Genomic DNA, 114,205 nt, shown 5'->3' on the forward strand with positions numbered 1-114,205 from the left:
ATATATTATAGATTTATAAATATAAATAATATATATATATATATATATATATATATTATTTATTTATAAATATATTTTTTATATTATAATTTTATAAATTTGTTATGTTATTTATTTTTTATAAAAACATGTATATATGATAAAATAATTAAAAAAATATTTGTATTTGATTTTATTTAAATTAGTATACTTTATTTTTTTAATAATTTATTAATTAAAAAAACAAGTTAGATCGGATAAGATCCCAATATCTGACTTATTAATAGGATTTGAATTCAAATTGAGTCTTATCAGATCTGGTCCGATCATATCCAACATGAACAATGTTGGATCGGATTCAAATACACCTGATTCGAATTCAATCCAATTTGATCTTTTTGCATCGCTAATGCTCTATGAGAAGAAATTCTGAATTCACATAAAAGACCCAAATTCGGTTTATAATATTATAATTATGATCTATTTCCTATATATATATATAATGTTAAAATGTGGGGAAAAAAATGCTGTTTGATAAAGCCAAAACCATACAGTGTGATGTGAATTTGAATTTGGCAAATCACTGGCTTGATGTTAACTGCTAAAGATGATTCGCTCAATTTTGGTTTATGGTGTGACAAATTTCTTTTACACCTTAATAAATTCATACATAGATGCATCTTTAGAAAAATAATATAATTCTCATGTTATCGCTTTTTCATAAAATTAAACCTCTTTAGAATGATTGGATTTTAACCATATAAGTGAGACATCTCCTGTAGTATGATATAACATACACAAGTTTATAGTACTTGTAAAATAGCCTCGATCTATCCATCCATGCAAAGCACCTTCTTCACGGTATTTAGGACAAAACAGCTTATTCAAATTCATTATTTGCATTCCAATTTCATTTCTAAAATGGGGCAGGTTTATTATGAAAATGCAAATGCTTTAATTCAAGGTTTAAAGTATTGATATGATACATCTGATATTTGATTAAAAAGCAAACTCAGATAAAACAGAAGAAAATTAAATTTAACAATTAAGAGATTAAATTTAGCAGTTAAGAGCTAACCAAATCTTGGTTAGTTAAGAGTTGGACCCATTCAGGTAGATCCTTTAGAAACAATCCAGAATCCTTTAGCCCTCTTCTAACTAACTTATGGGCTACTATATTTCCACACCTACCAACATGCAAAAAAAATGAGTAGAAAATTCAAGTAGATCCTTTAGAAACAATCCAGAATCCTTTAGCCCTCTTCAAACCAACTTATGGGCTACCATATTTCCACACTTACCAACATGCACAAAATGAGTAGAAAATCCAGCTGTACACATGAGAATGTCCATGCACAAAAAAATTGCATCCAGCGCCAGGTCAGCCTTCCTTGCATTCAAAGCTTGGACTAAAGATAAACTGTCCAGTTCCACCAGAATAGACTTGTCCTTAAAGCTGTTCAGAATTTCCCGGCTTCCTAAAACTGCTAGAGCTTCTACTTGTATAGGCAATGCAGCTTTAGATTTCCCAAAAACAACAGCTAGCACAGCCCCAGAAGAATCCCTCAGAATAGCCCCAAAACCTGAGTTCCCTAGGCACAAAAAGCTACCATCCACATTTAATTTAAGAAAATCTGGCTCTGGCGCTTATCAAAAAACACCAACCCTTGCTTCACTGCCTTGGTGTTGATGAGAAGAATCTAGCAATCCGGCTTGGGAAATCTTCAACCTCTCTCTCTACATCCTATACAAAACAGATAAATTAGAACTTGGGGTTTGGGTCAGTGTTTTCAAAGACCTTCAAGTTCCTGTTTTTTCAAATAATCCACAGAGACAAGAAAGAGAAAGCAATCATATATTTTTTAACATTTTTATTAGATGAACATCTGTTAAGCTAGGCAGAAAGCCACTTTATAAAGGAGTTCAAAATGACTCCCCTTCAGCATTCTAAATCCCAAATGACTAGCAAACCACAAAGCTTTTTCATGATTACATTCAAAGAGACAGTGCATAATTGATTCAGAGCCGCTGGAGCAGACATGACAAGTAGCATCAGCGACCAAATTTCTTTAAAAAAAAATCTCCTTTACTGCAATTGCATTTACATAACATTTCCAGATAAAGTTTTTAAATTTTGGATCAATTTTTAATTTCCATAACTCTAACCACTGGCTTTTGTTTTAACTCCCCATCATTACCCCTTTCTTCCCTGAGAGGAAAATTTCCACTATTCAAAGCTTTAAGGAGAAAGTAACCAGATTTGACCATGTAGTGTCCATTCGGATTGAGAGACTATCTGAGCTTATCTTCCCACTAACCCTCTGACAAGTTTATACTGAGGATATTTCTTGCAATTGGGTCACAAAAATTGGCTCGAATTAAACCTTTATTCCATCTTCTTTCATTTCCTTCCATCAAATCCTTCACATAGGCTATGTTAGGATTGTTTGGTCTAGGGCCTGTAATTCTGAAGGATTCAATGTTTTGTAACCAAGGATCCTTCCAAACCCTGACCTTTGTGCCCGAACTTATTGCCCAACAAGCTCCTTTTTGGATGACCTCTCTAACTGTTAACAGACTCTGCCACCCCCAAGACCGATGTTTTGAAAAATTTTCAGTTAGGAAAATTTTCTTCTTTATGTATTTAGCTATGATCACTTTAACCCACAGGTTGTCTTCCTCCTTGCACACTCTCCACACTTGCTTGGCTAGTAGGGCCAAGTTAAAGAGATAAGGGTCTCTGAATCCCAAACCACTAGCTAATTTATTCCTACTCAGTCTTTCCCAACAAACCTAATGGGTTTTCCTAGTTCCTTGGGATACTCCCCACCAAAATTTTGTTTGGATGCTTTTCAACTCATTACTCTGCGGAGTAAGAAACAAGACATGGTATAATTTGGGATAGCACTGGCTATAGCCTTGATCAACACTTCTTTCCCTGCTTGTGAGAGCATAGCTTCATGCCAAGTTGACAATAGTTTTTCCACTCTTTCAATTAAGAAGTTAAACAAGGCCCTTTTGGACTTCCCCACTTGGGTAGGCAATCCCAGGTAGATAGAGGGAGTCTGCACTCTCCTTATTTTTAGAAACTTGGCCAGGATTTTTTGAATTTTGGTGTGCAAGTTCCTACTGAAAAAAAGTTCAAACTTTGAGAAGTTTTCCTGTTGACCAGAGCTTTCCTCATACACCTTGATAGTGTCCAGAAGAGCCTCACTGTCATCTACAAAAAACAAATGAGAGACAATTGGGCAGTTCTTGGTGATGAAAATACTTGAAATTTTCTTTTGGTTTACAAGCTTTATCAACTTAGACGACAGGACTTCTGAACAGAACAAAAATAGATAAGGTGAGAAAGGATCCCCTTGCCTTAGCCCTCTTTCAGGGAAAATTTTGGATCTTGGCCTTCCATTGACTATCACTCTATAGGAGACTGTTGAAACACATTTCATTTTCCAGTTCATCCATTTGGCCCCAAAACCTAGTTTGAGAAGCACTTTTTCTAGAAAAGGCCACTCAATTCTATCATAAGCCGTGCTGTGTTTTGAGCTTGGACCATGCCGGGCGAGCCTTGGGCCAAGGCCGAACCGGGCTGCACTATTTTTTTATTTTTATTTTTTATTGAAAATTTTGATTTCTTTTCTAATTAAAATTGTAAAACTAAAATATTTAACTTTCCTATGAACTTTGGGAATTAGGAACTATTTAAAAATTTAAGAAATGAGAAATCTAAGTTATTTAATACATAAATGAAAAAAAATACTTAACCAAATTGAAATAAGAATGATGGAATAACAAATTGGAAGAAAAATAGGAATTTCATTTCATTTAAATTTGAATGGTACAAATTTTTGAATTACAAATACAATGATTGGATCATTGCATACTTTGATGAATGAAATATAAAAATGGAATAAATTAATAAAATATAAAAAATACAATATGATTACAAATTGAAAATACAAAATTACATTGTTAAAAAATTAAAAAAATATATATCAAATAAATTAAATAAAATTTAAAACTTTTACAATAATTTGAAAAAATGAAAAATTCTACAAGTAGTCAAATTCATGAATCATCATTCATGACTTTCATCATCTGCTTCGGGTGAAATGTTTGGTGTTGTATCATGCCCTCCCTTGTCTTGTAATCTATCTTCTGCATCTAGTCAATCCTTGAAACAGATGCATATCCCTATACTCTCATCATTCATGCAACTTCTTTTGTCATCCAGCACCCTAGTACCTGCACTAAAACAGGACTCCAATAGAACTGTAGACACAGGAGGGGTTAATAGATCATGTGCCATGGCAGTGAGAACCAAATAATTTTTCGAGTGTTCATTCCACTAGGCTAAAATATCAAAGTTATTTGATACTTCACCTAAACTAGAAAAACTTGATTGCAAATAAATATTAAGTTCAGTAAGTGAACTTGTTGTAGAACTAGCAGATTTCTGCCCTCTACTTATTAAATAAAAAAGCTTTCCTCTTCTACTACTGGGCTCAAAGTCAAAAGGAGAATAAGAAGAAGATGAACAAGTTGTAAGAATATTTCCTACGACTTCATATTCATACAAATTGTACATTTCAAATAATAAATTATTGATTTCTTCTTTCTTATTTCCTATATCAACATTCATATTTTCATAATATGTTTCAAGTAAAATATCTAAACCATCTTTCCTAATCCTAGGGTCTAATATTGTAGCTAAACAATAAAGGGGAGAAATGTTCTCCCAATATTTTTTAAATTTATTTCCCATAATTTCAATAATACATTGAAATTGTGAATTATTTCTATATTTGGAAAAGCAATCACTAATTACCATTAATTGATACGGTAAATTACAACTAGTTGGATAATAAATTCTAGATAATTCATTTGTTGCATCATAAAAATGTTTTAAAAAATCTCTTATACAGATTGTCATTTCCCAGTCTTCCTCAAATATCATATCATTAGGCATTTTTAAATTATAAAAATTAGAAAGAATTTGTTTATGAGATATACAACTTTCTAACGTAGCATAGGTAGTATTCCGCCTATGCTTTACATCTAATATAAAACATTTATATTTTAAACCATAATTTTGGCATAAATATTTAAATTCTTGTTTTCTTGCCCCTGAGCTTTTTATATATATAATACAATTTCTAATTTTTGAAATGTGATTTAAAATAATATTCAAGGCATCTTGAATACATAAATTTAAGATGTGACATGCACATCTAATATCAAATAATTTATCATTTAAGCATGGTTTTAATTGAGATTTTAAAATATTTACTACAGAATTATTATTGCTAGCATTATCAAAACTATTCTTAAGCATGCAAAGTATTTAAAATACTTGTAGCAATAGATGGGCCACTATGTGGCCATTCAAGCCTAGTAAAACTTAAAATTCTTTTATTCAAAAGCTAATTTTCATCAATGAAATGGTCGGTAACACAAATATAACTAATATTAAATTTGGACGTCCAAACATCCAAAGTAATTGCAACTTTAGAATTAAGATTTGCTAACAAAGAAATTAAATTTTGTTTATATGAATAAAAAAAATTTAAAGCATCAGTTCTTATAATATACCTAGAAACTTTTTTTATATTGTGGGTTTACAGAACTACACAACAATTTTTCTATCTTTGGATCTTCAGATAACATAAATGGTTGTTTTGCATGTACAATATATTTAGCAAGTTCTTGCTTCATTTTTTCTTGTGAATATCTAGAAGTACCAAAACTAGTCCCCCTCCCAATTTGTGTTTGGGTTGTTTCTCTCCCTTCATCTTCCTCTCGCTCATGTGTGAGTAAATGTCCTGTCAAATGACCCGTACCACCCTGCTACAATAACTAAAGTCTTTCATACATTTTTGGCAAACGGCCCTTTTCCCTTCCCCTCAATATCCTCTACTTTGAAAACTTTCTAAACCGGGCTACTCAACTTTAAAGCCCTCCTTTTTCCCCTAGTATCACTACTACTGGGGGTGAAAGTTCCACTTCCATTGACATCAATCGCATCGGCATCAGTGTTAACACTAATACTATCGTGATGCGATTCAATGTCATCCATGGTGAACATGTTGGGAAATCAGTTTTGAGAAGGGCCTGCCACTTTTTTTTTAATTCTAAAAAGATAAAAATTAATTTAATTCACTTATTAGGATTGTCAGTTCAAAATCCCAACTTGATTTCAACAATTGAAGCCTTTCAACGTCCAAGCCTCCCGAATTGAGATACTTGAACTGGTTGTGAGCAAGCCTTCTTCTTGTTGAAAGTTGAAACTTCGATAAAGTTGAGATTGAGAATTGGAGAAGTTAGAATCAGACAATCAGCTAATTAGAATTTCTCAAAACACAGATAATTGGGAATGTATGAGCATGAGAGAGAGAGAGAGAGAGAGAGAGAGAGAGAGAGAGAATTAAGAGAATTGTTGAATTGGTGTGATGAGAATGGTGGAGGATAGGGCTATTTATAGGAATTGAACATAAATCAATTGCCCAAAATACCCAAAAACTATTTGTTATTTAGTTGTTGGGAGGGGTATTTTTGTCATTGTAAAGTTACTTATAACTTTTTCCAAAATGTCCCCCTAAGATAGTTGTTATATAGTTGTTGGGGGGGCATTTATGTCATTTTTTCAACCCCCATAAGCAAAATATAGAAATACCCCCCTAATATGGCTGTTTATAGCTGTTGGGGGGGGGGGGGGGGTCCCCCCCCAAAAAAAAAGTCGAAACTAGCCGTTGGGCCCCTTTGAGAGGGGGCCCAATGACCATATTCCCGAGCGGGCCATGCCACGTCGGCCCATGGTGGGCTGTGCTTCGTGTCGTGCCTGGCACGACCCGTTACACCTCTACATCCAGGGAGTGTTACCCCTTGTTTTTCTCATGAAGTCAATTATTTCATGGGCCACAAGGATGTTATCTTGAATACGTCTACCAAGGGTGAAAGCACTCTAGTTTTCACTAATCAAATTCCCCAAGAAAGGTTTGACTCAGTTGACTAAGACTTTAGTTGTTATCTTATAAACTGTATTACACAAGCTAATAGGTCTGAATTGGGCAGGAGTTTCAAGGTTCTTAACCTTTGAGATTAGAGCAATGTGGGTTTCATTAAACTCTCTTAGAATTTTACCCATAGCAAAGGAATTCGTAACTGCCTTTACAATATCTTCCCCAACAACTCCCCAGTACTTTTGGAAGAACAAGTTTGGAAGTCCATCAAGCCCAGGAGCCTTCCTTGGAGCCATTTGGAAAAGTGCACTCTTAATCTCATCTCTAGTTACATCTGAGTCCAAAAGTTCTCTGTCCACCTCATTTAACTTTGGCAGAACACAGTTTAGTAAACTATCCTAGATTCTTAGGTGTGAGGTCTTGAAAATTTGGTGGAAATGGTTCTCCAATTCCTTAACTATCCTTTCTTCTGAAGATTCCAATTCTCCATTGTCATTTATGATAAAAAAGATTATATTCTTACTACCTCTTCCTTTTGCAAATGAGTGGAAAAATCTTGTGTTTTTGTCACCACAACTTAGCCAGTTCACTCTTGATTTTTGATGCCACATAATTTCTTCTCTTTAGCTAGGTAGCCAGATCAGTTTCCAGGTTTGCATTGAAATTTTGGTCACTCTTGCTAGCTTCATTATCCAGTTGGTTTTTGTCTCCATGATTTTTTGTTGAACATTTCCAAAATTTTCCTTGTTCCATACTTTTAGACTCTCCTTTAGTTTTCTGCATCTGTTCCCCAAATTGATCTGACTAGAGTCAGAACTCACACTAGTCCAAGAATTTTCCAAAATCTTGTGGAAATCCTCATGGTCTATCCACATTTCTTCAAACCTGAACATTTTCCTTCTCCCACTCCTAGAGTCAGTATTCAACGAGATTGGAAAATGGTCAGACCCTAAGGACATAAGGGCCCTGGCTAGGTAATTGTTGAAATAGGTAAGCCATTGGTCATTACAAACCACCTTGTCTTGTCTTGCTCTAATTAGCTCATTCTGCTCTCTCCTATTTGACCAAGTGAAGAAAGGCCCTTCACTACTACTCTCTTTCAATCCACACCCATTTGAGCAGCCTTTACAACCTTACATTGAGAATATCTTTTTATTCATGTGTTTTATTTCATGAAGAGATATTCCCAATGCAAGATTGTAGGAGGCTGTTGGGACGGTGTGAGCTCGGGCTTGCCTTGACAGAAGTCGATCTCTGCATCATCAAGGGCCAGGGCCACTTATAAGTTGATACACCTCTAATATGTGATATGGCAAGTTATTGTCAAATTGTTAGACATGGAACTTTGAAGTTTGAAGTGAACCATGATTTAGATGCAAATTCCATTATTGCCAATTGAGGGGTGGCTTAGTTGGCATATTAGTTAGTTTGTTCCAATAGAGACATGGATTCTATTACTGCAACTCAACTTTGGAGAGATGATTATTAGAGTGGTTCTATATATGCTGTTCAAACGGTCCTTAATTATGGGGGATTCAGGCATATCACTAAAATACCAACAAGAAAATACGAATTCTGATATATTTTTATTTTAACTTGTCATAGGTCTCCTGTCAATTTTCCAAAGAATGATTAACTCTTGTTTGTTAACAACTTCCAATTGGCCATTTGATTAAAAACTAAAACAATTGGTTTAAAATATATTATTAATGTGGAACTTTTAGTCATGGTTTAACTCTCTGTTTCCAGAGAGGTTTTACTCTCGAGATCTCTCGAGGTTGTGCTTTCATTTCAGTTCTTTGTTTGTTTTTCTCCCATGTTCTATCTTTTTCCCCTCTTCTGTGTTTTTTCCTCTCTCTCTCTCTCTCTTGAGATCTCTATTTCTCCCCTCTTTTGTGTTTTTCCCTTCTCTCTCTCTCTCTCAAGATCTCTGTTTTTCTTGAGATCTCTCGAGGATCACCCCCCTTCTCTCTGTTCCATCTTCTGTGTTTTTTTTTTTTTGTTTGTTTGCTTTCTTTCTGCATGCATTACGACGTCCCAGAGAACCGAGATAGTGTTAGATGGCTGAGATAGTGCTCCAAGTAGTTTTCTCTTTGTTCCTGTGTTTTCTCAAGTGTCCTAGATGGCTGTGATAGTGCTCCGACGTCCTAGATGGTAGTTTCAGTTCTCCAGCTTTTCAGATGGCAGTTATAGTTTATGGCATTGTGGATGGACATTACAGTTCTCCAGCATTCTTTGGAAGATAGCTCGTAGTCGGCAGTTCTTCGATGTACTAGATGGCAGTTACAGATGATGCCATCTTTTGCAACTTTTTTTGGGCATGGTTGGAAGTTATAGTTCATGGCTTGTGGCTATGTAACCTCCTTTGTCAGTTTTTGGTTTGGTTGGTAACTCTTCTTGTCAATTTGCTCGCCGGTTATGGTGGTTTGGAGATGTATTTATCCACTTCTGTTGGTGAGAGTAAGTCACTTTGCTTTGGTTGCAGAAGTTCTTCCGGTTCTCCTAAATCCATCTCTTTGTTTTATTCTTCTTGAGAATGTATCTTTGCTCTTTATTTGGCCTGCTTAACATCTCTTTGTACCAATCTCTTGAATGAATGAAACATGATTGAAACCTTCAAAAAAAACCAATCTAATTAGACAGTGAATGCACAATATGTGATATTCTTTTTTTTTTAAAAAAAAGAAAACCAATCAAATAAACAAACAAATTAAAATTAGTTTTATTTTTAATAAACTTAATAACGAATCAGGTATTATCTATCAAAACTCTTTCCATACCATATCTTTTTCATATCATAAATTTTCCCTTTTAATTAATTGCCAACAATCAACGTATGGACTGGTCTCTAAGAGACATTTGAGGCAGAAGGAAATCGTTTCTTTCGCTTTCAGTTCCATTCACAATTTGTTGGTTACGCGCCCAGTCCTTCCAAATGAATGAAATGGAATAAACCAAGTTGTAATCTGTGCGAGTCTTATCGTGTTCAGTCATTGGCCCAAAACTTTTAAGCATTTAAAAATTTTTTAGCCAACGACTGGTGGATTGTTGTTGCCTCACCTTGAATTAGATGAAGTTACGTAAGGTGCAGCCACAACAATATGCATCCAACGACATGATTTCATGTTATTTTTGAAATCGAACTGGGTTATCGGATCGTTTAACCGATTGATCGATTTGGTTATTCATTGGTTCGGTTTATTGGATTTTTATTATTTATAATATATATTATAAAAAAGATATAAATATATAATAAAATATTATATTTTAAATAATAAATAGTATATTATATATATAACGTATATTCATTAATTTATAATGTATAAAAAATATGAAATATATATAAAATATATATATAAATATATGTATATCGATCAGTTTGATTAATTATCAGTTTTTTATATATTCTGTTAATTAAAATCGAACCGATACCTTCAATTTTTTTTAAATACTGAACTGAATAATTCGGTTTCGATCGATTCAGTTTTTCAGTTTTTCTTACTCATCTCTATAACGTAGGGCGTGCTGCTGGCATTTATTTATTTTTTATTTTTTCTCCCAATTCTGTACATCGATTAATACTTTTATTATGGAACCGGTCACCCAGATTGGGCGGATTCAGTCCATCCAAAAAGTCAAAAATAGGTTTACATAAGCCCAAAAATCGACTTTCAAAAAGCTATGGTAGTAATTTTTCTCAGAACCAGTTTAGTCAACACTTCTCAATTACCATATACGCTGGATTATATGAGCCCAAAAAAATCTAAAACATCTCAATTGCCATATAAACAGGATTACATGAGCCCAAAAAATCAACACATCTCAATCACAGCATAAGCCCTCCCAAATGGGCACTGATGTTGTAAGGTAGGTATGCGAATGGATTCATTTGAATTCAAGTAAAGGTATATCCTAATTCGATTTGATAATGTATATCATATCGGATTCAATGATTCGATGACCTGATTTGAGATTTGATCCGATTTAATTATGCATAAATGTATAAATTTTAATAAATTATTAATAAGAAAAAGAAGCAAAAATCAAAAGGATTTATATGAAGAAAAAGTTAAGTATACAATCATTTTTAAATTTTATAATATATATATATATATATATATATATATATATATATATATATATAATTTTATAAAAGAACATAAATAATAACCAAAGAACCATTGGATGGCGACCATGTAAAAGCCTCTCCATACTGCCTTATCCAGATAATGATGGCATTGACAATTTTATACAAGACCTATAATTTTGTGTCAGGTGGAGTTGGAGGAGACGCCTTTTTTGATTGAAGCAAAATCACAGAAAATACAATCCCACGATAGAAGGAATCTTTCATCCACTACACGTGGGAAAAGAAAATAATTGGGATAAATAGATTGCACTCTATCTCAATTTTGTTATTCCATATATATATATATATATATATATATATATATATATATATAAATTGAACACATCTGTAGTTCTTTGTTTGCACTACTATTAAAAATATGAATAATATTGTGGAACTTGCTTTTGACTAAAATACTCAATTTTGAATTTATTCATTATTTACTTTGTAATGTTTAAATTGTAAATTGAACTACTATTGTTCCCCTTTATTTAAATCTTACATTTTTTTATAAATAAATAAAAAAGATACACAAAAACAATAAAACATTACAAAAAGAATAGGCAGATCTATCAATGATACTTGAAAACTTCACAACTCGATCCAATTATGACATATTTGGATGAAGTTTTTATGTAATCAAATTTCAATTTTACAATTTGCATCCGAATAATAATAAAAAATAAAATAAAATAATATATATTTATAAAAATTATGAATACATTATTACTATCATTATCATCATGTAGAATTGACACGTGCAAAACCATCTCTATGTATGGCTGTGAAATTATGTGAGTAGACGTTGACAAAATTCTTGTAGACAAGATGCCATCTTAACCAATATTATCAGATTTGGACTGGATACAAAACTGGAATCCTTGTCAGGTTGTGAATCAAAAGATTTGGGAAGAAATAAAATATGATGCATTCGATTTAATCCAACCCATTTAAATTGATACCTAATTAAATTAAACATCAATCTGAAAAAAAACTATGCATTTAATACAATATTAATAATTGTCCATTAATAACGTATTTTAAAGGACTCTTGAATTCATAATTCAACGAGCAAAACAAAATCCCAATATAAAATGGGTGTTCTGGGTAGAACAAATGGGTTGATTAAAAACTGCATCTAGAGTCTTGGGAGGGGAAGACTGGATAACTACCCCTAACCTTTAGAATTTCTTTTCACACAAAAAAATGGCCGCCTCAATCATGAACCCACATGCTTGGCAGCCCTCAGAAGAGTAGGATAAGACATTGCTAACCCTCAATCATGAACCCACTTCTCTTTTGGTGATTTAAAAGACAAAACAAAGAAATTTCCTTCTTTTTATTTATAAAACATAGTAGTATTTATTATATGATGGTAACGTCTTATCCTACTCTTCTGTGCATTATTTTCTTCCTTTTGTTTTTGACAATCAACTCTATCATGTTAGTCAATCAACTTGGCTTATTTATGATGCAGTAAGACTTCAATTTGAAAGATCAAAGTGGTGTTACTGTGGCAGCCATAGAGTTGAATCCATTAATCACTTATTTCTAGAGTAATGGCGGGTAAAGTTTGTTTCGGCAGCCATTATAACTCTCTTGCCCTCCAAATTCTCAATCTTCCAATAAAGACTCCTAAAAGGAGAAGGGTTATGTGGGTTTCTTCGAAATTTCCTCTTAGCCATCAACTGAAGTTAAATGTCAATGGTGCTATTCATGGCAACCGAGGAGCTGGTGTCATTAGAAATGATATTGGTTCTTTTTATTTGGCTTTCTATAACTACTAGGACTCTACTTCTTCAATTCAAGCCGAATATATGGATCTTCAATTTGAGATTATCATGGCCACCTTAATGATTAGAACTTAAGTTCAAAGCATCAATCAAACAAAATCAGCAACACACTAGGTGAAGTATTCTTACAAATCATAAGTGGTGTGGCCATAACAACCTTACGCTCAGCCAGTCAGCCACAATAAATCAGAAGCCTTTTGCATGAGAGATTGCTGCATGTTCAAAATAGATGCTCTTTTCTGGACAAACTGTATCAGAAATTGAGAACTCCAACACAAAGTTAGGCGTGGTGTTGATATGAACTGTTGGCTTGATTATGGGCTCAATCCAGTGCAACCCTTTGTGACTGGCCTTTGAATCAGCTACAAGTAGACCTGACAAAAAGTAGACCCTATCACCCTACCCAAAAGAAAGTGCCTATCTAGGAATCCGAACTAGAGGATGACCTGACCTGACCTGACCTGACCCGACCCTAAAAGAAATGGGGTTGGGCCGCAGGGCACTGCCAAGCCATGTCTTTTCAAATCAGCATTGACTCAAATGGTTCAACTATTCAATTCATTTGAACCAAACAATCAAATCCATATTTTTAGTAAAAAAACATTGACGTAGCCAAAGACCAGCTGACCCAAAAGGTTGAACTGCTGACCCATCTGACCCATGGGTCAAGTTTAACCTGAATATTTTGGGTTAGGGTCTAGCCTTTGCTGGCTCACTTGAAGTGCAACCCAACCCAAAATGTCCCAAGGTTAGTCTTGACCCAACCCGGACCTGACCCAAGCCAATCTGATTGCCAAGTCTAGCTAAAAGATAATAGGGGACTCATGTAGGGAAGCTATCTTCTTGACCTGTTAAGTAGGGGACGTTCCTAATTGGGTCAAAGGTGCTAATTGCAATGTGAATGGATATTTTGGCCCGGCCACGTTAGTTTTTTTTTTTTCCTTTGTATTGTGAATGAGAAAGAAAAACAAAGGAAATACGTTATTAGTTTAATATAATGATGGTTATATGTCCAGTAACCAATATTATAAGCCTATTTTAAACAAATAGCAATAACAAATTTTACACGTATGTGTTAAAATGATCCTACCTAAACCCTGATCAGTTCCATCTGCAATTTTACCTTTGATATGCTACTACTCGTTAATCGTCCTCTTAATATGCAGAAAAGTCAGGCTCATCTGGCTTGAAAAGATTTGGCATCTCTAAGCTAGTGGAAGAAGTGTCAATTAACTTGACCTTGTGATGAACTCCTCTTCTTGTATTTTTAGCGAACCTGGAAGCTAGTATCGTGACCCCAAGATGCTGAAAGTTGTTTGCATTCTCCGCTGATGAACTTTCTGCACCACCATCCTCATACCCATCCGGGGACCCATCATTGTAGCTGTCGTCTTGGTCTGTAAGTGGCATATAGTAGTAGCTCTCATGTTTTATCAGCTCCTTCGCCAATTTTCTTTTCTTGAACCGCCTCCATGCAGCTTGTATAAAACAAGAACTCCATGTTCTCCATTGGTGGGAGTAATACCTGAAAGCATGTTGAAGCTTCTTGCTGTGAAGACGCTTGAACTGATTGGCCACAAACTTAAGGTCTTCAGCACGAAGTGCAAATGCTTCAACTTCCCCAAGTGCTCGGACCGTGCGAGTTGAGGATGGTAGATTCAGGGTTGAGCTGGGCACTAAAGCCCATGTAAGCAATTCTTCACCGCAGAAGTCACCTGGTCTGAGGGTGATAGAATTGAAAAATCCTGATCTTCCTCCATTGGTCGTGGAGCTCTCTAGCTGTCCTCTGATGATGAAGAGCATTTCATTCACTGGATCGCCCTCACGAACAATATGTGTATCCTTTGTACTTAAGGATGAGACAAGGCGTTCACATATGGCAACCAAGAGCTGATCATCCATTTGTGAGAAGAAAGGAACCTGTTAAATGGAAAAAGGTATTCAACCTGTAAACTTGGATTTAATAATGCAAAAGACATTACAATACAACTACTTTGGATCAATTATTTATTCCAGCATCCATGTTCAATATATTGTGGTCTGTGTGCACTTCAATGAACAAGGCAACTCTAAGCTTGTGCAAAGATATCCTTGGCTAGATAGGTTATATTAGTGACCAATGTTTTAAAAACCAACCCAGAGAGGCTAAAGCGTTTTTGGCTTCAGGTCACAGGTCACCAGTTCAACCGGTCGGGTCAAACAGTTCAGACCATGCCATAAATATGTTTTAGATATGTTATATCTTTATTTTATATTTAATTTATATTCTTTAATTCAGCTTTTATTCTTTTATTTATAGAAATATTAAAATTTGCAATTTGAGACTAAAAAGGGGTATTTTCACGAAAATAGCGGAGCAAGACACCTACAACTCCTTGACGCATAGATCTCAAAAAGTTACCCAAAATCTAAAAAAAAATCACAATTGGACATCAGAGTGCAAAGTTATGGCTTCCAAAAGTTTTGTATGCACTCAATGTGAAACCCATGACCCGGTGAACGGATCAACAATCAGATTGGCCAGATCAAATGGTTCTTGACCAAATCAATGGTTTTTTTACCATCTGACAGGTCTTGACTGAACCACACCCAGAATCCTGACCCAGTGATAGTTCAAACGGTTCAAACGGCTGGGTAACAGCAGATTGAAAACATTGCTAATGACAGCTAAAGAATAGTTACAGTCATCAAGATCTGGTTGGCAGAATTAAATTATCAAGTAGATGGAAAAGCTCACTGCTCACATACAAAATATGTTGCATATGTATGTGAACCCACTCTATATTACTTTGTCATTTTTAAGTTAAAAACCATGAAAAGACTTACACGACGAACAAGAGCAAGACACAGATGTCTTTTAATTTCACGACGAAGGTCTAAAGGTAAGGACCGCAAAATAGACTCTTCATCTACTCCTCTTGTGGCAAGCCACTTATACTGAACAAACCGGCGAACACGTTCTTGCAAATCTAGTGGCAGTTGGCGGTGCCTCATCCATTCTTCCGTATCTCTCCGTTTAACTCTCCATTCTTCAAGTCTCACCGTCATAGATGCAAGATAATTCTTCGGGGAAAAAAAAAAAAAAAAAACTTTAAAACAATTCTATATGCCAAAGTACCTCAGCTATGGGGCACCATACAGAGCAATAATAGAAAAAAAATTGGCATTTATCAGACTAAGTGATTAAGTAACTTTTTTTGCTAAAAGATGATACATCTCTGAAATTTAATGAGAATGACTAATCACTAATACGGTGAAAGTTTGCTAGTGAAGTTTTCTTAAACATAATAGGACCAATGAATGAATAAATTGAACTTAAGTAGTAGAAGCAGCTTCTGGAGGCTTAAGCAATGCAATGGATGCACCTACAAAAAATCTAGAAGGTACTCGTAAAATATTGGTGGGTATTACATCATTCATAAGTCAAAATAAGAGATTCAGGGTATGCTCATATGCTATAAGAACCAAAAGTAGAAACAAGGGAAAAGAAAAAAATATGGAGAAAGGAGAGACCATTACAAACTTCTTTGACAAAAAAAGAAGCAGCAAAATTATAAACAACAGTCAATCATGGTTGTAAATTTATCAAGGGCATGAATCACAAGAAGACAACTCAACTAGAAATAGCTATATTACTATTTGAATTTGCCTTTGAATAAAAACAGGGATACAAATATTGAGGTGCCCAATACCCAAAGTTGGGTATGGTGCACAATTGATATGACCGATACTCCCCTTTTTTTTCATTTTTTTACTTTTTTACTTTATAACCATTAGGGGGTTGGAAAAGAGACCTCCAAACTTTTAAATATTTTAAAACACTTTTGTATTGGTGTATCTGTGTGTATTTGGATGCATCAATATGGATACAATACATATATACAAAACCCTTGAATAAAAACCCACAAACATGGCAATTTATAAATCAATTTGCCCTGCAAAAGTTCACAATATTACAATGTGAAGAGAATTCTGTTTTAAAAAAATGCTAAGAAAGACTTACCAAATGAAGGCTGTACAACCCAACAGTCCATATGAAAATACATATTCATATTTGTATGTTTACTAAAAAAGGCACATTTGTTTGTGTTTATGACTGTGTATATGTATATGCATACATAATCAGGAAATACACCAGATGTTACCTGCATGTTTCCAATCAGGTGTGAGAAAAGAACTAGTCCCATAATGCATATAAGAATGCAAAGTGATGTCTCACCAACAAAAGTGTTGTTTTCCAAGCTCTGCCCATATGAGCTACATAGCAACAAGGAAAAGATGCATTGGTACAAACACCCACAGAAAATTCCCAACGAAGAGACTAAGTAAAAAAGAAGAAAGCAATTCACTTTAGGTAATTTTGTTACAGCAAAGTGCAAAGATGTTTAACCAAATGAGTGAATGACAATAGCAAAGAAGGATGCAAAACCAAGTACTGGCAACTAAAATAAGCGAATGCAACATTACTAGACAGGAAGTACGATATACAAAAAACCACAATGGGAAAAAGTTGGTGCTATACCATCTCATCACCTTATTGTATCCCATACTATTGCCTGTCAGAAGAACATTAAAATCTTAGATTGGAACTAGTTTGTAGGGTTAATCGCCGAGAGGAATTAAAGTCCACACATATGCAAGATTTAAGTAATTTTATTCTAGTCAGTTCCAAATTGAATACTGAATACTATAAGGTTAAAGGAGAACTTTTATTTAAAAACGAAGAATAGGAGTTTAATAAAGTTTTTAGTTTTGAAGTGATTGGCATACATCATAGTTCTAGTCCAAGTAGAACATGCTAAGGTTACCCATAACATATATATAGAAACATGTATTATTCATTTCATGAAATGAAAGGAAATCTTGTATCCTGCCTTGCTGCCACACAATAAGTGAACAATGTCGAATCAATGATTTGACTCAGTCAAAATTCAACCATGATGATGGTGCTGGATTGGTGCAATTCATTACATGATCTGTTTATTTCTTGTCTATCAATATTATTCACTTGGATATATCTGTTCAATATGCTGATCCTTTGTTTTTAACTACTATTTCATTATCCTATTGCCGACTTATCTCAACCAACATAATTTTGCCCACTTATCTCAACAAACATAATTGTTCCTACTGTTTTGAAACCCTAAGCACAGATGGAACCAAAAAGTAGGCCTTGTTGAACCTGGTCATCTTCAATCCCCCTTTCAAGTCAAAAAAGTGCATCATATGAAAACATGTAGAAATTTGCATCAAAAAACCATCTCATATGTCATAAGTACAGCATCATATTAAAACATCAATTTATTTGCCTCCTCAATGATAATACCTGTATGAAAAAAGTTATACCATAATCTTGCTGCAAGAAATAAACAGCTATCAACATATAGGTTAAAACCATAAAGAAAATGCTATGTGGTTTGACAAACAAACCACTAACCATAAAAAGAAAAAAGGCATGCAACATGAGTACCAGAGCATTTTAAATTCTGATTGGTAGTGAAAAAGCATTCATTTTATCAACTGCATTTTAGAAATTAAACAGGTTAAACAAAAGAAGTATACCTTAAACTTTTCAAACCCCACCAAAGGCAATAAAGATACTTCTCCATAAACTTTGATGAACCAACATCATTAGAAAGAGCATCTGCAAACATTCCATACTTGAAACGGAGAACACTATCATTGGGGTCACAGTTAGTTAGCACACGAGTGGCATTGAACCATGATTTCCGGTCAGAATGATCTAAACTGCTACAATCCAAAAAACCAATATTACAAGATGGAAAAATAGTAGTAGACTCCTTCTCACACTCCATCCTCCAGCAGGAATGCAACTGCTCAATAGACAACAGATACCAGGAAGCTCCTAAAACCTGCATTAAAAGCAAAATAATAATAAGTAATGGCAATCACTTAAAAAGATCCTAACATGAAACCTTATCTTTCATAGGATGAAACTATAAATAACAAACTGAAATAAAAGGGACATTCAAACCCGAAAACTTCAGTGTTAGATAATGTAAAGTATGGCTAAAATTAATGGTACACGGACACCTTGAAACTAAAGGGACTAATCATGCCAACACCTGGCACTTGGCAATGAGGCTTCTTATCTTGATGATGCTTCAAGATGATATAAGCCAAAACCATTCATCATTGTTTTGCAAGGTAACACTGGTTAAAATACAAATTGCTAATTTCACCTTCCTTTTTTCCTTTTCCTTTTTGGGGTTGAAACAGCCCCTTTAAGTTTTTGCATTTATATATAAGAGAAATGAATAGATAAAGGTTTTTGGATACTAATTCAGCATCACATATAGATTATGTGAAACCCTAGACTTCTTATCATCTACTGATATTTCTAGAAAACTAATGCAGGTAAAATTGAGGGAATTAAAACATACATGACTGGCAAGCATATATAAGAGGAGATTATAAGCAGCTCCTGTCCAAGCAGTTCTTGCAACAACTCCAGTAGTTTTAACAATCCGACGATTCAAGGGGAAAATAAGAAACAACCTAGGAACATACTGTATGAGAACAATCAGAGAAAGAGTATTGTTTGCGTGATCAGCAGTAGAATTTTGCACAGCTGGGATTACAAACCAGATGACAATCTGCAACACATTACAAAAATTTCAATATGGGAGAGTAGAGCATAAAATCCAGAAATTGCAATTCAAATTCTCCAGAACTTTCAAAGCACAATAATATAACACCTTCAGTAATAGATTATCTGCATTCAAATCCACATGACAATGTTTTGGATTGTAGAACCTACCAAATTGAAACCAAATGTAAAGCCCATTCAGTAAAGCTAGCATCAGGTCCAGAGGCAATTTCAAACTCAACACTGCTAATTTCTATATTCTCCTTAGTTTGTTAAGCCACGGTACCATGTGAGAAGACTAACCAAGTTATAAATCTTCTCTTTTATATTCAATTTTCTATTTCGACCAGGATGTGTCAAGGGTGTCAAGGCATCAATGCAAGAGGAAGAACTAACTCATTGTTGCATAGGTGCTTATGCAACACCTTAAGACACCAATAGATGTCAATTGGTCGGGTTTGGCACAGGTTTGCCTCAACCCTAACCCAACCCTCCAGTGTCCCGACCTTATCCTATAGGGTCTAACCAGATACCGACCCGATCTGACCCATAGCATTTCAATTGTATTTTTTAACAAGTTGTGAAAACCTAAAAGCCATTAATTTAAGTTAAGAATTTGTTCTATAGATTCTAAAGTGTCACTTTTTCCATTAAAAAACAAAGAAGAAAACCAAAAACCAAAATCAACATATAAAGAAATCCTAAACTTTAAGGCCATGGAATTAGAAGTCAAGATGCAGGGGTATCATGACTTGGCGGAGTGGGTCAACCAAAACCCGAACCCAACTTGGGTCAAAGAATCAAAACCCTAACCCAACACTAAAACTGAATATGCCTGACCCTATAGGGTCGGATCAAGCTGGGTTTACCATTTAACCTGACCCATTGACAACCCTAGCACACAAATGGGTTCCATTCTGATTTCCAAGTTTCTAACTAAAATAGCATGCAAAATACAAGAATGAAAAAAAAAAGGAGCAAAAGACTAATAGTCAAACATAACTTATACATGCATAAAAAAGGGAAAAACATCCAAGTAAGCTACTTATCATAAATGATTACGAAAAAAAGAAAGATTAGCAAAAGATAAGCAACATGAGACATGATAAGACGAGCACTAAGAAAGAAGGAAAAAGATTTGTTAATTGGGTCAACAAAAGAAGCTTGATACTTTTTCTAACTTAGAAGAGAAGATGAAAGCTTTCTAGATGACCCAACCTATTTCTACCAGGTGGATGAACCATGGTGCCCCATCCCAGCCATCTGTCAGACAAGGGACCTTCTGGGACCACATAATCACTTCCACATCCACATCAACCTTGTAACCTACCTTCTATTAGAATTTTGTAAAAGTGGTAACTCCACCCAAAATAATTTCTGAAAACAAAGACGCACACAAAGAAAGTTTTGTTTTAAACACTTGGACAGTTTTTCTTTAAGGCTGAAATCTATTCCATGGACAAAAAGTGAAAAGAGGAACAAGGGATGTCTATTGTGCCCTAAAACAAGTTTCCACAAGAACATACTTGAAAAATATAAATAAATAAAAGAGCAATCAGTGATTTGGAGGAAAATTTTTAGGAAAAAAAAGAATCTTTTCCCTTGAAGGGAATGGGGGAGGGGGGAAGATGGGAATACAAGTACACCATTAATTTTAAAACTCTCACCAACCGATAACCATATTCATACCTTAATATTTCTATGGAATAGGTCCTAAGCGTTAGCTATCTAGAAACTTTGTGTGTGTAGGTGGGTAGGTGCCTTGTGTCTTACGTTCTAATCACCTAGGCAGTGTTGGGCACCTTGTTAGCTAGGCAAGACCTAAGTATTGTTTTTTCATTCACTATCTCCCTAATGTTCAGAAAATTGCAATTGTATCACAAATCGTAGAGAAAGTTAAATCAAATCAAATCGGAAATCATATCATAAATTGTAAGATTATTTCTGTTTTTTACAACCTTGTCAGAAAAACTAAATATAGATATACTAAGACATAAAAACTAAATAGGGAAAGTAATTTTACCCTATCTTTAAACCATATCTACCATATATGTACCTAAATCAATAAAATTTTATTACTTGTACAATAGAAGCCTAAAGTGATATAATCAAGTTTTAACTTGCAAGTCAAATAATCCACATACAATTGCTCTAAACTTACATATGATGGAAAATAATGTCAATTATTTTCTAGTAAGGGATTTAAAACAAGTCTCCCTTGACAAAACTAAATATAAACAAAAGTTGACAAAGTAGAGAACTAATTCTCAATTGAATTTATTTGAATCATAGTGAATTGTAGGAATCATAAGATTTATGAATAAGACTTTTGTAAAAAAATGGTTCAGACATAAAATTCAAATCGAAACCCATGGATTCATGATTCAAATCATGAGATTTTAACTACATCATACTAAAAATATATTATGCAGCACTTCCATTTAACAGACTTGACAATTATTAAGAATGTCCAAGTTTGCATGTTGTTGATCTGTCAAGCATCAAATCAGGACTGCACCAAATCTCTCATTCTTCCGAATATGAAAATATTTCTGTTTTGAGGGTATTATAGGCATTCATTTTTTGGTAGTAAACTAATGCCCTGGGCCTATTTTCACTCAACCTTTTTTCAGCAAAAAAAAGAAAGGATGTATCAGATATCACTTGATTTGAGTTAAATTTTAAGTCATCCAGATACTGTCCCATTGACATTAGTTAATAATACAGCCTACCGAAGCACAAAGAATCTATCAATTACTCTCCTAGAATACTCAACTATACATCTTCAGAATTCAGTGTCCACCAACTTCCGTTCTTAACTTCGAAGTTAGTAAAAACATGCAAGTCCAATAGTCCCAAACTGTTTAACTCAAAACTACATTCCCTACCACGAATCTCAGTTCACGTGTATATAAGCAATGTTAATAATATATTTAGCTTTACAAATGAAAAACAGCATTTGTCATATTTACCCAAGCTGAACAACAATAGGTAGTGAAATAAACGTCAACGAAAAAGAAGAATCATTAAATTAACTCAGAAGTTCCAGAAAAGTATGTTAAGCAAGACTGTGTTTCCAAAAAAAAAAATCTGAATGCTACTGTTTTTTAAATAAGACTGTAGTTTGTGTATTCAAGAGATATGTTAAAGCAATAGCAATCGTTAAGCTGAAGCAGACAGGTGATGATCGATTTTGGTCCATAAGAATTTTCCAAATTTCCAAAATTGAATAAGAATAAGTTGAGAATACCGTCTGATTTGGGGGAGGGAAACGGAAAACCTCAAAAGAGAAAAGGCCTGGGTGGAAAGTGTGGCTTACCTGAGGAAGTGGTAGAGTTGCTGCGAGATCAATCACGAAATCCTTTTTCAAGTACCGTATTGCAATCTGCCGCTCATCCATGACAAGGTCGCCCCTTCCAAAAACCCTAGAACTTGGTGCCACGAACGCTGTCCGAAACTTCATGATCATATGCACCAAATAGAAAAGATCGGCTACCGTACGGAAGAACGTAACAACTACCCCAAGACCGAAGTCCATCTTCAAGCAGGCTGGGCCTCCAATAGAAGGAAGATAGAAATACAGGGGATCGAGGAAGAGCGCGATCATACAAGAAACGAGAAATACATGATTCCATCGTGTAACAAGCTCGCCACCTGGATCGAGAATTTGATATTGCCATGGCTTCTGTTCGTCGGGGATGGGCGGAGAAGACCGCCGGAAAGGGAGGAACCTCAAAGCGGGAGATGGATCACTAGTATTCATCTTCCATGGCGTAGAGAGCGAGTTTTTGAATCCTGCGAAAACCTTGGAGAGCGAATGACACCATGCAGTAAAGAACAGAAAGAAAACAGAACAACATGGAAAAAGAGAACTGTGGTTGGGGGGCAGAAAGAAAACAGAACAACATGGAAGAAGAGAACTGTGGTTGGGGGGTTCATTCGTTGCGAGATTCGCGGGAAACCAGAGAAGATGCCGACCTGTCGGAGAGTCGCCATATCCATTAGCCACCACCCACCATGCCCTTGCGCCTGCGGGAAGAGCGCGGGAAACTTATAGCCTACACGCATGTCAGGCCCGATCGTGGGCCGGGTCTGGCCGGGCTTAGCGCCCATGATAAGGGTTATAGCCCAGGCCCGGGTCTGTACGGTCCAGACTTTGGGACATTGTTGATAAATTTTTTATTATTTAGAAATTATTTTAAATATATGATAAATAAAAAATAGAGTAAATTACATATTACCACCACCCTGTACTTAGGAATAGTGGCAATTGCCCCCAAAAATTTTAGATTTTATTAATTTTCCCCTTTCGTTAATATTCGTCAGTTAACATCAAAAAAGATTATTATTTGACTATGATGTGCTTGTTAAATATTTCAAAATATCCAAATTACCTTCATAGATCATTTTGCATAAATTTGTTAAAATACATAAAAAGGAAAATAAAGGAATTTATGACAAAGAGAAAATTATAAAAAACAAGATAAAACAAAAAAATGTAAAAATGAAAATACAGCAAAATACAAAACAAAAACAAAAGAAATATAGAAAATAGAACAAAGAAAAGATGAAAACAAAAAAATAGAAAATATAGAAAAAAACTAAATTTGAAAAAGAGAGAGAGAGAGAGAGAATACAAAAAGTATAGAAAATGCAGACAATGAATAAAATGAAAATATAAAAAAACAAAAAATATAGGAAAATAGAACAAAAAGATAGAAAATGCATAAAGAAAGATACAAGAAAAAACTGAAAATTATAGTTAACTCAACAAAATACAGAAAAAAAAAAACAAAAAAAAAAACTTAAGCTAAAAATATTTCAAAGAAATGTTTTTTGGAGAATTTATGCACCAGGCCCTTAGGCCCTTGTAGAAATATTTATCGTTGAAATTGATGTACGAGAATTGAAATATTCTCATTCCACGAATGGGGGATATTAAAACTCAATTTCACTCCACTGGCCCACTTATAGAAATTTCATGTCATACATTTTTTCCAAAATACCTAAAATGCCCATTGAAAAATGCCACCTCACCCCATACTCTGAAATACCCAAAATGCCCATTTCACACTAGAGCAGTAATTTCCCTTTCCTCTTCCATCGCTCACTCCCATCTTCGTTTTCACCTCCTTCAAACAACTTGAACACATTTGCCAAAAAATCTACACTGCAGTGTCTTCGATCCTCCTCACTGGCATACTCCGACAGAAGTGGAGATATCTCCCTCTTCCTCTTGTTGACTCACATTTTCGTTTTCACCTCCATTGAATAGCCTGAAAATATAGCGCATTTGATCTTATTCACGAATGCACACCGACAGAAGTGGAGATATATCCCTTCCTTCCTTTGTTGTGTCTTCTTTGCTGCATAGGGTTTATGTCGAATTCATTTAAAATATCAGTTGGATTCGAATATATATTTTATGTTCGATTTTTTGTGTGGATTGTGCATCTAGGCATCAATAAAATGAATTGATTATTCAACCAAGTGGTTTTCACCCAATGTATATTATTCATCTATGTTTCTTCTATTGAATTCTTGTCTAGGGAAGCTAATCCCGAGTAGGCAAAAATGTCTATAGTAGTTTCAATGACTAATTTAGGTAGCCCTAGGCACATGAATTCTGAAATTTTCATTAACCATGTGACCCTAAGCACATGGAATCTGAAATTTAAGCCAAGTTATACATTGAAGTTAATGGCAGCCAATATCACTGAACTATTTGAAACTTCTATGTGCCTTATACACGATATGAATTTGTCCAACAATAAAAACCATTTTTATAATTGAATTTATATTCTTTTTATTCCAAGCTATAATAGATGACAATATAGGAATATTTATATGAATTTACATTATTTCACTCTAACCAGTCATAGAGTAAAATGTGTGCATATGTCTTGTGTAATGGTATTGGAATTTATTTGTCTCTTGCATGGCAGTGCTTGTTATGTATGCATTAGCATAGTTCGGTTACTATGGTTAATGGTTCTGCTAATTAGTGTGAATTTATTTTGTATATTCATATTTATAATATCTAACTCATAGTTGGTTGATTAACATGTGGGTATTTTGTGAGAAGTTCATAGTGTGCAAATGTTATGTGGCTTAAGTTATACGGAAGAATGTGACTCGTGCATTTTAAGTCTTTGTTTCAAGTATGCAATTTGCATGATACCGGTCCAAATCCAAATTGGGTTGTGCATTGAAATATTCTTAATAGTATGTAAATTATAACCAAAAGCATGTTGTTTGTGTTATAGCTATGAGTTCCCAGTCAATAGGAGGTTGCTACCCCAACAACTAGTTGAAGTACGAGGTGAATTATTCGTTTGTCCAAAATACTGTGGAATCCCAATAGGATCTCTTACACCTGCCTCGATAACATTGATGTAACTAATATTGCCATCTAATGTAGCTCATCATTTAGATATTTAAAGCTTCAATATTCATATTGACATTTGTTTTCTTTAAATGTGAATTTGTCAATTCCTAGGCAATCAAACCCAAGTTACATAGAAACACGCATCAATGGTCGTTGCAACTTTTTTTGTTGGGAAATTCCCATTGACTCTATTGATGAAGTTATTTCTCTATGAACATTGGCAGGAATATTGGCAAACGTGTTCTTGAGCTAGAAAGAGTGGTGTGTGAGTGCCACAAATATATGGGGTCCATGATTGTGAACATCACAATTGGGTTTGGGGTTCATTCCATGGCTGAAATTAGTATGGAGCCGCCACCTATCAATGCAAGGAACATGAGAGTGATGGGCTTCATAAGTTCAAGAAACAAAACAACACTCTCATGAAAGCTATTCTATCTATGTACTTTTTAGAGAAGAGAGGGAAAGTGTTAGGCACCCCTCTCTCATATTCAACATGTTGTACCATTTCCCTAATTTAGTGAAAAGAATGAAAAAAAAGTAAAGAAAAAAAACTAAAAAGAATTAAGTCTAGAAGAATGCTAGTAATTTTGTGCGTCAAATGTCTAAACAATAAACATATAAAAAATTACTATTAAACTTACACAAAACTGATTAAATCCTCAACACTCATCCTCAAATTGGAAGTAAATGTCACACATTCCCAACTTGTGTAGATCATATTCAAGTTTGTTCTTTGCAACTCCTTTAATGAGGATAGCAGCCAACTGCAATTTTAAAGACATAAGGCAAGCAAATTTCTCCGGCTGTCACCCTCTCTCTTATGAAATGCCTATCAATTTCAATGTGTTTTGTCCTATCATGCTGAATTGGGTTGTGGGAAATATTGGTTGCAGCTTGGTTGTCATAGTATAACATCACAGAAACACCATGAGCCATGGATATATATTCAACATCTGCACTTGACCTATCCACAACTACGTGTTTTTTACTCTTCCATGAAGTCAAGTTTCCACCCACAAAGGTACATACCCCTGATGTAGATCTCCTGTCATCTAAACAATTTGGCCAATTTGCATCTGTATAGGACTCTAGTTTCAACTTTTCATGGCTTGAGAAAAGAATACCTCTGTCGGGGTACTTCTTCAGGTATGCAAATATTCTTTCAATGGCTTTCCAGTGTTGAACCCGAGGTGCATGCATGCACTGACTCACAACAATATAGGAGATATATGGACGTGCCATATACAAATATAATAGTTGGCCTACAATTCTCTAATATCTCCCACATCCTTAACCAACTCACCATCCACAGCATTAATTCTATGATTTGGGCCAATAGGAATATCAGCTAGTTCGGTTCCTAACTTTCCAGTCTCCTATAGTAGGTCCAGTACATACTTCCTCTGAGAGATGAAAATCCCATGTTTGAATCTTGCAACCTTAATCCCCATGAAGTATTTTAACTCACTAAGATTTTTTTATCTCAAACTCTTGTTGTAACGATTTCTTAAGAGCATCAATATCCTTTAGATCATTTCCTATAACTATTATATCATCCACATACACAATCGGAATTAACACAAGTGCATATCTTTTTTTCACAAAAAGGGTGTGATCAGACTGAGTTTGTGTGTTCCAAAACAGATAAGTGCCCCTCTGAACCTGTCAAACCATGCCCCAGGTGACTATTTCAGATCATACAATGCTTTTTTAACTTACAAACCCTTCCTTTACCAATATTTTCATAAAAAACTAGCTAGGATGTCCAAATATACCTACTCCTGCAAATCACCATTAAGGAATGAATTTTTAACATCAATCAGCAATAGGGGCCATGAATTAATGGAAGGGGTTTAGTTTAGTTTGGTTTGAAAAAGAATGAGAAAGATTAGGTTTTCTAGGGCTTTGGATGTTCTCTCAAAAGGATGGATGGGTTGGATCAATTGATCCTAATCCAAAGGGTAGGGGCTTCTTAGATAAGGCTCCTTAAATCACTCATTTTTGTCCCCCATCCCCATTTAATGTCTAGAATGAGGGGGATTTGAAATTTAAATTTCAAATTTTGAATTTAGGAGGCAAAACTAGAGGGGTAGATAAGGTTTTAGAATTTAGGGTTTTTGGGTGCTAAAGTGAGGGTTAGGCCAATCCTAGGGTAGAGAAGCAAAGGGGGTTTAGATCAAGGGCAAAGGCTGTATCTAGGGTTGATGGGGGTCCTAGGTAATTTCCAAAAGTGTGAGAGGACTTAAATGAAAATATGTATGGGGTTTTAGAACGAAATTCAAGGCTTTAGGGGGTGTGGTGTGTAGGATTGAAGAGTTGGAATTAAACCTCCAAATTTTAGGGTTCATCTCGACCGACGAGATAGCACGAATTGGAATCCTTGTAGATGGAGGGGTAAAATGGGGAATTTTGCAATGAAATTTTCCAAGGGGGTTCTAAGGTATCCAAAAAGGGTAATGATGGGGTTTGATGACCTCGAGGGATATGTCAAAGTGAAAAACCATAATTTATAATATATTAAGCAACGAGGGCCGCTGAATTAGGATTTTTCTTGATGAAAGGGTAAAATGGTCATTTTGGGTATAAAAAATGGAGGGTGGTTTACCCGAGTTTCTAGGAAGGTAATGGCATGGCCTAGGTGTATCAGAGGGTGTATCGCAATGCAAATCTTGAAATAGGAAAGTAGTGGGCAATAAAAGCCTTCGATTTGGAATTTCATATATGAGGAGTAAAATGGTCATTTCAATGTCTGAAGTTTAATGGATAGACGATTGGGAGGTTTTGATGGGGTTTGGAGGTGTAGATGATGTGTAATAGTGGATATCTTGAATTCAGAGAGTATCATGCGACGATAATGGTCAATTTAGAATCTTTTTAAATGAAGGGTAAAATGGTCATTTTAGGGTTTGAGATGTGATGGATCATTATCAGGAGGTTTTGATGGAATTTTGATGTGGTTTAAAGGTCTCAAAAAATGCATGATGATGGATATCTTGAATTTGGAGTATCGGGTGACGAGGATCGTCTATTTAGAATCTTCTTAGATAAAGGGTAAATTGGTAAACTTAGGGTCTGGAATTGGATGGGTGATTGATCAGGAAGTTGATGAAGGTTTTGGTAAAGTTTGGGTGTCATTGAAAGGTTTGCCGCAATGAAGATCTTAAAATAGGAGAGTAACAACCAATGAGGATGGTTGATTTGGAACCTTTGCACATGAGGGGAAAAATGGGTATTTTCAAATCAAAAATTTGCTGGATGGTCAATCAAATGGTTGATGAAGGTTTTGGTAGGGTTTCAAGGTCCTAGATTGTGTGTATCAATGAAGGGAAAATGGGTATTTTGATATCTAAAGTTTTGGTAGGTTTTGAAGGTCCTAGGTGATGTGTCTTGATGAAGATCTTGTATTTGGAAAATGACGGCCGATGAGGATCATCTATTTGGGATCTTCTTTGATAAGGACAAAATGCGTGTTTTGAGGTCTAAAATTGAATGGGTGGTCAATCAGAAAGTTGATGGAGGTTTGGATAGGGTTTGGGGTCTTGGATAGAGTATTTCTATGAAGATCTTAGATTTGGAGAGTGGCGGTTAATGAAGATAGTCAGTTCGGAATCTTTTTGGATAAGGGGTAAATAGTCATTTTAAGCTCTAAAATTTGGTGGATGGATGGTTGGGATTTTGATGAAGGTTATGGTAGGATTTGATGTACCAAAAGAGGTGTCGTGATTGAGATTTAAGATTTTGAGTGTGGCGAACAATGAAAGTGGTCGATTCATAATCCTTTTGTAAGGAGGGCAAAATGAACATTTTTAGATTTGAAATTTGTTGGATGGTCAATTAGGATGTCAATGAAGGTTTTTGTATGATTTAAGTGTATTAGGAGTGGTATTGTAATTGAGATTTTTTATTTTTTAGAGTAGCAAATGACTAGAGTAGTCGCTTTGGATCCTGTGTACGAAGGGTAAAAGGGGCATCTTTAGGTATGAAATTTTCTAGGTGGACAATCAAGTGGTTGATGAAAGTTTTGATGAGGTTTATGTGTCTTATGATAGGTTTTGTGATAGAGATCTAAGATTTTAAGAGTAGCGAGCAACGATTTGGAATCTGTGTATGAAGGGCAAAATGGGAATTTTTGGATATGAAATTTGGGCAATGGATATCTTGGGATATTTGGGATCTAATGATAGTGGTTGATGGTTTTAGAGGTGTTAGAATTTACGGAATTTACGTCATGGGTGTTTCGGCCAATAAGGGGCTCAAAATGGAATCTTATCTTGATGAATGGGTAAATAAGGGGATTTTAGGTTTAAGCCTAGTAGAGTGGCACGGATTTAGAGGGTGTTTGAAACCATGGGCATTTATTCAATAAACGTTGCCACATAGGTGCCATTTCAGTAGTTTCCTTCTCATGCTCTTCCGTACATATTGAGAATAGCAAAAGGTGACTTCGGTTTCAATGTACATCTATCTTTTAGGGAAGTTATTTTTCAAAGCTTTCTCAAATGGTTAGGCAATTTTTCACTGTTATGTTGATGTTGTGCCTAGTTGTCATAAACGGATGTAATTATTACCTTTCTCGGTTTTGTAAGCAAATAAAGTACAAACATTGAATGAAAAAACGAAAACGAAACCAAGCACATACTTAAATTACAAGGCTATGGAGAGGGTTTGGTCATGTCAAGGACATATGGGTCATAGGTTTTTTATTTAAGAAGTGTCATAGTGTCAAATGCATCAAAATAAAATCTCTGATGATGAATGGAAAAATTAAGGAATTTAGGGCTGAAATTTGGTGTGATTAGTTGTTCAAGGGTTTTATTTCATATGATGAAGTCTAATCGTGTGGCAGGTTTGGTGATATGGCACAATCATAACCATTGTAAGGGAATCTTATAGTTTTAATGGTGTATTTGAGAGTATTTGGAATGAAATTTGGTTTCTTAGGGTTTTGATACATTCTAAAGAAGTTGGTGAGGTCTGGTCGGGCATATGGGATGTAATAAGTGGTTTAGAGAGGAGACCGAGTAAAAATTGGGTGCCAACAATAATGCCACCTTAGAACCTAATGTTGGAAGGAATGAAGACAATTAGGTTTATAATTATTTTCTTACACCATTGTATTTCTATTTTCTTATATATTTAAGAGCCAACAGTAAATGATCATTTTTAGAAGGTGCACCGTAATGCATATATGATTCATGAAGAACTAAATGTTCATGTAGTGTTTATGCATTTTTTTGTTGAACTTAAATTTTGAACATGTAGTAAGCTTTTAAAAGATATTCAAGTAGTTTATTTTGTTTTATTCCTTTTACATATGGGAAATAGATATATGATTAATAATCCATTCTCTAACTTTTAGTGTGAGGGGATGTAGCAAGTTCAACTTGGTGGGTATTTGGTGGTGGGTTAACAATTTAAGTTGAACATAAAATCTAATTGTTATACAATGATGCTATAATTGTAACATTTCAGTGGGTGATGGGTAACTATTGTACACCTATTTTGCTTCGTATTTACCTTTATAGATGTTTCTATTAACAATCTCACATTTATGAGTGCCTCTAATTCATATCTTCTATTTAGCACCCTGTGAGTAAGAGAAGAGGATTAATTGATGCCATAGTTAGAAGTGGAAGTCAGCTTTGCATATAAAGATGAGATTGGGGAAGTGCCAATTTTGTAAAACTGAAGCACACATTGCACAGACTTCTATGAATGAATACCCTTTGAATGTTGGGATAGTGGAGGAGGGCACCCTTTTAGTAAATAACGCGAATAACCAATGAGCATTGATCCTGCCCCCAGAACATAGCGATATGTTATATATGTTTCCCACTGTCCTTGATGCTATGGATGATAACAAGGTTAATCAATGTCATTGTCTTTGAGTCGGTGCACCACAAAGTACCTCCAATAATGCTCACACGACAGATGAGAAGAAGTTGAATCGATGTGATTGGGTATATACCTGAACCTGGGTTTAATAAAGTTGTTAGGGTGGAACTATAAATTTTTGTGCGTCCATTTGCGGTGACCCCAACTTTTGCCTTACTCTCATTAGTGGGGTTAAAGTTGGAAATGCAGGAATTAATCCAGCTCGTAGGTAGAAGCCCAAGTCAACTAAAGCACAGATGGTAGTGAGTACCGGTCATGAAATCAGATTCCTAGTTAGAATTACGTAAATCCAATTCCCCTTCCACTTAATAATTTCCTCATACATGGATTCACCTCCATTGCTTTCAAGGGGGAAATGGAATGGTGGGTAGGGTTTAACTGACCCAGTTGCCGCAATCCCATGGTAATGGAAGTAATGACGATGACAGAATATGCGCAGAATGAATGGTAAGGGGTGTTTATGTAACCCATTCGTCACAACCTCGCAGCAAGATACATGTAGACAATGGTGGACGATGCTTATGAAATCATATTAGCGGTGCAAAATTTAACGTACATCCAATTCTCCTTTCTACTTAATCTGATTCCTCTATTATAGATTCGCCTTCAATGCTTCTAAGAAGATATCGTGATGGTAAGTGGTTTACATGAGCAATTCGTCACAATCCCATGATTGGATACATGCGAACGACACTCACAAAATCAAATTAACAGTGCAACGTTTGACATACATCTAGTTCCCTTTCCACTTAATCGAATTTTTTTGACATGCATTCACCTTTAATGCTTCCGAGAATATATCGGGATTGTAAGTAGGTTTACGTGACCGGTTCATCCCAATCTCACAGCGGGATACATACAAATAATGATAAAAGGCACTCACAAAATCATATCAATTGTGCATGCAACATTTGACATACATCTAGTTCCCCTTTCCACTTAATCTGAATCATCTGGCATGGATTCTTCTCAAATGCTTCCAAGAGGATATCGGGATGGTAAGTAGGGTTTACATAACCCATTCATCACAACCCCATGGTGAGATATGCATAGATGGCGATGAGTGATGCTTACAAAATCAGACTAATGGTGCAAAATTCGACATACATCTAGTTCCCCTTTCCACTTAATCTGATTCCTTTGACATGGATTCACCTCCAATGTTTCCAAGAAGATATCGGGATGGTAAGTGAGGTTTATGTTACAAATTCATCACAAATCCATGGCAGGATACATGTGGACGGTGCTTACAAAATCATATCAGTGGTGCAAATTTTGATGTACATCTAGTTCCCTTTTCCACTTAATCTTCTCCTCTAGCATGGATTCACTTCCATTGCTTCTAAGGGTAAAGCAGAATTGTAAGTAGGTTGTAGTTAACCCAGTTGTCGCAATTCCGCGGCAACAGAAGTAATGACAGCAGTGGTCGGCATTCGCATAGTCGGATTCACTTGTGTTAGCCCGGTGTTTAGAAAATTGGAGTGGACTGGCCGATTGAATCGTAACTCGGGGCTCTGACCGATTCAGTCATACCCTAATAACCAGACTTGATTAAAACCCATTGAAAACCGGTTGACCAGATGGTTGAACCAAAAAATTGGTGAATCGGTCCTGATTTCATGAAACCACTCAGGTCCATACATAAGTGAAATTTTAAAATGTTGTTAACAAGATTTAAACCCAAGACATCTTATTTTCATAGATTACTTAATTACCACTAGTCCACCTCTTTTCTAGTGCTAATTAATGGCTATTTATTATACATATTACATTATTATGCATGTATTTTAAAGAAAATATAAATTAAAAGGCTTGACCTTAGTAATTTATTTTAAAAATTAAGAAGTTTACTATCCATTCACCACATTTAAGTTTATTAAAAATTATAAAATATATTATATATAGTATTTATATGGCTCATAGCATATATATATATATATATGCCACATCATCACAGTTCAACCTCCAGTTTAACCCTAATCGAACCTCTGACTCGTGAACCTCTCCCTTACCCGATTCTATACCCGGTCCAATTCTCTGAACATTAATTAGCCCAACAGGCACATTTGGATCGGATCCATTACATTGGGCAATATATGATGGGAATTGGAAATTACTTTTACCATTCGAGTCAATTAATACCTAAACGTAATTAATTGTATAACATTTTGATCCTTTGTTTTATTTATACTATTCGTAATGCCATTTCTTTGTGACAAATCCTATTGATAAGATGTGATTCGAATTTAAGGCCCTCCCCCGTCCCAGCTTATTTGCTATCTAGCGAACCTCCGAATGGGTTAAGAAAGTTATTATGTACTTATGCTGACTTCTAAAATGTCCCTTTGACAATGGTTGAAAGGCTCAATTAAATAATTTAACTAAAGCTAAATTAATGACATAACTGCTAAGTCGCTACCGAGCATTAGAATATATTTTGAATGAATAAACTGACTAATTCATTTAATTGTTAAAAAAAAACAAAATCCAAGCTTACAAAACCAAAAGGTTGGATAGTTTTAACAGACTTTAGGAGAAGAAAAACATTTGTCTCATTGGACTATAGTATGAGCCAAAACATTAACAGTTTTAGAAATATACAAAAAGTCAATCTTATCAAACATAATAATAATAATAATAATAATAATAATAATAATAATAATAAATAGTTCAAAGTACTGCTCAGCCAATTAGGGGTGTAAACAGATCGGAATCAAATGGAATCAGGCAATATCCGAATTTGAATTCGAGTAGAAAATCTGATATTTGAATTTGATTCAATATCCAACAAGTATTGAAAATTAATATTTGAATTTGATTAAATATTTGAATATTTAATTCGATGTGAATTCGACCAATTAATTATTTTAGGTAATGAATAAATATATAAAATAAATATTTTATTTATATAAAGTATATAAATATATAAATTATTTGTATGATTTAATTATTTTACATATAACTTATATAAAATATTTAAATATTTTATATATTATATATAAGAATTAAATAATCAGTCAAATTCGAATATTTATCGAATTAGATCATATCCGAATTCGAATCCAATTAACTATTCAATATGAATAAGATATCTGAATTTGACCGATTAGATATTCGTATTATCCGAATTCGATTCGATTATTTCGAATCTCAAATTCAAAATTGGATTTCCAAATACCGTTGACACCCCTACAGCCAATACCAAGTAGACCATGGAATCCCATTATCCTATCCTTTTAGATAAGCAACAACAATCAAATAGTCCAACTCAATGCCAAGGATTTCCAACCTAATAATTAGCAAACAAAAGGGCACCATCATCCATAGCTCCCTAACTCTAACATCAATACTCATATTAGCAAGATCAATATTACAACTTGAAGCCACCAAAAAAATTACTCCTATTAGTAATACATAGAAACCATAAGAGCAAATTTTATCTTTCCTTGATCAACCATCACATGGAATTCTAAAACAAAATATTGAACTAATCACCTGATCATCTATGAGATACTATAGTCATAATTGGGGAAATACCTAGATGAAAATCAAGGCATTACAAATGATAATATGAAGAGAATATACAAGGCTTCATATATATACAAGGCTTCATATATGACACTTACCATTCCAGTGGTTACTTTTGTTGTACTGTTGTTGCTCCAATAATACATCGTATTGCCCCTTTTGAATAATCGTGGCATGATAGTGGGGTTTGTGGGCTTGAACGTTGTACTATGCTCATACAAGCATGCTTGCAAGTGAAGAGTACCAAAGATTTTACTCTTTTAATAATAAACTAACAACAAAAAGAAAATTGCTCCACACCATATAACATGAGAAAATGAACTGAAAATATATATATATATATATATATATATATATATATATATATATATATATGAGAGAGACTAACACCCACCGTTAAAGCAATAACACAACAAAGCACATTGCCCGAATACAGTCTTCATCCATTGATACTAGACCGATGAGCACCACTAGCAACTCTATCAAGGGCATGTACTAGGAATTGATGCACATATCATGTCCATGAATAATCCCATATGTGTGCTAGGTCATTAACATATTCCTATGACTCCTATGACTCCTTATGACTCCTTATGCACTATATCCAAAACCTTCTCCTCCACTAAAGTCAATAATAGTTGTGTTGAAGCATTAGCACTACCGTCAAACAAGGTCTGAGTTCGGAATATTCATTTTTGTATCCACAAGTCGTTCATGTAGTCTCAAACCCAATATGAGTGCAATGTCGCATTCTGTGAAAGGTATGGAGTCACCACCTAGATTGAACGAGCAATTGTCTAACTCACAACATTGAACCAACTCAAGAACAAGTGTCTAATCAAATGCGATATGTGAGATGCGCAGGAAGTGTCTAAACAAAGTGGCTTCCATTGCTTTGATATGCTCTGCTCTCAAGGGCAACGTTGCAATAAGTTTCCTAAACCATTTTGGGGAAGACCTTATGCCAATTCCCCTAGATGCCATTATTTCAAAGTATTTCCCTAATGCACATAGATAATTGTAAATCCATACAACAATTTATAATCAAATAATATAATGTATAGTATATTTCTTTGATTAAAACAATATTCATATATTGTTTTCAACCCATCGTAGACCTGACTCGTTGAACCATTCGAACCACCACCCGACCAAGATTCTAGGTCGGGTTATGTTAAAACTCGTCAATCAATCAAAAACCATTTCACCTAACTGGTTCAACTATTAACTCGTTCAACTAGTCATCGGGCTGTAGGTTGCACACTCAATGCATGCAAACTTTCGAAAACTATAACTTTGCACTCTGATGTTCGATTAGGGTCTTTTTTTATTTTGGGTAACTTTTTGAGACCTATACGTCCTACTGTCATAGGCACCTGCCCTGCTATTTTTGTGAAAAAAACACCTTTTTTGGCTTCAAATCACAAATTTTAATATTTTTTATAAATAAAAAATTAAAAACATAAGTTAAATATAAAATAATATATAACATATCTAAAACATGATTATACATTATTTATTGATAAAATATGTATTTACACACACACACACATACATATATATATATATATACACATGTGGTATACACACACACATATATATACATGTGGTACACACACACACACACACACACACACACACACACACACACACACACACATATATATATATATACATGTGGTATACACACACACACACACACACACACACACACATATATATATATATACATGTGGTATACACACACACACACACCTTAAATACATAGATGTTGTGGTACGGTCTAACCCGGACGATCCAACCGGTGACCTATAACCTGGAGGCAAAAATGGTTCAACCTAGGGGTGAGCATTATTCGGTTAAAACCGAATTACCAAACCGAAAATTTCCATTTCAGTTTTTGTTTTGTTCATTTTTTTCAATTTTTGGTTAATTCGGTTTTTAGCAATTTCAATTTTCAAATTTGGAATTTTGGTTAACCGAAAAAACCGAATTAACTAAAATTCATTATATAATATATAATATACAAAATATAATATTTAATATATAATATGCTATATATTTATATATTAATATATTATATATATTGTATTATAATGAAATTAAATTTCATAATATATATTATAATATATGTATATATATACATATATTAATTAAATTCAGTTTTTAACCAAAAACCGAACCAACAATTTTGGTTCAGTTATTTCGATTTTATTGTAATTCAGTTTTGGTTCGATTTTCATTTTTTATTTCGGTTTATTCAGTTCAATTTTTAACCAAATTAATTGAATGCTCACCCCTAGTTCAGCATCTGAGTTGGTTTTTAAAACATTGGATTCATAAATATTTAAAAAAAAAAATTCAAAAACATTCAACAACCTACTAGGCATTAGATTCGATGAACAAGAATTGAATTGGGAAAGGAAATGTGTCCTGAATGCTTGATATCAAAGATATGAACAATATACATTGGAATCCACCACAAAGGAAATGTAGTGTAATGACCAATTCATTACACTACATTGATGACTAGATGATGCACAATCCACCACAAAAATCCAACGTAGAACATATATTCGAATCCAACTGATATCTAAAATGAATTTGAAAAAAAAAATACCTATGCAGCAAGCATTTGAAATACCTCTTTTTCGAGTTACAGCAGCTCATGCTTCTATGCCTGTTGTCCGACTGTGGTCCAGCGAAGAAGACACAATAAAGAAACAAAGGAATATATATTTGCTTACTTTGGTGTGCACCAGTGAAGAGAATCAAAGGCATTGTTGATTTTCCCATGAAGGCGCTATATTTCAGGCTATTTTAATGGAGGTGAAAACGAAGATAGGAGTCAATGGGGGGAAGAGGAGATATCTCCGCTTCCGTCACTGTGCGCCAGTGAAGAGGATTGAAGGTGATACGTTGTAGATTTTCCGGCAAAGACATTCAAACTATTAGACGGAGGTGAAAACAAAGGTGAGAGTGAACTGTGGGGGAGGAAAGGGAATTTACCACTCACGTGTGAAATGAGCATTTTGGGTATTACAGAATATGGGGTGAATTGAAGTGGCATTTCTCGATGGGCATTTTAGGTATTTTCGAAAATATAAATGACATGGCATTTCTGTAGGTGGGCCAGTCGAGTGAATTGAGTTTTAATATCCCCATTCGTTCAATTCTTGTACACCGCTGTCCATGATAAATATTTCTACGGGTGCCTGGTGCGTAAATTCTCCTTTATGAGTTTGTCTTGATCCGCTAAATAGTAAATAATGTCATATATAGTCCAGTCCTCTTTCATCTACATGTAATTTACACTTGGTACGTCATTGCTTCAAACAAGCTCCTTGGATAACACATTCATTAGAATGCTCACTAGAATATGCTCACACTGTTCTTACAATCTTTCATAGTTATGCATTGAAATCTCTCTCTATTTATATGTTTTTTCTTTCATGGGGATATATTCCCAATGCAAAGCTGTAAAGACTGTGCAAATGATGTGAACACGATTGAAGCTGATTTTCATTTATCACATTCATTCTAACTTAACTTCCTTGTACATACCTTCACAAGCACGATGATGTCATTGGCGTTTGATTATGAAGACGACAAATAGACAACAAGATGAATGGTGAGTGATGAATCTGAATCTACTAACCACAACACATTACTGGTCAAGTTCATGCAATCGCACATTTAAAAATATTGGTGATATAAAATAAAATATATGTTCTTATTTCTTAATGTGCGGCTGGGTGAACGTGGTCAACAGATATGAACTCACGAGTGACAATAACAAACTTCCACCAAAGCCCCAATGTGAACCAATTTATTAATTCTAATAAATCTCGGAATCTATTTATAATTTTATATATGCTTCAGAATACAATTACAAAACAGTCCTGTAAATTCAAATTATCTTGGGAATTCTCTATTATACATGAAGAATGAATCTTACTAAAAAAATAGTGTTTCTTTCCCAAGCCTACCAAATCCAGCTTTCCCGTAATTGCATTACCAGAAAATAAATACATACAAGCATACCAAGAACAAAGCTAATCCTGCAATCGAGAAAACTAAAAGCAGGGTGCTTCGTTAAATTTAAATTTGCAAAGCACCGATTCAAATTCAAATCTCCCCTGAACTCTCGAAGCTGAAAGTAAAAAATGAATAAAATAACTCAACTCTTACATATCAAGCAAGCCAACAAAACATCAGTATTACTCTGAAAACAAGGGAGAAAAAAAAAATAAAGATTCCGCCAACAAGATGCACCAACAACGGAAATTAAGATGAACCGTTTTTACCTCTCAATCTTCGATTACAATCCCAGATCAAATTCTAGGGCCTCTATTGAATCAAGGGCTCTTGAAGGAAAACTTAGGCTTGATTAGTTGCGTTGCTCTCAGCAGTGTTGTGTTTCGCCAAATCTGAGAGCATGGAGAGCTCTTCGCTCCTTGGATGGCAAACGGTTGCCTTCATTAATTCATTTTTCTCACATATTGCACAATGCACACTGATTCTTTGTGACATTTTGAACTTGGGTTTAACGCTTATGCTGTGTTTAGTTGCAGTGCAATTTCATTTGCACTAGTACAAATGTATGGGAGTGCAATTAAAAAAAATGCAAATTTTGGTTTAATTTTGTTTTAGGTTTTACTTTTTTCTGCTTTAGGTCTTATTTTACTTTATTTTTAATGCAAGTAAACAAAGGTAAAATTTGAAGCAAAACAAATCAAAACTTGCAGCTAAATCTTTTGCACTATTATAATTTTGCATCAGTGCACATTCTTTGCACTGCAACCAAACACAGCCTTTAAGTACACTTTGTATTCGTTTCTCAAATGTACATAGAGACTTTCGAGGGAAACCGAACAATAAAAACCCCAAAAATAACAAGCACCCTTAAACTTGCCCTCTAAAAATGATTCAAATTGTTCACCGGTTGATTTTGCTGATGTAGCTGCTTTTTTTTTTTTTGGTTATGTAAAACAAAACAAAACATGATGCCGAGCGCCCCCTAAATGAACCCGTCTCAACAGTTGTTGATGGTTCAAAGTCCAATTAGTAATCATTTTTATAGGCCTTATAGAAATTTTCCATCCTCCAAGATCAATCAATCAAATGAATACAGCCAAAAGGAACTACGAGGATTCTTTTTAATTTTCATGGTTGAGGATGCTTACGAAGATAATTCCGTAACCGTATCTCAAGAGTCGAGAAAAGGTTACACGATAGGGACCAGGCGATATGCAATATAAGGATGTTTGGAACGTTTTTTGTTTCGTTTTCAGGCTGGTTCCAAAACCAGAAACACGTTTTATCTGTTCATGGAGTGCCGTTCACGGTTGTAGCCTTGTAGGACTACAAATGGATCAAAGTCACAACCGGCATCTTCGTTTGACCTTGAGCTTTCCTCATGCTAAATTGCTAACTTGACAAATTTAAAAGAAAAAAAAAACAATTTACAAGCACAAGGTGTTCATCAATGACCATATGCACAGACGTAGCTGTATTTTACTTTTTTTGGGGGGGTAAAAGATGTATCAGTATTGAATCCATTGATAACATATATAAGAAATCGATGGTTTCAGGCTACCTTCAAATGAATATTCAACGAAGTGTCATTTTTTTGCTGATAACAGATCTGCATAGCCAAGTCCTGCAGTCGTAACTTCCATTGAAGAGGAAGCTGATATACAAAAAATAAGTCAGAAGAATCGGTTTAACAAGGTTCATTTGGTAATTTACTTTGTTCCCTCAAATTTCACTTACTTCAAGTAAAAAGAGTCACAAGACTGGGTTTACTTTAATTAGGAGTGACATAAGCACTGCCTCATGATGATTCAAGTGCGCTTGATCTTTGAGAATGTTCCTATTTCAGAGAAGTAGGTACTTTGAGTTCCACTTCCCAGTTGATTTGCATGAGCCTGTGGATTTGTAAGTTCAATTCCCTGAAATGCAGAACAGAACCGACTCATTACTGGCAAAAAAAATTATATGATAGCAGAAAAAAAGACCAACTTAATCAACAGCATCTGTTTCAGTAGTTCACGAAGTAATACTACTATGAGAGAGAATTTAGCAGGTAAACAGACAAGGAAAACAATTATAATATCATTTAACAAAGGCAATGATGCATCTTTCATAATCACATCAAGACTTCATAAACCTTAAAGATCATATTTACCCTTTTACATCACAAATGATAATGACTTCACTCATAATTTACAGAAAAAAGAAACAAAAGCATAATCAGTAGTTCTCTCAAGAAAAATCCCCTACTATTGGATCATCAACCAAAGAGCTGCCTAAGTTCAAGAATATTCTCTTATGTGCTCAGTCATGGTCAATATGTCTTTCCAGATACAATATGTCAATTTAACATCACCCTCATCTCTAAGGCTCCGTTTGGTTTGTGGGATGAGGATGAGAAGAAGGGAATATTCCGAGAACACTCCCTTTTCTCTCATTTGTTTTGAGGGAAACAGAGGGATGGGAAGAGAAAGGTGTGGGATTTCAGATCCCAAAATCATGGATTTGAGGTCGCACCAAAACCGTGGGACCCCGGTGGAAAATTTTGGAAAAACACTGTTACAACTGGAAGAAGTCAAAGAACCACCGTCTTCCTCTTCTTTCTCACCTTCTTCCCGTCTTCACCAGATCTGCGGTGAACCAGGGCGAACCAGGCAGCGGTGACACGCAGGCGAAGCAAACCAGGCAGCGAACCAGAGTAGTGGAGACGAAAAACAAAGAAGAAAAAGAAGCAAAAGAAGAAGAAGAAGAGAGAGAGATTAGAGAGGGGACGCATAGATCTACCGCCGTTGCAGAAGCGGTGATGAAACGGAGCGAGAGAGAAAATGGGGGAAGAGGGAAAGAAGAAGAAGAGAAGATCAGGGAGAGAGCGGGAGAGGGAAACCGGAGATGGGTTCAGATCCGCTGCTTCTGTTCCTAGTTGCCGCTCTGTTCGGTTGAGAGGAGGACGAAGGTGACCCTATCCCATCCCATCCTAATAAAACCAAACAATGGAAACTTAATTTTTTACACTTTCCCATCCCACACAAATCTTCCCACAAACCAAACGGAGCCTAAATGTCCCTCTAACCAATAGGTCTGACCAGATTCCTCACAAATGGAGTTAAATCAACAGTACTATCAAATGACAATTTATAAAGCCTAACACATCAAATATTGTGTAAAAGCAGCTTAAAAACTGCAGATCTGTTTACTTCTAGATTCAAGATATCTGCATTATGAAATCATAAACTTGCTTTGTCCTACTAATAGACATGCACATTACCCAGACTCCTATTTTATGGGTCAGTCTGTTTGTCCAAGTGCATCCAGCTTACACAATTGAGCACAGGTTTGGCTTCAGTTGACAAGCCTCTTTTAACCAAATTATTCATCCACCCAGTAAATCTTACGTTTTATTGTCCAAAACCAAAGAGATTGTGCCATACAAATATACATACATATCATCTAAAGGACAAACCTGCACGGGTGTAAATGCCAAACTTGAAGTCAATCCTGAGGTAGCACCACTGCTTCCATAGTTTTTTTCCTTGAACCTGAAAACAGTAAGGTAGTTTAAGGTCATTTAGACAAGGTTGACAATGGAACATTACAAAAACACGGTAAAATTTGCAAAAGAGGAAACTACACCAATAAGTAATGACAGGTATATGAAGCAGAAAAATAGGGATATGCAAAGGAACTGTACTTCTTAGCAACTTTGGCTGCTAGCTTGCTCTGACCAACAGCTACACGCAACTTCCCACTTCCAGCCTGCCCAAGCATGCCATACCCTTCACCCAGACCATCCCCTAAATATAAACAGTAAATGAAAAATAAGTTTTGCAGTGTGCACAGTAAGCCAAACGTTATAAGCAATGTATTGAAACAACCAATGCTCAACCAGGAACAAATTAAAACATTTAAAAAAAAAACACTTTTGCATAAAGCAGGTATCCTTTCTGGCAACAACTCTCAGAAATTTTTATGAAATACTGTTAACAGTAAAAAATTATTACATTCCACCATCATCATCTAAGCCTTGTCCCAAACCATATGGAGCTGGCTAAATGATCCCTGTTCCGCCATTTCGTTTTGTTCAGTGCCATATCTATTGTTAAATCATAGGCCTTTAAATCTTTTCTTATACTTCAACCAATTCTTTTTGGGCCTGTCCCTAGCTCTTCTAAACCCTTCAACTTGTAACAGATCATTTCTTATTGGTGTTGTAGATAGTTTTTTTTTTGGCATGACCATCATCATCATCAATAACATCTAAACCTTGTCCCAATTATATGGGGTTGGCTACATGAATCCCATTTTGTCATTCTCTATTTAATGCCAGTGTCCATTGTTAAATTATGAGCACTAACATCATTTCCTACTACTTCAACCCATGTCCCTTTTGGTCTTCCCTGCCCCTATCCCTTCTAGTCCCTTCAACTTGTAACCTATCACTTCTTCTTACAGGTGCTGTAGATGGTTTTTTAAGCACATGACAAAACAATCTTAGTCTACTTCCCCTCATTTTCACCTATTGGAGCTACTCCTAGGTTCCTAAGAATGACTTCATTTCTGACCCTATCCTTTCTAGTTTTTTCCACTCATCCATCTAAGCATATACCTTTCTGCCACACTTCATTTTTTGAACATGCTTCTCGACTGCACAACACTGCTTCATATAACATAGTTGGGAGGCTTACAACTATTTTATAAAATTCTCCTTTTAATCTTAGTAATATTCACCAATCACATAAGACTCAGGATGCACCCCTCTGTTTTGCCCATCTTACTCTAATTCTATGGGTGACATCCTCATCAATCTCTCCCTTGTTATGAATTATCAAACCAACATACCAAAAAATGTCACATTGAGTTATCCCTTGGCCTCCAATCTTAAATGTACCCTAATTTGCAGTCCTACTTTGTTTAAAATCTCTTGTTTCTAAAGCATTTACCTTTAAACTTAAATTTTCAGTCAATCCTTCATTTCTTTCATTAATTAAAACAATCTCATCAACAAACAACAGGCACCATGGGACCTCCTCTTGAATATGTTTCATCAATTCATCTATGACCAATGCAAATAAATAAGAGCTAAGTGCTTAATCTTGGTCAAAACCCATCATAACTGTAAAATCTGATGTCTCTCCCATACTTATTGGAACCCCTTTGTTCCACTCTCATAGGCTCATACATTCTTTAATAATGTTTGCATACCTATTTGAAACCCCTTTGTATTCCAAAGCCTACCATATTATCTCTCTAGGGACTCTATCATAAGCTTTCTCTAAATTAATGAACACCATATGATCTATTTTCTTCTCTATAAACTTTTCTATCAATTGTCTTAAAAGAAAGCAGTTTTCAATGGTTGATCTCCCTAGCATAAACCCATATATATACTCAGAAATAAGATTTCATAAAGCTGATTAAGGCAGCATAACAAGAAGTAGTGAAGGATACAAATAGACACCGAGTGTCCAAACCCCCAAATATTACAATTGAGCCCAAAACATAAACTGTCTTTGCACCCCTTGTTTAGCTAAACTATCCACCAAACTGTTAGCCGATCTTCTAATCCAATTAATTTGAATCAACATATCCCTGGACAGCCTTTTGAACCTCCTAAGGTCATTCCTTAGGTGCCATGAAACTCCTTCCCCTTTCTTTAACCAGTCCACAACTGTTTTGGAATCACCTTGGATAGTTGGCCTTTCAAAACCCAAATCCTTGTCTCTCTCAAGCCCAAAAACAGCTGCTAAGAATTTTGTTGATGCCACATCACTTTGCCCAGCAGGACTCGAGAAGAAGGCACATATATTCCTGATAACTCCTCCAATTCCAGCAGGGCCTGGATTGCCCACACTACTCCCATCAAAATTCAATTTCAACCAGACACAAGGCAAGGGGAGACCAGACCACTGTTGCAATCAGTCTTCTAGAAGATGAGGCAGATATAGCCCCCCCAAGCTCTGAAGAAATCATCAATCTTAAAGTCCGAGAACAAATCCAAGGTCTTAACCCAATGTGCCACTCTTAGGCTTATGACCTCAATCAACACTTCCTTATTCTTCTCCTTTTCTCTGAAAATTCTAGAGTTCCTTTTCATGTCATAAACTTAGATCAATTATTCTCTTTCACAGTTTCATAGTGTGGCTCACGAGTTTAATCTCACAATAGTTATTACAACTTTATAAATCACCTTTGTTCTCAAATAAGCACCATAGTGCTCTTTCTCCATTCATCAAACATCTTCTTTTCTTTCATTGTCTTATTAAATGGTTTAGTTAGTCATAATAAGCCTACCTCTCCCATACCTTTCCATACTTCAATTGGAATTTGGAATACCATCGGGTCCTAATGTCTTTCCCTTTTTCATCTTATATAGTGACAACTTCACTTAGTAATTTTATTTTTACATACCTACATGTTATTTTTAACACTATTAGAGTTGCTAATCTCTCCTCCATTAACACCCTCTACATGTTCATTTAATAAATTTTAAATAGTTTTTCCATCCTTCCTTGATTTCTACATATTTTGCCAAGATTATTTGATCCTCCTCTTTAATGCACCTAAATCATGATTTAAATTTGTCTTTGCTTTCTCTCATCTTTTCTGGTTTATAAATCTCATTCCCTCTTTCTTGTGCATAATTTATGAATTATGATAGATCTCATCACATGCCTTAAGCCCTTAAATTTAACTTCATTTACTTTTTGTTTAACTTCACTTTCTTATAGTTTTATGCTCTTCCAAGTTTTCTCCATTTTTAGTCTTTTGCCAATCTTTATAACATGTTCAGTTTAATTTGGTTACATTTTGAACCCCTTTATTCCACCACCAAGTTTCTTTAGTGCTTTGCCTTTTCCCTTTATATTCTCATAAAATGTCCTTTGCTATTATTCAATTAGCCATTTCAAATAATGTATAATTAGTCTTTCCATCTAAATTCCATTTTCCTTCTATCATCATACCTCTAAAGTGTGTTAGTTTCCTCTTTGTAGGTTTTCCCACCTAATTCTTGGAAACCTATTTCTCTTCCTTTTCCAATTGTGCATATCTACAACAAATTTATGTTGTGTGGCTAAGCTTTTCCCTAGAATAACTATGCAATCCTTACACATCATTCATTCTGTTCTCTCTAGTAACAAAAGGCCTGTTTGACTTATGTTTGATCCACTTTTAAATGTTATTAAGTATTCATCATTCTTTAAAAAAAAGTGTTTACTATTGCCATATCATAAGCTATTGCAAAATCTAAAATAATATCTCTTGTTTCATTCCTTTCCCCCAAACCCAAATCCTTCATACACCATGTCATATCCTGCACTTCTCTTCTTCAAATGTCCATTGAGGTCTCCTCTTATAAATATCTTCTCCTCATTTAGAAGACCTTGGATTAGTCCTTCTAAGTTTCCACAAAATTGTCTTCTAATGTTTTCTTCTAAACCCACATGAGGTGCATAAGCACTAATTTTGTTAGTAATTCTTCACTTAAAACAAGTCTAATTAAAATTATTCTATCTATAATGCTTTTAACATTTACAATTTCATTTTTAGATCCTTATCTACCATTATCACTACTCCATTTCTATTATTTAATTCTCCCATATACCATAATTTGAAGTCATCAATTTCTTTAACTTTTTACCCTTTCATTTAGTTTCTCTTAAGCATGCAATATTAATCCTTCTTCTCTTCATAATGTTACTAAATCCACAATTCTTCCTATTAAAGTTCCTACATTCCAAGTGGCTAATTGAATTTGTGTTTCTTGGACTAACTTTTTTACCCACCCACATCAAAAAGGATGCGGGAAACCTTGGCCCATTTTCCACAACAATCGGCATAGTGTGATGCATTGCTTCTGACTAACAAGTAACAACCTAGCAACCCTTGCCCATTTGACACCACACTCGAGTTTATGTGTAGCGTGCCGCTTCTGAGGAATGCCCCAGCATGAGCATGAAAAGGCAATCATATAAGCATGACCAAACCATCTTAATCTACTTTCCCCCATTCTATTACCTATTGGAACTACTCCTAGGTTCCTTCAACAAGTTCAATTCTGATCCTACCCTTCCTAGTTCCCCCCCCCCCCCCCCGATCCATCTCAACCTTTGCATTTCTGCTACACTCATTAATACAACCAGAAACCTCACATCCTAGTAAAATTCCACAAGAGGTAGAAAGAATGTACAACAGAAAACAAATTTTGAAGTAACAAAGAGAATACTGCATGGGTTTCTGAAAAAAAAATTATAACCAGAGAAAATAATTCCACACATATTTTTATACTTTCTACTTCAAGCCCACATGATCCACCTTTACTGAATCAGCATTGATATACTGTTCCATACACTTAACCCTAAAGTGTCCCTCCAAAAACAATACAATAATTGTAAACAAAGGTCTGAACATGAGCCTCAAGAGAAGGGAAAGTCGAAAACCCATATCCCAGCCAACCCATTTTTATGCAAACAATCCATATGCAGCTATCCTGCCAAAAGCATAAATTAAGGCACTAAAAAACAATGTTCTGAAAAATGTTTTGCATGGTAATGATAGACTTAGCCAGTCCACACATCCAACAGTGAAATCATCAAAAACTCAAGAAAGGGTTTTGTTGACATGAAGACAGCCATTTCTAAGGGGATAAATTTTGTATTTTGGTAAAAGGCTTTTTTTATCAGCAAAGAAAATTTCATTTACTAAATTATTAGTTACTGGTTTCAGTACAAAGACAATCCATCATATACGTGACCCAGGTTAAAATAGATTACAGCATTGCCCAAAATAAAGTGGATCTACAACCCCCTGTTTTGCTAGCACATCAGCCAACCCATTTGCTTCCATTTTCACCCATCCAAAACTAGAATTATGTTTCTTTGCAAGTAGGTCAATTTGTCTGAAGATAAATCAGAATTTCCATGGCATCGAGTCAATTTGCTTTACCCAAGTTATGACCAGTAGTGAATCCCCTTCAATTTCCAGTTCTCTTGCTCCTAACTGCTTGGCAAGTTTCAAGCCTTGTAGGAGAGACTGAGTTTAAGCCGGAATCAAGTCACCAAATCCAATTGGTCCTGAGAACAGTACCACTACTACTCCTTGATGATTCCGAAAACTCACCCTATTCCTGCTTTCCCCAGATTACCAAAGGAAAAGGATGAAATATTTTTCCTAACAAAAAGCTCTTTTATTTAGGTGGTTGCAAGAAAAACAAAAGAATAATATGATTTTTCCTTGAAAGAAAAAATGGCAATCCATTTCATTGAGAGCGGAGGTGATGGCCTTGCTTCAAGGTGTAAGATATGCAAAACAGTTGGGGTTACACCAAATTGAGATTGAGGGAGACTCTAAATTGTTGATCGAGTGGTTGCAATCTGGTAAGTTGGGAGCCTGGATTTATAGACAGCCCATAAAGCAAATCCACAATACAACAAGGGAGATCAGCTAATGGTTTAGCTGACACGTTGGCTAAACAAGGGACTGCGAGGGAGAGTATGTTCTGGGCAGTTTTGTAAGAAAGATAACTGGGGCTCAACACCTACTTAGGGGTTGACAGCTGTACTTAAATCTGGAAAGTTATTTAATGAAGTTACCGTTTCCAATCAAAAAAATATAAAAAAATAACCAACAAGTTTATCTCAAAAGTATACATTTTAAGGTTTGACATTGGCTTCCATTTCGAACTTAAAGGCTTATTATCACACATTTTAATAATTATGGTTCCATAAAATGGAGCAAAAGGGGATAACAGAGGCTACTCATATAAAAACCAAAACAAGTAAAAGTGAAACTCTAATAAAGGCTTGATATCCAAACACAACTGACCTTGTCTATCATGAATTGTCAAAGGATGGGATAAGTATAGATGGGGATGTGGCTGCTGAGGGGAAGAAAATGAATTGGTAGAACATGTGTTCCATAAGTGCCTTCTCTAAAGCCATATGGTTCAGAGTTTATCTCAACCTCAAGATGGATTGCATCTCAGAATGTAATGTTATGAATCTATTTCAATTGTCAAAAAAGATGGGCAGTGGGCAACAAAAAAAAAAAGGCAAAAAGACATCCTTGCATTCAATTTTGGATAAGTAAAAAACAAATTCAATTTTTAACGATTATATGGATAACCCCATAGATTGTTTATTTGTCATTAACAGGAATCTTCTGGCTATTAAAACAATTTCTGACCCTCCACATCTTGCCTCATCTAATGAGGGACATAAGTCAATCTTTTTGTTGGCATCCACCTCAAGGAAGTTGGTTGAAAATCAATGCGAACAGAAGTTTTAAGCAGTCAGGAGAGGCCTCTTTTGGTGTAGTGGTTCATAATCATGAAGGGAGATTCATAGCAGCTAGTGTGGATTTTTGTAGCAGTAAGTGTTCGATGGAAAGTGAAGCTCATACAATTCTCCACGGTTCTATCTGTGGCAAAAGCTTAATTTGCAGTTTGTTATTTTGGGAAAGTTATTGGCAGGGAATAGTAGTGCACTATTCAAAAGAGATATTGATGTTGCTTTGGGTGTAAAACTTATTCTCTTAAGCTCGTTAAAGATTCTGGAGGATAGGCAGGTCAAGTTCAATTTCATGAGAGGAAATAGAAACTGGGTGGCTCACCATCTGGCATGCATGGCATCACAGACTTTTGAAGAGTGGTTTAATGTTCCTTCTTGTTGACTTTTAGATGTTTTGTTTTTAGGCTTGTCTGGGTGTGGCAATTTAGGCCCAAACTGCTTGTTTTAGTTTTATTTTCTTTTCATGTTGATACTTTTTTCTTGTATTTAAGATATTCCTCTATTACCAAAAAAAATAAGAATGATGAAATAATTAATAATCCAAAAGAACAGGACCAAAAGATCCAAAACTTGTTAACACTGACAAATTCATACTTCAGTTTCCAAACAAGAAACAGAAGATGCACTAGTTTCAGCATGTGCACAGACATAGTATTACCTAAAGAGCTCTCTTCTGGAACTCCGAACTGCATCCTATTAGCCAGTTTTCTCAGATCTGTCATTGCATATCTGAAAATGTGAAGTTAAACATTTAGAAAACCAAAGGAAATGACATATCTGCAACAAGTAATGTGTGTAAAAGAAATTGCACTACCTCTCCTTCATCTTCCTGAGCCGACGACCGCCTCTCTTCTTTTTAGGGTCAGAATCTGGAACTGGAAGTGGTTTCGGTTGCTTTGCAGGAGGTGGTTCTTGCCACTTTTCAATCTTCTTACGGATTTCTTCCCGCAAGGTCCTTCCAGTCTTCCCTGTTGGATCACCTCTTGTTGAATCTACTCGTGCAGCAAGTGTTGACTTTGCAGCCAAAAGTCGGCAAGCACGCATCCTCAAAGAAGGTGGTGTACTTTGAAAAATCTCTGTTTGTTCAAGATAGCCTACACGAAATTGGGAAGTTGCAGTTGAAAAACCTGCCAGATTCTTTTTCTTGGCACCAAGAAGCTGAACATTACAAGCTGGCATCTTAGCTAATGCTGACAGACCACCAGCAGTCCCCATCAGTTTTGCTGCAACTGCACTTCCAACAATAGCAGAAAGATTTGGTGCAATATACCCCATCCTACTCTCAACAAAATCAAGGACCTTCTTCTTAGCTGAATCAAGAGTAAGAGCTCGATCACATGCATCAATTGTCTTTTTAAGATTCTCCTCAGACAGTGGTTTGCCACTAGTAGTTGATGCTGTAACAGAAACAACCATAATGATAGCTGAGGGTAAAAGTCCCTCCAGATCAACAAGAGTTAAATCCATTTCATTCCCAATCTTCTTTACAACCCGAGCATAATCAATTGGATGATGAACAAGAGATTCAAGTTCTGGAAACTTTAAGCGATATTTGTCTCGAATAAAATTGTGGATGATAATGATTTCGTTCTCAATGTCAACCGACAAAGCATTGCAATCAACTATCAACTGATATTCAGGATCATCCTCCAACACCATGCCTTGGTTGGAAACATCAGTCTCCTTCTGAAGTGCATCCTCAACTTTCTGCAATTCAGAGACAGCATCACTCTTTCCGTCCACATAAAAATGCAAAGTTGGATTTAAGCAAATGAAAGTATCTATAGATCCATTGTTCATGTCTAAGCCCCAAACTTAAATTTGTTAAGGGAAGCATGGTTCAGGGTTAGGTTCAGTCTAGTCAGGTTTGAATCAGCCTCAAACAATACCAACCCCACTCAAAGTATGAAGGAACTCCACAAAACATGACCCTAGCATCTACAATCTATAGCATTTAAAAGGTGCAATGGTAGCTCACTTGTAGAACATCTAAAATGACAATCATGAGTTTATTGAATAGCTAACTGAATGAATTTTACCAGTTTCAAGTCAAGGCATTTTAACAATTACTGAAACAAAGAAATATGACCTAAGACAAGCAGAAAGGAATGGATTATTTTATAATGGTGGTAATCTCCCAATTCATTTTGTTTGTGGTTCCAATAAGTTATTTTAATCCTCGTTTCATAGTATAATGCAAGAAGGATCAGAGTCATGAGACATTCTTAGCTTGGGACCACATAATGGGGCTATGGCAGTATTACTGAACTTATTTAACCTAGATAATTTTCTGATTTCACTCCTAGCTCCCAAGATCAATGCATGTGGTAAAATGGTGTTGGGAAACAACCTAGCTCTACTTCAAGGGAAGCTCTGCCTCTTACAAGAGAAAAGAGGGGAATTGAAAACTCAGGATTGATGATATTTTCTTATTCAGCTTCGGTGCCTCTTTATGGGGAGTACAAGCACATAACAAGCAGGTCAGATCCTGTGAACCTCAGTTATAACCAACTTCTGATTCTGACATGGCCTTCTAAAATAGTCCCGTTCGTAAGGAGGAACCAAATGCTTGAATGGGCGCTTAGGCGGACCAGTGGGAGCTACAGAAGTGGGTTTGGGCCTAACTGGACCCTGGTCTTCCAACAGGTTCCTATCACATGGCTATTTCATTTTGACTCCTAAAGAGAAGCATCAAATAATTACAAACAATGCAACACAATCAAAATCATCTTAGTTAAACATGGATTGTAGACCAAAGAATAAAACCAAAAAATATATATTATAAGAAAAAAATTGTAACTAACCTGCATGATATCGTTATAACGCTGTGTCTTTTGCAGCTTTGAAACACTATCCAAATCATCATAGTTAAGAGATTCTATATCTGCCAAATCACCATCAATATCCTCTTCCATGTCTCCAGCATCACCAACATCTTCATCCTGTCACAAAATATTGTTATTGTGAATAAAGCCAGACCTAATAAAACACAAACAAATTAGCATAAAGAAATCAGGATGGAGTTAAGGTAAAATAATAAGTTTCTAAATTGGCATGTTCCACTGAACAGATAAAAGTAGTTCTTCCTTCAAAAAAAAAAAAAAAGATAAAAGTAATATTTTAATGAAAAGAAAAGGGCGATGTACTCACAAGTAGATTGGCATCATTATCAGATAATTCATCAAGATCTGCTAAGAAAGAATCAGCAAGTGTTGCCTGAAAAACCAGAAATGGAAGAAAATCAATATGCAAATATGAAGTTTTTTTGCGGAGAAACTTAGAATCTCAAATAACCAAGGAGAAACGAACTTTGAAGCATAATATCCACTAAAATTAAATAAAAAAAGAGATATAGCATTCCACTGAATTATCAAGAAGCACCTGGTATACTGTACTGTATTTTTTTTGGAAAAGGTAAAGTAATATTTATTGAGATAAGAAATACACAAAGGAGGCTGAGATCAGTCCCAGAAAAGGCTGACTGATCAAATCAGCAATTACACATTCCACCAGGTACTAGAAAGAAAAACAGCTGACACACTACAATTTCTGAAATCCTCAAACACAGACACCCAAGACATCAGTTTGCCCACTGAGAATGGAAATACTGTACTGTATTTTTTAATGAAACGCACATATTAGGCATCTGAGAACAAAACAGAGATGCATCATCCTACTAGGTATTACACCATGGGAACAAGATTGTCCCAGTATAATGCCCTTTTTATTATTAAGGGCCCGGCACAATGCTTCAGGTAAATAACAAAGTTATGAGTTCTATAAAGAATAGCTAAATATAGCCATATTCATTATTTTTCCTTTTTTTCTTTTTTCTTTTTTTTTTCTGCCAGCCCTTTTTTGTTGTTCTGTGTTTAATCGAGAGAGAACAGCCAGTAAGAAAAGGAGATAATGATCATTCATCAAAAAAAAAAAGAGATAATGAGTACTCAGTCTTACAAATACAAATTAAGAATTGAAAGAATAGACCCTTCTTCATACCACAAGTCAGCTACAATAGTAAAAGGCAATTACCCAATGTTGGTGCTATTCAGGGTCTTGGGAGGGTAGATTTGATATGGTCCTAACCTTTGGCCTTTTTTGGCACAAAGTGGTTGTTCTCAAACTCGAACCTGCATTATCAGACTTGTCGGTCCAAGATTTTGCCATTACACAAGTAATGGCCCCTAAACAAGCTACTATAGCGCTGCATGCAATTGTACCACAAATTCTGCTAATGAAAGCAATGAAGTAACTCCAAGAAATCCTCACTTAAGAAATCAGTCATTACATTTCTCTGAGCAATTTTGCCCTATAAAAATTGGTTAAAGGAAGTTTTTTTATCAGTAAACGAAAAAAAAAATTATTAACATCAAGAAAATGTACAAGGTGCACATTCAGGGAGACAAGATGAAAAGTTTAAGACCAGATCAAGAACCTTCCTGCTTCAATAGCGTCATACCAAAAAAACGCTTTCTTTAGTCCAAAGGATATTTCCCCCCAAACAACCCTGTCTGTCCACTCCCCAGGTGAGGGAATTAGCTAAGGAATTTGTTGATCTTGGAAACTAGCAGATTTCTGTTTGCAGCTTAACACATAGTTGTTTTGCTTTCCTGCTTTTATATATCGATGATTTCCACGGACCACCCATTTGCCCTTTCATCATAATGGATTTTGAATCCCTCCACATTAACAATCCCTTAATATGTTTTCCATCTGCAAGTCTCAGCCCTTGTAATAAAACTTGAGGTTATGCCACAATGGAGTTTCCATTGCCAATCAGCCCATAGAAGGCTAATAAATTGTAATCTGAATGGGTTATGATGAAGGGTGATTTGGCACAACCTAGCAAGAAGGGGACACGTAGGCACGATCTAATTGAGGGGTGACAACTCAGCCAGGCAAGCCCAGTTCGCAACATTCGAAATTCGGGTATTCAGCCACCTCGGCCCAAAAAACCACCTCAGTGTAGAGGCACCTCGACACTCAATCCAATTCGGGACTAAAGAATCAAAGTGCCAGCTCGGAGCTAATGAGCCAAAATGCCACTTAACCGACTCCAAAGGCCTCCCCAACAGATCCCAAATTTCTCGAGACCACGATGAAAACTCATCCTAACTCCGCTTGAATCGGAGGTAAAACGATAAACCTTATCAACATAGCTCTCCTTCAAAAACGGAAAAAACCTTATCTGTACAGCCCGGAGATCTTGGAGATCTTTCATGAGGCCCACGACTACTCCAGTATATAAAGACATGAAACCTCAAGGCAAAGGTACACGTGATTATTCTACTCACTAGCACTCAAGCTCTCAAGCATTCAGCTCGCATTCACAACATAAGTACCGACTTAAGCATCGGAGCGACCTTGTCTGGTTAGCTGCCCCGGGTTCTCTGATCCACTGTTTTGCAGATCGGTCCATCTCGCCGCCCAATTGAAGTTCGGATCGCCTTCCAGCTAGGAGTAGCCAAATCGCGCACCATCAATTGACGTCGTCTGTGGGAAGACGATCGAAAGGTCGTCCCTATTCCTTTACAGTTTCAAACTCAATCTTAACCTCAATGGCATCATCCAGCCACACCGGAAAAAGCATCGAGATGAACGTCACCGGGGCAAGTTCAGCAATCAACCTTCCCCCATGGTCCTACGGTATGCATCGGCCAATTCACTATTCCGCTCACAGTATCCGGAGTCCTGTCACTGTCCGCACCACAGAGCACCGCGCAAGTGAGCGTCCCACTTCCCCCAGTGGTAGGCGCGACTTTCTCTAAGCCATTCGTGGTTCCCCCCAGAATCGGGCATTCCCAGTTTCATGACCTCGTTCAGTGCGTTCGGACAATTCAGATCCAAATGCAGCAGGTCCAACAGTTCCAACAGTACCAGCAAAATCAACACTAGTTCCCTCCACTAAAGCCAAACCAATAGTCGGTTCCACCCCGGCACCCAGGGCCCCGTCAGGGCCAGAACCTGAATTGGCCTGGAACCAACCAGAACATCAACTGATCTCCCCATCGGGGTGAAGAGACCTCGCAAGTACCGATTCCTCTCAGGAGTCAAGTTTCGCCCCGTGGGGGGAGAAATGGTCAGCACACTCCTCCAGTCTCGCAAGGAAATCTCAGAGATAGGTCCAAGGATAGTCAGCCCAATCCGCCTCGGTACTCCCAGCAAGAAAATGATGGCTCACGAGCAGATAATAACCAGTTCGGAGTTCGAGGTGCGAACTCGAGACAAGACCTCTCCGTCCCCCGTGATAGCCAATTTGAGCCCCACAACCAAGGGAACCCAATGAGAAGAAACCAGAATCTACCTCGCGACAAGGCCGAAGTACCAGACGAGACTGAAGTCAACACCAATGCCGAGCCGATGAAGAAGCAGCAGCGGCGACACTGCAAAACACGTCGCCCCTCGGCCAGAGACAGTTTGCCGTTGAAGCCAGGCCAGTAAGAAGAGCAAGCCAAAGGAAAGGAAGAAGCGAGCTCGGTGGCTACGAAGACTACGCCTCCACTACTTTGCCGATCATCCCCTCTGTCTCTCGAGCTCTTGGCAACTCCAATGCCAAAAGATTTTAAGATGCACCGGTTAGACAAGTATGGCGAGTCATTTGACCTCAACGACCATGTGGACTCTTTCCAGTCTCAGATGCACCTAACTGGAGCTGATGCATCCTGCATGTGTGTGGCCTTCTCCACTACATTTAAGGGGGTAGTCCGAACTTGGTATCGGGACATCACGCCGGGTTCCATCAAAAGTTGGTCCCAGTTCGCCGACCTGTTTACTGCGCACTTCATTACCAGCAAGAAGTGTCTGAAATCACAGGAAAGCCTTCTAAACATGGTTCAAAGGGAAGAAGAATCAATCAGAATCTATATAAAGCGCTTCAACGACACTTGCTTGTAGATACCGGACCTCAACCCGGTGGCGCAACTCACTGCAACAAAGAAAGGAATCACCCATAAAGAGTTTAAGTGGCATGTGGTAGATAACAAACCAAAGGACATCACCAAATATCTCAAGTTAACAGATCAGTTCATCGGTACCGAGGAGGAGATCAACCAAAAGATCGACAACCCACCTCTAGAAAAGAGGAAGAGAGAAAATGAAGGAATGAGCAATAGTGGGAAGAAAAGGAAGAAAAGCAAGTCCCCGAGCAGGGGAAGAAGCAAGTCAAGAAGTCGGTCCCCCTCGCGAACTCGCAAGTCAGGTCGGCGCTCCAGGACCCCACCTGTGGAGAGAACGAGCTACACGCCTTTGAATGCTAAGCGAGGAGAGATCTTAATGGCTAAAAAGGACTCCTTCGTCAAATGGCCCCTCCAGGCTAAGGGGAGACCCAGCAACAAGAAACCCAAATGTTTACTGCCATTTCCACCGAGATCATGGACACAGCACAGAGAATTGCAGGAATCTCCGCGACGAGATCGAGGAACTTATCCGTCGCAGATACCTAAAGAACTTCATCTTGCAAGAAGAAAGGGGACAAGCAGATCGGCAGGCAGATCGATAGGGGGACCAGAGGAGGAGTGGCCCCGAGATCAATAGGTAGAATGAGCAACCACCGCGACAGTTGCCAGAGGAAAGACCGATCTACGGGGTAATTAACATGATCATCTGCAGGTCCATCATCGTCGGATGTACATCAGCAGCTAAGAGGACCTCGGTCCGCGAGTTAGAGAATGAAGGGGAGAACCCGCCAAAGCAACCTTAGCTCGAAGAACCGATCTACTTCACTGAGAACGATGCGCGCGGGATCCGATACCCTCACGATGATGCCTTAGTGGTGAAGCTAAGAATTAATGATTTCGAGGTAAAAACGCATCTTGATAGACTCAGGCAGCTCGACAAATGTACTCTTCAAGTTGACCGACAAACTACAGTTACAACAGAGCGACCTGAAACCGGCAGATACTCCTTTGGTAGGGTTCAGCGGCGAGGAGGTCAGACCTCTTGGTCGAATCACAATACCCGTGGAAGTCGGCACGTGGCCAAACATCGTGCGATTTGAGCACACGTTCCTGGTAGTCACGACTCCCTCCCCCTACAACGCCATAGTAGGTCAACCCATCACGCATGTTCTACATGCGATAGTATCCACTTACTATTTGGTGATAAAGTTCCCAACTGATTACGGAGTGGGTCTTGTGAGGTGACCAACTCAAATCACGAAAGTGCTACGTGGCTGCCCTAAAAGGAAAAGCAAAGCTAGCAGAGGATGTCAAGCTCAAGCGACCAGTGGAGTATACCAACGAACGAGTTGCCCCGAAAGAGGAGACGGTCCACATACCAGTCTCTGCCACCGAACCACTTCGAGGCATCGATTTGAAGAGTCTTGGGACGCTCACTTGCGCAGTGCTTTGTGGTGTGGACAGTGACAGAACTCCGGACACTGTGAACGGAATGGTGAACTGGCCGATGCATACCATAGGACCTTGGGGGAAGGTTGATTGCTGAACTTGCCCCCCGGTGACGTTCATCTCGATACTTTTTCCGGTGTGGCTAGAAGATGCCATTGAGGTTAAGATTGAGTTTGAAACTGTAAAGAAATAGGGATAACCTTTCAATCGTCTTCCCACAGACGACGCCAATTGATTGTGCGCAATCTGGCTACTCCTAGCTGGAAGGCGATCCGAACTCCAATTGAGTGGCGAGCTGGACCGATCTGCAAAACAGTGGATCAGAGAACCTGGGGTAGCTAACCCAGCAAGGTCTCTCTGATGCTTAAGTCAGTACTTATGTTGTGAATGCGAGCTAAATGCTTGAGAGCTTGAGTGCTAGTGAGTAGAATAATCACGCGTACTTTTGCCTTGAGGTTTCATGTCTTTATATACTGGAGTAGTCGTGGGCCTCATGAAAGATCTCTGAGATCTCCGGACTATGCAAATAAGGTTTGTTCCGTTTTTGAAGGAGAGCATTATGCTGATAAGGTTTATCGTTTTACCTCCGATTCAGGCGGAGTTAGGATGAGTTCTCATCGTGGTCTCAAGAAATTTGGGATCTGTTGGGGAGGCCTTTGGAGTCGGTTAAGTGGCGTTTCGGCTCATTAGCTCCAAGATGGCACTTCGATTTTTTAGTACCGAACTGGATTGGGTGTCGAAGTGCCTCTACACCGAGGTGGTTTTTTGGGCCGACTGAATACCCGAACTCCGAATGTTGCGAACTGGGCTTGCCTGCCTGAGTTGTCACCCCTCGATCAGATCGCGCCTACGTGTCCCCTTCTTGCTAGGTCATGCCAAATCACCCTTCATCAATTAGCCCCCACTCCTCATGCCAGGGGTCCTAACCCAGTGCGGGGAGTTCATGAAGAGTCCAAGTGGATTTGGCGCGAGGTCTAGTCAATTTGGAGGGCGAACCGTTGGTCGGACATGTTCAGCCATCTAACTCAACCACGAAATGACCCAGGTCGCATCTTGGGCGCGCGCAAACGTCACACTATTTATAGATTCCGCGGACGTCAAAGGGCGCGCTCAACCGATTTCGTCATCAGGTTAGCTGCCCTGGGTTCTCTGATCCACTGTTTTGCATATCGGTCTAGCTCGCCGCCCAATTGGAGTTTGGATCGCCTTTCAGCTAGGAGTATTCAAATCACGCACCATCAGGTTAAAAGAAGTAAATTTACAAGAGTGATTCTATCTGTATCATCCACAAGCACTATATTTTTCCTTCCCTACACTCTTATTATTAGCCTTCTTTTATTCCCAAATTTTATATCATTTAGCACAAGAATGTTATGAGTCATCAGAGTTAAGTAGGCCAATATTAGACATGAAGTCCAAATCCTAAGAATCTTGTGTGAAATCAAATTGCAAATTGCAAGGCTTAGTCATTCTTCTACTAATTAGTTGCATCAAGGGGCAATCTGCCATGAAGCTCAGCTAAGTACACATTATCCAAACATTTGAACAAAAGTTACTCCATACAACTGAACTTCAAAAAGAGTGGATCAGATGCCATGATCAAAAAACTCCAGCTTTGAAATCTGATATACTGTCTATCAGCATTGAGGACCACCATTCAACATGGTGTAATTTATTGAATGGATAATCACTTGGCAGTTTCTTGTACAGCTTCTGATTGTACAAAGGACCTTTTTTTTTGCTTTAATACAGTTATATTTTACCTTCTTCCAAAAAAAGGGCCCACCTTTGAAATTAGATCATAGGACAACCTTGCTATCACAGGATAGCCAGTACCACAGACTAGTTTTGACAATGTGCCTAATATAACTAACCTCAAATTTTCCTGTTAAGATCATGACTAATGGATATTGTCCATTCACCATGCTAATGGAATATATTTTTCACTGCAGCCTCAATTTTGATGAAAAAAAAAAAAAAACAAAGATACATATTAAAGAAGAAAAATCCATACCGAATGTCTAACAATTGGAAAAAGAATAGACTAAGGAGGCATTTAGCAAGCCTTTCCGTGTGGTCTTTCGGGCTTTTCAAATTTTGGAAAACCAAAGTTTGGTCTTTCTTGTTTGGCAATAAAAGACAGGAAGCCAGAAAGACATATGCCCTAAGAAGCTCATGGAATCCCAAAATGGCCAAAAATCTGGAAGCTTCAAATGAAACTTCCTGTCTTTCTGCACCTAAAATCTTTCATTTAACAGCTCTATAGATTATGGTAGACTAGGATATTTACCAAACAGTCTATATCTTTACCCCAAAAGCTAATTACATGATACATCTTTTGGCCATCTAGGCTGTTGGAAGATCTCCCTAAAACGACTTGCCAAATGGCACCTAGAATGTTTGAATGTACTGGTCGTGGAACTAGATGTACAACAGAATAGGTACTTAGAATCAACGAAGTAAATAAACACATTTAGGGAGATAACTGAGAATAAATAGAGAATCAATAAAAACAATGCAAACCATAATACATACATACGTACACCAACAGATGGATACATACATATATCCATGAGCCTGCAAAAAACACACACTGGCACATTAACTGAAGTGGAGATAAGATACAGATAACTAACCATTTTCGGTTTTTAGGGATGTTATTCACTAAAACAGATCCAAGTCCAGCAACTATTGATCCAACAGGTTCCTGTGGGGGGAGGGGGGAATTAGAGCACAGACAAGAGAGAAATAAGCAAAAAAAAAAAAAAGTTAACTTGTCAAATGGCCTCATTTTGTCTTGGCTTAAGTTCCAATATAAATAACGCCCCACGAAACACAATCAACTAACATTATGAAGAACCGGATACTTTCTATACATCCAAGCTTATTGTCAAACTACATCCTTTTTTCTCACGTAAAGATATTGAAGTTGTTATTTTAAATGCTCCATAAAACCCATGACACTAAACAAATTCGAGTGGCCCTAACTTTTTCTCTCTTTAGGTACTAAAGAAATTAACAAATTGCATTCGACCGAAGAAAGTCGCAAGAGGGACGAACCTGCAAACTTTCGGCCCGGAATGGTTGAATGACGAAATTCGTCTTCTAATAAGCCAAAACTGTAAGATACCTAACAACCTTCAACTTCAAAGGTTTTCTTCTTCCGCCTTCTACTTCTTTTATTCTATTTGTTCATTTATCTATATTCCCTAAATTCGATTATAGGTACGAGTTTAGGACGAGAAGATAGAGAAATGAACTTGAGAAACCTAAATTGTATGAAAATCCCGCTAGATGAGGTCATGTGAGCCAATAAAATTCATACCAGAAAGAAAGTTTATTCATAATAAATAAATTAAATTAACTGTAATACAAACCCTAACGATGTCAAGTGTATACATCGAAGAGAGGGAAGGAATTCGTACCAGCTCTAATACGCAGACCGAAACTCTTAAAAAGATCTAAACGGCGTAACTCTGCAAGGGGAAACAGAAAAAGAGAGAGGGATTGCACATTGCAGTGTCAAGTACTGACCGGCTCGTAAAACCGTTCTCGCCTTTTCTTCCACCATTTTTCCTTTCTGACACGGGCGGGCGGGTAATTTGGATCTGGGGCTGCAAGGTATCCGTTTATCCGAATAGAAGTCGATCCTGTTAAGGGTAACCGAATTCGATCCGTTTATATTGGATCAAATATACACTATGATCCGATAAAATCCGATCACATCCGCGTGAAAAAAAAAAAAAAAGATAACTATATACTCGTACACTTAAATATTAATAATAAAGGGCACCTTAAGAATTCTTAGCTCTATGGCGGGTATTAGTATTTTAGTTTGGGGGTATTTGTCACTTTGAATTGTTAGTATTGTAATGGAACTAAGAATTCTGCGATATGGTGTGGTGTATGATATTGGTAAAAGGTTCAAATGCCAGCGAGATGCATGTAGTGAATCGGGCAACGGATGGATATGGGAGCGAGATTCATAATCAGTTGAATTTTGGACCTTAGGTTGTGTTTGGTTGTAATGCAAATAAATTTGCACTAATGCAAAACCATGGCAGTACAAATGATTTGAGTGTAAATTCGGACCTATTTTTGTTTTAGATTTTAGCTTATTTTGTTTGACTGTAGTACAAACGAAGTAAATTAAGACATGAAGCATAATGAAGCAAAACACAAAACAAAATTAAACAAGAATTTGTATTTTTTTTTTTTAACATTTGCACTTCCATGCTTTTGTACTAGTGTAAATAAACTTGCATTACAACCAAACACAGCCTTAGCTACATTTTTTGCCCATGGGCAGGAACTAGGTAGGGGTGTCCATGAAAAATTGAACTGAACCAAGAAAATTGAACAAGAAAATGTGGTTAATCAAATTAATCGGTTCAGTTTTGGTTTGGTTTTGAAAAACCAAAGGATTGGTTTGGTTTTCGATTAATCTACAAAAAAAATGGCGGTTAATCGAACCGACTAGTATATATATTTATATGTATTATTTTATATATTTTTAATATATGTCACATATTTTCTATATATTATATATAAATATATACATATATTATATTTATAATAATATATTATATATTTTATAATATTTATAATATATTATATATTATTTATTATTTAAAATATAATATTATACATATATTTATAAAATATATTATAAATATAAAAAACCAAAAAATCGAAGAACCAAACCAATCAAAAACCAAAACCGATGGACCGATTAACCGGTGTTTCCTATTCGATTTCAATTTAGAGAAATGGAAAAACCAATAATACTGGTTCAGTTTGCAAAAATTACCCATGGTTCAATTAACCTAACCGTAGACACCCGTAGAACTGAGTTTAACCCATCAGGCCATCAGACTCCCAAATTAGTTGGCAATTGGGCGTTTAGCATCATAGGTTAATTGTATGTATTTACACTGTATGTAAATATGTAAGAAATTAAGGTTCAGTTTGAAAGGAATATAAATGCAAATATGTAAAATGTAAAACATTATATTTTGTATGTATTTACATTGTACATATTTACATTTCTGTCAATCCAAGAGCCAACGGTGTAGAAGATGGAAAACTCATGGGTTCTGAAAGACTCAAGCACCAAGCAATTTCAGCCTAAGCCTTGCATATGACTACAACGAATCAAAAGGTGTGCCAAATATGTTTCATGATATTTCCACCTCGGATAAATATCCATCTGCCAAAGAATTGAATTGAAATCTCGCTGCCACTAAAAATAGAGAAGTGCCTAAATGTCTGTAAATTGAAAAATATTTGGTCTGAAATTCATGCATGATCCAAGCCAAAATAGTTTGAACTGAATGACAAAAAAAAATAATAAAGAATGCATTTTAGTATCTTGTGTATTATGACCGAACAGACATCTTGTATCAGCATGGATATTGTGTTTCCATAACAGCTCAACCATTGACAGTATATTACGTGCACAACGCCATAAAATAGCTTGATTGATGGAGATAAAAGCTTTTATGACCAAGGTGATTCTATTGCAAATCATGTAAAATAATAAAGCTGTATTTGGAAACAATGCAAATGGAGTTTAAATCTCAGTTTAGGGTAAATTTGTTTTGTGGTTCACTTTTGTCTACATTTGGCAATATTGTATTTATGTATTGACAAATTACAGGAAATATATTTTTTAATGCATATTCACATCGATAATGAGATGTAAAAGTACATCAATAAAAAAAGAATTAAATTTGCATTCAAGTGAAACTTTGATAAAAAAAAGGCATATGCTTTATTGGAATTCGTGTTTGCATCCATTATAGTTAAAGGTCTTTTCGGTAAAAAGGTAAATTTATCAGTGCAAAATTAACCCAATTTTGCAATTTATATAGACTGTTTTATACTGTACATATTTGCATTCACACTTATTTGCATCACTCCAAAATGAAGCCTAAAGGATGTGGAGGAACTAGGTAGGATTGCTTCAATTATCTTCAATGCAAATGAAACATTAAAGTTGCCATAAAGTGTTTTGCACCGAGCCAATGTATTTATTGTATCAATGGTAGGGGAGCATATTGAATTAATGACACAATCTCCAAATGTTGACACATTTCTAAACTCAGTTGCTTATAAGAGTGATTGAAAAACTCTATTACTCTTGGAGTTTCTGTCGATGCCAACTTTTGGTATATAAACTAGTGTGATAGGATATAAAAAATAAAAGGAGAAAATTACAATAGTACATCTGTGGTACTATACTTAGAGGGTTAATAGCCTTTTAACACTCCCCCTCAAGTTGGGACATAAATGTCAATCATGCCCAATTTGTCACATAAATCATGATGTCGCGAGTGGTGTAACCCTTTTATAAAGATGTTTGCAAGTTGATCTTCAGAACTAATATAAGGAGTACAAACTTCCCCTATGACGACATTTTCTCTAATAAAGTGTTTGTCGACTTTGATGTATTTAGTTCTATCATACAACACTGAATTAGCAACAATATTTATGGCCGCTTTATTATCACAAAATAGGGTCATAAGTATGACAACTAGAAAACCCAACTCACTCAACAAATTTTTTAGCCACATAATTTCAGCCACTCCCTGAGACATTGCCTGATATTCAGCTTCAACACTAGATTTAGCTACCACATCCTGCTTTTTGCTTGTCTAGGTAATTAGATTACCTCTTATAAAGGTACAATAGCCATTAGTTGACTTTTTGTCACTCAATGATCCTACCTAATCTACATCAGTATACACTTCAATGTTCAGATGCCCATGCTTTTAAAACAACAAGCCTGCACCTGGGAACTTCTTAAGATATATGATAACTCTTTTTGTTGCTTCTTTTTTTTTTTGTAAACTTTCTGCTACTTCAAGATGGATAGTCTCAGGGGCATGCATGAACTGGCTAAGAACACCCACTACATAAGCTATGTTTGGTCGAGTCATAAAAAGATATAACAAGTTTCCTTACAAGTCTCTGGAACTATTTCACATCCTTGATGAGCTCATCTTGATAGTTGCCTAGTTTGTGGTTATGATCAATAGGGGAATCAACTGGCTTCACTCCCAATTTTCCTATATCTTGGAGTAGATCTAGAACATACTTTCTTTGGGAAATGAAGATACCATTTTGTGAGTGGACCACTTCAATCCTAATAAAGTATCTTAGAGGACCTAGATCCTTCACTTCAATCTCATTTGTTGTTTTAGCCCACATAAAATTCCTTCTTATTTAAGGTTGCATAGACACTAGAAGTCGAGACATGACCATGATGTTTTCCTAATTCCATTTGTCATATTCAGCACTCCCAGAATTGGGTTCTTTGATTATCTCATTTATATAACATATATTTCCCCTTCCAGTGATGTACATCTTGATCCCTCTTAACCACTCTAAATAATTTAGGCCATCAAGAGGAATAACAACCATGGGAAATGATTGGTCCACACCCCCATTCATTCCATTTTGCATTGTGGAAATACTGGATGTAGCAAAATCTTCACCACTCATTATTACAGATTAAAAAACTCTTAAAATGGGCACAAAACCTTAAAAAAAAAGTTTAACACCAAGGGAGAAAGGGAACCCCTTTTTTTCTTCGAAAACACAACCCTTTTCTGTAAAACACAAGTGTTGTTATAGCACTAATAGTTCATCCCTTGACCTACAGAATCAAACACATGTGTTGTCACTGTGCATACAGGTCATCTCTTGACCTACGCATCAACAAAAATGTTGTTACAACAAGTATAGGTTACTTTCTAACCTTCAGTGCACCATAAAAGCTGTTGTTGCAACACACAAAAGGAAAGAAAGAGGTGTTGATCACCTCACATCCAACCAGCAGACCTAGTACAGGTTCTGCCCTGGCACACGACCATAAAAGAAAAATGTGAGAAGGAGAGAAGTTACTTTAGTGCGTGAAAAAACCTTAATCTTCAATCAATCGAATAGTAGATGTGGGCGACGGATCTAGAAATCTTGTGCGAAGGAAACTATTCACTCGACCTCTCCTTTCAGATCTGATAATCCCGCTTTGATACCATGTTATGTAGGAGAGAAGAAGAGAGAAGAAGAGAGAAGAGAGATTTGAGAGCCAAATGTATTATTGGCAGCGCTAGCTTTTGTATATATATTAGGGCGGCAGGATATAAAAAATAAAAGGAGAAAATTATAATAGTACCCCTATGATACTATACTTAGAGAATTAACAACCTTTTAACATTCCAATGCATATTCACATCGATGATGAGATGTAAAAGTACATCAATAAAAAAGAAGTAAATTTGCATTCAAGTGAACTTTTGATAAAAAAAGGCATATGCTTTATTGGAATTCGTGTTTGTATCCATTAAAGCTAAAAGTCTATTTGGTAAGAAGGTAAATTCATCGAAGCAAAACTAACCCAATTTTACAATTTATATGGACAGTTTTACACTCTACATATTTACATTCACATTTATTTGCATCATTCCCAAAGAAAGCCTAAATGATGTGAAGGAGCTAGGCATGATTGCTTCAATTATCGTCAATGCAAATGAAACTATAAAGTTGCCATGAAGTGTTTTGCACCAAGCCAATGTATAGTCTATTGTATCAATGGTAGGGGAACATATTGAATTAATGACACAATCTCCTGATGTTGTCACCTCTCTAAACTCAGTTGCTTATAAGAGTGATTGAAAAACTTTGCTACTCTTGGAGTTTCTGGAATCAGGTTTGCATATTCATGAAGAAAAGTATTAGACCCACACCACAGGTCATGAAAGAAATCAATTGACCATCCATCCCCAATTACCCATAGCGTACCGTGTTTAAGTATATCCTTCATAGAGTTCAGACTTTGCCATGTGTAAGAAACTCGTGTAGATGCATTATCTTGATATAAGCTTTTACCATGTAAAAACCTTGCTTTAGACTCACAAACAAAACTGTCGAATCAAAAAACGCCAGCCCATTTTAGCCAGCAAGGCTCTATTATGATATTCCGCTACCACTAAGCACGACCCTCCTAATTTGGACTATAATATATGCTCCCATTTAGAGAAGTGTATTCTTTTTTATCTTCCAAATCACCCCACCAGAAGTTTTAGAACATCAAGTTTATGGCAAAATTTTGTAGGCATGAGCTAAGAATGCATTTGATATAAAGGGACAACCTTCAAAATGGATTGATTAAAACAATCCTTCCCGCTTGAGATAATAGAAGGATCTTCCAATTTAAAAGGGGCACCTCTAAATACACATCACCTCGACACATGTGTCATACATGGGGTGTTATATTTTTGGATTTTGAAAGGAGGAAAGTTAGTCAATGGGAAGAATCCCATGTTTATTTTTCAGATTAATGTGGGGACCAAGGAAAGTTTATTTTATGGGTAAATGATCACATCTCCTAGGTGGGTAAATAACTTCCCCACCTAGGAGGAAAGTTGCTAACACTTGAATTGGACAAAAATGTCCTTTTTAATAATGGATTCTTATGACTAAAATGGTCATTACCTTATTTACTTGAGAAATAAAAGAACATGGATAAATGCACTTACTGGGTAAGTGTTTCCCAGGAAAAGCTTAACCTATTAATTGCATTTACCCAGATAAATAACTTACCAAAAAACGAACAAGGCCTCAATGCAGGAAATATTACCTCTAATTCAACATTCAGTATTACAACTGAAATAGATTGTAACTTTTTTAAAATTGATAAATTTTAGACAATCAATTTCGAGCACCTCCAAAGTTTTCAACCACAAAAAAAAAAGACAAAACAAAATAAGAAATAAGAAATAAGAAAATGATTTAATCTTACCCTTGTCCTCCCAAAATGAATGCCCCACAATACCCTCATTTTCTAATTTTGTAGTAAGCATGCAATATAAGACTTCGGTGCATAAAATATAAAGGTAAGGAGATAATGGACATCCATAATGAATCCGTCTGGAGAGTTGAAAATAATTTACAGGACAATCATTTACCAAGGCTGCCAATTTTGTCAATGAAATGTATTGGAATATAATGTCCCAAAATTTAGTAGGAAACCCCAAAGAAGAGAGAGCATGGACGTCTTTCTAAATTCTACTTTCAGTGTTTATACATGAATTGTTGTATTGAATTTTCGGGAGACTTAGGTGTTTCGGCACATGATACATTGATACTATGCATATTAATTTATTCAAAAAAATCATGCAATTGGAAATACAAAATACAAAAAGAGCTTCGACCAATCAATCCTCTTGAGGGATTTTGGTAAATACCACTTCATTGGTTATCACTTTTAGGATGCCAGTTGATTGGCTACAAGTTTTACCAATATGATGGTTGAACCCAATGTTTTACATAGAAGAGCATCCATTATACATCATTAGGACATCCAACGTTTAAAACAAAATTAGATTAGCCAAAGGCAATGGTTATTCAATAGGTTGTGGGATCAATGATATCATCCAATGTCAAATGTGGCCGGGAAGAAAAGTTAAATGGTTGTGGGTCTCATATATTTTATTACGGGAGTTTTATTGTTCAGTCCTCCCATAAACTTTAGTATAATTGGAAAAGTAACAGGAGGGGGGAATGAATCAAAATTCAAAGGGGTAGTAAATGATAGATGGAGTTACTGGTAAATAAAACTCAAAAACCTAATAAAAATCCCTGAATTGGACTAAAGTCTTGTTGGATTTTAATCTCATAAGAGATTAAATCCAATGGGTTTGATTGGTCAATTACATGAGAAATTGCACCTGCACACTTGGTTGAAAAATCAGTTTTTCTCTTACAAAAAAAAACCCAGTTTTGAACTTGTCCCACATTGGATAATTACAAGGTTTGTTTTCAGTATTTCAATAGGAGCTGATTTACACTCCTTAGAATTAGTAGAGGAGAGTATGGGGATTTGATACCGCGCAACGCGCGTGCGCGCATGTGTGTGGCGCAATGAGACGTTTTAGAGGCGCACTTTGCTCGCACCCGCGTGGCTCGCGATGGGCAGCTCTGGTTTTGGTACGTTGATCACCGTTGATGAGATCAATGGTCACGATTTGATCGGGTGTGATCAAGAGGCACAATTCAAAGTTAACAGTCACCAACTGTTAATAACTTTTTAAACAATCACAATGTTTGAAATTGTGACTGTTCAATGTGCCTTCTCTAAACCAGCACCTACCTTTTTCTTTATACCTCTTCACAAATTATTTAAGGAGCATGAATTAGACTCCAAAACACACAATTTCAAAATTCACTATCTCTCTCTCTCTCTCTCAGTCCGGTCTGCTACAGTCTCACATAAGGTTTCTTTGGAGACTCTTCAACTTTGCTGGTTGTAGATTCTTGCCCAAGGCTCTGTTGTATCCTGGAATGAATTTGCCTGTAACCCAACAGCAAACTTAGTAAAACTGAGTGGGGGCAAATAGCGTTCTAAAGACAGTGTCTTCAGACACGCCTCAGAGCTTCTCCTCCAAAGTTACAGTGACCCCATCTTCCCCAAGAAGTCTAAATTTCCCTGACATGGAGCACTATCACTAGTCTCATAGCCCTTGGAACAACTATTGCATTAAACTAATCTTTTTCTTAGTAAAAATACCCCTCTCTTGGGGGAACAACTATTTGAAACTTCATCCAACACCTTTATGGCTCTATGCACATGATTTTATGCAAGTGGTTGTATAAACTAGTGTTTTTGAACTGTCACTGACCTGGACAGTCGGGTCATTTGACATGGGAAACGTGTGGGCAGCCGGATCTGTTTTCACACTTAACTTATTCCTTGGCCAAAAAATCGTTGACTTAGTTAGTGACCTGTTGACTCGGGTGGCTGAACTGCCAACCCAAACAATGGTTTTGACCATTTATTTATTTATTTATTTATTTGGAATGGACCTTCTGTTTGAACCGAATGGACAAACCACTGACCTGAAAACTGATGGCCACAACAGTTCCAATTCTGAGTCATTTTTTTAAACATTGATACAAACATTTGTACTTATTTAACCAATCAAATAAATTTTTTCTGAATGTAAAGCCAAAACATCCATGTGACACATGGACATCAAGTACCCATTTCAAACACCACCTTAATCCTTTAAGCTATGTTTGGTATCATTAATGTTTCCACATAAAACATTTTTTGGTGATTAATACAAATTGGTGAGAGATGTGTATTGTTACATCACATGTGAGAGTTCAAATAGAATGATTAAACTTCACCCATGGAACAAAAAATGCCAATTTGTTGTTTTTAAAAATATTCTCTAACACATGCATTATAATATACGTCTATTTCAACCATAAATAATTTCAAATAACAATTATATGTCAATTTATATTAATTAACCCAAAACGTTTCAGGTAGAAACAGTAGCACCAAAAACAACCTCAAAATACCCATATATATAGTTTTTTTAATGAGCATAATCAGAACACGTAACCAGTTATTAGTTAATAATTTCACATTGTTTTGAAATTTTTTTCAGTTCATATTTTGCTGAGCAGTTAATTATGACATTTGTAACCGTGTAATGACAGGAGATTTAAATTGCAAACTATCAAAATTACACTCCGACTTGGGTCTCCCTTGCTGTGATCAAATTTTTGCATATTAAAGCCTCGGCAATGGATGAAAATAATAAGTTTATATAAATCGAAATAATTAAAAGTTTAGTGGAGATTATAACAATCTCTCAAGACCTGTCGTTTGGAATTGAACGAGCTAGGTTTTGGACTTGAGGATTGGTTTGTGGCCCATTTATTAGATGGGCTGGACCAGGAACTGACTTCATTGAAGACATCCTCAATTCTTTGTCAATTAAACATCCATTATGTGGCATCTTTATATCATCCCTGTACTGATCCACGGAAAAAATGAAACAACAGACAAATTCAAAGGGGGTGTTTGGAACTGTGGCCGTTTTTTCAAAAAAATGGTGCTATATCAGATTCATATTGGTGTTTCAATAAATACTTATGCATCTCATTGTTTGATTCAGCTGATTATTAAAAAAACAGGCATACCTCGAAAATCGGGACCCCACCGATGCATGAAATACCAAATTTGGCGTTTCATGCATTGATGAACCATTTTCCCCAATGGTTGACTGATGTGTATCCAATGCGGTGCTTACCTGTCAGTACATACATGAAAAGCGATGATGAAAATCGGGTTAACTTTGTCTGTTGGGACCCAACAGCATAGGTTGTTGAGATAGTTTATGGGCAGTTTACCTATTCAAGCCCATGCTTTGGTTTTTAGTAAAAATAAATTAATATGTAATTACTAATTTACCCATTCTCATAGTAATGTGGCATTCTCAGAAACTCTCTCAACAACATAAGCTATTGGCCCCCAACAGGTAAAATTTTTCCATGAAAATCACCTTACCAAATAGCATATTGTTGCTCACTGCCTATGTGGCAGAAGCGTTTTTTTTTTTTTTTTTTTATGAAAAACAGATCTTGAAAGCATGAACATTTTTTCTTGAAAAGCGGTCCCAAAAAATGCACACGCTTCCAAACACCATGAAAATCAACCATTTTATGTAGATTTATCGTAATTATAAGCTCCTCTCCACCTAGTCATTGTTTTAGTATTTGTAATCATTCAGCACTTACGTTTGATATTTATTTCATTATCAAACCCCATTTGGGCTATATTTGGAAAATAAGTATTTCTTCGAATATTTTTTTTTCAATTGCTTATTCTTAAAAATAAGCATTTATATATTTGTATTGAAGTATTTGACGAACTGCTATTTTCATAAATCCTTATTTTGTAAAAATGACATCAGTCACTTAAAATAAGCATTTGTGTAGAAAGTTCCAATTACTGAGTATTAGGTTGCTTGGGTGTTTGATCTGCAAAAACCAATGTTTTTTGAAATCTGGACAGGGAACTGCTCTGGGTCTGGTTCACGGGTCGAACGATTTGATTGTTCGGTCTAAACGGATGATCCATTCTGATAAAAAAAAATTAAAAACAAAAAAAACACCCCAAAACCATTCTTGGGCCGAACAGTTTGATGGTTCAATCACCCAAATCAGTGGTTCGTTGGTCAAATTAATGGCTTTTAGCCAAATAGCAGTTTTGGAGTAAAATGGATGACTGGTTCAAATATGAAAAACAAAAAAAAAAAATGGAGAAAATGGAATGAGAACAAACCTTAATAATTAAGCTCTCCTATACGTGAAATTATTATATGTTCTTTTTTTCTTTTTTATGCCTATTATATTTTTAAGTTGTTGCCTGTCAAAATTCTTAAACCTTCATAAGATAAAAAGTCACATTTCCCGTAAAGATAGAGAAAAAAAAAGTGAGGTGAATATTATTTTATGAATATAAGGTGGAAAATATTATCCCAAAAAAGAATGTAGGGTGGAAAAAATAAAGAACATCAGATATGTTTTGAGCTCCAATCCTCCAATTAATTTGTCACATGGAAAACATGACTAAGCCTCTCTACTCGTTTTCTTTTTTCGTTTTTCTTTACCATTTATTTTGCCACTTAAAAGGTTTAGGTGAACAGTCTACCATAGACATTTGGGCCGAGGCCATGAGCAGTCCTCATTCCTCAAGTCCCCGATAAATTGAGAATTGATTCTTTACTTTGTTACGATCCAGTTTGCAAGTCGTTTCATCTGGGTTTCGATCCACATGGAAATTCATATGAATGCAAATCTCCAGATAGGTTTGAATTGCATTTTGTTATAGAATTTGCTAAATTTGCTGAGAATAAAAAATAAAAGTTTATGATATACATTGATTGTATTTGTAATTTTTCCTTTTTTTGATAAGTGAAAGTTCATTAACTAACAAAAATACTACAAAAAAGAGGTTTGAATTCGAACCACACGGGCAGCGAATTCCACTAATAATTAACATCAGCATGGTTGTGTGGAAACGGATCTGACCAAACGATAGGACTGATTGATTCGGGAACTGGTCAGTTAACCGGTTCCATTTTACTCTAAAACTGCTTTTTGACCAAAACCCGTTGATTTGGTTAATGATTCATTGGCCCGAGTAGTTGAACTGTTAATCCAAATAATGATTTTTTGTTGTTCTTATTTTATTTTTTAAAATCAGAATATGCCATTCATTCAAATCGGATGGTCAGACTGTTCAACCCAGAAATTAGGGGTGTTCACATTAAATATCAAACTTACCAAACCGGCCCAGCTCAACCCGAGTTTGTCGGTTTCGGTTTGTAAGAAAAAATAAACCGACAACTCGGTTCAGTTTTGGTTTTCATATATGAAAACCGAAGCTAAATCAAACCGAATCGATCATATATTTTTCAGTAATTATTAATTAGTCCCTACCCTATATGTTAAGTGTTGATACATTTTATTTGTATTTTGTTTGAACTTAAAAAAAAAAGTGGTTATTTATTATAAAAACTAAAAACGTAAAACCAATACAAATATAATACAATGGTATAACATTTAATTAAATTTTGTATAAATTTAAATATATATTGACAAAAAAATAAGTTTTGCATAAAAAATATAATCGATTTAAAATATATATATATATATATTGGTTTTTCATAAAAACTAAAAAGAAATAAACCTAAATATAAATAGATATTTAGATACAGATATTTTAGTTTAAAATATATATATAAAAACCAACTAAACCGATAAACCGACCCAAACCAAACCTTCATGTTTGGATCGGTTTTACTTCAGGGTCAGTCGGTTTCGGTTTAGTCAATGAGTAAACCAACTAGGTCGAGTTGGTTGAAAAAAAAAATGAGTCAAACCGATCCAACCCGACTCGTGAAACACCGCTGATAGAAACTAGTCCCAAAATGGTTCCAATCCGGTTTTTAAAACCCTAAACATCACCAAACATTTTAGGAGCTAACATGTGCATTTCTCTAGTAAAACTTCTATAGCTTAATAAACAAATTTAACAATCCTAAAACACCCAACTAAAGAGAGATTTTACCAATCCTAAAACTTCCATTACGACATTACTTTTTTTTTTCTTCGGGGGAGGGGGGGTTAGAGCGGCATTACAACTAGGGGTGGCCATGAGCCGAGCTCGAGCCCAATTTACAGGCTCGTTTATTAATCTAGCTGAGCCCGAGCCTAATAGGGCTCGGCTTGTGAGGCTTGCGAGCCGAGAGAAATTAATATATATAATAAAATATTATAATTCTTAAATTTTTAAGTATCAAATAAATATTTTTTTTATAAAACATTTTTTCTCAAATTAAGCTTGAGCTCAAGGTTCTAGCTCGAATCGAGCTCGAGCCTTGTACTATTCGACTTGGCTCGGCTAGAATCAACTCGTATTACAACCATCTATAATCACTTACACAACATGGAACTCCATCCCTGGCCCTTCGCAAAAAGAAGTGACACATAAACTGCTCCAAATTTGGGTTCAATTGGGTCTTTAATCCTCCATAGTTGTTCCCCCGCCTCCACAAACTACTTTGAGTGAGAACATAGTGTTGTAATAAATAAGAAAGAGGTAGAGTGGAACTTATCAATAATTGCTTTCCAAACCGAAGTTGTAGTGATGTGATGTTGCAAAATCTCGAAACTTAGAATTGGAGGGAGAATGAGGGTTGAGTCGTGCCACTTGGTCATTCTCCCTAAAACCGCATTTGCCCCCTACGGTGCAGCTTGGTGATCGCAAATCAGTCGCCAAGATAAAACAGCCCACATGCTTCTGGTAGGCGTGCACTCGTTTACCAGACCTCCGTGAACCACAGCAAGATGATGCTCAGATTTCACAGAGATGAAAGAGAAGAAGAGACACAAGGAGGAAGAAGAGAGACACATGATGTGCCCTTTCAGACAGGAGCCTCTTCTTAATTGTGTGTTAACTGGGTCGGCCAACACTCTTCTTATAGAGTTATCTTAGACCTGAAGGGACACTGATGTGCCCTTTCAGACAGGAGCCTCTTCATAATAGTGTACCTGTTCGAAGAGGCACAAGGAGGAAGAAGAGACACAAAAAATAAAACGCTTTAATTTAAAATGAAATTGGAAATTAAAGACACATTTTAAATTAAAAATGTGTAATTCGGTTAAAACAAATGGTCCAGTGCATTATGCGTACACGTACACGTACATGTACATGCCGCACCTACACCCCCGACTCGGCTCGACACGCGTGTGCGAAAAGCACCCCCCTGCATGGAATATCTATAATGCTCTCCTCCTATGAATTCCTACCCATAGAGAGAGTAAAATTATAAATATGCTCAATTTCCTCTTCTTTTCTAAGCAATGTGTGACAAAAAATCTTCCCATGCATTCAAGGGTGGGAAGAGAAAAGACAAAAGACAAGAGAGAGAAGAGAGAGATTCTTGAAAATTTTAATCTCCCTACAACACATAGGTTGTATTTGGCTGTTTACATTTGGCCTTCAAATTAGAAAGCCCTTGTGGAAGCGCCTCCAAATGAAACTATATATATGGAAGGGCTTTTAGGTTTGTGTGCTATTTTTTCAAGCTGAAGAGCACTGGGATTCCCTGCAAACAAAAACTCTGCGCACATTCTATATGCACAGGAATTCGGTCTCACATTGAGAGTATCTCCCCATTAATTTAGCATATATGTGTGGAGATGTTCCCAATATGGTGGACTCTATTTGTATAGAATTTTTGCTTGGAAGAGATTTGGGTTCAGCCGAAAATGAAGGAAAAGGAAAAGCGGACTCTTATTACATCTATACTATTATAAAACAGATAATTGCTCTAGTTTTGGTACAAGTCCTAAAACTTATATTTGATAACATATTGTTAACGAATTGGGATTTACTCCTCCCAACTGATTTTCTACTCATTTTCTCTACCCTCAGTACATTACAGTCGCACATCTCACAACACAAGATGGCACAAGCAGAGTAGTGGGCAGGAAATCCGATTTGCCACCCCACAGCCCTTGCATTGTGCACTGAAAACATCAGTCCTTAAATAAAAGCATTCAAAAAAACTTTTTTCTCAGTGAAGGTAATATTGGAAGAAGCCGGCCCCAGTGGTTTACATATTTTATTATTCTATAGGTCTGTAAAAGGTAAATTACCTGGGGCCCAATGTTCTCGTATTTAAAGGGTTAGCCGGTTAGGACCCACCACTGAATAAAGTGGGTTATATCATAGACACTAGAGATCAGTTTGGTCAATATTCATTTTGAAGCTAGCTTTGAGGGCAAGTGGAGGTAATTTTCCTTTTTAAATTGAAGAGGTACAGACAATCACAAATGGTTCTGCAACAATTCTTGCAGAAAGAAGACCCGATACGATTCATAAGACAAAAGCATAGAAATGATCCAGCGATGCCATTTCCTTATTTTTCTCCTTTCCACAGACAATTAAATGCTATTATTTGTTATAGCTTAAAGTTGATCCATCCAAATAGATAGGCTACTGATTCTCTGAACGTGCATCCAATGGTAGGTTAATCATAGTGGTCCAGAATGGCCATTCCCGCCTGCAGCTCTACAGTACACAGTTTATACAAAGGGACTGTGCGCTACTGAAACAAAAGCTAACGCATCATTTCAGAGAAAAATAATCAAGAGATGATAAGAGTTGATGAAGATCATCATCAAGCTTCTAGTTCTAGAGCAAATTTCACTTTCGCATCCGATGATGCCAAACAATAATAAAGCTGGTAGTGTCTGTCTGTGGCCTGTAGTAAAACAAGTTGCGTAGTGTCTTTTTTAGTCTTTAATGGGGAACCTCTCCCTTAGTCGTGCTTTTTGGTCACATCGTTCATCAAAATAAAAAGGGAGAAAGATGTGGCACGATCTTTCCGTCCTTTTCTCTTTTCTTTAGTAAAGTAGCAGTAAAATGAGAATGGGTTTCTGAGAAGTCAGGGAGACGACTCGTACACCGTCGACAACAGTCTCAAAGGAAGGATCATCAATAATAAAACTATCTTGTCCCCAGTCCCCACCATACCCGAGTCTCTGTCCACACAACGTGGGGGCATCCGATTCTATGCATATTTTCGTGCATGACTTCATGCCATGCCCTCAAATCGCCCTTATTTTCTCCGGTAAACAACAATTTGAACCCCTCGACATTGAAGGAACGCAGCCGTGAAAAGCAAGGGAGAGAATTAAAAAAGCAAGGGAGGATATAAATGTTAGGGTTTAGGCCTGTTTAACATGCAATTGAGCAGCAGTACGGCGGTGATAGGGGCGGCGCCCTCCAACCTTGACTAAGAGTCCCTCGCACTCGCAGTAGTAGTAAGAAGACAAAATTGCCCAATGCCTCGTTTCTAGTCATGTGGAATTTGTAGACCCAAAGTACTGTTGGGATAGTATCAATTCGGAATTAGTGTTGATTCACAGGCAGGCATTTGTGCATAGAATGTGAATTGTTGATATTTTAAATATTTATAATTTTATAATAAAAATCAGAAATATACATTGGGCCTATCCATACTTTTGTTTCATTTTTTATAGAAATTTAGGCCCGTGGGGAAGCTGATCTCTTAGCATGTTTTAGCCATATATTGAGAGCATTATTAATCATGGAAGATGTTCGCAACACACGATGGAATGTAACAGTGAGGAGAGTTCTATGATAGCAGATCCCAATTAGTACTATGTACAGTAGAGGCTCTGGGTTGTAGACTTGTAGGCTGTGTTTGATTTGGATGAATAAATTCAAATTGCACAATTTAGTCAACGGGAGGGGTCAGAACGTTATTAGAATAACGAATGAATGAATGAGAGAATGATGAACGAATGAATAAACGAAGGAACTATAGAGAGTTATAAAATGCAATGGTAGCTGACTCAACATCCCTCCAACTACGGATGCATAACTATAGGCTCTTCATTGTAAGATCATCGGAACTCACATACATTCTGCATAAAGAAAATAGCAGTAGGACATGAAAAAATAAGTATTATGATATAAAGCATTTATAATAAACTTGGGTGTTTTTTTTACTATTAAATATGTACGTTTTTTGTATGTGGTAATTTCAGATGATGATAATGATAGTAATAATGTATCTAAAAATTTTTATAAATATATTTTTATTTTTTTTTTTATATGCTTTTTATTTTTTATTATTAATCGGATTCATATTGTAAAATCTAAATTTGATTGCATAAACACATCATCTAAATATGTGATAATTAGATTGGATTGTTAAGTTTCAAGTATCATTGATAGATCTACTTACTTGATTAGATTCTTTTTTTTATAATATTTTATCTTTTTTGTGTTTTTTCTGTTCATTTATCAAAAAAATGTAAAATTTAAATAGAGGGAATTGAATGAGGTGAAAAGTAGTAGTTCAATTTATAATTTAAACCTTACAATTAAGTAGAGACTAAATTAAAAAATGAGTATTTTAGTTAAAAAAAGTTCCACAATCTTATTTATATTTTGAATAGCAATGTAAATATAGAATTATAAATGTGTTTAATTTTTCTATATTTTTTATATATTTGTGTAAAAATAATTCCGATATGTCACACTTACTTTTTTCTTTAATATGATAAATAATTAATATTATACACATGCTTAAATGTTTTTTGCAACATTTATGTATATTTTTTTCATTTTTGTATTTTTATATTTTATTACTTTTGATCTTTTCCAAATAGTAAGAGAATTTAATTTTTGCTCAATTATAAAGTATGTATTTCATTCTGATTATCAATAAAAATAATTATTTTTATTACACTTTTTTTAATTTGATTAATAACAGTATCATAAATGTGTCTAATTTTTTCTACATTTTTTATTTGTATATATTTATCTCTATTTAAAATTTTCTACCTAACTATGACTTCATAGGTTTATCAATTTTATTTGAACGGTTGAATTGCTTATCCATTACTTGCATAAAGAATGTTTTTGTTTTTTAGCCTGTTTTAAAATATATGGGTTTATATTGTTAAAAATATTAGCATAGATCTATTTAGTGCCATTTATTATTGAAAAATAACTTAAATATATGATTTAATAAGAGAAAATGAGAGTAAATACCTTTAAATATAAGACTTGATGAAAGAGGATTAAATGAGGTGGAAAGTAATAATTGAAGTTACATTGTCAACGCTTACAATTATAGATGTAATAAATAGACAAATATGATCATTTTAGTAGCCATCAAAAGTTGGCATTAAAGCTGTAATAAAATGACTTTCATACCCCTTAACAAATAAAGTAATAGAGGGTAATTTATCAAAAAGAACTTTCACTGCACTTTTATATATAGTATAGATCTTTTTTTTTTGTTTATTTAATAGAAAAATGTAAGATTTAAATAAAAGAATTTGAATGAGGTGAAAAATATTAGTTTAATTTACCATTATGGCCAAGGAATTGGTGAAGTCACCGATTTTGTTTTGGCCCTAAACCACTGTTTTACACAAAAAAAAAGTGTTGAAATGGTTAGGGAATTGTTGATCAGGACAGTTTAACTATTAAAATGTTCGACCCAGTTAACGGTTCTTGGGTTGCTTTCAAACTAATTCCAACTTTCATATTCCAAAATCTTGTTCGATTATTCCCCATGGCCAAAATTAGTTAGGATTTTTAGCTTTTCCATTTTGATCTTGAGTTTTCTCGTTCTTGTGATTCTTTTTAAGTTATAACAAAAAAAAAAATGTAGCTCCAATGATGAAGTTGAAAAATTGGTGCAAGAGATGAGAGATCAAACACCGATCTTATATTAAAATATGAGATACACCAATGAATCAAATGATGTGGGTTTGGGGAATATTTAGAGAGATGAAAGAGATGTAAGAAGAGGGTAAACGGTGTTGTAGCAATGGTTGAACCATTGACTCGAAAACTGTAAGTCAAAGTGGTTCCGATTTTTTGGTTGGTTTTTAAAACATTGATTTTAGCCAAAACAAAGTTTCACAATTTTATTTATATTTTTAATAGTAGTGTAAATATAGGATTATAGGTGTGCTCAATTTTTACTATATATATGTTTATATTTTTGTGTAAAAATAATTTCGATATGTCATATTTTATTTTTGTTTAATATGATAATTAATTAATATTATACATGTGCCTTAATTTTTTTTGCAATATTTATGTATTTTTATATTTTATTACATTAAATGTTGATAAATTTGACCCAAACGTTGAACTATTGATATTTGCCAAATAGTAAAAGAATTTCATTTTTGGTCAGTTCTAAAGTATGTATTTCATTTTCATTATCAATAAAATAATTATTTTTATTACACTTTTTTTAATTTGATTAATAAAAGTTTCATAAATATGTCTATTTTTTTTCTATATTTTTGTAATTTTATATATTTATTTATATTTTAAAATTTTAATACCTAAATATGACTTTATAGGTTTATCAATTTGATTCTAATGGCTGAATTGCTTAGTTATCACTTGGATAAAGAATGTTTTTTTATTTTTTTTTTGCTAGTTTTAAAATATATGAGTTTATATTGTTAAAAATACTAACATAGATCTAATTAGTACCATTTATCGATGAAAAATAACTTAAATATAGGATTTAATAAGAGAAAATGAGAGTTAATACCTTTAAGTATAAGACCTAATGGGAGTGGATTAAATAAGGTAGAAAGTAATAAGTGAAGTTATATTTTCAACCATTAAAGTTGGCATTAAAGCTACAATAAAATGACTTTTATACTATTTCTCAAATAAAGAAACAATTTTAGCCCAAGAAAATGTTTACACTACATTCACACTTTTATATATAGTATAGATATAGATGTATTACACATTCAAGGGGATTAAATGGGTGGGGGGATAGAGCAAGATGCATACAACCACCAGTCTTACTATGGAGAGCAAGGTTTTTAAAACTAGATCGGACAGGAACCGTTATGGGACCGATTCCTGGGTTGAATGGTTTGACCATCCAATCCAAATGGATGGACTGTTATGACAACAAAATTAAAAATAATAAGAAAACAAAAAAGCAGTTTTGGGGTGAATTGGTTGTTTGAGTTGACAATTCGATGGTTCGACCACCGGGGTAGTGTTTTACTGACCAAATCAACATTTTTTGGTCAAAAAACGGTTTTGGGGTGAAACAGAACCAGTCAGGTCCCAATTCCCATTTTTCCGATCCAACCGTCTGGTCTGATTAGGTTTTGAAAATGAACTTGTTGTTAGATAGATTTCAACCCATGCCTCTAAGAGCCTAAGAGGGATATCGGTATTTTTAAATCGTTTATTTGCGATACATATTTATGTTTGCATTTCTTTTTCTAAAACCACCCATTATATAGCCCGAACCACCAAAAACAATCCATGATGACTCCTTTTAACTATTGTAGCACCAACAAAGGTTCCATTAGTAGCTTCATCAATGTTGAATTTGAGATGGTGCATGGCTTAATAGTCACAACCAATGGATAGTAGTCCCACTTACATCATGGAGATTTAGATGAACAGGGGAAGCATGGGACCATGGGAATTATGAAGAGGGTTGCATGTCCTAGAAATGGCATTGATTTGAGCATGAATAACATTGGCCACCCCATAAAGATTAAAAGGAGTATTATATATGGCAAGTTTTCACTTGAATATATTTTGGCAGTGGGAGTGGGATACACAATACGGTAGCCAAACCTCCTATCTTAGGATGGACTCAATCCTTCGTTACAACCGGCTAGAGACCTTTATAGGGTATAGGGGTGGATTTGAGCCGAGCCGAATAGTACGAGTTTCGAGCTTGGCTCGCCAAAGTACTACAAGGAGCTTGAGCTCAGTTCGAGTTAGAACCTTGAGTTCAAGCTTGGCTTGAGTCAAAAATTTGTAAGCTCCACCTCGGTTCGATTTGAGCTCAATTTGAAAAAAATGTTTTATAAAAATAAAAAATTATATATAAAAATACTTTTTATTTGATATTTAAAAAATTAAGAATTATAATATTTTTATTATATGTATTTTTTTATACAATATATATATATATATATATATATATATATATTTGAGCTCAGCTCGCAAGTCTCACGAGCCAATCTTTTCACGAGCTAAGCTCGGCTCATGGCCGTCCCTAATAGGGTGTAAATGAGTTGAGTCAACTTCTGAACTACTTGGGCTTAGCTTCAACTTGTTAAATATTCGAATTTGGCCAGATGAAGATTATCGAGTTAAGTTGAGTAATTAGTAAAACCAAGTTCGAGCTTCGTAATATCTCACTTAGTAGCTCATGAGCCTAATCAAGCTTCTAATAAAATATGTATATTTATTTATAATATAAATAAATATTATTTTTTATATTAATATTATAAATAACTTTATAATCAAGTTTAAATTGGATTGATCCAAGCTGAGCTTGAATAATTCATGAGTATCGACTATAGTCAATTTCAAATATGAAACTCAAAACTCGACCCTATAATAGAATTTCAAACTTCAATTTTTTGAATCAAACTTGAGACAAACCATCCAAAACTCAACTTGATTCATTTGGATTACACCCATAAACTTTTTTTTGATATCCTATAAAGGGACACAATGGGAATAACTCATCCCCCAAACCAAATGCAAGTGGGATTATATCACAGTCCCCACTACGACATAGGAGACCTTACCAACTAGCTAGTTGACACCTTGTTAACCCATAAGCCTCTAAAAGTAAGCTACCTACCACTTAGAGGTTGCTTGGGACCATTACATTTCATGACCTTTCCTTTGCTATTGATGTGTCATGCGTGCCACATCAGCAAATAAACGGAATCGGTAAAAAAATGGTAATTAGTAGTCCTGTATTTTAAGAAAACGCTTTTATAATTATTAGCTTTGGGATTTGGGAAAGGAAGGGTTTCTTGAAATACTAAATTTTAGTTTCTTGAATTGCCTTAGTGATTCTCGATCACTGTTGTGACATAGCATATTGTAATTTGAAAAAGCTAACCACTTTTTGAGATGCCAAATAATTGTCATTATAAATTGGGGCCACTTATAAAACGGAAAGATTGTGAAACACATTTCAACGGTCCCAAACAACCACTTAGATATCCATATATTTGCCTTGGCATGTCATAAAAGTTTAATCGAAATAAGGAATATTTGTTTCGTAAACGGAGATAATATTGCAACTTAGCACAAAAAAAATATAATAATTGACGCTAATTGCCCAAAAATAATAATAAAAGAGGCAAAGCAAAGGAGGTATCTTTAATAGAAAATTCTCAAAATTAAAAGCATACCCTTGCAAAAAAGTAGTGGCAATTGTGTAAAATGGCTCCTATTTTGTGTTCCTTATGCCCCAACTCCGAGACGATATTCTAGCAACAAGAGGACCAGAAAAGGTCTTGAGTCTTTGTCTCACCCAAAATTATTACCTTTGGCTAAGCGGTCGTTGAAGCGTAGTTTTAGGTGTCGAATCCATAGAGAAGCTGATTAAACCAATAAAATGAATTATCGCTAAGAGTGAATAACCTATAAAAAATGATTTTCTAAAAATAAAAAGAAGATAAAAAATATTTGAATAAAAGTAACGATGATTAAAGGATGAAAAAAGTAGTTTGTGATGAACAGGCTTCGAGATTCACTTGATCGATTTGCTTAAATGGTATTGACTTTGATTCTTATTTATTACTCAATTGCAAATTTTACATCCCAAACAAATAATTTGAAAATATAACATTGAAACAAGCAACAAGAACAAAAGTATCTGTTTTGAGATAATTAAATTTCGATGAAGAACATAATGATCTATTCTTACAAACCACCCGAGAATGACAATATATCATATTGACAGTATTGTAGTCAATGATCAACTCATAAAATAAATATACTCAATCAATTATTTTCTAACAAATTGTACATAAAAAGAGCATGACTAATCTTATATGGAAATTGAATAATATAGCTTCAGGGTTTATCAAAATAATAAAAGAAATCTCTTAAGAACAAAATTAAACATTGAAATCTCTCAAGGAATCAAAGTAAAATAACAAGTAAAACTCATTGATCAAGATTTTCCTTAGCCTTGTTGAAGCTTTAGCTGCGCTTGGACATCATTCTCCCATCTTCTCTTTTGTGAAAGACTGAGAAAATAATGCCAAAATAACCTATGCCAATCCTCTCCCTTTTAAGTTAGATTTTTCCTTTTTATTATGCTGCCAACCTCCTCAATCTATTCAATCTGGATCCACGTTTTATCCCCTAATTTTCGCTTAGATAGAAATTGATTTGAAGTAAGTTGTCAACAGATAAATTGTAGCCATATCTCTTAGCTATCCATAGCCTCAAGAATCACTAAATTTTGACATCTGTAAAGAAAGATATGCCCAAAACACTGGATTTTATTCAAAGTAAAAAGGGAAACAAATCAATACTCATACTTGCGTCATTAAACTTGGGCTTGGATTTCTTTGACATATATTTGGGCTTTATTCCTTTCAATTATTAATTCTTTTAACATAAAAATTATAGAGATAATAAAATTATTATGAAAAAATATTAATTTTAACTTCTTTATTTTACAAATATCAATGCACACTATGCATTTTCATACTTTCGTCAATCTCAACCCTAATTGAGGACTCTATCATTTTATATTGTACTTTGGAACAATTATTTGTTTTGGGATTGTGCTCTTTTTTCTTTGCTTTCTTAGGTTACAGCGCTAGCAAGTAGTCTGGGAGACCGGGAGAGTGAAGACTGAAAGAAAGAGAGAGAAAAGTGTTCCCTAATAGTTTGTTCTGTGCAAGTCTGCAAGATATTATCTTTTCTTCCCATTCCCACTGTCAGCAGGCTCAGGTTTTGGCTTCGATTTCCATTACCAGATAGAGCTTTACCGGTTCTTGTTTCCTTTAGAGTTTTCCAGACGATACGAGGGGACAGAAGAAATCCATGGAGAGTGTAGCAGAGTCTGCTGCATTTTCTACTGATTTGCCTGCTAAGAGACAGAGGGAAGATGAAGCTGCGGCCGAGAACAAACAGAATGGTGTTTCCGTTGAGATGGAGGTCGTGAAAGAGCCTGATTCTATCTCCTCTGTCATTCCCGGGTGGTTTTCCGAGATTAGCCCAATGTGGCCCGGTGGGTTTATCTTAAATTATTTGTCCTTTAATCTGTTTGGGCTCTTCTCACCTATATTTCGATTTTGATTAATGTTTTATTATTCTTTTTCAGACTGGGGTGGGCTATTATTTTTTGTTCTCTTTGTATGTTCGTTATCTATCTCAGATTTTATACTTCATTAGCGTATTTCTGCTTGACTGTTTTGAGTTGAAAAATATGGGTAGTATTTCTATTATTAGCTGGTTATGAAAGAAAAATAGACCAACTTGACCATGTTGTATTCGGAGACTAGTACAGTTTAGTCAGATTACTTATTTATTTATTCCTTATTGTATGTTAATCCTTTATTTTTTGGGTTTATGGATTTTTCTTTTCCCTGTTCTTTTCATCACTAATCCGATTAATTTATCATCTCCGTTTTGCTATTAAAAGATTTTCTTTCTCTTCATTTTTGCGCTAACATTCTTCTTGTTTGCTTCTATTTACGGGTTCAAATTGAAATCATGGTCTCTCTTGCTGTGTTATGTCTTTATGGAGATTTTTCCTTTTTTTTTTTTTTTCTTTGGAGCGACATATATGGCATTCTAGGATACTATTCTAATCAGCTAGTTCTTCTCTAGGTATTTTGAAGATGCGTGCTGCTTTTTTTTCTGATTTATGCTGCTACTTTTGGTTTTGAAAGAGATGGATTTAATTTTTCATGGATTCTAGGAGGGTCTCTGATTTGAAGCTAAGTTCTAGTCAACAGGTTACTATACTGTAATACGTTTCCTGTGTTTTTTTCTCCAGCCGTGCCTTTGTGTGTTTGGATGCTGAATAAAGCACTGTGTAGGGCATACTTTCTGTTCGGCGCTTCTCTAACTAAAGAATGATTTTTTTACAAGGATCGAAGAGCTAAGATTTAAGAATAGTGGACGATCATCTCTGCATGTTGATGTATTGAACTCGCAGCCTGAAAGTTGGCTAGTTTTACCCCATTTTTCTGGGCTGTGTTTTGACTATTTAAGGGTCAGGTTTTATGCCCTCCCTCTTCCCCTCTTCTGATGTATAATTAATTTTCTTTTTCTTTTTTTAATTTTGAAATTGTTGGGAAAAGGTGGGTAGGATTAGGAAATGTCCTTTCCTCAGGAAGGGCGCATGTGAAGCCCGACCTAGCCTGCTGGTTTTGGAGGGAGAAAGTAGAGAAGGTTCTAGCGTCCAAGGAGCAAGCCTTAGTTAGCCTTTGTATTTTACTTTGGGTGTCCTCTTCTTTTGATGTTTTTTGTCATCATTTTCCTTTTGATGTTTTTTTTTATGAATATTTTCTTTTGATGTTTTACCCTTATTTTCTAACATTATATGCCATGCTTTTTCATGTTCACACTTGGATCAGCCAGGGCATTTTTGGATGTTGATTATTTAGAAGTTTATTTACTTCTCAACAATTTTTAGTAGTCTTTGGGAGATGTTGCCATTGGATAGGGATTGCTCAACTGTTTTCCTTTTTATTGGCAATAGAACTATACATTCATCCAAAAAGTTCCATTTCTTCCTTTCTTTTCACTTCAGTTTGTGCTTTTTTTAAAATCACTACGACCCCCTAAATTTTCTCCTCTACCATAGCAAGCTTTCTATTTTTTCTATTCTATCTTACTCAGTGATTTAAAATACATTCCTGAGGTGTGCCTAGGCACACAGGCAAGGTGCATTTTAAGGTATGTGCCCCGTCTAGGCCCCAGGCACAGCACTCTCAACAGGTGTGTGCTTGGTGCGCACTTCAGCCCAGGTGTGTGCCTTTTCAATCAAAATTTTCTCTTCTTTTGCTATTTTAAGCCTAGCGGTTGGGATTTTTATCATCACGTTAGTAATTTGAAGTAATGTGATTGGGAAAGAAGTAAAGAAATTAAAAGTTTCACATGCTTGAATATTTTTTGTATGCTATTTTTGTTTTATTTTTGCATTTTCACTTTGAATATGCTTTATTTATTTTGGTTTGTGTTTGTAGGTTTTTTAAAACATTTGGTTTAAAATTAAAATTCATTTTTTTTATATGTTATGTACTGCTTTGTGCCTCGGGCACAAAAATGGCCATTGAACTTTTTTTTTTTTTTTTGCACCTTGCACTTTTAAAACACTGATCTTAACTCTTATTTTATTTTATTTTTCTGGTGATTACTTTATTCTATCTCTTTCATTGCAAGTAACCTTAACAGAAGCATGAATCCTGGTGCTTATTGGTACCATTTAATTATAAAGCTTCTTGTACTATTTTTTTTTTCTTGTTGGTCCTTTCTTACAATTTAGTTCCTTGAATAGGTTAAATTGATATCTAGGAGAGAGGGAGCACAGTGAGTGAATTAGTAACAATCTTGGATTTTTCATGTGCATACATCTCTGGAATGTAATTATGATTACTGATTTTTGCACTGTTCAACTGCTTAAAACTTCCATTCATTCACTATAAAAAGTTAAAGCAAACAATATTATCAAGGAAGAGTTTATTATGTCTATCCAGGCCCTGGTATTGTTACGATTTTCTCGTTGTGATTATTTGTGACAACCATTAAAATGCTTTCTTTTCTCAAGAAAACTTACTATATTGCCCCTAACCTTAGTTAGGAGATTTGAAATTTCTCCTAGATGCATCCATGGGAATGCTTCAGCACCCCACTAAAAAATAAATAAATGAATAAATAAGATACAAGAATGGATGCAATAAGAAAGTCATTCTGCATGTCTATGTGCATGGGAATCTCTGCTGCTGAAAGTTTTTTTATCTTATCAATGTCTTCAAATTTATAAAGAGAAAAACTCCTTTTAGTGGCAGATCAATGAAGAGGCAGATGATTTAGTTTTGTATGGTGTTGAGAGGTCTGTTTGACTGTATCTCTTGGTCATTCCAGCACTTTGTGTTTTCTTCATTATTTTTAATAAATCTTGCTATCTACTAACAATTCTCATGCTATGGAAATGATATTTTATTTACCGTGGCTTATATTTTCCTGCCCATTAGTCTGTGACTCTGTTCAGGTACTACATTCTTGGTAGTGTCTAGATTACATTGTTGGTATGATTCCAAATTTTCCTGAAATGTGGCTAAGCTTCCTTATTTCCCCAAAGTGGATACTTAAACCTCCTGGGATTAAAACACTTGAAGCTTCTCTTTGTATTTCCATAACATTTGGAAATTTTGATTTACCAGCAAAGTTTTTATTTGTAACATGAGATCTTGGTGAAATGTTGGAGAAACCTGATTTTATCAATCTCCAGAAACTGGTTGTGATTATGTGGTGTTGTGTGCAATTCCTTTTCCGCTAGTACAAATTTCTTGTTTACTTATGGAAGCAACAGACATGTGGTTTTGTCAGAGGTTTACTATTCCAAGCCTCCCCCCCCCCCCCCCAAAAAAAAAAAAAAAGAAAAAACGAAAAAAGAGAAAAAAAAATCCTTTTCTGATCATGTATCTATGTACATAACATATTTGTTTGCAATGCAAATATTATATAAAATTTTAATGTTGGAACTTCTTTTGGTAATTCAAGTTGGAACTTAAGATATTATAATAACTGCACATTTTCTTGTAATGAAGCTTTTAATATTATTCTTCACCTTAATAAGAGGATGTACAAGGTGGCATGCATAAATAACAGGACTTTATTTTTTTCTTCTGTAGGAGAGGCACACTCCTTGAAGGTAGAAAAGATCTTGTTCCAGGGAAAATCTGAATACCAAAATGTTATGGTATTCCAGGTAGCGCTCAAGTAAACAAATACAAGTTCTCTTGCTTGCTAATTATTTCTCTCAACATATTACATATAATTTTATATTACTTAAAATGCACTCCTGTATTTCTTGTTTTAGTCATCAACATATGGGAAGGTTCTTGTCTTGGATGGGGTGATTCAGCTCACAGAGAGGGACGAATGTGCATACCAAGAAATGATTACCCACCTTCCCCTTTGTTCTATTTCAAACCCCAAGAAGGTAGTTTCATACTTTATACAGAACTAATCAATATCCATACTGTCATTATTTATTAATATAGAAAAATAAAAATTATATCAGTTATATATTTACCTTTGCTGCTGCATACTTAGTATAAGCATAGAACCAAATACTTGTGTCTACCTTGTGCAGTTTGAGTAGTATCATACTATTATGTCTTATTTTTAAATTTTGGGATGCCTCAGCCTAACCATGTTTCTTGACAGAAAGGCTTTTATCTCACTTGCATATATTTTACTGTACTCTAACTGCTATAATACATGTTTGTCGTGTATAATCTTTCACACATAATGGTGATGCTGTCATGCATACTTATTATATCTGAACAAGACTGAGTTGCCTGTTTCCATGAATTTTAATTGGGTAGGGAGGTTTCTTTGTATTAGTTTAGGAGGTGTTACCACCTGTGCAAAGTGCCTTGGGTTGCCTGAAGTGTCCATCCAAGCCCAACCCAACCCATTATTAGGTCAGGGAAGGTCTAAAATGCTAGTCTGGAAAAGTGATGTTTGGGTTGAGCCTGGTGGAATCTGACTTAGTTTACTTAATATTTTTGTGATCTATTCCAATTGCCATTCCATTGTTTCTTTTCTTAAGCACATGTGAGCATGGAAACTAGCAGTTAATGGAGTTAGAACAGATAGGGGAGCGTTTTAAAAAAGAGAACTTTGAGATCTCAAAAGTGGGGAACAGATAAAACAAGTTACCTACAACTGTGATAAAGGAAGGGTTATTTAAACTTCAAGTCCAGAATCTGGACCCCCTTCCCAGCCAACACATACAGAAAGTGAAAAGGAGAAATATTTATTACCCCTTGTTTGGATGGAAGTCTATTGACAATTTTCTAGAACAATGGGATATCAAGCGTGGGTTTTGCATACAAAACATAGGTAATGGCTTATGAGAACATGCTTAAAAAGAGGAAAAAAATTGGAGTTATTGAAAATAGGTAAAACATGAGAAGGGCTATTTAAGTTTGACTCAAGAGTCCAGAGTCCTGACCCTCTCCCCCTCTCTATATCAAAAAAGAAGTAAAAAAAGGGCTTTTTGTACATGTTTGAGGGTTTCTCGGCCTCGTTGTAGTTCATGCTTAATTCATTTTTTTTATTATCTCTCAAAATAAAAAGAGGAAATCTACCGTTGGAAAAAATGGGATATCAAGCATGAGTTACATAATTTGGAAAAATTTCAACTCGTTGGAAGGTCATTTGTCACAAGTATGCAGCAAAACTTTCACAGAGAATAATTGGCACTTCACACTTTTTTTTCTAATTGAGTCAATATTTTGTTTCTTAGGTGTTGGTGATTGGAGGAGGAGATGGTGGTGTTCTGCGGGAAGTGTCTCGCCATTCTTCAGTTGAACAGATAGATATATGTGAAATTGATCAAATGGTTGTTGATGTAAGTAAACTGTAAATTATATAGATGTTCTAATTTATTAAATCACATGGATGGAAAATTTTATTGCCTAAAGCATGTGACTAAATGTTGATCTCATGCATTAGGGAAGCTTCTTTGAAAATTTGATCTTTTAGATCTTTTAGATGCCAAAAGAATCTAGTTTTCCATTGTTCACTTATGGAGATGAAAAGAAAAAAAAACTAAGCAACTATTTTTCCCACTACAATTTCATTGTTCAACTGTTTTTTATCAACCTGGTTACAGTTCTTGATTTTATTCTCTTCTGTTAGGTTTCCAAGCAATTTTTTCCAGATTTGGCAGTTGGATATGAGGATCCTCGTGTAACCCTACGCATTGGCGATGGTAAGTTCTACCTTTATGAAACAGTTTGTTAATTTTTTTTTTCCTCCTTTCATTCCAGTGTTTCATTTTCTTATTGGCTTTGTTTAATCTTGCAGGAGTTGCATTTTTGAAGGCTGTTCCTGAAGGTACTTATGATGCAATTATAGTGGATTCGTCAGACCCAATTGGTAAATGCCATTTGCAACCTGTCACTTTGAGCTTAAATGGGTACTCGAGTTTTGTTTGTTTTGGATCCTTAAATCATTACTTCACTATTCAGGGCCTGCACAAGAGCTTTTTGAGAAGCCGTTCTTTGAATCAGTGGCAAGGGCTCTCCGCCCAGGAGGAGTTGTCTGCACCCAGGCGGAAAGCATATGGCTTCACATGCACATCATTGAAGATATTGTTGCTAACTGCCGTCAAGTATTCAAAGGCTCGGTTAATTATGCATGGACGACAGTTCCTACATATCCAAGGCATGCGCTATCTGGGATCTACCCCTGCTTTACACACACACACTCACATGGAGCACAGCTTGCGTATAATTAACTATACATGTATTTCAGCCATTGCATTTACTATCAATTACAAAACGAATCTACTAATGTTATTGATCAATCTTGCTGCAGTGGGGTGATAGGTTTCATGCTTTGCTCCACTGAAGGGCCACCAGTTGATTTCAGGCATCCAGTGAACCCAATAGATGCGTGTGGAGATCATGTAAAAACCAAGGGACCCTTGAAGTTTTACAACTCGGAGGTCATCCTTCCTTTCCTTCTCTGCTTCCATCTTGAAACCTCTGTTCATGTCTTATCGTTACTTACAAGAATTTATTCCTTTTCAGATCCACTCGGCAGCTTTCTGCTTGCCATCTTTCGCAAGGAAGGTGATTGATTCCAAGACCTAGATAATTGAGGATCAGAATTTGGATATTGCAGTTTAACAAGGCGGCCATGATCGTTGAATAAAAGCGGGGTTTTAATTTTATTTGGTAGCCTTGGCAGGAGAAGAGTATGTTAAATCAAAGAAAGCTGTGGTGGGAATATTGAGAAAGTAAGAATTTATTGTCATCTATCATGTTGCGACTCCTTCAGTTATTCATATGCGAGAGGCACCTTCATAATTCATTCCCAGGAGTTTCCAGCATGAATTCTTGTTTTCCTAATTCCCCCTCGTTTCATTGTTGGGATACGAGGAACTGTTTGCTGACGTTGGTATATCTTACACGTATTGTGTAGCATGAATCGTATGTATATGGTTATGATCGACCTGCTTATTGGAGAACCCTGAAGAGGAAAGACCAAGGATGAAGATGCAATGAGACCATATTTGGATCGGAAGAAGTGCTTTTTAGTCTAAATGGTTTTTAAAAAAAATCACTTTTAACTGGTGGTCTTTCTACGTTCTACTTAAAAGATGGTTTTGGTGGGTTGGACCGGCAAACTGCCCGGTTAACCCGTAAAACTAGGACCTGGAGAGCATTTCGGTTCGCTTTGGCATGAAAAATATATTTTTTTAGCTTTTCCAATTTGAAAAGCACAAAATATCCGATGAAGCACTCCCAATTCACAAACACGGACTGGAACTGTGGATGCATGCAAACACAAAACACAGATTGTTCTCATTTCACCCTAAAATTTTCATCTTTAATACCGGTTACGCGTCCATAGACGGTGTGCTTGCAAGGACTTCAATTTCATTGAGGGAGCCCTTTTTTGGTTTTTTTTTTTGTTTAAATCCACAGCCAAGAAAGGCAAAAGAAAACAATTAATACACCAACCTCATCATGCATGTAAAATCGGTTGCAGATCCCATCCCCCCAATCACTGTTTTGAAAAACTCAAAGAAAGATATTATAGAAATAGAAGCAAGTCCAGCTCAATCCATTCGGTGATCGGAAGCGCTACCCACAAAGCTTCAATTCGAACATGGTTTGTAGCCACAAATCTCAAATAGGACCCATTAATAACAACATACAAATATACAAATCTGAAACGTGTTTGAGATGTGCAATTATAAATCACTAAATTGTCGGTAGAAGTTTTGTAGGTGGCAGATCCCATATCCCTACCGTGTGTTGGGTTGGGATTTGAACATACCGTTATTTCATAAATGGTGCGTTTGTTTTTCAAGAATCTACTTATTTGAGTAAGGGAAAATCTATGATTGGAAAAAGATATGGTATGTGAAGAGTTTTGATCAATCAAAATCCATTCATGCATTTTGATACATAACACTTTATTCTATCATGTTTATGATTCCAGTTTGTTGGTCAGTTGTTCTTCCAATATCAAATCTTTTCCATGATAAGTATATATGTCCATGTTATATCTGAAAAAGCTATATTTACCATGAAACCTATAGCTTATTGAACAAAGAATACAGTAAAATTGGTCAATGAGAATTACTTTCCTATTGACCAACTTTTCTCCTATTTCCTCAAAAAACAAACAGGGCCAGAGTAAAAAAAAAAGGTTTTTAAAATTAAACCGGACAATGAACCATTTAGGAGCTGGCTCCTAGGTCAAATGGTCTGACTGTTTGAATCGAATAGATAGCCCATTTTGACAAAATAAAAAATAGCCAAAAATCATTGTTTGAATTGACAGTTCAAATGATTTGGCCATCCAAATAAACAGTTCATTGACCAAATCAACGATCTTTTGCCAAAAGACGGTTCTAAAGTGAAATGGAAGTGACCGATTCCCAATTTTTGTGATCCGACTGTCCAGTCCGTTCCGATTTTAAAAACATTGAAAAAAAAAACACTAGGGATGATCATGATGGGATCGGGCAGAAATGATCAACCTAAGTAGTAAGTTATATTTGTTTATTTTTTGGGAGGACAAGTGTATTGTAGTCGGGAGAAACCACATAATTGCTAATTGACGGGCTGAGTCCGGGCATTTGGGCTTATTTCCCTTTTTGTTAATCTTTATTGAGAAAATTACACAGTAAATACTTGCCTCCACGCCCTTTCAGTTAAACACATACACTGTCATGTGATATTAACTAATTTGTCTCAACTTCTCTACCTTCCTCCACATCAATCTTCTTCTCTAAAATGCGTTTTTTGCAATCATAGTAATAGACCATGCAAACAATCCACTTCACCGCATTAACTAAACATCCCAAGCTAACAAGCATCGATGTGCTTAGGATTCCACCCAATTTTCCGTGGCCTGCCATATATTGACCTGAAACCATGATACAAAACGACCGGACGAAGAAGACAGTTGTCAAAAGAAGTCCACGTTGCCTGCTTCCTCTGCTAAAATAGACAGAGGCTTCCAGTGCTTCAATCCTCGTCTCTCCTCCAGAATTGAGATTACGATGCTCATATTCCATATGGTAGTCCAATCCAACCATTTCACAAACAGGGCGATGGAAAAAACCCTACCTAACAATTTGAAGAAAATATCACATATGCCATCACAAGCCAAATCAGTGCCAGAAAAGTTAAAGAAGACATCAGAAGCACGTAGATAGATGTGATCAGAGGCCCTCTCATCAGTCTCACCCCTGCTCGGCTGTTGGGTATCTGCAACATCTCCTTAAGACTCACTGGTGTCTCTCCTGAATATATCAGAGATGCTGAATGAACCACAGCGATTGTGTTGAGGAGGTAGAAAAGATGGAGAGGAACCAGACGAAGGAGACCCAGTTGCATAATTCTATGGGACATAGACCGAGCCAATCTCTCTGCAGATTCAAGTGGTGAACTCTGGTCATAGAAATAGACGGAGCTAGCAAAGTGGAACTGGATGGTATAACCGAAGGAAAGTGATCTCATAGCTGCTGATGCTTCAATGAGGGACCGTTGTACAATAATGTCATGGAGTAGCAGTGTGAAAAACAGAGGAAGGGAAGTAGTGAAGGCGAAGATGAGGAAGCTGGGGCTCTTGTAAGGAATCGTCAGGGCTGATTTGAGTATCCCAGAGAACCCTAATTTCTCCCTCATCATGATCCGATTGCTCTGCGTCTCCATGATTTGGGTTTCTGAATTAAGGGTCTATTTAAATGTTTTAAGAAGACCGACGAAGTCTTCGCGGTGGTTGTGGTTGTGGATCACTAAAGGACGAACTCGCAGTTGTGGCCACAGACCAAGGCGTATGTTATCCGGGGAAGAAAATTGAAATCCTTTTCACTTTGTTGACCGGTTGACCCTCTAAAATCTAAATTCATTCACTTTTGGAAGTTGTCACTCTCCTCTCTCTCCAGGGAGGGGGATGACCTACAAAAGCGATGGCGTATGCGTATACAAGCGGACTATGAAAATGCAACCAATCTTGGGTAAACACGCCCTTGAATTGAACTTTTGATACAAATGCAACCAATTTTGTTCAGTCCACCTAGGTATTTTTATTAGTTTTTTTTGGGTTTTATTTACCTTGGAAAATTCACAACCCACTTATGAGCAGTGTTTTCAACCAGCCGGTTGAATTGTTCAAACGGCCATCCTATCAAGATTCTGGGTTTGGTTTTAGTCATAGTTTTTAAAACTGAATCGGTCAGGGTCCGGTTACCAGTTCGAACAGTTCTATCATTCGACCCGAACGGTTGGCCCGTTCTGACAAAAAAATTAAAAAAAATTGAAGAACGGTCAGAACCGTTCGAACAGTTTGAATAATTTGAATGGTTAACCGGCCGGTTCAGCGATTTGCTGACCAAAATCAACGGTTTTAAGGGAAAAAAGCGATTTTGGGGAAAAATGAAACCGATCAAGTGACTGGTTCCTGGTTTTTCTGGTCCGATTTTGAAAACTATGGTTTTAGTAATACTCAGAGAATAGTCAAAAAAATGTGGAGTCATATGGTTGGACCATTGACCTGTTAAATCCAATAACAGGATCACAGATTGTATACTAAAATGCACGTATATATAAATTTCGGGAAGCTATAACTATGCACTCTAATATTCAATTGGGATGATTTTTTTTAGTTAATTTTCAAAATCTATGCGTCCCAAGGGCCGTAGGCACCTTGGCCTGCTATTTTTGTCCAAAAAAGCCTTTATCTCCATTTGGCCCGCTACACACATGCACACACATATATGTACGGATTTACATATTGTTGATGTGGTATGATCAGACCCATTCTACCAAATAATCAGACCAGTGACCACTTGAAATAAAAATGATACTACCTCTAGGTTGGTTTTTAAAGCATTGCTTGTGAGTGGACTGAAGTTACTGGACAATAAAAAATTTAAAACCCCTTAACTTTTCCTCATGATTGTTAACTGACCCTCAAACTTTTTCCTTATCCTCAGTTTGAAAGGAGTATAAATACAAATATATTAAACTATAAGATTTTACACTACATATTTATATTTGTATTTTGTATGTATGCAATGTACATATTTACATTTTTACTCCTTCTAAACTAAATACAAATACAAATTTATAGAGTACAAAATCTTGTATTTTATATTATTTCGTATGTATTTACATTGTAATTATTTGTATTTGTACTCTTTTCAAATAAGCCATAATTGAAACAAACTATACAATCTACAACTTCCAAGTGGTCAATCAGACCCCTTAGTCTTAATGAATTAATTTGGCAGAAAATCTAGTAGCTCGTTGTACATGATTTTATTTGTAGCTTACTCGAATATTCTGCCAAGTGCCAAGTCGTTAAAAGAGAATAATCCTTACGTCACCAAGTATTTCTCAACCATCACTTTTGAGGGAAAAGGGGTCAGGGAAGTTATTAATGATGCCTAGCACCAATACCCAAAAAAAGAAAAATAATACCCCATTCGTGAAGCTCAGCGGCTTCTGAGATGATAGGAAACTCTGAATAAACCAGATCGGGTGTCACTCTGACAGCAGGCCATTTTTTGGGCGTCCCTTCAACCAGTTAAGAATTTAAGATCGCATGCCCTAAAGCAGCTGAACCTAATACTCAGCTTAGCTCTCCCAAACGAGTGCCAGATCTACGCACTTGACGCCAGGTGCGTACGCTCGCCTATGAAAAATTGAAAAGTTATCAATAAGTCAATATTCACAAGGTTGGCTTTGATTGGTCAAGCTTTCAAACGTGAGATATGGACTCCATGACTTCACTTCCGGCCAGTAGTGTGTGGTTTCTTTTTATGTTCACGAATCAAGAACTGAAGATAAGAGTTTCGGAGCAATAAAAGGCTGGAGTGGATCCTAACGCCACTTTTATTGTTGAAATGATGTTTTTATTGTTCAATTCGCCCATAAATTTTGGGCCCATATCCACTCTTCTATGGCTAGTTGGCTACCCCTGTGTGAATTGTGATTATTGTTTTAAAAGGCATCCAAGGTGAGGCGGCCAAAAAAATGCATGGCCTCGGTAACCTCTTCAAGATGTTGCAGGGCGGTAGAATAATTGAGGCAGTACCCTAAAAAACCTGGAACGGGATCTGCTCCTTATACAGGGCGCCTCACACCGACCTCACATGCACATCTTATCATTCATGTTATTATTCATGAAAGATGTTTTCAATGCAGAGTGGATGTGCCTGTGAAACACCCATGTGTGAGGAGCAGATCCCGTTTCAAAGACTTGAGTTTAAGGGTTTCTAATAGGGTAAAATATGTAAAAAGATGAAAGAACATTAGGGAATAGGGACTTGGGGTGGGACCGTGGGAGTCAAAGAGTAGAGGGTTTCCCTCTTTTCTTATTCGTGGTTCAAACGAAGTGAGAACTACAAATGAATCGTGCTCTCCTCAGCGGCTCAACTTCCATTGAAACGGCTATTAAGGTGGTTTTTCCCCCTTTTTTTTCTTCTTTCTTTCTTTCTTCTTCTGACGCAACTGCACAAGGGTTTCTCCCTTCTTCTATTCTTCTCCTTTTTTTTGGCAGCTAACCTCTCCAAGTTTCAGTATGCTTAAGAGAACATGTCCGAGCAAATTTGAGTTAAAGCACCCCTTTTTGGCAGCTAAGAAATATATAGAAGCCATTTACTCAAGCGAAAAGAATTCCAAACAAACCCAAGATAAATATTTTTCTAATTTGTCAACCAGTCATTTTTCTATCGATTTTGACGACCATTCCTACTAATACTACAGAATTGCCAAGATAGAGTTGTGAGACAATATACTTCAGCTCCGACTCCGGCGTTGATCTCTGTAAACATAGATCAGACATTAGGATATATTGGATTCCATTGTCTAGAGAGAAGAATCATGAAGAAATTGGGGAATTTAACCATTTTATTGTTGGTAGAACAAAATTTCAACCTATACTGCAACTTCAGTCACCCACTAAATGGGCAAAATTACACTGAGCACTAAAATCATACCACAATTCTTTCCTTATTATTTTCTTTCTGTTTTTTTTTTTCTGGGGGAGTGGGTGTACCGTCTATTTCCTATTGACAAATCTAATACAAAGTGAGCAGGTTAGGCCATGACTACCATCAAGACTTTGGATGTGATCATCCACATTGAGGTGCTATGAGACAATCAATTGCTGTACCAGTTTGAAGGCTTAACTGCAAAGCAGGCCATTTACTAAATGGCTTCATACTCTCAACAGTCTTGGCCTTGGGGAAGAATGATTATGCATGTAAGAGAATCACAGATGAATAGAACAGTGGCATACCCATTAGCATAAGGCGAATCACGAGCATGGCGATATGGTGGGGACCTGCTGTAGCTGCGGCCACGGCGTGGTGTTATGCTGCGACGTCGTGGAGATCTTTTTCCTCGAGGGCTATAACTCCTGTAGCATAAAAAATGCCCTTTTTTTTATATTGGCAAAATCAATAAACTGAAATATCCATGCAGTATGACACCGCACAGAAATCCTTTCAACTTTAATCAGTAGCATTTACACTTCACACTTTACAGGAAACTTCACAAACAAGATGATTAACCTGTATAAAGGACAGCCTGTCTACCTAGGGCATACACATTAAAGGAGATCAACAGTCAATCCTCATAATTAATGGTTCCCGTCAAGGTTTAAAAAAATATATTACCCAATGCTAGTCCTGGATACCCACGGTCATGGGAGGGGTGGACCACACACGGTCACATGGGTCTATCCTCCAGCATTTTAAAGCAAAGTGACCACTCTAAGAAATGAAGATATTTCTCGCACTTGTCAGCCAAAGGTTTTACCAATTCAAGTAATGGCCCACCCTTCTTTTATCTAATAGAAATTTCTTTTGTAAAAAATAGCCCCTATTCCACCAGGATTAAATTATATTACCTCACTCTCAAACTTCTAATCCTTTTACAAATCTTCCTAATTCTATTGAATTACCTTTTTTGAGAAAGTATCGTATTAAAGAAATCAAAAAATTACATCAGCCCATGACCCGTGTACATTGAGAAGCTGCACGTTGGAAATGTATAAGTATTGTACTACTATCTAATCCTTTTTATCTCATCTAAATATCTATTTTCTTTTTTCCCCTTAAAAAAGATACCCCCAAAATTTAGAAATTTATATGAAAATTAAACTCCTACATAACATAAATGAGAAATTGGTACACATGAGCCAAAAATTAACCAGATCAGGAATTCTTTGGGGGTGGGGGGAGAAGAAGAAGAGGAGCTGAATCCACATATCCACATATCCCATACCATTATCCATATCTCAACATCATAGAATGCAAGGAGGTTAACGTCTCAGTCTTACAAAAAGCATTCTAAACTGAAGATTTCTTAACTACATAAAGTCTCCTAGGCTGAATCACTATGAACCATATGAACTTTCCTAAGAGAACCATTTTAACATCAACACTTGAATTCTATAAGCAACTTACTAAGAAATCCTAATTCCTAATAACCTTGCTTACTTTCACATGACAATAACTAAAATTTCCTTTGAGTTAAAAATTACATAATACAAGCAGCTAATATGTAAAATAAATACTTTGAACCAAGGTTCAAAATATCGGACTGTATCAAGGCTCACTTCCTTTTTTTTAGTTTTTTTCAACCTGGTTCAGAGGGGTCGGTTTAAGGCCCATCTACCCCCTGAACTAGGTCAGACCCCAAAAACACCCACTGTAGGGGTGTATTGGGAGGTCACTGATACGATACATATCAGCCGATATGACCTGATACGCATCGAAATCCTTGCTTTGAACAACATGTATTATGGAGAAAACTTGAAACATACCTACGACCATAACTTGGGCTCCTACGGTATCGTGGACTGGGGCTTTGACGCCGTCCACTTCCAAGGCCTCGTGACCCAATTCGTAAGCGACACTCTCGAGCAAAATGACCTGGTTCACCACATTCATAGCACTTCAAATCTTCACCTCCACCACGGCCACGTCCACCACCACCACGGCCTCCACCACCTCCCTTAGAATTATGAGAAAGCTCCACACGCCAGCCATTCTTCCCTGTTAAAATACTATATTAATAACTAAAAGCATCCAGTAAGCAGTAGCCAAAACACGAGTGAAAAAATAGAAAAAACAATTCCAGCCCAGCCAAATAAACACAATATATGCATTTATGCTGATGTTATTTTGGAAAGAAAATACTTATCTAACAGTTCATGGCAGGACACCATTTGAAAACAAGGTTCAATTGTTATATAAGAATAAATTAAACACCTAGAGGTGTATACCTCATCTGTCTGCATATGTATGCCAATATCAGCCCCAGCCATAGTTTTCAAGGCACCAAGGTGAAGTTAGCCAACATGGGAAACACCTAGTCACCTAGGCAGCCACCTAGGCATCAATTAGGCGAAGGATCTTTTCTTTTTAAACAAAACCCTAAATCCTAGGGTAGTTCCCCAAGTTTCATAGCAACCAGGAATCATCTTTCACTAATAATTATAAACTTCAAACCAAAACATAGAAAAATCAACATATTCATGAGCAGGAAGAATCATGTATGTTGATTGGATGAAATGTTCAAGTTCTCCCTTGCTTCTTAGTTCAGGCTTTGAGGTCTTCAAGAGTTCAAGAGGCATCCACTACTTGTGTGTCAATTGAATCCAAATGAAAAAGAACATAAAAGAGAAGCTAGTATATGAACTATGATCATAAACCTACAATATGAATATATTTAGTTTAATAATGTCTATTGTAATATTATATGACTAAAATATCATAAAAATATAAAAATATTTTATGGTGCCTTGTACAAAAATAGCTAGGTGCTTTGGTGAGGCGACCTTCCATGGGTGCCTTGTCACCTAGGTGTCACCTTGACAACTATGGTCCCAGCTAACCAAGGTCTTGGGTGAGTGCACCAGATAAGGTACTAACCCTTGGCATTTTGTTGCACGGAGTGGATACTCTCAAACCCGAACCTGCATTCTCAACAGGCAGTACATACAGGCAAACATAAACATCAAAAATAAATATTGATAGAAATGCAGGCAACAATATCAACCAGTTCATCTGTACAACTTTTGATAGATCAGAAATTCCTACTGCAACATATCAACTGTTAAAAGAATGAAATTAGAACATCCAAAACTCACATTACATAAAATATGCCTGTAGACATTAACCTACTTGAACAAAAGCTTTTCTCAAAGTGTAGAGAGAAACATATGAAGCAGTTTTCAGCGACCAATTTCAGCAGAGTAGGCAGAATGCCACTTCGGGGGAAGTAGATTTATTATGATAGATATCAAGAAGGTTTTTTTGAAGGAAGCAATTTACAAACCCAGTCTACAAAAATCTACAGTTGTAGGTCTATGAGGGCATATTTGGAGCATTATCAGGTCCTGCATGAGAACCCTACATCTCATTATTGGTTTCAGGGTCCTTGGACATCTTTCTCTTAGTGACAATAACTATAATCCAAGTTGTTCTTGATCTCTTCATGATTTGTTGGACCAGCATGTTTCTGTATCAACTTAACTTATTTAGTTAAGTGTTTATTTTATTTAGTTAAAGCAGTCCATATGTTTATCTCAGTCTTGAATATAGAATCCAACATAGGTTTCTTTATCTTTTTGTATAAAAAGAGTGCTTGGGTTCCAAAAAGGTTTTAAGATGCATGATTGCTTTTACAGCAAGCATGAGGGGAAAAGTCTTTTGACTCTCAAATTTGCATTTTGGCCATCAGCACTGACATCAAAAACCATCTTTAAAGGTAAATCTCCCAGATGAACAATGAGAATGTTAACCATGAGCAGCAAATAAAACAAGTTATATAAGGATTGGAGTCAAAACTACAGAATCATCTAATGAAAGTTAGCTGGCAAAAATATTACACTAAATAAAATCAAAATGAAAATACGAACTAATAGACATAATTATTGTGGGCAAAGCACCAAGATAAACAACTTAACTAGAAAAAGTATAATTTCTACTTACCATCCAATCCACGGATTGCATCCAAAGCATCTCTACGATCATCAAACTCAACAAATGCATAACCCGGTGGCTTTCTAGCCACCCAGACACTGCATTAATTTCAGCGAAGATAGATAGAGGTGAAAACAAAAATGATGTATCATTTGAAATCAATATTAACACACTACTAAAAAGATTCTGTTGATATGCTCAATCAGACAAAATATAAAACCAACAGAAAACACCAAGTACAGAAATAGACTTAAGAAACATAAATTCGAATGTTGAGGAAAACCAATGAAAACAAGGCTGTCCTCCATGGGGTAGGCCCAAGAAATAAAATTGCAACACATAGTGTCAAGAATGAACAGCAATGCCTTGGCCAAAAGTTGTCTTTTTCCTTGCTTTTTTCTTCCCAAACTCTGCAGGTTTCAATCTATGTTTGTGAACTTGTTAGAAGATTGCCAAAAGTTGATATCTCTTCCCTTGTGGATTTCATCAAAGGATTTGCAACCCTCCTTTGAAGATCATAAAGACATTGCAAGGAAGATATCTGAATTTCAACTAGATGTTTAGGGAAAAAGCTGCATGTTTCACATTGTCATGCAGAGAGAAATGATTGGACTGGGGACTTACTAATGGTTACATATTAGTTCTACATATGCTTTCTCATTGTTCATCTCTTTTAACAATCACGTAAGAAAGAGAGCCTTAATAACTGATCCTTAGCATAAGCCTATAGTTTTCATTTTAACTTTGATTTCAAGAGTTGGACCATGCTCAATCATTTTTATGAAGCTTCATACACAAGCTTGAATTCACAATAGCTAGTATAGCTCTATAATGATTGTATTGTCACTTCATATAAACAACATGCTGTGTTTCCCCCAACAGACATTTCATTTCTCCTTGTCTGCTTTTTTTTCTCTATTTATATGACCTATGTCTTACTTTAATGTTATGTCATAAAACTACCATTAATCACTATGACTATAAAAGCCATTATTAGCATGTTATTTAGGATTGTTTTTTTCCTTTACAGTAACAACAGAGATATATCAAATTATTAATATAAAAAGGTGGGAAATGGGGGAGAATGGAGGACAAAAACCTAGAGCTTTACACAGGAAGAAAAAGAAATTTCAACATCAATGAAGTAGAATTGTAAATCCCCATAAGGAAACCAACGTCCATCTATGCATGGCCGAATACCAATATACTTCCTCCATTTAACACCAACTCTAGCCAAACAGTCTACCAAAGAATTGGTAGTTCATTGGACAGATCTGAAAAAGATGTTCACTCTAGAAGCCAAATATCTAGTCATATATTCTTGTAGTGATAGCTCTCCAGTTTAGGATTATCATTACAACAATAACATGAAGTATTTTATAGAAGTTCATGTGAAACACTGTATGTTATATTAAAACAACAAAAAAAAGAAGAAGAAAATTTAAGGCAGCGCCATGCAGCCCTTCTAGAAGTACAAAGCAAGGGTGCCAAATATTAATCTCTCCAGAAATGGTAAATAATATTAAATTAATAGATAGTTTTCCAAAGCAGGAAAAAAAAAGAAAGTCAAAGTGGAAACTCCTTATAAGGCGTATCCTTTCTTCTGGTATCTTGTTTATGAGGGTTAACTAGCAAGTTTTTTGCTTTCTTCAGCTTGGATCAATTGAGCCCCATCCAGGTGGTACAAGAACTGTCATGCTAAATGCCCAGTGTCAGCACGGCTATAGCCTTTACTTTCAAGGTGTGCTGATAACACCACTAACAAGCAATTTTGATTTTCCTTTTATTATTAACCCAGAAGGGCATAAGAGTCACTCAAGCTTAATTCTTTTTTTTTTATCAGTGAAAATGATTTTATTAAAAAAGAGAATATTAGTACAGAGAATGGGTAGTCTCGGCTACCCCAATGTCCAAAGACATTCCACCTAAAATTTGCTTTATAGACTTACAACAGAGACCAAAAACAATGTTCCCTGTTAGCCCCTTGCTTTGCTAGCTGATCCACAAACCCATTTGCTGCTCTTGGAGTCCACTGTAATAAAACCTGCATATCCTTTGTGGAGTGATTAATTTTCTTAACCTCATTTCTGAATACCCATGGAGCCTTTCCATCCTGCTTCATCCAGCTTATCACCACTTTGGAGTCACCTTCTACAACCAACTTCCTTACACCTATTTCCGAGGCCTTTTGTATACCGAAAACCAGAGCTTTTAGTTCAACTGTAATAGAGTCTCCCCACCCAATAGGGCCGGAAAACAGCCCCACTACATTCCCCCTGTCATCTCTAATGACCCCACCAATACCAACCATGCCTGGGTTGCCAAAACTGCTCCCATCAAAGTTTAATTTGAGGAATCCCGCTTCAGGAGGATTGCAGCTTCTTACTACCTTCTTTTTAGCAGATGACGAGGAAGCTACAGTCCTCCTGTTCCTGATTATATCATTCACAGTAAAGTCTAAGAATGACTCCATTGATTTTACTCATGAAGTCACTTTTAACATAATCCCCTCCATCAGTAATTCCTTACACCTTTTCTTCCCTTCAAAAATCCTCAGATTTCTTTCTTCCCATAACATCAAAGTACTGCTGCCCGTGTGCATCTCCATAAGGTTTTCCCCCTTCTTCTATGGCCACCTGAAAGTGGAGGCTTCAAACAAACTCCCCAGGCTCACCAGGGTATCCCACCTGCAACCAAAGAGAGAAAAGAACCACTCCCCTATGCTGCTAGCTATAGGACAGGAAACAAAAATATGAAGAGCAGTTTCACCATTAGATTCACACAAACAACACCAATTAGGTGAAAGGCACCAGCCAGGCCTCCTCCTCTGCATCAGATCACAGGTGTTAATTGCACCATGGTAAACTTCCAACAAAAGGCACCCACTTTAGGGGGAATAGGGCGACACCAGACTTCACAGAATGGAAAATGGACCCCAGGTTGAAAAGAAGTCAAAGCTTTGAAGAAGGATGCACAACTGAACTCACCAAGGGGGTTAGGAATCCAAATTCTAGTGTCTTGCTTGGTAGAATCTATACAAATCCCATCAAGCAACTGAATAATAGCAGACACCAAATGCAACTCCGAGTCACGCACATTTCTGCGGAGACCCAGGTTCCAAGCATACCCAGATTGCGAGGGAGAGGGGGACAGGAAATCAGCAACCGGTCTTCCTTTAAAGTGGGACAGGGCAAAAACTGAAGGGAATAAAGTCTTTAAAGAAGAGTCACCCACCCAAACATCTTCCCAAAATTTGACTTTGTTACCTGAGTTGAGATCAAACCTGACATGATCAAGGAACAATGGGAGGAGTTTGTGAATCGCTTTCCACGGTGAAGCACTAGAAACCCTATAAGACACTCCAGCACCCCAACCATTTTCAGAGAGCCCATGAATACTAGTCACAATTTTGTGCCACAACCTATCTGTTTCTTGTGGGAACCTCCATAACCACTTTCCTAGTAGAGCCTCGTTCTTTTCCTTCAACCTTCCTAACCCCAATCCTCCAAATTCTTTCCTCCTAGTTACAAGATCCCATCTTACTAAATGATCTTTCTTCTTCTCGCCCGGTTCCCACAAGAAATCCCTCATTATTCTCTCTAATTTCTTTCTCACAGCTTGAGGCAAAACTAAACACCGAGAGGTCGTAAACTAGAAGATTTGCTAGGGTAGACTTGATAAAAAGTAATCCTTCCAGCCAAAGAGATATAATTCCTCTTCCACACCACAAGTTTCTTTTCAAACCTTTCCACAACCGGATTCCAAAAATCTATGCTTCTAAGATTTGCACCAAGGGGGAACCCTAAATACTTGAGTGGCCACTCACTGCTTAAACATCCTTGTTCCTCGACCCAGACATTAAGCTCTTATAGTGCTAAATTGATCCCTACCACCTAGCTCTTGTGGAGATTCACTCTTAGATTTGTCACTTTTTCAAAGAGTTTTACCAACATTCTCAGATTTCTTGCCCCTAACTCATCACCAGCCTCAGAGAAGATAATGATGTCATCCGTGAATTGTAGATGAGTTAGCACCACCCTCTCCCTTCCTACTTTCCAACCCCTTAACAATCCTACCTCCGTTGCCCTCGAGATCAATCTGCTAAAGACCTCAGCTAAAATGGTGAAGAGGAAAGGGGACAAAGGGTCCCCTTGTCTCACACCACTTAGTGCACCAAAGAAGCCTTTAACTACACCACTCACCAACACCGAAAAATGGGAAGATTGAAGACATCCTTTAATCCATATACACCATCTTGCCCCAAAACCACACTTCCTCAAAGCTTCAACTAAGAACTCCCAATCCACCAAGTCATAGGCTTTCTCTAGATCTAACTTACACACAATGCCCTTCCTTCTTGCTACCTTGAAATCCTCCACACACTCATTGGCAATGAGTATTTGATCTGAAATTTGTCTATCTTGGATGAAGGCCCCTTGAAAATGAGATATGATTGACGGGAGGGCCTTTTTTAACCGGATAGAGAGGACTTTTGCAAGGATTTTATACTAACTTGTCACCAGATCAGCCTAAAATCCTTAGGGTGGCAGGCACCAGATTTCTTGGGAACCAACGCAATGAAAGTGGCATTTACCCCTTTACTGACAATCCTCCTATCACAAAACTCCACAAAGACTCGCATCAGATCATCCTTTAGCCATTCCCAACAATCCTGGTAGAAAGCCATAGTGAATCCATCGGGCCCGGGAGCTTTAGAGCGGTCCATGGAAAAAACTGCTTCCTTCACCTCATCTAATTCAAAATTTCTCTCCAGACTCCTACTAACGGCAGCTTCTAGGACTGGCCAATCAAAACCTCCCAACTTCCATCTTTTTGAGACAGGCCTTCTTAAGATTGATTTAAAATGATCCACCCAAGCCTCTGCAATCTCGTCATGATTAGTTAAAGTGCAATCCTCCAATTCTAACATAGAGATCAAATTCTTCCTTTTTCTCCCATTCGCAACCATGTGAAAATATTTTGCATTCCCATCCCCTTCTTTGATCCAGCGCACTCTTGATTTCCATCTCCAAGTCATTTCTCCTCTAAGGAGTGTAGAATCCAACTCTTTTCTTAAATTAAATCTCTCCTCTCTTTCTCCTACATCCAATGAGCCAGATACCTCCTTTTTATTTAATTCTTCAATCATGTTTATAAGAGAAGCCTTCCTCTCTTCTATCCTCCTGAACTTATTCGGATTCCACTCCTTGATTTATGCTTTTAAATTCCGAAACTTCCTTCGAAATCTAATCCCTTCCCACACAACTTGGGGGTTATCTTCCTTCCACCACTCCTCAACCTTACGCATAAACTCCAGGACCGTTAACCACATGTTCTCAAATCTAAAAGGCATCAGCCCTTCGTCGTTCAACCCTTGTCCGATACATATCGGCCAGTGATCTGAGGTGACCCTAGGTAGTGTCCTGCCCACCATGTTATTCCAATGTTCCTCCCAGTCCAAAGACACAAGAAACCTATCCAACTTTGAGCACATCGGGTTCTCCTGACAGTTAGTCTAGGTATATCTATATTGTCTAGTCCCGATTTCCTTCAGTTCAAATGTGTCTATAAAATTATTATATCTTTTCATACTAGTGGTTATCCTTTGTCTTAGATTGTTCGATTCGGCAGTATGTCTAATCACATTAAAATCCCCCCAAGCACCATGGGCCTTGCCACAAACCTCTCACATCTGCCAATTCTTCCCACATCTCATTCCTTTCCCTATACGAATTAGGCCCATAAACATTCGTCAACACCCAGTTAAAATTATCATCCAAATTCTGCAATTTTAACGACACTAAGAACCTACCTATTTGTTCCTCCAAACATTCAACCGTATTCTCATTCCACATAGTGCCTATTCCTCCTTATGCACCACACGACGGGGCCATTGTCCAACCTATGTCTCTACCTCCCCAAACACTTCTTACCCACCTTCTATCAATCTCTTGTGCCTTAGACTCTTGGAACATCACCACATCTGGTTTTTCTCTACTTAACACTTCCTTTACGATTCTTCTTTTCGCTACCCTCCCCAACCCTCTAACATTCCAGCTTAAGATCTTCATATCATCATCACAGCATTTACCCCAATTTGTCTTTAATCTTCATCCTGTCCTTCCACCTATCCCACCACCCCTCACCCTCTTACCACACCCTCCTCTCTGTTTTTTCATATCCCTTACCCGCCTCTTGTCTAGTTTTTCCTTCTCAATCAACCCCTTCTTCTGAGACTTGTCTGAGCCTAAATGTGAAATTTTCAGCCCCAACTTCTCAGCCCACTTCCTTAGTGTTAACTCCTCATCAGATTCACCCTCCCCCTAATCCTCAACTTCCTTCTCTCTATCTTCTACCATCCTTGTTTTCCTGCCATCATCCTCTCTGCTATCCCCCACAACATCAGTTGTTGCAACCTCCCCCACCACATCCCTTGCTCCCCCGACAGTCTGGGCACCTACAGTATTTTGAGGCTCTCTGTGAAAATGGTTCTCGACTATAGTGTCTGCAAGGATAGCACAATCACCATTAGTAACCAAAACCGAATTCACACAGTTACCTTGGATACCTGGTAAACCTAGGATGAAAATAGGATGACTCAGTGAGAGCATACAGATGGCATCCCCAGATCTTGACTCAGTGAGTGTTGCTAGTTGGTCAATTTCTTTCTGAATCAAATGGCCATGGCCTGGATCTGGCACTTTAACCTTGATTGGTGCATCAGCATTTATCTCCTAGCTCGCCTCACTCAATCCTAAAGATGCTCCCTGACATTATCTATAGCTCTGGTTTGGTTCCTCCTCCTTTGACGGCAAGTTTTCTACAGCACTTGAAGACATTATGGCTATCAACAGTTCCAGACTAGACTAAATCTGACCAGCTTGTTCATCTAGATTAAGCTTAAAAAAAGCTTCCATGTCGCCCAGCTCCAGTTCCAAACCTTGGTCGCAACTAGCTAAGGAGTTTTCACCCGAACTAGAAAACACTAATTCTTCCTCCGAGTCACACCAATCCGATTCGCTAACTATCTATGTACTAGTTCTCTGCCTAGAAAATCTTGGATTAGGGTGCTCTGTCACCCTCTTTGGCCATGGGTTCCATCTCAGATCGCCCCCATTCTACCTCCTGTTCGAAGTCAGAGAAGAAGAAGACGATGATAGACCCTTGGTTCTGTTTATCAAAGGTCCCACGGGTTGCCTCACTTGATGACTTAAAGCATCATGTGACACCTTTGTCCTATTTTCTGTTCAGTGGGCCGAGTTGAATAGGTTTGAGCCGACTCGGACCACTGGCTCGTCTAAGGTCTGGTCGATTAATTTACTCCCTAGTGGGCCCACCCCATTCTCTACTCCAGCCCCATTCATTAGTATTTCTTTAAAAGAGAAATCTCCCACTTCCCTAACCCCATTTTTTGAATACATTTCTTTTTCTAGAATCCAACCCTTCCAGACTATTGGCTTTTCAACTTCCTTAGCAGTACATAAATTACCATGTTTCTTACGCAACTGTCTTGCGCCTTCTCTGTCGCCACCACGTGTCACTCAACAAGCCAAGTCACCATCTTTTTCAACCTTCGAACTCCCATTCCATAATGCTGCTTCCAACTCCGACGCTACCCATATCTTGCTCCATGAGCCCTTGGCTAACAGTTCGAACGACCGAGGTACTGTGTCAGGCTTCACTCCTGCAATTCACAATCCAGCAGCCTTCAGATTTGTTTTCTTGTAGGAGATGAAGACACCACCCAACGCAGCTGCAATTTTCTCCAGTAGGCACTTTCGCCATTGATTGAAAGGCAGGCCAACCAGCTTCAACCGAAAGTCACCATTGTTGAAAGTCTTCAAGTTACAGCAAGGACACCAGTTCTCCACCATTATAATGCCCTCCTTGGTTTGAACTGTGGTGAAACCTACCTTCTCCAACCCCACATCCAGTATCGCCTTGTTCTCTTTAAATGGTATGAGGATGATCGTTTGCTTCAACCCCAACTTCTTGGAAACTTCTTCCAGGACATGTTTCCAATCTCCCACTTTGTTCTTCGCAGAGAGGACTAGTGTTCTCCTCCAGTCTTCACTTTCTCCTTCCAACAATATCTTGGGAACAAGAGTGGAGAGGGAGACCAATGTGTTCTCATTTTCCTCTGTATCAATTTCTAACCCCAACTTCTCCAGTATTTTCCTTCTCTCCTTCATTTCCTCCTTCGGTCCCACCTTTCTCCCCATCATTCTATCTTCTTCTTGCTTTTGCTTCTCCACCTACCCTTGAAACTCTATTCTTCGAACACTGGTGACAAATCGATGCAATTCATTAGCAAACCCGATCCAACCCCCCATATTTTTGCCTTCTGGTATAATAATCATCTGTTTCTCCCCTTTTCAAATCTCTCTTCCAAGGTCACGAACCAGCCTCCTGAGTTCCTTCTTCTACTTGCCAAATATTCTTTGCTAGGTGTTTTGAAGTTATCCCTCCAGTTCGAGCACCAACTGACATTCACTGCTCCATCGGGGAAGGTTTGGAACCAAAATATCGCCTCCCCCACCAGAAAAACTGCCCCTTTTCTACCTTCCCTAATCTTCAATGTGAAAACCTTATGATGAAGCATCTCCTCCACCAGCAGTTCTTCGGATTCCACCTTTAAGAGCCTTCTCCTTTTCCTTACTGGTGAAAACTCTCCTTCTCCAGCACAAACCATCTTCCTCGTTGGGAGAGATTCTTTTGCCTTGGCCTAGGAGAGGAAAAATCCTCAAGCTTAATTCTTTCAAACACTAACCACTAAAAGAAGAAGAGAAAAAAGGGCATCAAGGATAACAATAACAGAAAGCAAGCTCTAGGGTATACATGCTTCTCTCTTCTGTCTGATTTTAGGACTCGCTATTTTTATTTTTTGTTGATTGGTAACTTTGGACTCACTATTTTATTGATAATCACTGTTGCACCTTGACAATCGAGCACATTAATTAACTAGGCTTGATGACATCTATCGCTTAACCTATAACACAAATAAAGAGATACACACAAAATGCCATAATAACAAAAGAGAAGTCTTCCAAAAAACAGTTACTTTAACCAAGAAGAGAGAGAATATCCCACAAATAGATGCACAACATTTTAACCCCCACAAAACAACTTGGACAATAAAATGACGCCAAATCCGTGAAGGGTTTTATGATAGATAAATAGGTGGCAAGTTGTTGCGGTACCTGTTCTTTCATGGAGCATGGAAAATATAGAAAACTTATTGATCAAAAAAATATAGAAACCTTTTAAAGAGCAACCTCCTAAGCAAATGTTTAGTCTTTAGGAGAAGTGACCAGGTCCAGTGAGCGAAGGCTTTAAATGGTGGTTGGAGGTGTTGGATTTAGCATTAGCAAAGGTGCCCATTGAAGTCAAAAACGTTAGAAGCTTCAATAATTTCTGCCTAAAGACATCCATGGAAGGGGAGAGAGATTGAAACCACAAAGGTTGTAAGCTTCCAACGTTCTCGTCCTTAACAATGAAAAATAACGTGCTCAATATAATCAAAGCAGCTGTGGAAACTGAGTTACAAGTCCCCCTTTAGATAGCACCTTTCATCAAAGAGAAATCCCATATATACAACGAAATATGTTTTCCTCGAATTCGTGATACGGTTATCAGGAAAGAAAATAAATTAATAAATAAACAACGCGCACCAAATATAGTAAGAAAATGAAACAATGACAAAAATGTTAAGTCATTATCTACATTCCAATTATCATGGTATACAGAAACCTAAAACAAATAAAGACGAACAAATTCTGCCTTTCGTCTATCAAAATAGAAAATCGAAGGAATAAAAAATAGAAAAAGATTACCTCCGAAGAACACCATAAACTCGAAATTCATCTTCGAGTTCTCTTTCTGTAACTCTCGGATCCAAGTTCCCAACATATACTCGAGACATTATTATGCCAGACCAACTGTAGCCTAATGATCGAAGAAAAAGGGCATGAAATTTACACAAGCCTCGCAAGATAACAGTAACCCTCTCTGACGAGGACGAAAGAGCTAGGGTTTTCTTGATTGTTTACATGCAAGCCCGCAAAAGAAATGCAATTCAAATCACATACAAGAAATTCCGAGCTTACCACGAAAGAAAACAATAGGGTTTTAGTTTCAATCAACAAGAATACGCGCGAAGGACTCTGAAAATGGTAATTTTGAGACGGAGCTACTGAAAATCTGAAATACGAACAACTTCCAAGTTGTACGGATTTTTTAAAGCTGCTAATGGGTTGAATGATCCGCTTTCGCTCCCGGCTCCCGTTTAAAAGGAAAAGGAGAAAAGGCTCTTTTGACGGTGGATAATATCACCATGTTACTTAACCCGTACTAATTACAGGGCCAATAATATGAAGTATTTCAAATTTTCATTTTTTAAATCATTATATTAAAAACTTAATTTTTTATTTGATGTAAAAGAATTACCATATTTTATCTAAGAAATGACCATGTACTAAATACAGAGCAATCGCACATATGTATCATTTTGGTTTTTACTTCTTTTTATTTTTTATAATAATATTATTTTATTTGAATTTCACTATATTATAAACAAAATAATATTACTATAAATAGTGTTAGGTACTATAAATAATATTAGCTAAGCTACTCGAGAAGCCACCAAATGAACTTCAACAAAGAGCTGCTTGAATGACTATAGAGTTAATTGCAATTTTGGGCTCTGTGTTTTTCCCAAGCATTTCTTTCTAGAGAAATTATATTATATGTCTTTATCTTTCAAATCTTCCCACCAATTACTGATATGAGATATCTAGGGCTGTTCATGGGTTGGTTTACTGAGATTTTTTCAACCGACCCGACTTGATCGGGTTATCTAAAATTGAAACCGAAACTGACCCTATGTTAAGTAAAATCGACCTAATTGATTTGAGTCAGTTTTGGTCAATTTCGGCTCTAAGTTCAACCATAGTAATAAATTGATAAATTGGGTGTGAGAGAAATAGCTAGCAACATCATCCATCAAGGAAAGCACATAAATTAAGAGAAAATAGGGCAATAACTTTGTGAAGCAGGAATACCCTCCATGTGCCTGTGTGGTACAAGTTTGGGTTGCAACTAGGAACTAACTACTAAGTCAGTTCGGTTTTGGTTTTGATACATGAAAATCGAAACCGACTGGTGCTAAAGAAAACCTAACCGACTCGGATTGGATCGGTCCAGATTGGTCGATTTGATCGGATTGGGTCTTCTTATGAACAGCCCTAGAGATATCAATTAATCTGCTCTCCTCGTTGCCCACATGAGCAGCAGCACCTAACCACCAATAAATGGGGCATAATCTAAATACATTTCTATTTTTAAACCATTTTTCATCTGATAGGATAGGAGTTTCACGGTGTTAGATGAACTCTGAATAACCTTGCGAAGAACCTTGTTGAGTTTGATGGTAACAAGTTTTAGAAACCTATAGACTGGGTGTTTCAGTGCAACGGTTGGTCAAATCTAACTCGGGAATTAGAACCCCTTGTTTGTACAGTCAAAGTGGAAAAATAAAACAAATCCATCAAAGAAACAATTAAAGAAAAACCAATGTTTAAAAAACCAATGTTTAGAAACAATTAAAGAAAAACCAATGTTTAAAACAAATCCATCAAAGAAAAAAAAAAAAGGTTTCTCAAAAGCAATAGAAAGAGAGGAGAAATGATGCCTGTTTATTTGCCATCCTTTGACAAAGTATCACAGAACAATAAATGGGCGATATCCCCACCACTTTCCAATTTTAAAGTGACCCATTTAAGCGGAAAATGAGCTAATTCATGTCAACTTCTTCTGTCAAAAGAAAAGTCACACTTGAGGCTAATGGTATTACTCGTCAGGTAAAATGTCTTTGAGCCAAGACAAAGATGACCTCCATAATCTAGATTTTAAAACCCTCTTTTAATTTTTAGAGAATCTACCCATGAGGTTTTACAGTCACAAAATTCACTTATGGGATCTTTTTGCTAAAAATTTATACCATTTAAGATATCACATGCCTCATGTTCAAATGATAGAATCACAATTCCAAAAGAAGCATGCCAAAAAGCTTGGTTGATTGCCTAAAATTCTACAGTTTCTGCGTTGGACTCTCTCACCAAAATCAACCTTAAGGCAAAATGCAGAAACTGTGAGATTGGATTAAAAGTCAATTTAAAGTGGAATCGATGAATTCAGAGTCAAGTCTAAATCTGTCTAATGCTTACCTTTCCAGTTCATTTGGACATCAACCAAAGACATCCAAGTAAAACGTGGAGATGTAGATTTAAATGGCGGAGATCTGAG

The 114,205-nt window shown here is 36.3% G+C and overlaps 5 protein-coding genes across 9 annotated transcripts; 1 reads left to right on the forward strand and 4 right to left on the reverse strand.

Moving 5' to 3' along the window:
• Positions 1-13,817: 13,817 nt before the first annotated feature.
• Positions 13,818-23,491, reverse strand: LOC148862870 (cyclic nucleotide-gated ion channel 18-like). 2 transcript variants are annotated; one of them, XM_088974425.1, is made up of 6 exons: positions 22,790-23,491; positions 19,265-19,477; positions 18,423-18,733; positions 17,006-17,117; positions 15,687-15,923; positions 13,818-14,780 (listed from the first exon to the last, which is right to left on the reverse strand). In XM_088974425.1, exons 1-6 carry the CDS (start codon positions 23,231-23,233, stop codon positions 14,016-14,018), a joined length of 2,082 nt encoding a protein of 693 aa, XP_088830551.1. In that variant the 5' UTR covers positions 23,234-23,491; the 3' UTR covers positions 13,818-14,015. The 2 variants fall into 2 exon arrangements, with proteins under 2 accessions (XP_088830551.1, XP_088830552.1); XM_088974426.1 differs by lacking the exon at positions 15,687-15,923 and having other exon boundaries at positions 22,790-23,489.
• Positions 23,492-40,763: 17,272 nt separating this feature from the next.
• EMB1220 (pre-mRNA processing ribonucleoprotein binding region-containing protein) lies at positions 40,764-61,574 on the reverse strand. 4 transcript variants are annotated; one of them, XR_016109858.1, is made up of 10 exons: positions 61,373-61,574; positions 60,584-60,654; positions 52,753-52,818; positions 52,407-52,544; positions 50,417-51,309; positions 50,261-50,331; positions 43,008-43,110; positions 42,780-42,855; positions 41,060-41,238; positions 40,764-40,976 (listed from the first exon to the last, which is right to left on the reverse strand). XR_016109858.1 is itself a non-coding variant. In XM_088977896.1 (9 exons), exons 2-9 carry the CDS (start codon positions 60,584-60,586, stop codon positions 41,131-41,133), a joined length of 1,458 nt encoding a protein of 485 aa, XP_088834022.1. In that variant the 5' UTR covers positions 60,587-60,654; positions 61,373-61,566; the 3' UTR covers positions 40,764-41,130. The 4 variants fall into 4 exon arrangements, 2 of the variants coding, with proteins under 2 accessions (XP_088834022.1, XP_088834023.1); XR_016109859.1 differs by having other exon boundaries at positions 61,008-61,373; XM_088977896.1 differs by having other exon boundaries at positions 40,764-41,238; positions 61,373-61,566.
• A 22,646-nt stretch (positions 61,575-84,220) lies between these two features.
• Positions 84,221-91,755, forward strand: LOC148862872 (spermidine synthase 1). Its single transcript, XM_088980647.1, has 9 exons — positions 84,221-84,922; positions 88,557-88,633; positions 88,745-88,867; positions 90,182-90,286; positions 90,577-90,649; positions 90,745-90,816; positions 90,909-91,104; positions 91,258-91,387; positions 91,473-91,755. The coding sequence occupies exons 1-9, from the start codon at positions 84,736-84,738 to the stop codon at positions 91,533-91,535; spliced, it is 1,026 nt and encodes a 341-aa protein (XP_088836773.1). The 5' UTR covers positions 84,221-84,735; the 3' UTR covers positions 91,536-91,755.
• Positions 91,756-93,640: 1,885 nt separating this feature from the next.
• On the reverse strand, positions 93,641-94,616 carry LOC148862873 (uncharacterized). The gene is made up of 2 exons (XM_088974775.1): positions 94,149-94,616; positions 93,641-94,024 (listed from the first exon to the last, which is right to left on the reverse strand). The coding sequence occupies exons 1-2, from the start codon at positions 94,614-94,616 to the stop codon at positions 93,641-93,643; spliced, it is 852 nt and encodes a 283-aa protein (XP_088830901.1).
• A 2,917-nt stretch (positions 94,617-97,533) lies between these two features.
• Positions 97,534-112,105, reverse strand: LOC148862874 (serine/arginine-rich splicing factor RSZ22A-like). The gene is made up of 6 exons (XM_088977017.1): positions 112,009-112,105; positions 111,736-111,847; positions 101,912-102,000; positions 99,739-99,970; positions 98,209-98,328; positions 97,534-97,731 (listed from the first exon to the last, which is right to left on the reverse strand). Exons 2-6 carry the CDS (start codon positions 111,822-111,824, stop codon positions 97,707-97,709), a joined length of 555 nt encoding a protein of 184 aa, XP_088833143.1. The 5' UTR covers positions 111,825-111,847; positions 112,009-112,105; the 3' UTR covers positions 97,534-97,706.
• Between the last annotated feature and the right edge of the window lie 2,100 nt (positions 112,106-114,205).

This window comes from Nelumbo lutea, chromosome 3 (genome assembly GCF_056320005.1).
Source record: "Nelumbo lutea isolate HS-2025 chromosome 3, American lotus-T2T, whole genome shotgun sequence".
Classification (NCBI taxonomy): Eukaryota; Viridiplantae; Streptophyta; class Magnoliopsida; order Proteales; family Nelumbonaceae; genus Nelumbo; species Nelumbo lutea.

Bases quoted from the DNA above. Each gene is read 5' to 3' on its own strand.
- LOC148862870 (XM_088974425.1), bottom strand. From the start codon at position 23,233: ATGAATACTAGTGATCCATCTCCCGCTTTGAGGTTCCTCCCTTTCCGG. The intron at 15,924-17,005 runs GTAACATCTGGT...TTTTCCCCGAAG, and splicing joins ACCTGATTGGAAACATGCAG to AATTATCTTGCATCTATGAC. The intron at 14,781-15,686 runs GTAAGTCTTTTC...TCCATTTAACAG, and splicing joins GTCTTGCTCTTGTTCGTCGT to GTTCCTTTCTTCTCACAAAT.
- EMB1220 (XM_088977896.1), bottom strand. The intron at 51,310-52,406 runs GTTAGTTACAAT...TCTGAATTGCAG, and splicing joins GTTATAACGATATCATGCAG to AAAGTTGAGGATGCACTTCA. The intron at 42,856-43,007 runs GTACAGTTCCTT...TACTGTTTTCAG, and splicing joins GCAGCCAAAGTTGCTAAGAA to GTTCAAGGAAAAAAACTATG.
- LOC148862872 (XM_088980647.1), top strand. From the start codon at position 84,736: ATGGAGAGTGTAGCAGAGTCTGCTGCATTTTCTACTGATTTGCCTGCT. The intron at 88,868-90,181 runs GTAGTTTCATAC...TTTGTTTCTTAG, and splicing joins CTATTTCAAACCCCAAGAAG to GTGTTGGTGATTGGAGGAGG. The intron at 90,287-90,576 runs GTAAGTAAACTG...CTCTTCTGTTAG, and splicing joins TTGATCAAATGGTTGTTGAT to GTTTCCAAGCAATTTTTTCC.
- LOC148862873 (XM_088974775.1), bottom strand. From the start codon at position 94,616: ATGGAGACGCAGAGCAATCGGATCATGATGAGGGAGAAATTAGGGTTC. The intron at 94,025-94,148 runs GTGAGACTGATG...ATTGTTAGGTAG, and splicing joins TACCCAACAGCCGAGCAGGG to GGTTTTTTCCATCGCCCTGT.
- LOC148862874 (XM_088977017.1), bottom strand. From the start codon at position 111,824: ATGTCTCGAGTATATGTTGGGAACTTGGATCCGAGAGTTACAGAAAGA. The intron at 99,971-101,911 runs GTAAGTAGAAAT...GTATTTTAACAG, and splicing joins TGCAATCCGTGGATTGGATG to GGAAGAATGGCTGGCGTGTG. The intron at 98,329-99,738 runs GTATGTTTCAAG...TTTATGCTACAG, and splicing joins AGCCCAAGTTATGGTCGTAG to GAGTTATAGCCCTCGAGGAA.